The sequence below is a fragment of the Strigops habroptila genome, chromosome 5 (assembly GCF_004027225.2).
Source record: "Strigops habroptila isolate Jane chromosome 5, bStrHab1.2.pri, whole genome shotgun sequence".
Lineage (NCBI taxonomy): Eukaryota > Metazoa > Chordata > Aves > Psittaciformes > Psittacidae > Strigops > Strigops habroptila.
Genome location: NC_044281.2, coordinates 64,325,788 through 64,469,966, shown reverse-complemented (window position 1 = coordinate 64,469,966; position 144,179 = coordinate 64,325,788). Strand labels below are relative to the sequence as shown.

Here is a 144,179-nt window from a genome sequence, read left to right as displayed (position 1 = left end):
GGATGAAATGTCTGAATAATCGTTTAACAACAATAGAAAAGAGGAACTTCCCAAGCAGTGTTGATACCTTGCACAAAATATCATCTCTCTATAAATGGTGAAAAGGGTGGCAAGTCATTGTTTCTATAACCCAAATTTTATTGGTAGAAACAGTATTTATGAAGGAATTGTATGAAATCCCATATCCTTGAAAGTTGTCTTTTCAGAAATAAAGTGCTAATTTAATTATGCTCCAAAACTTATTGGTTTGTCTGAATTTTACCCTGCTATCTTAATGAAGTCTCTTTGTATAAACCATGCACTTGTTCAAATGTAAAGCTAGAAGAACAATTTTGGAATAACAAAAGCTGCCTAACGTTAAAAAGAAGTTTGGAGACCAAGAGAATTTATCAGTGACCATGAGAAGAAATGGTGCTAGTGCTGTCATGCATCACTGAGGCTTTTTACTGCAAATTAAATTAGGATGAGTGGTAATTATTCAGACTTCATAAAACAAAGAAGATGCTTTTAACAGATGATTCAGAGTTTATTCTCACTCAAAGTTGTAGGACTAGCATGGGTTTGACAATAATTCAATAATCCTACATAGACACCTGTTGAATTGGTAGTTTTCTTGCAGTATCTGTATCTTCTGACCCTAAACCCTGGTGGGTTTTGTTGTCACTGGCAAACAGATACAGTAATTAACACCAATAAAGAAAAATTCACCTCTAACTGTTAGTCCAACAGCAACTAAATGCAGTGACTGTATGACAATTTTCAGATAAATAAAAAACAGCCCTTGAAATAGATAAATCAATTCCTCTGTTTCTATTTCTACCTCTTACAGAATACTTGTAATGTAGGGCTGTATTGGGTGGAAGAATGAAAGAGATTTGGCTTTGGGGGAAGAACGGAGGAAATGCTTACAAAGCTCAGATCTAAAAGAAGAGTAACCATTACTGAAGTTTCCTATTTAAATCTTCCCTCTCCTAACGCAGGAGTTCACATCACACATACTTGTGCCCTGTAGCTCTTGTAGTCTCAGCTGGTGCTTAGGAGAGCAAACCTGTTATTTTGAGGTGGCAGCCTTCCTGATTTCTGCTGAAGTTAGCACAGTTTGAATGCATTCTCTTTCTCTCTGCAGCCTTTGGCTTTGGTTTTAGGGGGTGAAGAGGAAGGGGATGTCAGTTGGGCTGAGGTAAATTGATTTAAGATGTTACCTGAAGCATTGCTCTTCCCCTCCCCCTTTCACTTTTTTGCCTCAGGTTTAAATATAGCATAAAAAAAAATAGAAGACACATGACAACACAAGCTATATTTTGTATTGGCTATTACCAACAGATGAACTCCCAGCTGTCACAAACAAGTAATGCTTAGCATCATCTTTCGCAATGAAGCTACTCATGATTACAGTTTTAGTATTTGTTTTCTAACCACATTCCAAAATATTTATTTCAGAGTCGGTTTTGGTGACCATCCCTGGCATTAAGTGGAGATGCAAGAATAGGCACATTAAAACAAGAACAATGTATTGTATTTACATAGTAGTGAGTTTTAGAAATTAAATGACTGGTCACAGAAGCCTGCTTTGCATCTTCCCTCTCGCTTCAGTTTCACAGGGTGTCAACACAAGCCTGCAATGCTGGGATGTACTTTAGAATGAGTTTACAGCCACGTTATTTTTAGGGAATCTCTGTTGGGTATTAAGCGAAGGCCCCCGCTCCAGCCAGTACTGATTGTTTTATGTAAGAGAAGAGGCTGCTGTGAGCTTCAGTTCCAGTTCTGTGCCTGTGCTGTCCCACTTGCACCCAGAATTGCTGTTTTTGTTTTATGGCCTGCAACTTGTTTATAAATTTGAGATCTACCCAATTATTCTGAACTACAATAAGAAATTTGCGTATCTGTCACAATAGGTGCAGGGGAAAGAGGCTTGGAATGAAAATACAGAATGAGACATGGAAATGCCATTGGAGGACACTGAGGTTTTTTGCAAGGACAGCATGGAAAAAGCAGCAACTGTTTTTTTTCCTTTTTGCTAGCATGAGGACTGTCTCCTTCAAATAGCTACAGATGCCACACATGAAGTTTTGTCTTTTATGGGACTGGAAGAGAAACTGCGTCTTTACTGTCAGTATGGGCCATGACCCTGCAAACACGTAAGTACTCATACTCCCAGAGCAGCCAGTGCAGATGAAGCTAGACAAAGCCACAGTCCTTCCATGACAACCTAGCATTCCTATGGCTCCACGTTCCTGCTTTATCATGCCATGATGGAGTGCCTGGCAAAAATCAGCAAGTTTTTTCTGGCAGCCTTTATAATACAATCATCATAAGGCAGAATAAACTCTACCTTCTCAGCAGCCTGCTAACCAGGATTCGGGGGATATAGTGACAACACAAACCTGTTGCTTGCTTGGAGGCCAATGTTGCCTGCGGGTAGCTACGCTATAATTATTTGAGAATGTTGTAACGACTGTCCTTTGTGCAGTGGAAGACAATTACTTCCCTTAATGAAGGGTAAGTCTTTTTTCTCATCCTTTTGCACACTGCCAAACAACTACATAAGAACAGTAAGCAACAGAGATCATCAGCACAAATCCATTGGAACAAGTTTACATCTATGGTTTTATTCTTTACTTCTTGTTGACTTACTGGAAGGGCTGACTGCTGAAACAACACACAGATCAAATGCGTTGATGAAGTGTTGTAATTTATTTGTATGATTTTAGTACCTGAAAGCCTCAGCCAAGAATACCTGTTGCAGTACCCAAGGCCTTATTTGAGACACTTACCCAGCTGTCAGCTAAGTGTTATTCCTTAGCGAAGGCAGGCACGATTATTATGTGCAGCAGGTTCAAGTGAGAGTGAATTCCACAGTTTGGGACTATATGTAGCTATGGATGCATTAATGAATTGGTGCAGCAGAAGATTGTGAGATCACATGGGAAAAAAATGTTTACAGGGAAGCAAAGGGTAGAGTCCAGGGAGTCATCACAGCAGTGAAATGAGATCTAATTACTTTGGCAAAGCGTGCATTTTAGGTTGTTTCTTAGTTTATGCTCCCTCTTCTCCACTAACACACATAATAAGGAATGAGGTAGATGTATGTATGGTGCAGTCATGGCAGGAGAAGGTGTAAAAAAAATATTTTATTTTCAGGACTATGTCAAAGTCTTCATTTTTAGTTGTCTCTTTTCATTTTCTACTGTGATCATTTTCATTCTGGCCTGCTTATCTCTGCAAGTTCATACAGTATCCTAAGTGGAACATCTGCTTATCACTTGTTATCTTACTGCTCATTTATTCAGGGTTCCAATGGAGGAAGGGCTCAAAACAGAAAAAAAACGAACAACAAAAGTTTTTTCAGTTGTAGTTTATGGAAGGAGTATCCCCAGTTGGGAACATCTCACTTTCCTGAGAAAGGTTCACTTTGGAGCGCACCATGTCAGCAGATAGCCAAGCATGCATCAGTGGAATAAACTACCTTCCTCGTAGTTATCTGTACTTGCTGGAATCTTGTATCAGCATTTAAACAAAGATTTAATGCCAAACATCATGTGTAAAGAACACTAAATGCTTTACATTTCTTATCTCTTCACAAGTATTTATAATTGATAGACGTACTCTCAATTGTTCATATTTTTGTATTTTGTTTACTGCAATACTTTTTCTTGGCAGGAAAGCAACTGTTGTTTGCACAGAAAGACAAAGGTAACGGAAGCATTTTATCCACATGATCACTTGTCTAGGTATTTGTATTGCCCCTGGCTATATAAATGTATTCTTATACAATAAGATTTAGTAATCTGCAAACACATTTAACAAGTGCCAACCAAGAGCTCCCTAAGCAAACCTCCATACATGACAATTCAAATACACGATTCAAAAATAGAAACTCAGTACAAGGTTAATAGAGTTTTTTAGGGGGAAAGTAGAGAAGAGTCCTCTGTTTCTCTGTTTTGTAATATAAATCCCTGAAGAATGAAAATACTTGATAAATGGGCATAAAATTTCCATCCTGGAATAATTCAGTGACTCAGGAACTCACCTGCGACACCACATACCCAGGTTCACAATCTTACCATGTCCTATACTAACAAGAGCTTTGAACCTGTTTCTCTTTGGTCAGGGAAAATGTCCTAATCAGTAGCTATTTGCTGCCCTGCTTTTGCATTCTGGTAGTGGCAAGGATTTAAGGAAGAGCAAGTTTCCATGAAGAGATGAAATGAGTCTGTTTTAGTGAATCAATATTTTTGTATGCAAAGCTGATACATAAAAAAACCCCCCACCCTTCCTTACCAGTTCTATCCTGATGACCCTAAGGGGTTTTGGAGCCAGGGTGAGCAGAGGGAGGCTCTGCTTTCCTCGCATCCTGCAGCAGCCTGAGGCCAGCAGTTCAGCCCCCTCCTGCAGGAAGTCTTTGCTTTGCAGAAAGCCCCTGAGGGTGACCGAGTGACTGTGGGGTCCAGCTTAGGGACAGTGTCAGGAGCAAGCCCAAAGAAAACTCCTCAGGAAGATCTGAACAGAAAACCAGCATGAAAACACAATAGGTAATAACAATCCATCCTAGGGGATATTTAAGATCTGAGGGACTGCAGGAGAGGAAAAGTACCTAGTTCTTTATTTGTAGGTAATAGACCCAGGGTACTTGAGATTAGGTTTGAGAGAAACTGGGCTGGAGAGAAGGCGACATTAAGACTCTGAATTTGTCCTGGGTTCAGCTATAGCAGTCATTTTTCTCCTGCTTAGTAGCTGGTGCAGTGCTGTGTTTTTTAACTTTCAGCCTGGGAACAATGCTGATAACACCGATGTTTTTAGTTGTTGCTAAGTAATGTTTATTCCAACCAAGGACTTTCTCAGTCTCATGCTTTGCCAGGGAGGAGGGGAAGCCGGGAGGAAGCAGAGACAGGACACCTGACCCAAACTAGCCAAAGGGGTATTCCATACCACAGCACGTCATGCCCAGTATATAAACCGGGGGGAGTTACCCGGAAGGCCCAGATCACTGCTCGGGTCGGGCTGGGTATCGGTCGGCGGGTGGTGAGCAATTGTATCCTCTCCCCTTGTTATTTCACTAATCGTTATTATCATTGGTGGTAGCAGTAGTGGTTTTGTGTTATACCTAAGTTGCGGGACTGCTCTTATCTCAACCCGTGGGAGTTACATTCTTCCCATTCTCCTCCCCATCCCTCCGGGAGCGGGGGGAGGAAGAAAAGGAGGGGGGGGAGTGAGCGAGCGGCTGTGTGGTTCTGAGTTACCGGCTGGGCTCAAACCACGACAGAATTGTAGCAGAGCAAGGATCAAAAAGGGATGAATAGCTGTGTGGCTGCTATATAAAATTTACTGTGGGCAGAGGGGAAAATGGAAAGCAATCAAAGTGGAATTGCCACACATGCAGCAGCAGAACCTAAAGCATAAGCAATAGAGGCATAAGGAGAAGAATAAGCTTATGTTGGGTGAACTTGGAGTTATTAGAAAGCTAGAGTCTTCAGGGAAGGTTTGTCCTCAAGATTTTAAAATGAGAGCGGACGAAAATAAGAAATTATTTGGAATAGGAGATAAATTGCAGCACCTTCTCACTTAGCCAAGGAGTAACACTTACACATTTACATTAATGATAAAGTTGTCTCTAAAGAAAATAAGATCATCAGGATAAGATCAACAGGATAAGAGCAGCATGCAGATCATTTTCAGTGAAGATCTTAAGACCTGACATGACTTCTCACTCTTTACTTTGGACAAAAGGTGGTTCCCATGCTCCTGCCTGCCTTGAATTGGGCGTTTTGATAGCTCCATGTCATTACCATAAAAATTACTTTTCACTTGACCTGAAAACAAACAAGACTGGCTTTACAGTAACAGGAAGTGCTAGGATGGGTTTTGCCTCAAAGATTGGCTGCAAGAAGTTTTATCCCATCTTATTCAGGGGCCAACAACTTAGGACAAGCATATAAAAGCTTTTATCATCACTCTGATGAGTGTTACAATTTTAATACCACAGCTTATTCACATGATATTAGCAAGGGAGCTTTATTACAAGATCACCAACAATTACTTTTGGAGTTAGAGGGGGACACACAGTAGTACACACTTGAAACCTGTTGCTGGCTGCCATATACGCAGCAATAATTGAACTCCACTGAACTCAGCAATAACTGAAGGAGTCAGGCTGTCACATCAGTACAGCCTGCTGAAAAAGCATAACCTGAAGCTAAAGCAATGAGACTTGTCCAGGTGGATACAGACTATTAAGCTGAGAAAATACAACATGGAATCATGGTGCAAATGTAAATGTAAGCTAACGATTACTGTGTTCTCAGTCAGCCACAGAAAGACTGTAGGCGTCCAGACCAAAGCAATGCCACAAGAAGGACTGCACCATGATGTGAGGTCTCAGAGTAGTAAGTAGCTGTCATCACCCTTGCATTTTTCATAACAACTCTGAACGTCTCTTTCCCTTGTTCATTATATGGCAAGTATAAATGCACAGATTTGGTTCATTATGGGATGTCTCTGATACACGACAAATAATTTCAAAATACCTTCTTCTAGAATAAGTTGCCAGAATGTCTTCCACGTTGCAAATCTTTGTACCCTCTAAGCTCTGAAGTCTGTCTCTTGAAAATGAGAAAAATTCACAGAAAAGTTTGTCCCAGGACAGATACCAGCATATAAAGTTTCAGCCCAAGCAGTTGCTTATAGTTTTCTTAAAATTATTTTTAAGAGGCAGCTGATAAATGCCATCTCCCCACTAATCCTTTGTGAGCCAGTTTGCACAAGCTCCACATTTCCTTATCATATCTCTACCATCCACAGAGAATACCTCCATGCGATTCCTGTTTCTCCTACCTATCACATCTGGTCTATGGCAGGTTATCAAAACCCCTGTAATATCATGAGATTAAAGAATGGAAGGAAAAAGATGAGGTTTTCTGAACTAAAGAAACAGGACGGGCCAAATCTGTGAAGACGACTCTAAGGTAAATATTTTCATAGACAGTTGTTCCCTGTTTCAGATGACTCATCCTTAAAAAGATGAATCACTAGGTCTTACAAACAGGTTGAGGGAACCTAAAAAACAATTTTTGCATCGTGAGTAGCAAGCTGACTTCTCTGATAGCTGCTGTGCCCCCTTCTCTTCTTCCCTCCCTCCCATTTTAGACACCTACTTTACAGGTGAGTTTTCCCCTCTCCGCTTTTTCCTCTTTTGCCACACTCAAACCTCATTTGAAAAATCATGGGTGAATGCTTTCTTTCAGGAAACACCACCACATAGCAATACACATTGCTAATCCTGAGTAATGCTTGGAGGTGTGCTTTGTACAGCTGACTCCCTTGACCCAGATCCTCTCCATGTCCATCCAAGAAGATCAAGATACACCTGAAAAATCTCATTTAACTTCCAAGAACAGTTTCAGAGATGAATCAACTCTTATATTCCTTTTTTTAATTAAATTTCTAAGAGGGCTGAAGCAGACTGCTTAATATCTTAGTAACCAAAGTACATTGATCCATGAAAATCTCCCCAGTGCTGTTCTGTCTAGGTTCCTACATCCAGCTTATCAGCCAAGTGCCTTCCAGCCTGGCATTAGGAGACATGGCTAAGGTCTGTCACATGCTGTTTGTTCCCCCCTGCCAACATGTGCAGTTTAGCATATGCCTTGTTTTGGTAGGTTTTATTCCCTGAGAACATCCATACTGCTGTATGTTTGTGTTTATAGGCTGGAGGCTGCATGCCTTGTTATTGGTATTTGTTTTGCTGAAAGCTGCAGTGATCTTTAGCTTGAAGAAGAACACATTTCACTGTCTTGGAGACTGTCCCAAGGAAGATTCCTCTTCTTTGCAAACTTGCATGTAAAAGCACACTTACTGACCATAGGCGACCTGAAGGCTTGGCGGAAAACTCACCAGGATGCCAGTGCAGAGGAGTGAGCAATAAGTTAATTAAAAGAGTTTAAGACAGAAATCCCCATCCAGTTGCTAAAGGTGCTATGGGCAGAGCTGCTCTGCTGCAAGACACAGGAGCTACCACTATGCCAGCTCTGCTAATGCCTCCAGTGGGACAGTGTAGATGCACAGAGGCAGGTGAGCTTCCCAACAGAAGCAACACCCATGCAAAGCAGTGCCCATACCAGCTGCTTGCAGCCCTCCTAACAGCACCAGTGCATTTGGAGTCCAGAGGAACGGTCATGCTGCACATAGCTGCCCCATATGAAGCCCAGAGCATAGTCAGTGATAGCTGAGCATGGAGATGTGTGTGTTAGCTGTACACTCTGCTGCATGAAGCCGCCATACCCTTTAAGAACAAAACAAGGGAATCCGTTTCTCTTCCCATCATAAAACATGACTCCCATTTAATTTCTGAAACAGAGAGAGGGAATTACTAGGAGTTTTGCATGTTAAAAATGAGGGTCTATGGAAGCTTCATCATGCAACATGTGGGTGCAGCAAGAGGATTGCTCCCACCCTCAGAGAGCTGGTGTTAAGAGGTCTCACTTGCTATGCAGTACATTAAGATATTTTGTTCACAACGAGGGACCCATTTAATAGGGTTGTTGCTGTACCAGATGACAAGGTTAAATAACTTCTCATCCCCGAGGCTGCTAACCAAGCTCTGTTACAGTTTAATGCTGCTCTGGGAAAACCTGAACCATTTTCTCTAGAAAGCTATTAGCAGAAATTCCTCTCATTCTTTCACTGCTGGTTGAGATGCGGGGCCCAAAAAGCTGCCCAAAAAGCTCTGCAGAACCAAGCAGGGGCAGAATTTGAAATTTTCTGCCCTAGGAAGCTAACACCAGCAGACCTCACCCACTTCCCAGCGCTGAGAAACAAGAGCATTTTCAGCACAACAGCCAAAACCTTGTGCTGAAATGTTGAAATAGCTTTCAGCATCTTTTCCTTGCATTGAACTAATAAGAAAGTATTCACTTGCCAAAGAGTTTAAGTTAAACTGAACTGCTTCCCCCTCCCAAAACCATCCATGACATCTTTCTACTTCACACAGCAGCACAACACAGGGCACCAGCTCAACTCTGCTCTTCTAAGATACCCTTTAAGGCATCTCCCTTAGAGAAGATCCTGCAGATGATTGAATCTGAACACCAGATGTCTGCAGGCACAACCTACAGCGGCAGATAATTAAACTACCAAGCAATATTGCATAGGTTTGAGTATGGACCCGCAGGATGTCCTGGCCTAAAGCCAAAGCTGTGTAGACCCTGTCAAAGATGAAAGCAGAGGTTTATGCACTCAATGGTCAAAGCTGAGGGTGGATTCAGAGACTGATTAAAAAGTGAAAATTCAGTTTCTGGTAAAGTAACAAAAAATGAGGAATGCCACCACCATGTTGCCATGAAATGAGTATGCCCAGTAGGGCCATACCCTTCAGCTATCCCTTTCAGAAGCAAGATTACCAATACGCTCTCTACAAGCCTCCAAGATGTACAACCAGTTGTACCAATAGATGCTGCCTTCCTCAGAACCTCTAGGTAAATTTACTGCGTAAGTAAAAGCAGAACAGAGCTCCTTCCCTCTCTTCCTCTTGGCCCAGCTATTACATTTCACATGGAGCCACAAGAGTTTCTCAGACCTCTTTTCACCCCAAATCATGAAAGCAGGCAATGACTTTAATAAGTCCCACCAGCACCCAGAACTACAGCTGAGCTTCCTACCAAGGGAGATGCCAAAGATGCTATACTTGATGTAAGTTTCAGTGTAGGCCAGCGGTTTGCCTTCAAGAAATCAAATCCTAAAGGACCATAGTCAGGCAGAAGGATGCTCATTTCAGAGGGCATCGCTGGTTTGTCAAGCCAGCTTCCTCAGAGCAGAGTACCTCAGCTGGCATGAGCTTCTGCCAGCCTGCAAAAGAAGTGAATCCCTAGAGCAATATTTGTTGTCCATCCCTGCAGAGATTTCTTACCTTTCATTATTCACATCCCTGACCAGTTACATTATTATTTCTGCAGCTTGTCACATTCGTTTCTCCCTTACCATCCCTCCCTTCACACTTTCACCATTATGAAAGCACTGGACTTACTTGCCTATCTCATTGCTTCCAGTTCAATACCCCATCTACTCTGGTGTCTTGTAAGCGGCTTTTTGCCTGCGTGTTTTCAGTAAGCAGATCACCAGATCATTCTCACAGAAGCTCCTACAGATATGCCACATTTGGAGAAGATGGAGAAGCAGCTGAATGAGAATGAGATGGGGGGGGGCTCTATTTCCTCATGTCATTTATGTTAGAGTTCAATAGCCCACTTTGCTACAGAGCTTTCCATGGCAAGACCTCAAAGCAGTGATTTTGACTTAGAAACAACTGTGAGAGGCAAGACTCAGTTAAGGAAACAGAGACCTTCATCTTCCCATTTCTGCCACAGCCTCAGTCTATGGCCTCTAGCAAGACTCTGAACTTTCTCGTTTGCTTGTTCAGCTCAGTTTTACATAAGCCTCACCAGAAAGATGGCAGAGAGGTACTGTTCACAGCAGAAGATGCTTTCTTTTCATGGTGCATGTTTAGCATGAGCCTTAGAGCAGTAAAGGCAGATCCTCCTCCTCACGCTTATTTCAAGAGCCAATACCTCATCGATCCAAGGCTGTATTTAATGCGTGTTTTTCATCTAACAAAAAAATTCTAAAGCCATCTACCATTTGTTACCAGTGCTGCCAAGCTGAGTCATTTTTATTACTATCTTAAAGGGTAGGTGGAAGATCATATGGATCTTTACTGCCTCAGGAAAAGGAATCTTATTACGAGCTGCTATTGCCTTTTTATTCTCTGTTCAGTATATGTGGCAATGCCATCTGAAGTATTCACAATTAATTTATTCATTTCTGGAAAAGAAGTTTTTTATTTTATAGCCTTCGCAGACACATTACTTTCCCATGAGGAAAATGGATGCATGGGATAAAACAAAACAGCTTCCAGAACAGGTCTTCTGAAGTCATTGATGTTAATTGGAACTCACTTCCACAGAGCTGCTTTCAGAGGTACCAGCAAGAGGAGAAGATCTCCATCCTGGAACCACGCATGCTCTTCCTCCACAACGTTTGCTGGGCAGGCACTGAAATGTGGGTCCACAACTTCCATATCCAAGACCTGCCAGGAGAGCTGGCATGTGAGCAGAGCAGATGCAGTGGGTGGGACATCAGAGTAAATAAAGAGAAGTTGCACTTTTTTTGCAGGGAAGGAAGAGTGAGAAGGCACCTTATGCCTTGCTTTACAACCCCCCTGCTCCCAGTGTGAAACTAGTTGCTTACACCAGTCTAGCCCTGGCTGTCATCCCACCCTGGTTCATGCTCTCAATCTCCTACGCTTTGCAACAGATCAGCCTGAAACAAGCAACCCTATGAAAAAGGACACCCTCAGATGGTCATGCTGTGTTAGATATTGCATGTCTCTATATGATCAACTCGTATACAGAAAAGAGAATGGCAGATGACAAAAGGAGGAAAAGATTCCTGGGGAGGGAGATGGCATTGAATGGTTCCTGCCCAGTTCTCTTCAGAGAGAAATGTATCCCTCAGTACCATGCTTACTGCATGCACCAAGTTATTCTAGCTCATCTTTTGCCCTTTTTCAACTCAAGCTAGCAGGTAAATACATGCTTACAGGACAAACAACCTAATCCCAGACTAAGGCAGCCTGTGTTCGGGCTGGATTCAGGCACACCACACTTGCCAAGCTGCCCTCAGAGCCATGCTCCTCACATGCCAGCATCAATGGGGTGAGGATGCCTAGGGCAGACAGGGTAGTCTAGACTTTCATGCCCTAGGGTACGTGCAGCCCTGCCAAGGCCATGCTGAGACTGTTTAATCCTATTAAAGCATAAGCTGGGAGTACACAATACTCATTAAAAGAGAATAGCTTGCTTTGTTTCCAAGATCTAAACCCCACAACAGCAGACGCTGTGGGATAACTCACCATTATTGATCTCCACAGGCAGGTCTTGCCATACCCGATTTTCACTGCTTGAAGAAATCCCACAGCCCTGCTCTTTGCTCCCATAGGAAGACACAGGTCTAGGATCCCTATTCAGCACAAGTGCCAGAGCTGGAGCACATGTATTTCCAGAGGGCTTTTGCAAATGAGGGCACAGCTAGTCCTCCAGCTGCTGCTTTACAGGCAGACCTCTGCACACAGCCAGGTATCACTGACTTTCTTGCTGTTAAAGTACCTAACTGACCAAAATGGGAATGCCACCTTTTCTCCCCCCATTCTGGGTGTTTCCACATCTCTCACTCTCATCTGTGCTGCTACCTTCGCATGCACAGATGAAAGTGACAGGGTACAACCTTCAGGCTGTGGAGGAACAAAAGAATTAGCTGGTTGTGTAAGTCAGCAAATAAATCTGGTCAGGAACAGTAATAGTTTTTCGAAAGGTGGGGAGAAAGGTCTAGGAAGATGGGCTGTGCAAACTCAGATTTCTTTGTGTGTGGAAGGTGCAAGTATTCCATAGCACATGAAGGTCCTTTGCAGCATGCATCTCAAGCACAGGATTCAAGATTTCCAATGGTTTTAGCTATCCCCAACATTAATAAATTTTAAAAGATTAAAACAAATATCTGAAACATGAAGAATTTTTCTCCTTCCAAAACTGCTTATTTTTGAGATACTTGTGCTGCAGTGCAGCACACCAGAGTTGATTAGATAGCACCTTACTAAGGAAGTGATGAAATCAGCATTGTTACTTTTATTCATTCCACCTATAATGAGCCTAAGCAATTCCTCCCACTCTCATGCCATTCAGAAAGACACAGCCGTATGTATCCAGGTAACCACTGCTGGCACCACAGAGCTCACTGCAGATATTTGCCCAGGGACACATCTACCTGGAGCTCATGGAAGGGCCGAGAAGGAAGGGCCAACCCTCCTGAAGTGGTAACACACTTGAACCTACAGAAGGCAACATGCTTATCTGCCCATATTCCCCTGAGAATCCTGGTGAGAGTGTCCAGGTTCTGGACAGCTTTGTGTATACATGGAGCTATGCAACAAAGAAAAATAAAATAAGAGAAGCAGGACAACAGCAGCAAGGGGAATACAAACATATGCATGTAAGCAAGAATTAAGTGGTTTTATTCCTTTATGCATATTTCCTATCTTGTTTCTCTGCACTCCTGAGTACTAAAGCATTGCCTCCCTATCTTCTGATAGCAAAAAGCCTGCCCCCAAGTAATAACCATAAACCCTGTTATTTAGAGACTACCAGGTGATCCTGCTTCCCTCCCCCCTCAATCAACAGAGCAGTCATCCTCCCCTCCCTTTGATGCTTGCCTCAGGTAACTCCCCTTTAGATCTTCACCAAGTATTAATTCACTGTGCTGCTGAAGAATCACCACAGATCTTTCCATGCTGCTTGCATCTACTAACAGTTGGCATAAAGCAGAAGCCCCTGTTCTCTATACCCAAGAATTTGTTTTTTAAAAAGAGGTGGCGTTTAAAACAAAACATGAATATAATTTTTTTTTTGCCACTAAAAATTAACATTACACAACACTTCCTCCACATAGCCAATTGTGAGTGTTTTTTTCAGAGCCTCTGTAGTCAGTTATTTCTTAAGAAGGTGCTTTATATGCTCTCTGAGGCAGTATTCATACTATGCCACATATCCTTGCTGTTGCTATGGAAATCATTCCTCCGTAAGCTGATGTGCAAATGCAGGTCTCATTGCTGAGTACAGAGGCTAAAGGTGTGCATGAGTCAAACTATTTTTCTGTGCATTATCCCTCTGCAGCCTCGCTGCTGCTAGGGGACAGGGGGAACGAGCAATTAGTGTCTTTAACAAAAGCACCTATAACAGGAGCTCTAAAGAGAGTTAGCAGGGTATTAGCAATACTGGAGAGTCACAGGAAGGCTCTGGCTGAGAACTGCAGCCAAGCACGATTTAGTCATCCAGCTCACCTGCTCTGGGTGCCATGAAGTGGCAGGACTCAGGCACAAGAGGTACAAAGCATCATTCACGGCATTTTTAAACAATTGAGCGGGAAGTAAATCATGATGCATCATCATGGGTACAAGGCAGACAATATCCTGCCCTGTCTGCAGGCCTGTAGCCACTCAGAAAGGTCAACAATAAAATTATGCTTTTGACAAGGACCTGCTGTTGGCTACAGAGAACCAGAGACTATAGAGCTTCCTGAGAGTCATCTGACTTGGACAAGACCAAAAGGGAAAGACACCTACAAAAATCAAGCTTCTTCACACCTGCCATGTTTGGCACCTCTTCTAATCATGGTTCTTGTGCTCTTTGAGACCAGCAAGTACTAACGTGGATATTGGAGCACTCCCAGTCAGAACACAGCTTGATGTAAGCAAATTCTTTTTAGTGACAACCCCTGCCCTCTCACAGTCTAACAAGAAAGAGGAATCTGCTGCCTCCAGGGCTTAGCAACCCTTCACCATCAGTGAAAATGAAGCCCTTAGAGCAGAGGCCATATACAGCTAGCTGCAGAACTTCTCCATGCCCTCTCCAGCCAACATGAGCATGTCTCTGTCTGTGGGTGTTTGTGTGAACATTTTTGTTTCCAGAGCAGACAAGAACCACCGCACACATTTCTTTTGCCCTGCACTAGAACACTTGGTAGTAATTTTCGTAGATGTATTGCAGTACTATGTCTCAGAGCAGCTCCTCGGCCTTGGTGGTTTCCTACTTCAGTGTCCTTCATCCCTTCTGCAGCCTGGGGGGAGACTGGGATCAGGGAGGAAACAAGGCGTATAAAGAACTTGGATTTATAGTAGGATTTTCAAGGCAGGGGTGCTTGGCTTTATTTTTAATTTATTTTGACAAATAGTAGAGTGGCCATCTGAGGGTTCAGGATTGTTTGGATCAGGGTTTTTTTTGTTTTTTTGCTTCAAATGAGGAATTAGAAGGCCATAGCAGAGAAAAGCAGATTAATCAAGATAACAAACATGAGATTTTTTTTCCTCCACCCCACTGAAAGAACTGCTCCTGCAGAAGATCAGCAAGTGGTCCATCACACAAACTAAAGGTTTCTATTCACATGTTATCCCCTTTCTCACTGCTCTGCAAGAAACACAGGTATCATATCCATCTTCTCTTCTTAATTATCTTCTGTCCTAGACGTTAGAGAACTCTTAAAAGCACAGCAAATAGCTTGAAATTAGAGAGTCACAGAAGTTCATGAAGTTCTGAGCTGACTTTTTTTTGTTTCATCAGTTACCCTGGGAAAAGGCAGCCTGTTGAAGAACAGATTCCAAATACCCAAACAAGACCTGAACATCTACACAACATCTCAGATTACACAGGCAATAATCTCAAAGCACAACTCCTTTGAGGCACCATTATACATGAAAATTAAACACAAACACAGTAAACAGGCTATAGCATATTACTGTAAACAAAGCAAGCAGACCTTCCTCAATCATAGCCCAAAACAAAGGCAGCACTTACTTCAATTCAGTAAGGACCAGCTAGAAAAGAGACTGCTATCACCCAAAACTGCACCAGTCCACCTCACTTTCCCACATGGAGCTGAGCTGATCTGGTCTTCTCTTATCTCCTCTCTTGTTAACTGCCTTCCAGGAGGCCAGCTGGTCAGTGGTCCTTAGTAGAAACACCTGCTAGTTCTGCACAGCTTGTCAGCAGAGTGCAGGGATGGCTGAGATTTAAAAGAATACAGTTAATGATTCTTTATAGAATTTGTTGTAATTCTAACTATCCATAAGCTCTAATGGGCATTTTTATGTTATCTTTCCAGCTAAAACCAGCTGCATTCAGCCTTGATCAATACCATCCTACTATTCTAATAAGCTGTTACACCATTTTATGAAAATACAATAACGTGCAAATAGCAGTGTTTCCAATTGCTTTAAGAAGATATGGTATGAATGTGAATTACATCATGCTGTCATAGAGAAGTATCTTGTGACTTATAAGTACCTACCTTATGTAAATTTATACCACATAATTCTGCAGCACTGTGGATAGATGTCTTTTGTGTCGTGGTATGAACACATACTATGCCTCAAAAGCTTTCAAACATGTGGGTGGGAGTTGGAGAATACAAATGATATAAGAAACTAAAGGGTTTTATTTCAGGAACAGTTTAGTATGCTAGAATATAGTATCAGAGATTAGAAGTTATGGATTAGAGAGTCACTTTCACTGTCTTATTAGAAAGGGTGTAAAATGGTGAAGGAATAGTGGAGGAAGAGATGTATGTAAATGTATACATTTGCATTTATTAAAATTAATCGCCATTACTTTTATTTTTAGCATAACGGTTTTCGTGATTAATCATATTCTGAGTGTAAATTTAAAAAACATAATTGTAAATGGATTTGGTATGATCTGGTCATGACATTCATAAGGGCAGACACAATGCCGCTGTCAGAGGGATGGGAAGGATTCTTTGCATGTACACAAAAGCCAAACCTCAGCTCCTCTGTAAATTCAAACTCTGAACAAGTTCTTGAATTTGCTAATCCACTAGGGTTATTTCTTCTTTCCCAGATGCATCATTTCAAGCAAACTGTTTGTTTCTTGGCATCCAGTTCAAGAGTCAGTTTGAGCTAAAACATTCCTTAAAAATATTTGATACTCTTCTGTAAAACGTGTAAGTGAATTCAGAAATCCAGATCAATCAAGTGATAGATTGGCTTTAATAGTTTTCTACAATGTTTTCTTCAACAGAAACCCAAACCAAAGCCCAAGTAAAACTCAGATGAGATTTTTGCAAATGTTAAGAAAGCTTACCCTTTGCAGTGATTGCTTCATTATGAAATGAAAGATTAAATTAGCACATGAAAAGAGGATGCACATCAGAGAGAAGAGGTGTTGCTGACTCAGAGTTGTGCTAACCTTTAGTTTTCACTTGGGACAGGCACAATTTTTCTACTTTGCCTTAGAAATTACTCAAAAGGAACTTTTACATCTCATCTCTCAATAACAATTGCACCTTAATTTATGTGTGTGGTGACAAAAGGAGATACAAAATATACATGCCAAATTCTAGAATTAAACTGCAGGCAGGAAAGAGAGGTTGTCAGCATTTGAGAAGCTGGATCCTGTACATCAGCCTCTGTATGAGGTGCACCCTGAGCTATCAAAAGCTCTCAGCTGTGATTAACTCCCACGGGAGTCTAGTGGTTCAGCACCAGGCAAGCGATCTCAATGCATTTCAGGATGAGGCCATTTCCCTACTTGATGACAAACATTGCAGTGCCTCTTTATACTGATTCCTTACATATTAATACACTCTAGTAAATCTCATCAGCAGCACAACACACTAAAATTGGTGCTCTCTTGGCTGAACATTATGCAACTTGGCTTCACTTGACCAGCAACACACCCTGAGATACAGATATAGGAAGGATATTTTCATCTGACTAGACTGCTACTGGGACCAAATGCTATTCATCCTCCCCTGCCACTCCCCTTTGTTGCTGGATTTATTTTGTGAGAACATTTGTCCTGTAAACAAGAAAGAAATCATGTAGTTGTTCCTGTCATTTTAAAAATAATCCCAGAACCTTTTAAAGGTTGATGGCATTTAATGCAACATGTCCTGTCCTTTCACAGGAGCAGAACTGGGCTCTAGTGTTCTTTTCTGTTACAAAGCAGAGAAAGCAAATGATATTTCCTTCTCTAATATGAGCCTTTGGCCCTGAGTTCAAATCTCCATCCATCAACTCTAGATTTAGAACTGGAGGAAGACAGGCAATCATGTATGATTATCAGATGCATCAGTTCTACTGATTTGGGATAGCAATATGCATCTCACCACTTCAAAGAGAAACCTCCCAGTTACTTGGCTTCTGAACATCAGGAAATCCCAGCCAAGTTGTTGCTGTGCACACAATGGAGTCGTTCCAAATACTTTCATTAAGTCCAGCATATGCAGGATGTGTCTGAACACGATACATGATGAGGTCATTTGTGCCACCCACTTGTGTTTGGACTGAAGTGACCTGAAGGTGCTGGGGCCCACATGGCACTGGTGCAGTGTGTGTCCCTAACAGGTCCCATGAGTAGGATACATTGCACTTTCTGGTCACTGGCTTGCACTGGCATCCCTACATAGTGTAGCAGTTTCTCTGTCTGTTTTACAGCTCATGAGGCTGTTTGTGGCATCTCATTGTATCTTAACAAAACTATTCCTTACAAAAAGCAGACTGTTGTAAGATTGCAAAATTCTGGGGATTGGAAAATTGACTAATTTATGGAAATATTCTTTCAGATTAGTTCTATAGTGTAAATCAGTAGAAAGACATTTTCTTCCCAGACATTTTCTTCCCAGAAGACTGATTCAGGATAACTGGAAGAAAGGCATTTCAGAGCAATCCAGCAGAAACTTCACTTCAGCCAGCAGCAGCTCAGCTCCATTCATTCATCAACAAAATAAATCCTCCTCATGTTTTGTCCCAAAACCACCAAACATCAGCATGCTTTCTTAGGAAGAACAGATTTGCAGGGACTCTGGAATGGGATGTGCATGTCCCTTACCTTGCTGCAACCTGGAATCAAACCTGTTTTAAATGCAAGTCATAGGCAAGGCTACTAGAATTGCACTTCCTCTCTTGCAGTGAGACAATGAAAGCTACCCGGTTCTGGTATAGCTATAATGTTAGAAAAGAGTAACTTGGTACAAAGAAGGCATCAGCTACAGTCAGAACTTATGCTCAGTAGCAGCAGTTCCTGGTCTGGGAGTATGGCTCTAGATGATATTAGGATGACAGCTCAGTATCCCAACCGCAGTGGCGAATACACAGTTGTCCCGATGTGACATGCAAGCTGACAGTGTCCACAGCACAGCACTGTTTCAGCCATTAGATATTTGTTATGAATACCTAGCAGCTGAAGCTGGGAATAGTTTCTAGTGTGAAGGTCTTGCATTCCCTGTACAGAGTAGAAGGCAGACCCAGCAGCTGCGAGGTTATTAGTCCTCAGTCAAAACTCTGCAAGCTCTGACCCATGTTTTTGCTGGACTGAGTGGCTCCATGAGCATGCAGCTGCAGAGGCTGCAGAGGTGGTGTTGCGCTTGCTCTGGTAGTGAAGTGTGTTTGCAGCTCCACCATGTTCAGCTCCTCAGTGTAGCTGAGTTTGTCCACTTCTACTGATGCTTCTAACATCCTCTGCTCCTCTTTCCCACTTGGGACTATTATGACTAATAAATACCTCATGTCATTTTTTTAAAGATACTATTAGCAGCTATGCCCTTTCATCCCTCATGCTCAAGCCATCTTAATGAGGTAGGAAGTATGCTAAGCTTGAAGAGTTTGCTACACTAGTTCAGCCTAGCAATAATCTCACAGATGATTGTCCTTGCAAGTTGGGAAGAGATGATTATGGAAACTCATCTATGCTAAGAACAAGCAGCACTTGGTGAATTTTTCAGAGAAGCTGTTTCCATTTCTCTCCAGTGAGCAGAACTGGTATTAATAATTTGTTCCTGTCAGCTGGGAAGTCTTGTGGTTGAGTTTTTGTGTTTAGTTGGCTTTGTACAAGTATTGTCCTGAAAAAGAGGTGAAAAGCCTTGGCACAGAGACATTCTATGCCTTTCAACATGGTGATGTTTGTGGTCATTTTATTGCACCTAGCAATGCCTTCCATATGGATTCTCTGCTTCAGTGACAGTACTTCATGAGCTGTCTCACTGGCTGACAGCACACAGCCAGCAGGATATAAGTGAGGGAAATTTACTGCGTGCTGGTAAAAGAGAGGGTAAAATGGTTGCTTGTCATCGTAAGTGAACTGGGGCAACCAGGGTCAAGTCCAGTGTAACTATGGCACAACCTTCTGTGAAGATGCTGAAGGTACCAGTGGAATAGCTCAGGGGCTTCTGTTAAAGTCATCTCTGTTTTGGACATACTAGCTTTAGCCATCTGTTTTTTAGCCAGCTTAAGGCAACAGCTGGTTATGGGGGAAGCTTCAAACTCATCTATGGCACCTCAGGAGACTACGGATCTTAGGCACTAGTTTAGTTATGAACTGAAAAGCTTACTACCTGGAAAGAGAAATAGAGAATTTCCTCAAATACAGATAATCCAGAAGTAAAACTTACCAGTTCATTCCAAAACCTTTGAACTATTTGCTTGAATGAAATACTGGAAGTATGACAATTTAAAATTAGTTGAAATGTCCAATCAAAGATGTTGTAAATTCTGGGTTTGAAGTAACTTTTAAACAAAATATTTTTGACTACTCTGACAAGCGCAGAATTATAGCTCCTTCTAACAGGTCTAGGGCCATTAGATATACAGTATCTATAGCATAATAATGCAAAATAAAACATAGGTTATGCCTGGGATAACACTTCATAGTGAATAGATCATTAGGTCTTGTTACATTTCAATAACCTATATCCTATTAATTCACTTGCATTTTATAGACTCTATACATAGATTGAATTTATGTAATTTGTGCTTGTGGCTATTTCTGTCAAGATGAAATTGGCAGGTCCTTACACTGTGATTAGTGTTCTGCATTTTGAATGTCTGTGAGCATGTGGTCAAAACTGTCAGCTCATGAAGGAATGGGTCTACTTCTGTTACTGGCTCTTGCACAAGGACATGACTTGTGATTTGCAACACAGAAGTCATGATAACCATACAAGCAAAGCAATTCCTATGTGCAGAGTAGGTTTTCCCCTACCTAACTCTCTCAGCTAGTGGCAAGCATGTATGTCCTATCCTTATGTATTCTCGAGGCCTTTCTGGGTATGGTGACACTGCCCACTTGGTGGAGTAAGCATGGGGAAGCAATGGGGTACAATTTGCTGCAATGCGTTATGGATCTGGGGCTGTATGAGCACATCACATCTTCAACAGCAATAAGGCTTCCTGCCTTGAGCTCACATCATGCACAGCTAGTGCGGTGATTGCTGGAGGACCCTGCATCCACACGGGCAGTGAACCTATTTCCAGGGCACACTGGGGTGTGACTTGACTCTAATGCCACCAAGGAAGGAACTGCAGGACTCCAAGTATAGCTGCAGGGGAAATTTCCCCAAAAGAACCTCTCCATTGCAATAACTAACTCATGTAAAGAAACCCTAACGCGTGACCTGAACAAACCCATGTCATGATCTGTCCGGAAGTATGCTTGTAAAGGAAGACTACAAAAGAACTAGGAACTGGCACTGACAACAAACTTTGAGCAGGAATTGTTAAAAAACCCAAGCATCTCTCAAAATGGATTTTATTCCTTAACAATGCTGAGAGATAATGTGAGTCCAGAGTTGAGCCTGGAAGTAAACATTGATCATTTAATGTGCACAGTGCATGTTTTCAGATGAAAAGTCAACAGAATTTAGCATAAACTTGATTAGTCCCCAGTTTTGTGTTAAGAAATGCTGTGATTACAGAAGTAACTGCTGTAAAGGAAAATTAGAGGAAAAATTTTCACAATGAGAACAATCAGCCATTGGAATAATCTCCCCATGGAAGTGGTGGATTCCGCAATGCTGGACACTTTTAGGATTCAGCTGGACAGGGTGCTGGGACATCTAGTCTAGGTCATGCTTTGCCAAGTAAGGTCAAACCAGATGATCCTTGATGTCCCTTCCAAGCTGGTATAATTAAAGAAAATCCATGCCTAAGAGAAAGTACTCATTAAATCATTCATTGTTTTGTTTTTTTCAATACAAGATTATTTCTGCTGAGGTCAGATCTTCCATCTGCTACCTCACTGTATTTTCTCAAGCTCTATTTTCTTGTCAGCTGTCACCCATATTACCTGCTTTCATATGTATGGAGAAGTCAGCTGGTCATGCTCACTGGTTGGCCTGTTTCTTCCTCAAACAAGTGCTTGTGCTGAAAGAATGGGATGAGGTTGATAATCCAGAATACGTGAAGTAACACTTGGCTTTGAAATCCAAAAAGGCATTCTCTAACACAAATGAAATGGGAGGTGACCTTTCTGCAAGACTTGAAGTACACCTCTTCCTCTGGCTCTTAAATCTATTGTGATCTGAAGCCACAAAGATCACGGTGCCTTCCATGGAGAAGCCACCTGAGGAAAAAGCAGGTAATCCAAGTGAGTCATCTGTTCTCATGGTTCCAGCCTTGACCAAGCCTCCACTCTCTAGCACTGATAAGAAACAGGAACAATCATGTGAGAGGAAAGTGCCAAAGAAAGAAACAGAAGTTCAGATGCTACTTTTATACAATATCTGGACACCACCACCTATTTTTGAAGTTTTTATTGTTTCACCTGCAATGATGTGGTAACAGTTGTAAACAACTTCTTAACTCTTAACTTGCTGGGGTAGCAAGAAGACTTCACTGGATTTCAAAATCAACTCTACATACTTTATCAGTCACCTGTGTGTTGTATCTCTGGAAAAAAATCTATGTTACCCTGGAAAGCGAGAAATAAAAACTCCTGCATGGCAATGCTTCTTTAAGCTAAGTCAACAGGCACATCTTTGTATGCTGATTCACTGTGGGGACCTGAGAAGCAAGGATAGCTCACAGTCCAAAACAACACACCTGACTGCCTAACACTGATGTCCTAGGGTAACTATGCCCATTATGACTAGGTTAACATGGTGCAGTCATTTAGCTTAGTTGTAGAATTGCTTGAGTATTCATCTGATCAGTTATGTATTTGTAGGTGTATACTTAAAAAAAAAATCTATAGACACCACATAAACAGATTCCACCCAACTGTAACTTTGTTACGACCATGGAGGTGCGTTCAGTCCAAGACCCTGCAAGTTACCTGATTCTATTTCCAATTCGGCACCTAGGTCCCTCGTGATTTTTGATGACTAAGCAATTGCTACAATCTACTGTGTTTGGTTTTAATTTCAGTAAGAAATGGGTACATCAGTGTCTGAACGTATTACATTTCAGAAAGATACCGTTTTCAAAAGTGTGCATTTCACTGGAGTACTTTTGTGTCAAGTCAATGCCTTTGGGACAGTCCAACAATGTGAAATGCCTTACATTAACAAATACCAGCATTTCACTGAAAGTATGGAATGACTATGGGATTGCTTCAAAATTGTGCAGGCCACTTATCTTGGTATTTACAGGTGGAAGAGGCTACACCATTTTCAAGCTCTTAGTCTGAGGTTCAAAATTTTCCCATTAAACCTTTATTTTTAAAATATAAAAATGTCATATAGATGTCAATGAAACACTCTGTGAAAGCTGCTACCACGTCCCTGCCGTTATTCTCAGACAGTAACAAGCAAGAAAATCTTTTCTCCACATTCTGGAGGCTCCATTAATGTAGACAACTGAGGTCTTTCTGAGTATCAAATAATCATATTAATTAATGAACATGTGAAACAAAATACAAATAAAACATACAGTTGAAGGTACTACTCATGTGTACATGTGTGCATGTAACTCCAGCAGAGACAAATGGGAGATGCACATACAACCAAAGGAAGAATACATTCACCATGCTGGCCAGGCTGAAAGAGAGTAGAATGCATAAAGGGATTTAAAGTGGGATTATAGATGCCTGTGACAACTGCTCTCAATAAATTATAGATAGATCAAAGAAAAACGGAATGCTTTGATAAGAGATTAACAAATGCTGCTCTCAAATGTACAGTTGTAATTAAAAAAAAAATTACATTTTAACCCCTTCCTCAACGTATCGTGATTTTCTTCTAGTTTTACTTATGAATGACTTCAGGCACCCAGGGGTAAAGACAGCTTTTCAAAGTCTTCATTCTGCTACATTACAACCAGCCACCAAATAAACACACAATCATTACTTTTATGCATGTACCAAGTTCTGATACATGACAATGGCTTGGGGGTGGTGGTGTCAGTTTTAGAAAGACTAGGTGACATGCTGCAGCAAAATGGTAAAGAGATAATAAGACAGCAAGGCTACTGCTTTCCTTGAGTTGCTATCTAAGTATTTACCAACTTGTAATAAAGAATAGAAAAGCAAAATTGGATTTGCCTTCATCTATTTTCTAGAACCATTTCTTGGCCTAGAACATAATGAACACATGCACACTGCTGCTTACACAGGTCAGTAAAAAAAAGTAGTTCATTGCAAGATCAGTAGAAAATTAAGCAGTAAAGTCACAAGTTATTATATTGTGAATAAAAAAAAATCCATCATCTTACATGAAATATGAAAGTTGCTTTTTTATTGATAACTTACAGCTAGCATGGGAAGATGTATTCTGATTGTTCCCTTTCAGCATCAGAAAAGCAGGAAATTCAACATGCATTCTTCAGTGACTGGGACAGCAGAAGTATTTGCAGCTACTTGATGCTAACTTCAGAACAGAAAGGGTAGGACTTCTCCAGCCCTGAGCATATTAATAGTTGTCTAGAAATTCTGTCTTTGGAAAAATCACCTTCACATGACTGTTCCTCATTTTTGCAAAAATTGTTCAGGCAGTAAAAGCCAAATTGGCACTACAGCTTTATGATTTCATATCTGGGAACTGCTTCATCTCCACATTTTTCACCTGAAGACAGACTCTACCATTTTCTCCCAGTAGTTCCTGGTTGTGCAGATCATAAGTAGAAACTCCTCTGCACCAGCAAAGTGCATTTACTAGTTGACTTGACTTTCTCACTCAACTGGCACTGACACATCTATTTTACTTGGAATTAATTCATTTGTTCAACAGACAAGGTCTGCTTCATAGTTATATGTGTTCCCGTGAATGATACTGTAATGCCTTGAGAGCTCATTCTACCAAACATACATTTCTGATGAGAAGATACTTATGTCCTCTCATCAGCAATTTATGGTTGATATAGAATCTGATGCTCTTCCTCCCTTAAAAATCCCTAGTGAAAGCACCATAATTTCCAACTCTTCAATGCTAAGCTATACAATTTCCCACTAAATGTGAGGCATTAAAGTGAGGGGAGCATGGATGCTTGCTCTTCATTTCTTCAAGTTTAACTAGAGGAGGTATCACAAATTCAGTGTTTGAAGTCCCTGTGTTTGTGCTTCTGGGATAGAGGCTGCACATGGCAGTAGCCTCAAAAATTAAATGACCATTGTAGGATGTAAAATACACTAATAGTGTTCTTATTGCTGGGTAGATGTTCAAAGCATGTGGCAGTGTTTTATTCTGTCTCTTTTTGGAATGTATTTTTCTCTTGTTGCAGATTTGTTGACTGACTGACGTTCAATAAACCAACAATTCTTATATCTGGGCAGGTCTCTAGGTCACCTAGCAGGGATTTCTGATAGGAGGTGACGAATATATATATACCTCTTGGGTGATTTTTTTTCCCCTCAAAAGAGAAGGAAAAAAATTCTCCTGTTTTCTACGATCAAACACTTAAAGAGGGAACCCCATAGGAAATTGCAAGGATAACCACAAATTCATCTGTACCTGCCTACAAAATCAGCAGCCCGGCATGCCAAGCTAGCATGTGCAAATGTAAGAGTTTGACTGTTACTGTGAGTTTGACCTTGCACAAATAAAGCTCAGTAACATTGAAAAGAAAAAAAAAAAAATTATTTTCTAGATCTGTTTGGGCTGGAAATTGGAAAAAGTTGTCAGTCAGAGATGTCCTTTACTTCCTTGCTTCAGGAAAGCTGGAAGTCCAGTGGAATTTAGATGTAATGCTTCAATATTTCTCTTCCACATTCTGCCAAAACTAAGAATTGCAGAGACACTTTATGAAGAAAAGAAAATAACTAGCCAAAACTGTACTATGTTTCACAAACTGCAGTTTCTTGGCAAAGACCCTGGCGATTTCTTGCTTCCTCCAGACCAGTTCTCCCACTCGCGCTGCTAAGCAGGAAAACAATGCCCTTTCTCCTCCTCATCATGCAATGTGCTGCTAAAGCTTAAGGTTACTCAACAGAACTGAATGGTCACACACTTGAAATAAAGACAATACCGTGGTTTGAATCACTGTCAGAGAAGGCAGCGGTCTCTGTTCCGTTCAGACAGGAACATCACTGAATGTATTTACTTCTGCAGTCACCTAGTGAGAACTCTTGGCCATCTGAAAAGTTGGGCATAGACAAATGAGAATGCCCTTCAGTACTCTCAGTTTCTTGATTTTTTTCTTGCATCCATCAGAAAAAGAAAAGTATGTGTCTATTTTTACATTTCTGCACCATGAAATGTTTCATTTGGATTAATGTCCTGTATCCTCCCCCTTGATGCCCTGGGGGATGCTAAAAGAAGGCTCTCACTGGTGTTTCTGTCATGTTACAGTGAGAACAGCCTACCCATACACTGGCTTTGCCACATGTCTACAAAGACATGAAGACCAAAGCAAAGCTCATGGAAAATTTCTTACAGGGTATGTGAGTTAGATATGGGCAAGGCATGGGCCTAAGCCTCAGCAAGAACTGGCTAGTCACAGCATAGTCATCTTTCTATCTCCTAACCTTGGATTACAACAGATTTTTTGGGGAAAAGGCCTACCCCATCGTCTCCTTATCCAACTGGCTCTGGTATGAAGATGCCTTTGCTGAGAGAAAATAGTTACGGGGGAATTTTTTGGTATTTTCTCTTGTGAAATAACAACTTACTAAAAATAGCACCTGCAGATTGCAGTTTGCAGGCCCAGAGAAGCCAATTTAGATCATTCACTCCTCTTTCCTCCTTTTTTCATGTATTCCCTACATTTTCTCCTGAAATTAAACAGAATACAGAAATACCATGCCAAAGTGTTGTAACAGACTCTCTGTGTTACAGAAGGGCACAAGGTTTTTTCCAAGTTCATCTTCTGACGTAAATTTGCCTCTGACTATGATACTTTAGAGGAAAAGGTAGGTTTGGTTTTTTTTCTTTGGTTAGTTTTTAATTACTCTCTACTCTAAAATTAAACTCAAATTGCATTTTTAGTATATGCACTGTACCTGCAACAGGTTGATAAAAAAGCGAAAATTGATTTTTCCATCTGTGTTTGCAGTCAGAGAAATACTTACCCTCTAGCCTCGAGAGGATGACCAACATAACATGATGTAATATAAGTTGCATAAATGCTTTCCCACCCTCACTGGTATTATGGCAATCAAAGGAGATATTTGTTAAAAATAGCTTCGATGCAAATCCAATAATATCTCCCTGCCAATGAAACATTAACTCATGCAAGGGGGAGAAAAGCTTTTCAGCAAATTTAATGTGAAGCAACCTAAAAAGGTTGTTTTTTCCATGTACTAGTGATTTTCAAAATCTCCTCAACCTGTTTCTAACATTATAAAGGATACGGTTTCAATAAATGAGAAACAGAGAGGCTGCTATACCTGAGTGCACATATTATACCAGTGCTGTGACATGCTGTTGTTTTGCTAAGAGATTACAAACTCAATGTTCTATGAAAACATTCTCATATTTTTGAAGCAAAATCCATCCTATTCTTTCTCACCTTGATTTCCTGAGCTTCCTCTTATTCACAAGATGCAGGAACTTCCCTGAAGCACAGCATCCACTTGGGTTTCATCCAAAGACCTCACAGGCCAGCCTCAGTGCCAGTAAAGCAGAGAAGCACCTTTCTGTTTTCCCTTAGCTACCAGATGTTTTGGCTAGCTGAAAATGATGAAAGAGAACAACAGGCAGGCTAACTTGACGTGGCTCTGGGAAAACAGGGGAAAGGGTTAACCAAAGCTTTACCAAGAAAGAATCAGATATGTTACATGCAGCAAATGCTAATCCGTGTGGCTGGATGCAAAGCAAATCTCTTAAACCAAGTCTTTTTCCACAGGATGAAAAGTCTGGTTGAGAGTAGCATTCATGTTAATGCAGTTCACTTGGGTCTTGCCAAAGCATTTCATTTCATGGCATCTGTTGGTATGATTAAAAAGCATGCATTATATGGAATTAAAAGGATGCACTTTGGAAGAACTAAAAGCTGGCTCACTGACAGATCACAAAGTGGTGAGAGTAACAAGTGGAACTATTTCCAGCAGATTCCCACAAGGATCAGTTCCTGGAACAACATCGTTTAGTATTTTAATCACGTGTCCAAACAATGATGTAAAATCAGTCCCGAGATGGTTGGGGGCTGGAGCACTTACTGTGTAAGAAACGGCTGGGTGAGGTGGGCTTGTTCAGCCCAGAGAAGACAAGGTATCAGGGAAACTAAGAGCAGCTTATGAGGAGGTTACAAAGAAAGCAGAGCCAGGCTCTTTATGGAGGTTTATGGGGAAAGAATGAGAGACTATGAAGATACATCAAAACAGCGGAAGTTTCAACTTCATATAAGGAAAAAACCCCCCCCACTATGAGGATATTCAGGCATTGTATGAGGATGGCCAGGGAGGTTATGAAATCTCTATCCTTGGAGGTTTTCAAGTTCTGACTGGATGAGGCCCCGAGCAACCTTACCTGAATTCAATTTTGACTTTGTTTTGAGCAGAAACTTGGACTAGACGACCTCCCAAGGTCCCTTCTGTTACCACACTTTATAATTTGGTTAATTCCATCTGGAGAGTGATTTAGGAATTGCATTAGATAACCGTAACATGTGCTGTAATGTATACAGGGAAAAGCAACGGTTGGATGTTACTTGGCCAGTGCTGGTAAGCAGCCCCACACAAAACTTGCCATCTTTGCAGGGTGAAATTCCCCAAACTATGCAGCCTTTCAGAGGGATCTTTGTATCACCCAGAGCTATAGCATCCCCTTACACTTACACAGCAAAAAGGCATTGCACTACTGGGTGAGGGGGAACACTTAGGAGTTGTCAGGCAAAGGTATACAAGATTCAATAACTGCAGTCTTTAAGTTAAGACAATGTGTAATTCAAAATAAAAATTAAGTTAAAAAATGCCACAGCGTCTCTGTAGTGAAGCTGAATTCCCCCTTGCTGCCAGTCAAAAGCATTGGCCATGCTTTACTGCAGAGCAGGTGGTCAGTGTAAGTACCTGTTGGATCATGACTCAAGTGGTCAGGGTTTGCAGGCATGCTCTCACTGCAAGGGTAGTAACTTCTGCAGTTCTCTGCTTCAAGTACTTTTCCTTTCCTGACAGATTCAAAGCTGTTCTGGAGCATTTATGAAGGGCAGAAATCTTTTAGACAACTCCACATTGAGAGAGAAAATACTTTTTGCAGCAGCTGAAGAAATATTGTACTTGACCACACAAAAACGTAGTCAGAGGTTATTTGAACAGAGCATTAGCATGGCTGTGCTGGAGCAGCGAGAACCTTAACCTATGTTGCTGACTATGAAGGCCGAGCAGCCAGTAGATAAACCCATTAGCCACAGATAACAGCCCTTCTGTTGAGTTTTGCTGCACTTGCTTGTTAACTGAGACCCATTAAGGTAAGTTAGCCAGATTCATGTTTTATACAAATGCCAGAAATTTGAATTTATCTGAAGCTGTGATAAAGCTTATGGCTTCAGATAAATTCAAATCCCTTCTTTTAAAATAGAAATTACAGTTGGCATTTGTTTTGTTGTTTATTTTTCTGTTATGTGAAATCCCCAACTCTAATGACATTTGATGAGGGGGTTTTTAAGCGTTACAGTAAGTGATGCAACTATTGACTCATTGCTGGTTTGGGTTTTGACACCAGAGGACTGTGCTAGACAGACCAGCAACCTATCGGACTGTGACTTCTTTGTTTCTTCGATATCAATTTATCTGAAGAAATGGAATTATAGCCTCATCCTTTAATTTGATAATTTCTCATATATTCTAATTTTGTACTTAAAATTAACTTCATTTTCCTAGGTGAAATGTTTTTGGTTTTTTTTTTTCCCTTAAGAAGGTAATGTGTTTCTCTTTAGCAGTTATATACACAAAAATATACATTGAGAAGAAGTCTTCAAGTTGTTTTAAATAGATATTGTATCAATTCCCTCATCATTTTTGAAAACAAAGACAGAAAAAGTTAGGTTTTTTCATATCTTTACTTATTTAGCAGCAGGAAAAGGACAGAGACAGCCAGGCACAGCGGCATTCCAAAGGGCAACATCTTTGGATGCAAGGGCAGGGCCAAGGGCAGAGTGCTGGAAAATGTAAGATAGCCGAGTACAGCAGTGATGGCATTGGGAACATGATGGTTATACACATGACAGGAGGCGGCAATATCATCTGTATCACACATAATGCTTTCACTATACATTAACCTCTTTAAAAATTAATTGCAAAAATTCTTTACACTGTTCAGACAATTTCTCTATGGATAGCAGGGAACAGGGTTTGCCACATAGTTTTCTGTCAGGCTGAGCCTACTGCCCTTTTGTGTTTTTCTCTGTGAAGTTTTTTTGTGACAATATCTGATTGCCTTACACCTTGCAGATCATTGCTATGCCCTTATCCTTCAGTGGAGCGGCAAGAGTTTTTCAGATTCCCGTTACAAATCTCCCACTGACCATCTGCTATTACCACCTTAACGAGAAATCACTTGTTGAAAGGTCATTAAGTGGTTACAGTCCAGGACAAGGTTCCAAGCTCATTATAATACTTCCTCCTCCACTACTAAGCAGTAGTGATAAGCCAAGAGTCTTAGCTGATATGATTCAGTGCATTTCTACTATTTCAGTAAGGTTACCTTGGTTTACATGACATTTAGCTTAAAAGCATTTAGGTTAATTTATATCCCAGCCTTTGGTTAAAGCGAGTTTTTGTGTGCCATCATTTTCACATAGAAACTCAGGATAATCAAGGAAGATTCTTTTCTAGTCTTTATTATTCTTTTAATCACCAGGGATAGGATGTTTTAAAGATAATTATGGAATTATCTCTATATAAGCTAGAGTTTTTTTCTAGCATTCGTGGTGTGAGAAGAGGGTTTGTGTTTCTGCTCAGAGCACAGGTTTCCTGTAAAGCTACTCTGGCTTTGGATTTACGTACCATTTGCAGAGGAAGATCTATCTGCTTAAATCTTCCAGTTCAGGTTTTGCTGAGTCAGTTTTATACATCAGCTTGAAGTAAGCTTCAAGCAGTGGGGCCAGAGGTAGTTCACAGCTTTTGAAATAGTTTTTCTTCTTAAAGCAAACCTCTATATTTCTCTTCCCGCATCAGGTCTTTGCTGTGATCTGTTTCAACTAAACTAGGAGTAGTTTTGCAGCCACCCTGTTAGGGCTCTGGATTTCAAGACAATCTCCAAGATAAGTGTCACAAAACAAAACAGAGCGAGGTAAGCTGTTACAGCACATTTGTAAACAAGAAAAAGCCAAACCAAGCTGTCTCTTATTGTAGAGACATATAGCAGGAGTACAAAACTGCTGTGAAAAAAAGCCTGGCAGTGTGATTCAGAACATATCACTCAGGGAGACTGATGGCCTGGCTGTACTTAGGTTTGGAAAAAAATGTTTTGAGAGGTTCTCCTGCTGCCACATACTCTATTTTAGTTCTGGGGCTCATCCTCTAATGCCGTATATATTCTGAGTAGTAAAGAAACCACCTGATGTCCAGCTTCATTTCAGGGAAAGGGAGGGCATAGGTATGATGGGTGCTAGAAGACAAGTTTGGATGTACTCGGATTACTGGGAGATAGTTCAGGGAGACACCTTGAAAGGTCAATGTCAGGAATGCAGAATGCTAATGATGCTAATGATACAAACAACACCCAAGATAGTTAGATCTTGATCTGGTGAAGCAGTTATGTACATTTTGTACTTGAAGCACCTGAGCAGTTGTATTCATTTCACCCAGGTGACTTGGATGCCTACAGCCAGGCTTATTCCTCACCAGACAGGAGATCCAAGCATTGCAGAATGACGTGGCACAAGAAAAGCTTTTCCAAAGAACTCAATAACTCCTTTTCCCCCAAACACATACATCATCTGTATATGTCTGCATACAGTCTGTACCCCACCTTATCTCCAAAAATGAACAAATTACTTCTGTGCCCCTATTCTCTCATATCCAAAAAGAAAATATTGCCTGAGAAAACAGTATTAATTTTATCTTCTTTTTTGGTATAATAGGGAATAATTTATTATTCTGCTTATGATCACTGACAAAGTCACAGGAAAAAAAAAAGTAAAGCTTGCTGTTTTGAGATCTTACATTGATTGTAACTTATTGTGTCATAGGACCTTTTAGCACCACAGACATCATTCCGGCTTAGTAATCCCTTCAGAGAATTCCTTCCAACAAATATAGGAGACTGCCATCACCATGAGAAAAATCCGTTCCCCTAAAACTGTTTATCATCCAAGAATAAATAGCAATGAAAAGAATGGCTTTCCGAGACTAAAGGGGTCATAATCGGTTTATCAGGAAGATATTATTACAAGTATTGTACATAAGCCACTTACCCTTCCAGTGTCTTACAGTCATTTGAACGTCAGTTCACAAAAAACATTAAAAAAAGAGATGATGAAGTTATAATGCTATATCAACAGGCAGCTGTCCTAGTGGGCACTGGGAACGCAGAATGACTCGCATTGCTGAGCCATGCAGTCATTGCCAAAGGAATGCTGAGCTCACATTTCATTCCGATTCACATATTCGGTGTGGTTAGACTGTGAGGCTCATCCTTCCTCGCCCAACTGACGCCCCCCTCCCTGCCTCGACACCAGATCTGGCTCATTAACATGTCTGGAATGAGCGTGAGCCTACCTCTCAGCTGGCAAGCTCAAGGGGCATACTTGGATTCCCAGGTTGGAAGATTATCTCATTCAAGCACAGTTCTCCCAAAGCTATATAAGCAAAGCTAGCGTGGTGGTCCCTGCAGAGCTGGCCTGAGCCCTTGGGAGTTTCAGCTATACAGGAATACAGCACCAGCAAATATGATGATGATGAAAGTAGAAGAGCTGGTAGGTACAACCTTCTTTCACTTATTCATAATTACTTTTTTTTCTAGACTGTCATTATACCAGGCAGAGAGAGGCTACCTTTGTGGATCATTGACGAGATTTAGGAGGTTACCAGCACTGCTGTACTCCAGGTGCAAACCCTGCATATGCACTGCATGCTATCCTATTATATTCTCTCTTTAACTTTTCCTTGGGAAGGGGGCTCACCACTGATGGAAGTACGCAGCAGTTTGGATTTTGCATCAGTAGTTCACTAGAAAGAAGAGACTAAGCAAAATTTAGCTACGTATTTATTTTCCTTTGACCTTGATTTTCATTTTTATGCTTTTAGAAGCTATTAAGTTTATGATCATACTGAGTAATTCCAGTCTAGTAAGGGATTGGGAGGAGGTATCAATGCAGGGAAACTAAAGTATTTTCTAATACTAAATAAACAGTTTAGTAATAGTATTGTTTTCTAATAATAACCTAAAAGTTCCTACACCCACTGCTGCTCATGGTGTAACAAGTCTTTGAAAAATAATGTCTAAACCAGTCCACAAGTACTGGGACATTCCACTGCAGGGTTCAGACTAAGAATGCCTGATTTAATCAATAAACTGGGAAAACAGGAATGATCCAGTAAAACACTGGAACATCATGCAGAAACTGCCTTTTTTTTTTTTTCCCCCCAGATGGCTATGTTAAGATGCAACTGCCATACAGCCTATTTAATGCTGCCTTAAATTCTTTGGCAAGTTTCTTAGTGTTAAACTCTGTAACAAACACAATTTTACAAGCTGACAGAACAGAAAGGCAGCCTAGGCCACATGAATTTATGGAACCACTCTCAAAATACACAACAGCCTCTACCAAGGTTAATAAGTTATCTCTTTGTACATACTTAATTGAGCATCAGAAATATTTCTGGAAGCTATTGAAAGCTGTGCTGCTGCACAGCATCACATAGCTTTTGCACAGGAACTACCTTCTGCGATTTTGCTATAAATGGGGACTTTGGTACTGACAGCAATGGGTAAAACCAGCCTTGAAATTACTCATCAACTTGATTTAACTGCATTGGATATGTTTCAATAAAACTGTAAGGTCCCAAGGGAGAAAGCCTCTCCTCCTCTACCTGCTCAGTTCCCCTTCTCAACACTCAGAGGGTGCTGATGGCTGGCCGGGGTGGGTCTTTCCACCACAGCCTTTCACAGGCTTCTGATGAGCCTGACCCATGCTGGCGAGGGAACAAACAAGAAAACCCCAAAACAAAAAGGATGCTCTTCCCAACTCCTTGGCTTTTGTCTGCACAGCTGCACCTCAGTCTCAGCCAGGCAAGGGAGTTGGACTCTGAGTTGGCCTCACAGATGTCCAAGCCCTCAAGATGCCAAGGGAGGGGGTTGCTCCATGGGTGTGGAAGATCTGCCTGCAAGTGAGATTGTTCTAGCCATTCACAGCACAGTTAATCCAGGCACAGGCAGAATGAGGTCTGCACTCTGTCTGTCACACTCTCCTAGAGTAGGACAGGAATGACATGCAATTAGCCCCTAGGTAATCCACATTCCTAGGGGGTGGCTACTGCAGTCATGAAACTCCTGCTTATATCATACCACATTTGCTTTTACAGGTGACTGGGAAGAGAGCAGACGATAAAGACACTGGCAGCTTCCTCCCTGAGGACTTCAAAAATGGAGAGTATGAAGCTGCTGTAAGATTAGAGAAGCAGGAGGACCTAAAGACAGTCTCTGAACACTCACTGGCCCGAGGTGATCTGGCTTATGAGAAGGAGAAAAAACTAGAAGCAGAGGTAGGCTCTTGGGTTTTGTGCTTGGCTTTTTATCATCCTGTGTGCACGTTCTGCTGCTGCCCTTGAAGTTTTGCCTCTTTCTAAGTCAGAAATACATGCATGGTAAGCTAGATAAACCTTTGGGAGATCACCACCAAAGTCCATTGAAGGAGATCTGCTGACATCCATAGCTATGGATCCAGGCAGTAATGCTGTGAAGCAGAACCCAAAACTCCCCCCATAACGTCTGAATTAGATCCTGGGGTCTCCCTCCTGCCCAGAGACCCCTCTGCTAGCTGTCAGTAAGTGGGACACCAATCACGGCCAGTAAGACACCTTCAGTTTGTGCACCTAATGACTGCCACCAATAATAACTAACCCAAGAAAGATGCAAGAGTGCATTTCATCATTATCTACCATGAAAATGTTCTTTTTATGAAAACATTGCATTATGCTTACTAGCACATTTAGGAAAAAAAATTATAAGTGAAAGTGATACAGGTCTACAGAAAAGTATCATTTTGTATTCCTGGAGCATTACAATTCTCCCTATATGCCTAAGAACTCATGCTTTTCTCTCCACCTAACCCCTCCAAAAAAACCCACCCATGGTAGCTGGAACATCATAAATTCTTTGGTGAATAAGCAACCAACTGGCCTAAAAATTTAAAGTTATTTGTGAATGAAAAAGTTTAACTAGCATGGGGTATAAGGCTGTTCTGAAAAAAGAAGGGGAGAAAGTGAGCCTGAGAAATATTAAAATAGACACTATTGACCTTCACCTTCAACAGAGAGATCATTACTTACTGCAGAGGTTTTATGAGTTCCTTCAAAACAGGGTCCTAAGAACATTTGGGGTTTCCAATTGGTCCGCTCTGCCAACATGATTATTTTCCATTAAGTCAATGATCTACCCTAAATGCAGAGGTCAAACCCTAAATGCAGAGAAGAATACAAAGAAGAGGTGGAAATAGATTGAATAAGAATTCAGTTGAAAAAAAAAAATACATACCGTATGACAGGGTCTCACCAGTGTATTTACCCTTAATGATTCCATGGCACAGAATCTGTTGTGTATTAGTGAGTTACCCTTGTTTATGGATCCCCCTTCTGAAGCCAAGGACACCTCATGGTACCTGGGATCTCAGATCAGGCAACACACTTGCCCTTGATGTTAGCAGTGCCCCATACTGACATTGTGCAGGGATGCACTTTACAAGCAGGCTTGAAGAAGTCTTAAACTTTTATTGAACTGCCCCTCCAAGGATACTGAGGACATTCTTTGTAGCTTACCAAAATGTAACACTTGCTGACTGAAATGCTAAGATCAGTATAAACCTTGCTCTTCACTTACGGGTGTATTTTTCATCAAAGAGGATTAAGTTACAACAAGTCAGGGGCTGCATCATAAAAGAAGAAAAAACATGTGGTGAGTGTCAGCTAAAGCTGCAGGGACTTCCCAGCTCTTGTAAGCTGCACATGAGATTTCTTAAGTTGTTGGTCCAGAAGGGACTGCAGTGCTGCTCTGACTCCTGGCCTCACACAGACCAAAATTTCATGCTATCTAGCCCACAACATATAGAATCATAGAATAGTTAGGGGTGGAAAGGACCTTAAGATCATCTAGTTCCAACCCCCCTGCCATGCGCAGGGACATATATGGCTGACACACCATTTAGGAAGAGGTCTGGTGGTGTATGAGAAACTACAGATGATGTAGAGTTTCTCACACACTTAGTAAATTATTCTAACATTCAATTAGGCTGTATAAATAAAAGTTGTAACTGAATTTAGCTGAATAGTATCACACACTGTCCTGCCACTCTGAAAGGGAGAGGTGGTCATACTCAGCTCATCTTGCTGATTTTCCTGATTTGTTTCAGCTGAAGAAGAAGAAGTTACAGGAGAGGTCAAAACTTGAAAACTTGGAGGATCTTGAAAAACTTGTTCAGCTGAAGAAGAAGAAAAGATGCAAGAAAGTGAAAGTGCCCATTTTAAAGGAACCTGAACCAGAAGTTATTGTAAGTTATTTCAAAGTACTTTCTTCTGGGAAAGCACTTGATGGGGTTTTGTGCCACACACATTTATGCCCTCTATATTTCTTACCATCAGACAGGACCAGTGGATATCCCCACATTCTTCAGAGCTGCACTGGAGAATAAGTTGCCAGTAATTGAAAAATACCTGTCAGACAAAGGGGATCCCAACGTCTGTGATGAGGTACAATCTTCTTTCTCACTGCAAAGCCTGTTACAGAAGAAATGTTATTACAGAGCAATACTAACTTTACCACTAGGTTTTGTAGCTTCCACATTTAAAGGGAGAAAAAAAGAAAGGGTGTGGGGAGACAGAAGTAAAGTTTTCTAGTGATAAAGGGGCCACTGGGACCCTTCAAAGTAATATCAACTCAAAAGAATCTTTATGTTTAAAAGAAAGCTGTTGGTGCCCAGGAAACCCTGATTTTCTGTAACAAGTGATCTTCCAATGCTACAGATTAGGAGACAAGAAATTTGACAGCTGAACCACAAAAAAAGTGATGCTGCCTGCCGTCATGCTCCATAATGTATAAGCCGCACTTCCAAAATGCAGCATAGCATGCTGGATGGGGGACCACAACAGGCATCATTTTAAATTTGAATGGCATACTGCAAATATTTCTCACACCCTCTAAAACGCTGGGTAGGAGGCTCTCAGCTATCAGGTTGCCATTAAAATTAGCAGATTTCAGGTCTCTAAAGCATTAGCTCTTGAAAATGAATCAGCGTAGAGTATGCATTTGCTATCATCCTAGGGAGGAGGGGAGGAAAGATTTAAAGATATCTTTCTGTGCCATATTTAATGTCTGACTTCGCACTGTTTTAATTGCCAGTACAAGCGCACTGCATTGCACAGGGCATGCTCTGAAGGACATCTAGAGGTGGTGAAAAAACTGGTGGAAGCTGGAGCCCAACTTGAACAGAAAGACGTGGTATGCCCATCACCTCACACTCCTTTCAACAATACACTCATTGTTTCATAAGTGCTAAGAGAACCACTTACAGAAGTGCTTCTTGTAGAAAAGGAGTATTAAAAGCCTTTGCAATGGCTTGTATGTTTATCCTTAAAATAACACTGTAGAGAAGAGGTTGCAGGAGAGGGTGTCTGCCTCCCTCCCTTTGCCAAAATGGTGGCTGGAAAACACAGGAAGCGGAGGAATATCTTGGCCAGTAGACTGCCACAGGCAACAAAGCCAATATAGGGTAGAGCTGAGGTCAGGCTACCACATCAGCCGGCTAGCAGGTGGTGGAGATACCACTGTCCCACGCATGTATCCAGGGCTCAGTGCAACACGTGCATTCTCCACTGGGATTTCAAACTGTGTTTGGGAGAGATGCCTGCTCCTCTGGAATGCCAGCCATGAGGGTAGCTGACTATCAACAGCTTCTGCAGCTGTTTTTTTGCTTCTTTACTCCCAGCTCTTCATCCCTTTGCTAAAGTGTCAGAACCGGTCAGCCTTGCTCCCCCTTGCTTAACCCACCAGTGCTCATGGGGAGAATAAGAAACAGGAGGAAAGACAGGCCAAATGAGACCGTTAAGGGACATTCCACTCCTCCCAGAAGAGCTCTAGGGCAGAGAAACTTCATCTTGTAGAGGAAAAGGGTTCTAATTCACTTTGTGGACCTGCATAAGTTGTTCGCTTGTTTGTTTTAAAGAGAACTAGTCTTTCCCTTGAGCTTCATTTTCTATGCATTTAGAACCCAAAAGGCATTGAATGAAAACTATTAACTAGTACATACCAGTCACATACCTAACTAAAGATAACTTCTAGGTTCACAGAATAGACAAAACACATCCTCTCTCACAGCAGCGTTGCCAAGATCTCTGTCTTTAAGAGCAATACACAGCAAGTGTGAAGAGTGAGAAACTCACAGTTCCAAAGAAATTAGGGCAAAATAAAGAGAAGGTGTTACTAGAAACAACTCAGTTTGATCACTCAGATCACAGTGAAGTACTTTCTTAAAATATAATGATGAGTTAAGTTACTTTCCATTTGTTTTTCCTGCTGCAGCTTGAATCTACAGCTCTGCACTGGGCATGCCGTGGGGGGAACCTGGATGTTCTCAAATTCTTACTGGACAAGGGGATAAACAGAAATGCAAGAGACAAGGTATGTGCTTCTGGGGCTCTGCAGCTTTTTCAATTGGAGATGAAAAGCTGACCCTTACTCCAAGTAGATCATGTTTGGCAGCTGTTCTTGGAGTGGTCTTTACCTGTTTCATGCTACTGACTGCTTCCTCCTCCCACCTCTCAGCTGCTCAGCACCCCTTTGCACGTGGCCGTGCGAACAGGTCAGTACGACTGTGGGGAGCACCTCATTGCCTGTGAAGCGGATCTTAATGCCAGAGACAGAGTAAGTACCAACGACTTCTTACCTGTCAGCATCAAACTGCTGTCTGCTTCGATAGTTCCACTTGCCTTTGTAAAAATCCCTGGCTACACAGCTGGAGCTGGTCCCTGGCGCTGGATGAGCAGGTCTGATGCCGTGGTCCATGTCTTTTGCCTCTAGGAAGGAGACACACCAATGCACGATGCCGTGAGGCTGAACCGCTACAAAATGATCAGGCTTCTGATTCTGTATGGAGCAGATCTAACTATAAAGAACTGCGTAAGTAATACCCAAAAAAACCCAGTGATTCAAACGCTTTAGAATAAATATCCCTTCAGAGCAGTTTCATAGGTTTCAAAGCTGGGAGAGACTATTGTGAACAGAGTTAATTAGATCACTTCAAGCTAATTAAAGCAGAGCTGACACAGGGAAAGTATAACTCGGGGAGATTGGGGAGAAGAAATAAAACCTGTACCTCTTCTAAAACCAGATCCCATCAGCTACAATTGATAAGAATTTTATCACAGATTTCTAGGATTTTTTCTAATTACACACACAACATATTGAAAAGCTTTAACAGACACTTGATCTCTGCACAACTGCTGGGCTTTAACCACCAATGAGACAATGATCTTAGCTTGTCATAGAAACCTGCTGTTTTCCCACAGCTGATGGCAAGCCCAAGCACTACACCTGTATGACTGGCCATTAACCTGACTGTTGGGCAACAAATCCCCATGCCTTAGCAGAGCTTCAATTTAAGAAGGCCCACACCTGACTGCTCACAGCCACCACAGCAGCAGCAGCAGACATGTTGCTGGAGCTCTGAGACCACTTGTTAAAAATAGCACATCACAAATCCTTTCTCCCAAACCAAGCAGCAGTAGGTGGATTGTGCCAGTCAATGTCTGATTGGCAATCAATCAAAATTTAAGGGGGCAAGGAAAAAACCAGTCACTGCAGTACTTTGCAATCCCTACTCTCTGCCCATGCTCTCTGAAGCAGGGCCACTCCCAGCATTATCCCTCATCAAGGTATGAAAACAATGACAGGTACAGCCCTAAAGGCCAAAGACTAGCTCTCTTAGGCTTCATCTGCATACAAAAGTTGCTCCTGTTTAATTTAGATGTGGTCCATAACTTAATTAAACCAGTACAAACTCTTATCTGAATTCTCAATTAAACCTGAGAGTGTCTTATTGAGGTTTCATCTAAATGTATTTCTAATCAGTTTAAATAGATCAAAAGAAACACCTGCATGCTCTGCTAGTCATGCTATTTGCTAATACAGCTTAGACCCTCTGAAACCCAGGGAAATTTTATCATGAGTCTGACACGGACTGGGACTACACCTGTGGAGCAAAAGGACTCTGGTTTCAGGATGATGTCCTGGGTTCAGTAAGTCTGAACCTGTGCATGCAGAAGGGTCCACATCAGGCAGATGCACTGTACAAGTATTTAGGGAAGAAAGGACTCATAAACTGAAATTAAATCTTGCTTCCTCTGCTTTTCTAACCAGCAAGGGAAAACCCCTATGGATCTTGTTCTTCAATGGCAGAACGGTACCAAAGAGATATTCAACAGCCTCAAAGACAAATCCTATAAGAGCGTCCATCCAGGCAAGTTCTGAAGACAGAAACCAGACTACTCTCTTTTTGCTACTTTTACATGCTTCATGTGAACCTGGAGGAAAATAGCCCTGAACATACTATTTTTACTGAAAATATTTATGATACTGGATTATTTGAGGTACCATCACTGAAAACTGCAAAACAAACATGCAAATTCTGCTAAAAGGCAGGCTGAGTGTTAAAATTCCACTGGTTCTAAAAAGGCTTTATTTATTACTATTTATTATTTATTTATTTAAAAGGTCATTTTAAATTATTCTCAATATTGTAGCTTTCTTTTTAATAGAGCTTTACATCATAATGCAATCTTTGCCAGCAACATAAATCCTTTTGTCTTAGATGGGCAGTATTTCCAACTACATTAGCAACTTCCTTCAAACCTTCCAATAGTGCTAAACAGCAAATACTTGCAACTGTTGCCTTGACTGCCAAATTCTCACTATTAAAATAGTATGTTAAATGAGTGTTGATATGTGGAAGAGCAATGGAAGGTGTACTAAGGTGTCATGCGGATTTAAAGAAGCAGTTGAATAATGGAGTTTAGACAGGGTTTGGCAACTGTGGTTGATAAAGGGCTCTAGGACAGAGCTCTAACCATTGGGTAACCATTTGGGCTGTGGGATTCAGATGCAATGTTATGAAGGTGAGAGGAGACAGTATCAGGAATGTGAATATTTTTTAAACTAGACTACTAAGAAGTCTGATGATTTAAGAATGCAAAAGCAGATTATGTATATTTGTAAATTTGCTTTTTCTGTACATTTTGTACTGATCTATTTCAGATTAAATAAACATAGTAGTTCTTTTTATGTGCCGGAGTGGTGAACATGCACAGGGTCATTCTGTCTCTCTGTAAAGAAAGCTCACGTCTTGGCCAGAAAGCTCAGAAAAAGTCTCAGCTGCCTAGAGCAGCCAGCCGTTGAGCTACCTCCCTGCCATTGCGAGATAAATGCCATCTCTTACTTATTTTGTTAAATGGAAACACATACACAAAAGACAGTACTTGAGTAGCTAGTAAAACAAAGCTACAGTTTTATTACTGAGTTTGATTTAAAATCTCAGTTTCTCAGCAAATCGGTACTTACTATGTGGAGCACATGAGACAGCTTCAGTTATCCAAGCCAAGGACGATGCAAGTTCTGCTAGGAAAGGCAAGCACCTCTCCCTTTGCTTCAGCAGAAGCAAAACAATCTTAACGGTGCTGCCAGCAGGGGCATCAACATCCCATTTCACTGGGATGTTACATGCTCCATTCACTTAAAAGCCTGATGCCCCATGGCATGGCCTCCCTGAGAAATTCACTACAGGCTCCTGAACACCTTCACCAAGCTCTGTCACTTGGCTTCCAGACATAAGGCTTTACTGTCTGGCCAAAGCAATGTCCTGGGCAATGAGGTGGGGTCAGGAGCGGGCAGTGATAAATAGTTGTTACAGCAGTGCCAATTTTGGAGACTAAGTGAATTTACAGAAACTCCACACAGGAGCAAGCGGAAGAAATGCCAGTTCTGTCTGCAGCCAGCTATGCTAGACTGAGGCCAACAGTTTTAGACAGATGAGACTTTTCTCACACAAGCACCATAACTCACGAGTGTCACCTTGCCAGCCATAGGCCTTATTTGTGAACACACTCTTCTCCATAAAAATTATTGCACACCTCTGCTCGCTGCCCTTCTCTGCAAGCCACGACTTCACTACTTGTTTCTGCACAATTACCCGGACACTGGGAGCATGCCTTGCAGGAAACAGAAATGACATCAGTGCTGGCTAACTCAGTTTGTTTATCATCCTAACTGAGAAGCAGTTCAATCAGTCAGGCAGCAAAGTGGCCAGAACAAGAAGATTCAGGAAACTGGGGGAGAAGAAACTTTTCCATCAGTTCCTGAAGCACTATATCTACTTAAAGGACAAAGATGCAGACTGCAAATTTTTGAAATCAAGTCAAACTAGTAGCAAGAAGGACCTCTAGCATTCAAAGCCTCTTTCCATATGCTAGTTACCAAACAACTTCTATCATGCTCAGGGTAGGTTATTCACCGGCCAAGGCAAGAGGATGGGTCACTCAGAAAATTGCAGTAGACAAACACATTTTGCTTCTTCTCTCATTAGAGCATCATCATTTTAGAGGTAAGTCCATAAATAGCAAGCTACTGTATATGTGTGTGATACATATATATAACATCCCAATACCTAGACTAAACCAGACTGAAATCATCAAGTCAACAAGTAAAATAGTAATTCAAAATTTGTTGAATGAAGCAAAAGCTGTTGTGACTTACACCAGTGTTATACAGAACTGTTATTGTACTGAGAACTTCACCTATTCTGCTCAGTCCGGTTACTAAGAGCTCCGAGATGATCCACTGTAATATTTGTGCAATATTTTACATGCTGTAACTTCCACTTCTCATCTTGTCAGATGCAAATACAGAACTGGAATATTCACTGTAAAGCTGGCTCAAGAGTATCTTGAGTACAGTAGCTTACATAATTTTTTATATTGGTTTAATCAAAAGAAAAACTTCAGTCAACATTTGGAAGAGCTCTGAAAATGCTCTCTTGATTATAAATCTGCTATGATTGCTTTTTTGGCAGCCAGATTAGGTTTACTGAGGCATTAACAGGAAGGAAAACAGAAAGGCAGGAGGCAGCAAAATGAACACTCTCCCAGACAACACTGCCAGACCAGGACATAAAGAAGGAAATGATGCAGTAAAAATGATGTGACATGGAGACTGCTCAAGCCTAAGTGAGACAGCTGTTATGCTGCAACTGCAACACAGCATGCTGACCACATATTCAGTGTAACCTTGGGCTCTTCCTTCCCATCTATGGTAACCACCTCTTGTGACTGTGGTTTTAAGAGCTGCAGGACAGGGATGGCCCTTGGGATGTGTGTCTGGCAGGTGAGGTTAGTCAGTCCTACTGTAACACAAAGCCAAGCTATCTCCTAGCAAGTGACAGATTCCAGGATCTTCTTTATAGCCACTGATCATGAAACAGAAGGGGAAGCAGTGTTTTGTTTTGTTTTTTCTTTACGGCACAATTGCTCTCCACAGGCCAGTGAAGGTAAACTTCATCTACTGTTTGCAGCTGTAAGGTTTAGTACAGAGGTGCGTTTAAAACTTGAGAAACCACATGAGCTAGACTTTCAAAGCATACATTCTTAGAAACATTTTAATAAAAAAGGAATGCACTTGTACAACTGAAAATTTCTATGTTAGAAACATTGTGTTGAGTTTGCACTAACGCCAGAAGACCTAAGACAGGGTGGAGAGAGTCTCCTGACTTTGGCCAGAAGCCCAGCATGACCTTTTAGGTGTGGTGAACTACTATTCAGCAGTCTCATTCCCATAGCTTTCCTCACTTGAGCACCAGAAGAATTCTTCTCTGGGCTAAATAAAGTAGTAAGGGAGGAATGGGAGTAGCTGGAGGATGGAAGAAGACTCAACACCGGGTAAAGATGGGATGGAGGCTCCTGTTGACAACTGGTTTACTCCTCAAGCTTGAGTCTTAGCTTTTTTGCAGGCTGGCAGTGTTTCCTCCTCCTCAACCTTGCGAGGCTTCTTCACTGTGTACACTATCCCACAGGCACTCTTCCGAGTTTCTGGAATAATATAAGCAGAAGCTGCAGTACCTCAAATAAAATGACACATGCATTTAATGCAGTTACTTCAAGTGCCCATGCCCCAAAGCACAGTTCAACATGTTTAACAGCCAGCCAGTCAGTGCACACAGCAGGTGAGCAACCTGCATGGGCAGGAGCTGGGGATACACTGCATTATGGCATGGGGAAACCCAACAGTGGGTGTAGAATTACAGCAAACATAAGGGAAAACTGAGGTCTGCAGGCGCTGCGGGGCTGCAGATACACAAAAATATAGGAAACCATGCTTAATCAGTTCAATAGTTTCAGAACGACACATTCTTCAAGCACTGTGAAAAGCATTTCTGCATTTCTGAGCAAAACATACTGTTCTTAAAAAAAAAAAACCAACCAACCATTCACATACCCCAGGATTCTTAAACAGACTCTGCTGGCACAGCTCTATTGGCAGAGGCTCCCCTATACATAGCAAGTAAGTAGCTTTATGGTATTCAAGATTATTTTATTTACAGAACCCTCAGCATTACCATAGAATACTACTGTGTGATGTTATCAAACTCCTCACATGTTTGCCAAACAACTTAGTGAGCCCAATCCAATTTCATAACTACTGGTGGGAGGCTTCTCCACAAAATTTGAAGTAGAAAAGATTCCCTACAAATACTCTGTTAGCAAAGAGGCTCTGCAAGAACCTTGCCAAAATGTATTGACTTATTCTGGGCCAGTATTCTCTGGGTGACAGCGAATCAACATCTACTATTTAATTTCACAGATAAGATAGATAATGGTCTTAAGAAATTCCACATAAACTTGACAAAAATTCTTCCAACACACTGTCTCTACATAGAGGAGTAGCAGGCTGGAGAAGGACCCTGTTCTCAGAAACACCCTCTCCAAGAGATCAAAGCTACCTGCTGTGAGTTACAGCAGGTTCAAGCCCCACCTCTACTGAAACAAGTGACACAAACCAAATTCTATTGTGTGTTTGAAACTTAGAGCAACTCAAGTTGTTAGGAAGGTGACTAGAAATCATACATACCCAGCAAACCTTGACAGAGGCAGAAACAGAGCTAGATGTAACTACTCAGTCACAAAGTTGAACTGCCATCAGAATAAACAACAGAAATCAAGAAAGACTGAGAACCACTAAATAAGCATGTGAAAGGGAGGGTGGAGACGGAGAAATTGGTGGAAAGCAAAGGTCTAAATTGATTGCTGGAACACAAACTGTCGCATCTCTGCGGCACTGACAGTAGGACACAAAATACAACTGGAAACCTTTTGATTTCCAGTGAAGGGGGCCACAAGCTAAATTTCCACTTTCTTAATATTAACAATAGGCAAACAGAAGAGAGCTACTGTGACCTGCCTCTGCTGAAAGCATAAAGAAGCAAGGTTTGTTTCACCAAAACACTTCAGGCCATTGTATATTATATGAAACTTTTCTTACTAAGCAGCAAGCACTCCGGGTATTCAATTTTGCATCAAGTTTGAAATGCTTCACACTGAAAAGCGAGTCAGAAATAGACCACATAATGAAGCATCAGAAAGAGACATAGCAAAGGTTGCTTCCACACTCATGCTGCAAGAGGGTAAACACAAAACACATGCATCCCAATTTTCTCTTAAGTCCATGATGCATTTTCTGCTGGTGTTACCAAGATCAGCATTCAACTCTATCTGAAACAAGGGACAGTTTCACTAGGAAGCACAACAGGCAGATCTGTGTTTTGGCTAAACAGTTTATGACTCGTTAATGTGGTTAAGCAAGTACTCCAGTACAGACAGCACCATCAGTTCAGTCACTGGTTTGCTAACACAGCAACTAGGGAAAATAAAACACCTTTGCCACACAAGCTCCTCTTCACACATTGGAAAAGGAGCTAAAACCCCAAGCTGACTTGCTCTAGGTGGTCTTGGACCTTTTGGAAAATATGCATTAACATGAACTTAGTTTAACTAATGCACATGTTACTCAGACAAGCTTGCATGTGCTTTTCCACTTACCTCCATGAAGCATGGTGGCTCTGCAGTTGGTAGACACGGCTGCCTTGGCTTCGCCTTCCGATAGGCCAAACAGCAAACCTCTGTCACCTTTGTTCAGGATCCAAATGCACAGAAAGAAACAAACAAAACAGGGAAGCCTGTCTGCATGGTAGGTTTGCTTACTTCACAAATAACTGGGAATTAGCAAAGCTGTAACTCAAAGTGACATTTTGCATAAGGTTACCCAGAGGCAGGGAACCGAGGCACCCAATTCTCCTGGCTGCAGTTCCCCAGCAGCCCTCCTGGAATGCTCCTGGCAACGTTGCTTTTTTCCAGACAAGCAGCCATACTTTTGAAAATAAAAGTCTGTCAACATGGGAACATTTTTATATTAATAATAAGCAAAAAAGTTACCCCATTAAGAAGTTCAGGTTTGGGGGAAGGGCACAGTTTGATACAAAAGCATTATGCTGAAAAGTTCCCAGCCACCTTCAGCAGCGATGACACCAGATTAGGTATGTTAATTTGGGTTGAGCCTGACTGCTCTTTTTAAGAGGGAAGGAAATGTTATGCATAAAATCTTTCCAGGCCACACACCCTCCCACACGGTTCTCATGACTCAGAGCACGCTCCTTCCCTTTGAGGGATAGTCCAGATATGTGCTTGTTGGGCAGGGAGGGGGGAATAGTAAAAATGCATCTGAATTCCTGAAAGAGGGGAGAACAGACACTCTCCTTGGTTTCTGGAACATAACCTCTTAGTTACTTAGAACATAACCTCTTAGTAACCTTCTGGAACATAACCTCTTAGTAACTAACTTACTTAGTTACCATACGTGCTGGTAAACAAGGACTGGAAAATTCAGAAGTAACCAGCATTCTGATAGGAACTTTTTCTTTCTTAATATAAATTCAATTTTATAGCTTCTTCTACTAAAGACATAGCATCTTGGAGATCACAGTAATAATTTCTGGTTTGGTTCACAGTGTCCATAGATTTTGACGGTTTTTATTCATTTCCCCACTTAAACCCACACAATATCAATACCAAACACACCTGTAGGTGAAGAGAGATGTTACTATTTACAGTGACTGCTCATGCCACCTCAAGACCAAGGTCTGGTTGTTCTTACCACACTCACTCAGAGTCTCAATTCATTGAGCTGACCCCCAGCAAGCATCACTGCGTGAAGTTCAAGGAGTGTAAACGATGGAAGTATTTCAAAACTGCTTTGAACTTTCAACATTTTACTTGAAAAAAGGATACAGATTAGCCACGTCGTAAGGACCTCGTAGTTCTAGAGGCTAAAACAAAACAAAGAAGGTTGGATATGGCAGGGGGGTTGGAACTAGATGATCTTAAGGTCCTTTCCAACCCTAACTATACGATTCTAGATGTGCAGCCACTCTCTCTCAGGCTGACAGAGTGTGAGCAGCAGGACATGGCTATAAAGAAGGCAAGCTCAAATGCTACATAATAGCAAGCTGCTGAAGATGCACTAGGAAATCAAGCAAATACTACTATTTTAGAAAACACAGTCCTCATCTGGGAGAAAACTGTCACGGAAGATACCACAGCAGGAAAAAATCCCCCACCCATCCAAGAAAAAAAATCCCCAACCCACAAGACAATTCTTTGCCAAAAAAGATTGATTAAAAAAAACCCCACAAGATGAAAATAGTATTTAAAATTACGTATTTTTTTAGATGTTTAATATGTAATCAGACTTCTATTTTCAGCCACAGATAAATCCTCAACTTGTTCTGACTTGCAAAAAAATAATCTGGGACTTACCCTTTCAGCTGCACTAGATATGACAATATTCTAGAAAACAAAAGAGAACAAACATTCATCTGTCAGCATCAAGAAATGAAGAAAATAAAAATCAGCAAGCAGCAAAGACTTCATGAGCATTACCTAAGTTCAGGCTCAGAGCCCAATTAAACATCAGAGTATCTGATGCCCTCAGAGGAGGTGAACTCTAGCAAGGAGTGAATCTTAATTCGGGGACATGAATAAACCCCGGTCATCCCCTTGCCCCCTACAGAGAGTGGGGCACAGGGACAAGCCCTCCCTCGCAGTTACAAACTCTCACAGAGATGTGAGATGAACAAGTACCACACCTTTTAGACGGATAGACTAAGCAATATAAATGTCAGAGTAATGGCATTAAGCAAGCACCTATCAGCTTGTATCTCTCATAGTAGACTTTAAAGGTTAAAGAAGAAATGCAGAGCCATACAGACTGTGTTAAGTGCCCCCTTTACCTACACTAACTGAAAAAGGCCTCACACAAATGACAGCTCAGCCTGAGCTGTAACAGAAATGGACTTAGAGGAGTTCAGGATCCCCAGAACCAGCTTACAGATAGTGCCTTTTGACAGTTTGGTGCTCCCAAATTTTCAGCCTACTCTGTGTTGCAGTACAACTCAATCGTAACCTCAGCATTCACACTGGCTTTAACTGAACTCACACTGATGTCTGCAGCTAGTGGCTGCCAATTCATGCCATACACTTGCTTCTGCCAACACTGGCACCCCCATGAAAATCACCAGGTAGAGACACATCCTTCTCCCCCAAAGGGTTTCTGCAGAAACTGAGTCCTTGGGGGCTGGCAGATACCATAGCTTAGCTGCCAGTGCTCTTCTGCTATTAAACCTCCAAGGATGCTCACCCAGGGGGAGGCTGTTTTGCGCAGGTGGAAACCTTGAAGCAGCAAAAAAAAATCCTTGCACCTTTTATTACACTGAATAAAAGGCTTTGGGAATTCCTGCTTGAGTGGGTGGGAATGAGCAATTGTACTGAGGCAGCAAAAGACTTTCCCTCTCTGACATCAGTACCACCAACACATCACACCACCCCCGGTTACAAGGTGGGGATTTTGATCTCTTCCTTGGACTGCTTTGCTTGTCCTGCCACCTCCCCAGCACAGAGAGCAGGGCAGACAGTGGAAGAAAACACTCCGTATGCAGCTGGAACTCCACATGTAAAAGAGCTATTTGCATGGAAATGACTGCATGTTCACATTGTGCCCAAGGTTTCGTGTACTGAGGAGGAAAGGATGGGACAGACTACTCTGCCTTAGCATAACGAAAGCCAGAAGCAGAAGCAATACCTACATCAAAGTGACTTAACAGCACACATCCTGATGGAGCCCAAGACATTTTTTTCTGCACAGTTCACCTTTAAAGTGACTGCACTATGGATCCCAAGAGTGCTTTTGTGCTTCAGGGGTGCTGACTGCTAGATTTTACTGGGAAAATTCAAGTCTCCTGCTCTGAGCTGTAGCAACCAATGCCTGCCTCCCAGGATCCGAGAAGCTCCCAGAACAGCTGTGCAAGCCATCTTCAACCAACACAGGATTGTAGTTCACTGCTGCACATTGGAGATACGCTCCGCTTGGTTCAAAGGCCTCCATTAGGGGATGGGTAAGATGGGAGAAGGAGGCAAGAGCTGACAAGAAAAGCACTGCTAGCAAGTGAAGGAGAGGCAGGCAAAGGCAAATCCAAGGGAAGGGCTGAAGGGAAGAACTCAAAGGCAAAAACATCTCCCCAGGTAAAGGAGACAACAGCTGTTCAGTACACTGCTTCAGGCATAGTACCTACATTCAGTTACCAAAACATGCGAGGTGATAGACCGTGGCTATGCACAGCTTCTATCTGGCAATGCAGGCGACTTCTTCCCTCATTGCCTGCACATTTTAACATATTTTAAGGATTCTGCTCAATGCCAGCTTCAAGGACACCAGTAAACTTCTGGAAATTTCTCTGCCCTGCTGCAACAGAGGAGGAACAAAAGAATCCAAAAGCTGCTACAAGTTCTGCAACTACAGGTTACAGAAGGCGAGAGCTGCATGCCAGATGCCAGTGCAAGCCGACTATGGGCCAGCCATCTCATGTCCCGTTAAAAAAAGGCCTTCCCATTACTGAAGGAGACAAGTTGCCAGTGAGAGCTAATAACCATCTCTGCAGGCCCACCAGGCACTGAGCCTGGAGGCAAGAGTACTAGTGAAAAATAAAGACAAGCTAGCAGTCCCCTCCCAGCATTTCCAGTGCCTAGCAGCAACTTGTCACATCCAGCTAATTTACCTTCCAGGCACAGATGATGCACTAGATTGTCAGATGCAGAAAGAAAGGGCACTGTGCACAGACTGAGTGCCCAAATGTCTCACTTGCTGTGTTCATGATGGCAACTCAACTGGTGCTCTCCAACAATAACAAGCAGCATGTTTTTCACTGCACACAGGAAAAAGGAAACTGGCAAAAAGGAACCCCAAAGAAAAGGGGGCTTGTGTGTATGTATCTCATCTCCAAGTCAGTATTTGTGCAATTAGATCCCAGAGGAAAGGCCATGAAAATACTCACCTTCTGTAGCACCAAGGGAATTCATCTGACCCACTCTGCTGTCCTATAAAAGAGGCTGCTATACCTGAAGGGAACTAAGGTAACAATAGATCTGCTTTTCATTTGCCTCCCTAGCTGTATATCCCACTTCACACTAGATTTGCACATTAATGCCAATTTTGGCTTTTGTGGACTACCTAACTGCAGCAAAGGCCATTTCCAATAAAGGTGGTGGGAACTATAATCTCTTTTAACTTGGATATGTATTATGACACGCTTTCCTGTTAAAAAAAAAAAAACCAAAACATGGCCTGAGAGGACGCAGCATGACAAGCAGCTCAGGCTGGTAGCCTGGGAGGAGGTAAGGTATGAAAGCAATTCATTACAGGCATCTCAGCTGCAAGCATTACTTCTTCCTTGGGTTTCAGTAGCAGGGAAGAATGCAGTTATTTTTACTATTAAAAATTACTATTTAATAGTAAAATGTTTTTACTATTAAAATTACTAACTGTTTAACAAAACAAGATTTCCACTTTTTTTTTTGTTTATTATTTTCTACTCCCCCATATTCAAGGAATACTATCAAATAAGAGCTTTTGGTCAATTAAAAATAGGAAATGGATTTTAAAGAGATGCATGGATTTCAGTTCCAGTGAAAACCTTAGGTCTCTTGACAATTTTTTCCCCTTTTGTTTTGAGTAATGCATATATTGTACAAGAACAGATAGCTTGTTTTGAAAAAAGAATCTAACAGTTTGACAACTTAAGAAGAAATCATGCAGTGGTGCATGGCTGGAAGTATCTGGAGCTAAAATAATTGTGTCCTTGTATTAGTAGACAAAGATTCAGCCACAGCTTCAGAAACCTCAGCATCAAACTTAATTTAAAATGGCTCAGTCTGTACAACTCCAGAAGAATTTGAAGTGAATTAATTAGCTTGCTTTTACATTGAGAGCTTACCTTTCCTTTGCAGATCTGCATCAGGCTGATCGCATTTGAAATTGTGTATCTTCTCATTGTGGAGTCTTTGATGGCAGGCGTATAGAGAAGTTCAAAGTAAATGCCTCGATCTATTGCCTTCACATGAAAGAGAGTGATCAAAAATCAAAAGGAGAGAAGCATAACAATCTAACAACTGCTGTCTATTACTGATGTAGTTTATTCTCAGTTTAACTGTGCTACATATGAAAAAAATAAGATGGACTTGTTCCAGCAAGAGCACAGCATAGCATGCAAGGGGCAGGCAGCAAGGCTTCACTCTACACCAGATATGTGTACTTGAATCGTGGGATGACAGACAAATGAGGTTTAACAAAAAAAGAAATACCAGCCACTTATCAGTTGTAATTGGCTTTCTCATAGAGTTGAGGAGAAAGTTAACTACTTCTGGTCAGAAACAAGTCTTGAAATTTTGAGGACTCCGCCTCTAGCCCCACAGCCTGCTGTAAGGAAAACCACTGGTTCCCACAGTACCCACGACTTGCAGGTCAGGAACTTGTGCTTGCACAAAAGCAGCAGTGAGTATCCTTCTTTCCTGCCTCACAACATACTCTGGTATTTGTGACAATGTTAAGTAACAGTGAGTCACAGGAGAAGTTCCAAACAGTAATACTGATTATATTTTCAGCTGCTTTAAAATCCTTTGCTATCTGTCAAAGTACCTCACCAAAAAACTAGTATTCTTGTTTTTTGCAAACACACAGAGAAAAGCTTATCAACTTGTTATAGGACATAGTGAGTTAAAGACACAATTTAAAGCTAGTTCTTTGTTCCATGCCTAAACTACATTTGCCTGAAATGTTACTCTATGTTTTATACTCGTATTATTAAGAAATGCTGCAATGCTAGTACTATAAGAGAGTCCAGTAACTGAACACATGGAATTAATCCAGCTCCCATGCATGCATGACCTCTGCATGCAAGCACAACAGACGCTATGTACACATGAAATGTTTTACACAGAACTGGTCCAACATCTGCAAACAAGAAGAGAAGCCTGAATTTATCAAAACCAAAACAGGGGATGGCAATACACCAATTTCCAGTCAAGCAGATTTTTAACCTCATCCCCACCACTTCAGCTGTCTGCCAATCTGTCTGTCTGGCATTACAACAACCAAAACTGACTGCCTCAGGATGCACAAAACCAGTCTGACTGACAGACTGTCTTGAAGCTGGGAATGTGGAAGATGGGAAGTAGCTTGTAGGGAAAATGTCTCCAAACACAGGCCTCCAAGACCTGCCCTTGGTCTTGCTGGAACTAGGTCTGCTGCTGGAGTTTTAGGCTGCTAGGGTACTTTTAAACATTTCATACAAAATTGTTAATTCAAGTGGACTGTTCAAATTCCCAGTCTATAGTAAATTCCGAAGTATTACTTTTGTTCTGTTTCAGAATTATTTCTAGTTAATTTTTGATTTTAATTCTTGGACAAACTTTCTGTAGAAGAGGAAGTGGGGTTTCTAGCCAATTCCAATTTCATATTTTTTAGCACTAAGGACTACATCAGCCAAGAATGCCCACATGGAATGGACCCTGACATATACTCAGAGGAAAAAACTAGTTCACTGAAGAGCATGTTTGGATTAAGCTTTCTGGCAAATCACCAACAGTAGGCAAAATTATATTAACAAAGTATTTGATCCATGCTGATAGTCGTCTAGCGTCCCACAGCAGATATTTAGCAATTCCACATTTGGTTCATCTGCCAAGACATTTTTTTGTCTAAGTATGGATGCAATACAGTTTTCTTCCAAACAACTGGCACAAGATCCCTGTCCCAAATTAATACTGTCACTCACATTCTCCTGTTTTTTAAATCACAGGGCTGTTTATCTATTCTGACACAACTGTACCACTCCTGGTATGGGAAGCAGCTTAGTCAGCAATCATACCACATCTCACTGCTTAGCATAGTAGTGGCCTCAAGGCTCTCTTTCCACTCCTTGGGAACACCACTTCTGCCTTCTTAAGTGAGGGACAGGAAGGAGAAAAAGAAATAACATACATCACTGTGTATTAAATGCTATAGTGGAGGCCTTGAAGCGAAGGACATCTGAAACAACACTATGCATTATGGAAGAAAATAAAAGAACCACTTGGATGGGAATGGTGGGAGGAAAATGGTAGGGAATTCAACTCAGACTGACATTAAATACAGAATTTAACAGCAAGAAAACAATTTAGATGTAAATTTACCATATTCACAGGGGGCCTTCGGAAGTAGAATGGCAGTTTTTCTGTTACATTTATGCATACCAGATCCACATCTAGAGTTGTGCAAGCGATCTACAGCAAAGAAATAGGAACACACTTTTAGATATGCCAAAAAAACACATAACCAACTTCAGATGCACTAGTATTCTCCTTCATCTCTCAATGCAAGAAATGTCTCTCCAGGGTGAGTTCAGTTCTAAAGTGAAGAGGTACTCTGCCTTGCATGTATGCCAATAAAACAGCAGGGCTACAGGTGCAAAGCTTGAGCATTTCAGGCTTAAAAGCCAAGCCTTCTCTCACAGAACTACTTTTCCAGTAAAATAATGACCAACCCAAAGGCAAGACTTACTGCTTTTTCTCCGACTAGGACTTGCAACATCGGTTTTTGGCAAAAAAACTCACAACTAATGAAGGTAAACCCCTATTTACAAAGGGAACAGCCCAGGCACTTCCCCTTACCCCATCACTCTCTAAATCCAGTGTAGCAACTGTTTGGTTTTGGGATTAATTGTTTTTATCACAAGCAACCAAGAAAAGACTGAAAGAAAAGGAGAATGTTAGACAGTGACTGATGTGCTGCATGTCCAGTACTGGGCCCCACTTTCCTGGCTAGGTGGGAAAGTGCAGCTCTTCCTGACTCTGGGGGTGTCTGAAGATGGCACCAAGTGTTACAGTTCAAAAGCTTAGCTTTGAACTCACACCACAATTTACAGCCTGTATTAAAAGACAGAAGGAACAAAGGGTGGAGAATCTCCACACTGACATATAGAGAAAATTAAATACACATAAAAGCGAGCACTTGATTTACATACAACCTCATGCACACAAGAATTACATGTGCCTACCCCATCAAGACGATTACACAAGGCCAGATTAATGTCTGCAAGGAGCATTGTAATGAAGATAAAAAAGGCTGAAGAAGTTGAAAACGAATTTTCTATGCGTAGGGGAGTTGTGCATTCAGAAACCTGCCAGCAACTGCTCCAAATACACCTGGGCCAGGTGCCAGCCATTCATCCCTCCTCGCACCAGCACTAAAGCAATGGGGCTTGTGGGGAGTCCCAGGGTTGGGCTGCTCTAATGCAGGGCAAGCTGTTGCTTTGCAGACTAGCCTGCCACCAGTTCGTTCGCATGAACTTTGGATGGAGATGAGAGCAAATGCCCAGCTTTAGGAATGTTTCTTAGCTGATAGCACTCCTTCTAGACAGAAGGGCCACAGCACATGTGCAGGCAATTCAAAGATCCAGAAAACCACAGGATTTTTATGTTAAAATCTCTCTACCATTCAGACTGAAATGTATCTTCATGCCCTACCTTCACCAACTCTGTTACGCAGGACACAGTTGGAATCTATTTTATTGAATTAGACTTGCATATGTAACTTTAGCCCTACTACAGCCAGTTTTGCTCTTTTTCTGATGTGGAACACAAAACTACAACCTGACAGAGATGATTTATGGGAAAATGCATAGAGTAAATAGCTCTGAATCATGTCCTAGAAAAGATATCAGTAAGGCCATAGGATATTTATGAAAACAGAAAGCTGAAAATGAAGGAAAGCAAGAATACAGACCAAAACATACAAGTTGCCCTATGTGATGAGAAAACAAGTGCTGCTAATCAGCTCCAGAAACACTGGAAAACTCACTTCCACTTTGCAAATTAAGCACAGTGAGAAACAGAATGACCCAAATGCCAGGATATCTACAGGACTCCAGTGACAAGAACATTTCAGAAACCACCACCAAGGAAAAACAAAATTAAGAGTCATATTTCCCATTAGGAGGAATTCCTTCACTGCATGGAAAGTTGGAGAGGAGATTTCTCCAAACGCTCCAATGTTCAGCCTAGCTTTGGATCCTGGACAAGTCACACACACGCAAGCACGTTAAGGTTACCCTGGCTGCTGAACTGATCTGAAGTGCAAAACTTCATACAGAAAATGATCTGCAGCAGTCGCACAGCCCAGCGCCTGCCCGGCCACACCACAGGCAAGAGCCCCATCTGCTGGGAGACTCCAGACAGCCAGGAATACACAAATTCGCCACTGCCTGGATGGCCTGAAAAAAGCTTGGGCAAACATTTTAGGAATGAACACTGAAATTTGGCTTTGCACTACATCCTCAAACTTGTATGCACAGGCTTTTTAGACACTGGTGACTTGCTAAGTGCTTACAAACAGAAGGCAGAACTAATATCATTAAAACAGTCAGAAATCTTAAAAAGCAGAATTTTTGAAAAGCAACGGGCACAGACCTTATTAATGGCAAAGAGCGGGCATTCCTGTTGCAGCCCAAAACAATCCTCTTGGGAGACTTAAAGGAACATGTTCTACAATTATCTTGGTAAACACAGCTTACTCATACCCCTGAGGATATAAATTATTTGGAGAACTTGAGCACGTCTTTCAGTACATATCACATTGTTGCCAGAGATGAAAAGAAAGGTGAAAAGTGGCCTTCAAAAGTATTTTACAACTATTTGCCCCTCTCACATCCCCAAGAGTCCTAAAATCTTGCAAGGGAAATAAAAGCAGTCAGAAATTAGTTTCATTAAGCTGTTAACTGTTATAATTAATGCTCAAATTCTTCTACTGAAAGATGGTATAAAGTCCACTTTATTCTACAGCCTCTTGCTTTGAATTTACTTTTTCAAAAAGTAGGGGAAACAGAAGAGTATAATTTTAATGTGTCAAAGCAGGTACTCAGCAGTACTGGAAAGTAGCTTTCACTTATTTTAAAAACACTAACAGACTCAGTTTTATACTGACAAGCTCTCTTTGGAAGTAAGTTTTGCAGAGAGATTCAAGTTTCTTTTGGTGTTCCTGTGCCGCCTTCATGCTGCTTTAAACTGCATGCCTGCTTGCTGCCTGCCAAGGCTAACAGACAGGACGTTTCCATTTACTCTTCCAGTTCAGAGTTAATGTTATTATTTCTGAACTTGCAACAGGTCAGATGTCACAGTTTGGGGTTTTGTAAGAAAAGCATTCTGACAAAAAGATAACTTGCTTCCAGATGCTTGACTTGATCAGACCACCCACATCAGCTGTTAGCAAGTACCTGAGAAAAATTTAATTACAAATATAAGAGACATGGAGATAATGAACACCTATCACCCTACAAGCCAATTTTGGCTTGGATAGTGGAATTTTATATTGGAATTTATATACTGGAATTTTATATGCTGCTGATAAAGCAACACCTTCAACGGCTCAGAAATTTTGTGGAGGCAGTTTTCAGTTGCAACTTTGTTCTGAACAGCCAGGATAAAATCTGAGTGAGAAAATGACCGTCTGCCCTTCAAGCATTTGCCCTGAGGCCGCTCGACTTCCATACCACCTCAACGGTTTTCTCAGTAGGCAAAGTAACAAACACATCATGAAGTCACAGTGGTGAAGCTTCTCTCGCTCAACTTGATAATCCAAAACACTCAAAACCAGAAATCTCCGTCTGGCAATGGAGTAAGGGCCGTTATGTTCAATCAGGTGTGTTTAAATTTGGAAATTTTATCTGTTCATAAGATGCTGTGACAGCTGGAACTAGCTCTGCCTCATAAGCTCTTGCTCCACTTTTCATTTAAAATAACAAAATAAAAACAAAATTTAAAGAAGAAAAGATCAGCTATTCATTTGGACAAACTTCCAAGACAAGTCCTAAGACTAAAAGGAAGAAGGTAATTCTCAGAACCACATTAATTCCATTTTAAAATGGAATTTCCCTGGCATTCCAGAGACCATGAACAATTGGTGCCAACAGAAGACAGCAAATGTTTTGGAAATGCTGTTGGAGTTTGAGAAGTTAAAGTTCAAGACAGAAGTTTTCTATATGCTGATAGTGTTTGTGTGTGTATATATATCAAAGAAAAAAAAGGATGTTTTCCGTCCTCACTAGAGAGAAATGCTCAGTAGAGTACAAGACACACAAAGGAAACCACAATGCAGGGGCATACAAGTCTATTCATCAGGTAGATATTTCAGACTTTAACCAGTCACCTCAAGGCCTTGCAGCTTCCTGCAATCCCTCCCAACCTTCTCAGCTTATCAACTGACCAGGCAGTGTTGCTTAATTAGTCCCATCACATGCAGGCCTGTATAAAATGGGAAATAAAATCAAAACAAAACATGTACTCAAACTAGCCCAAGGCACTAAAAGTTACCCAATGAGCATTACCAATCAGATGACTTTACTTACGTGGAACAGTTTCTCAGTCTTCGGAAATACTGCTATGATGTCATATAACCTTATATTTGCAGATGTCGATCTCTACAAAAGGTCAAAACAATTACTACCTTGAATTCTGGCAGATGCCAAAGCTATGCACAATGATTATGACCAAAATAATGACAAGAAAACCCCTTTTTCACTTTCGCTACTAAAACAAAGCAAATAATCACCTCGTTACATTGTAAGTCTCTGCTGTGAGCCAAACTGTGTGTGAAGTCATTCATTCTCATTTTGAGGCTTGTCCCACCCACCTAGTAAGGCACTTACCCTTTTGCTTTGGTCATGTAGCACTAAAACATAAAGGGACACAGGGCTTGCTCACAGTCTTCTAGTTTACGTGCAGAAGGCCAGAAATTAAAGAAAAAAAAATAAGGAACAGAACTGCTGTCCCACATTGACAAATGATCAACAGAAGCCATATGCAGTCTTGTAAGTCTGCATCTCTTCATGATCACATTATTTGCTAAAGGTGCCATGTAAGAAACTACTGCTGAGTGTCCCACAAAATCCCCAAAATTCTCCCCATACAATTTCCAAAGTTTCATTCATTCATTGAGAAAAGGAAATAAAAATTGGAAAATTGATATACTAAACATACTTACTAAGAGATTACAGTGGGAAGGATCAGAAACAACAAGTGTTAGCCGGGTTAAGACTTTAATTCTTTTGGATGTCCCCTATAGAAAAGAAATAATACAAATGACTTAAGAAGTTCCAAAGCAAAAATCTGTGGCGACTTTGACCCTGACCACTATAAAAAGAAAATGGTGCCTTGCTCTTATTCTTTCCTATACTAATTTTCTGGAGTCCGAAGTGACATTTTCCTATTTTAAATTGATCTGTTCGATATTATACATGTCCTTTACAAAGAATGACTTACTCTTTTTCTGAAGAAGGGTGGAAGGACAGAAGGAAGGAGGACGGAAGGCATAAAATCATGCAGAAAACCTGAGTATGTTTTAATACTGTTATGGTTCCCCAGGCAGGCCACAACTGCATGCAAAAGCAGTTGCTGAATTAACATACATGTATTTCAGTGATCTGAAATACAGACTTGGTTCATTATATCCAAATCTTGCTCAATCAAAACCAGGAAGTGATTGTCAGAACTCGATTTTGAAGAATTACAGTGCAATTATTCAACTACAAGGTTCAAAATTCACACAAAACGATTTTAAAAATAATGTTAAATATAACGAATAGAGCCTACTCTAATACTAGTGTATCATTCTTCCAATGCTGGGAGTTTTAACAGTCAACCAACAGACAAATTTCTCTTTTTTGCTTAACATGCAATACACAAAATCACATATACAAACACACCGAAGTAAAAAACATAACTCAGAATGACAATACATAGATAGAATGTAACTAGACATACTTGTACAATAGGCAAAGATGGAAACAACTCTGAAGGAGATACTGGCTTGACGATTTCCTTAAAAGAGAACAAAAAGTTATTCAAAATGTCAGGGGTTAAGTTTATAATATAAACTAAAGCTGTGTTCCAATCCTAAAAGGAAATTCGCAATGCTAACAAAACTGTATTTCAGGAACAATACATGGACCATATTGAAAGTTAACTCCAGGGCAATTATACTGAATTATAAAATGGGAGTTCTGTCACAAATGCAGACATTTGCACCTGCATCTAGATGTGCATTCTGCAGATAAAGCTACCTGGGAACATGTAATGAGGCATGTAGGTTTACAAGAGAAAACACACAAAGAACAAATAACTCCAAAAGAAATTACCTGTTTCTTTTCTTTAAAATCAATGACATGATTGAGAGCAACCACAGAATAGCCCACTGAAAAAGTAAACACAGTAAATTAATGGAAACAAACCAAAATGTGTTAAACACTCATTACTTAAAAGTCTCAAAATTAATAATCACATGCGTATTTGCCTTTCACATTATTTTTCTGTGAAGATTAATTCACCCCAAAAGTGCCTTACAATAAAAAAACCCACAACTATTTGTCTTTTAATACAACCCAGTCCCGACAACACTTACTCAGTGGCAGAGCTTTATGAACATGAATATTTGGGGATAAGATCCCAAAGGCTCTGCCCTAGTTTAGTCCTGTTGATGTCTTTCTTTAGGGAAAATGGTCAAGGACATTCAAGATAGTTGTTAAAACTGCAGACAATGCAGAGCTGGGAGAGAGACAGCTATTGCAGAAGGCAAGGTGAGCATTCAAAGTGATGCTGAACAAAACCGACTGAATAGATCTCGTTCGCCAGGGATCAGAGGAAGAAGTCAAATCGCCCCCTAAACACTTGGTAGGCGGAATGTGGCTGTACAGCAGTTCTGCAGAAAAAAAAGATTTAGGCCATAACAAACCGCAGGTGGAAAGATGCGTCCACGTTGGTAAAGAAAACAACTGCTACACTGGGATAAAGGCAAAGACAGAGCCTGCAAGACTCTCCTCGCTACGCGGAAGCTACACGGCTTTCCTCGCTATTCGGCACTGGGAAGACCTCAGTCCTGGTCACCTCACTTGCAGAAAACCACAAGTTAAAGCGGAGAGGAGCGAGGGGAAACGCGACCCGCCAGGGAAGCAGGCGGCGAGGTTTAACCTGCGGGGAGGGGAAACTCTGCCTGGAGCCTCACGCCGTGCTCACACCAGCCTGCCGGAGCTGCCGCTCGCGTCCCGCCGCCCTTCTGGCCGGGCCCAGCTCAGGCCCACCCGGCTCTGAACCGCAGCCCGAGCCCGCCGCCGCCCTCCCCGCTCCCGCCGTGCCCGGGCAGGGACTCACAGTGCGCTGCTGTCTCCAGCAGACCCTGCAGGGACTTCTTGTCCGGCCCCTGCGGGAGGTTCAAGTCGGCGAAGCCGGCCATGCTGGGCGCTGTGGTGGGGCGGGCCGCGGCACCCGGCACCGCCCCCTGCGGCCCGTGGCAGCCTGGGGCTTGTAGTCCCCCGTCAGCGGGACGGGAGTCTGCCCCGCGGTGTGCGCTGGATGCGCTCACGAAACCGCAGCAGCAAAAGCAGAGGATGTTTCACGTCCTCGCGGTACTCTTCAGTAGGAGGTGCTCTACCGATGAGCCGCCATGAGCCAGGGGAAAGCCCGTGTGGGGAATGTCTCAGATCTCAGGCGGGGCGCTGAGAAAGATCAAACCTGGTTCTGATAGAAGACCACGCTTGGTACGGAAGGAGATGGGACCTGGCTCTTTGCCCCTCTACACAGCCGAAGCAGGGCAGGCCGAGGCACACCGTTCTCCTTGTCCCCGCCAGATGGAGCAGTTACCTCGCTCGACTAAAGCGTTCCTAGTTAGACTCGTTGAGCTCCGTCTCAACACTGCCAGTAATAAAACCCGAATCATTTCTAGTTATTGAAAGGCCTTCTCTTTCCTATGTTAGCTAAAAAAAAGTGAATTAAAGCCCCAAGCTGCCATGTCAAGAGATACCCCTTAAAACGCAGAAGGACTGAGGAATTGTAATAGACCAGTAACCAAATACATATTCACTGTGTAGCAGCCTTACAAAAAGCACAAATACCTTTCTACCATTGATAAATAGCACAGAATAAGTAAAATACAGGTGGTAATAACCACTAAGAGTTTTTTGTCTGAGTGTGATTTTTTTGGTGTGGGGACTTACAGCAGCAGCTGAAGACAGCAGGTCTGCAATTCCCACCCAACTGAAGGCATGACTCCAGGGCCTCAGCTGGGCTGGAGGTCCTCAGATTTCTCTTTCTTAAAAATGGGCTAAATGTTCACAAAGGGAAATCTGTGCGTTCTGGAGCTCCAAACTCTTACTGAGGCAAAACCGCTTCTAACCAAAGCCAAGGCATCAGTGCTGCTGACTCCCGGTACATCCCTGCTTACAGGGTCTGTCCTTTGTGCAGCTTCTGCCAGCTGGCCTGGGGATTTGTGGTGCATTTCTATGAAAGAGATCCCATGGTTTACAATGGATGACCAAGGAACAACAGTGCCTTCTTGGCACATATCTGGCCTTGCTGTCTGATGAGTTACGAAGACATGGGATGGTGGTAGCAGAGAAGCTACTTGTAGGCTGCAGAGACTGGACTAGGAGCTGAGAGCTGCCTTGTTCTTGCCACATCTATGGCAGCATTTTGTTCTTGACAATACTGGGTCAAGATATTTCAGTAAAGGAGCTCTCTTTTGGCCTATCTGCATCTGTACAGAGCTTGCCTATTATATTAGATCAGCCAGCACTTCTTCTCTGCTTCCAACAAGCAGCATAGCCTGAATGGTATTGTCAAAGCTTTCCTTTGATGTGTGTGAAAAGGAAAAGCTTGAGATATCATTCCAGGTTTTCTTTGGCTGAACATGTGGTGGAACGTAATTTGTCTTAATGAATGTAAGAATCAGTCCGTAAACATGCATCAGTTATTTTTGAATGGCCATACTATAGCAGTGTTCAGAAACGTCAAACAGGATTAAGCAGCTTTTGTTTCTGGCAATATACAAACAACACAAACCTTTCCTCAAGGCACTTAAAATGGAGAACATTTAAACAGATCTTTGTGCAGAACATCTGTACCACCCTATTTGCTGTAATGGTGTAAGAATCTGAGTATGAAGCACTTTTGGCATCAGGTATCATGAATCATGTGCTCAGACCAGTGTACAACCTTATATCCTGCATGAATAATTCAAATCTTACTACTTTTGTTTAGGCCAGCCCCACTGACCTACTTAAAATATCTTGTGGTCCTCACTGTTAAGCCACAAGCTTCTAATGTGATTTGTTTCATCAGTGTCCTGAAGTTCTCCTGTGGAGCCAGATCTCCTCCCTCCAGGTGTTTTCTTTCTCAGTAAACCTAGATCTCAAGGCAATTCTTTCAGTAATTTGTATGCAGAAACCCTACCAATGGGGCTGCCCATGGTAGCAACTCTTAGATTTTTTCTTTTTTTTTTTTTTTTTTTTTTTTTTGCTTTAGTTTTGCATTTAGCACTTTTAGGAAGCTAACATCTTATTTGGTACTGTCTGTCTCAGTAACGTAAATGTCACAGTCACTTTTATCATAACCTCAATAAACTCCTTTGTAAAGGTGCAGGCTGAATTTTCAGGCATGGGAGCTCTGTTTTTCTGAGCAATACAGATTTTTTAGCATAAATTTCACTTTTATTGTTTGTTTTCTTTTCATATGACAGCTTGCTGTTGTTAGTATTTGCTGGTTCCAAAAAGAGAAGACATGATTTCACATTTAAGTTGCACAGATGCAAGTATTTATTTTGACAATGATAAGAAATGCCAAAGATGAGAACGGTTACCTCTCAGCTTTACTGCTACAGAGTGGTGATGATTTATTTTCACAAAGACAAGAAAAGGCAGAAAAGAAAACTGCAGCTGCAACATCTTTGCTAGAAGTTGGACAAGAGGGTTATTTGCTAAACAGTACATGCTGGGAATAAAAATTGAGGTTTCAGTAATATTTGTCCATGGAATTCTAACCAGTCTCTGATAAAATATTCCAAACATTGTGACAACATATTTCCTCAAGGCAGAAGAAACATATACCTATACTTTATGTATTGTTCCCAGCAGCAGATCCTCACCAGTCTTATATTTGTTTACAAGAAAAGAAGATGAAAATGAAGGAATTACATCAGACAAATGAAAACAACAGTTTATGAAGACAGACTGGCGCAGGCAAGAAAGGACGAAAATGGGTATGATAAAAAAGGAAAAAGAGCAAGAAGAAATTATCTATTTATTTATTACCTTGTATACTCCTGTTGTGTTACTTTCCTGCCATGCATCCAAAATCGAATTGTTTAAGAAGTGGAGTGTAGCAGCTCCTTTAAGCTTTTATGCTAAGATGTTTTCTAGAGATGGCTGTGTGGGGGAAAGAGTTACCATGCCGGGCTGTCAATGCTTTCTCCTCCACTGGTGCAGTTCTTGTGCTGCACTCCTTGGCCTGTTTCAGCCAGAGTGTTGCGAGTTAGTGAAGACCTGCTGTGTCAACAGAATCTGCAAGCATTAAGTCCTCTGGAGACGGAGGAAGGATCCAGGGTTTAGTGCAAGTTCATTCAACATAGACAACTTTGATAGATACAGTCTGGCCTCACTAAGTCAACCTGTGCTGAAGACATATTTCCTTAGGTAGCTCTGATGATGTCTATCTTACCCTACCTCACTAACAAGGAACAAAGAATTGAAACTAATACCCTCTGTTATAAAATACTCAAAGTATGAATCATGAATGCATAAGATATTATGTGACTAACACTATTTCTGGAGGAGGGAAAAGAATTTTTAAAAGTTAATTAGTTTTTGAGAGGAAAAAAAAAAAGCCAAAGAAAAAGTTTCCCTTTTTCTTTTTTTTTTTTTTTTTTTTTTTTTAATTTATCTGGAATATTTCTGTATAACAAAAATGCAAAAATGAAATATCAAAGAAGAGATTTTCAAATAAAGTACATTAACAGGTGTGGACAAAATACCTTAACTTCAATAAGTGCATGAGGAAGGAGGGATAAGGGCGTTAGTGCAGCGTCAGAGGTATACAGAAATATGAAGAAAGCCTAAATTACTCAAAGCACAGGATGTTACTAAGCTCGACAGAAAACTGATTTGATGATATTTATTGAAGCCTAATGGAAGGTGAAAAAGTAATATCTTGGGGGAACAAGGGGAGAACAAATGTCCACTTGTTATTCTTGACACCCAGTCATTTTGCATGTTTCATTTTTGTATGCTGTCTGGAACAGGATATTAGAATTTGTAAATAGGGTCACTGAAGACAAAAGCAGGATCTAAACTTGGAAGGATTAACTCCTACCTTCACGTAGCATTATTTTAAATACATAGAATAGATGTAGTATCATGGAGTGATGGATGCTCTCTGCTTTCCCAGATACTGGGGATGCGAAAGCCTCTAAAACCCTCAAGGAAAGCACCTCACCAGACTGAGCCCAGCCCTGGAAACTGGAATGTTATTCTAGGTGTGTCCTATTGAAAAGCTTTCAAGGAAAAACATTTAAAGAGGTATCAGCTGCTTCATCTTGCCAAGGTTTCATGTTTTCTCTGCAATAGTACACAACCCCCTTCCTATAATAGTAAATAAATTGACTTAAATTGGTTTGTCTCTTCAAAGATAAGATTATGAGAGTAAATACAAGGAATTGCAACGTATGACCTTTGAGAAGGAAAGAAATCAGCTAAGTTCCAATGAACTGCATGGGAATTTAAGGTACAGAACAAAAGATGAGGCTAAAATCCTCCTTTCAGGTTGGAACGGGTAAGAGTAAATGCAGATGATCCTGTATGCCATCCACTGAGTACACTTAGAGAGTCACGTTCCAGGAATGTATTGAAAAGCTGTCAAGAAGAATGACTGATTTAATGAACTGTGTCAACACATTTGCAGGAAGTACCGGCTTATAATTTGCTCTGCCTTAGTGACATTTTAAGTAACTGAAAAATTGCTTTTACAGTGAGTATTAAACTGTACAATGTTATCAGCTTTTATGATACAAATCTATTTTGAACAAAATTTACCCACTCCCTATCTCCTTAGCTGTAGTTCAAACACTATTTTTAAAAAACGTATTCAAACGAGGAAATATTCTCCTTTCTCCACATTTTGCCTGAATGCTTTAACTTGTTTTGATGTACCCTTGCCATTTCTAAAGATCCTTTTCTTCCTAATATTTGCTTGGCTGGGGAGAAGGGACAAAGGACTTGCGTTATCAGCTTGGAGGGGTAAGTCACTTGAAGCTCAAGGCTAACGAACACATTCTGGGTGGTTAAATAGAATCATAGAGTCATATAATAGTTCCAAACCCTGTGCCATGGGCAGGGACACCTCGCACTAAACCATGACGCCTAAGGCTCTGTCCAATCTGGCCTTGAACACTACCAAGGGATGGAGCATTTACCACTTCTTTGGGCAACCTGTTCCAGTGCCTCACCACCCTCACAGTAAAGAAATTCTTATATCTAACCTGAACTTCCTCTGTCGAAGTTTAAACCCATTCCCCCTTGTTCTATTGCTACAGGGAGTAGACATAGTGAGGCAGCTAACAATGTGTAGGAAAATATGTGACTGAATAGGGAGACACTTTCAGCTTGATAATGGTCAAAGAGCTGCCCAACTAGATCTCATCCTTACCATGTGACACTTGCCTATTTTATTATCTTCGTCAAATCCAAAATGGGAAAAGGGAAAGCAAGCAACTGAACTCCCAAATTCTGCTCACTGCCTGCTGCATTTCTGACCACTGGAGACTCTGCCTGTGCTCAGATTGTATGGCACATCTGGCCCCAACCCCTCAAGTCCTGTGTGTGCTGATGGGTGAGCTGGGCCAATGTGAAGTCACATACGATGGAAAGCCTGCTTTCAAGAACAGGTGATGCTAACAGAATGGAATATTTCATTAAAACCAAGAAATTCCATGTGCCAAGGTATGGATTTTTTTCCTGGTAGCTGGGTGCTTGCTAGGTCTTTCTTCAAAGCAGATTTTTAAGCCTGTGTGATGTGAGCTCATACTGCAGACTCTCTTACTGCTGGGCCAAAAACACAGTGCTTCCCTTGGTCTGGCACACCCTTAAACAAAACTTGCCATCGTGTTGCTGCCTGCAAGACCTCCTCTCATTCAGACATCACTGACATTGGTCAATGGCTACTGATCTATCTGGGCTCATCTGTCCTTTCATTTCCTCTCTTTCTTTAGCTCATCTGGCTTCTGGCTCTTTGTGGAAATATAAGGGCACTCTCAGAGGCAGGTGTTTCCTGTTTTAAATCCTTACTGTCTAGCATGTTACTACACCAAGAGGTGTGATCTGCTGGCACCCCGTGGGTAACTGCCAATTTAAACAGTTTTCACCCCGCTTGGAGGCAAAACTATGACTGAAAGAACAGAGAAAGTCAGTGAGTTCCAGAAAAGGGTTAGTATCCAAAAGTTCTAAGAACCTGCAGGAAAAGCAGGTAATTCAAAGCAATGGGATTTTGTTGTTGTTTTTAACTTTACTGAACGGATTAGACATGCAACAGTGAATAAATTTAAAATAATGCTATAAAAATATTAAAAAAAGAGAAAATATAGGTAATGGCATTCACATTAATTTAGTAGGAAGGAGAATCTGAGAGGTTGAAGATACAAAGAAGTACTTCAGAGAGGACCATGTTGTTGGATGTAGATTTTACAAGAGCAGCCACTGTTAACTCTCCAGGCAGCAGCCAGGCTCCTGCCGGACCCGACTGTCTTCCAGCGCAAGCATTCCGGTAGCGGGGAGAGAGGCGCTGCTGAAGCGGCCGCTCCATCCGCAGGGCTGCCCCGGGGCAAGCACGGCGCGGGGCTCCCACCCAGCTCCACCGGAGCCGCTCAGCCTGCGGTCGCTTCTGCCCTCCCGCAGCTTCTCGGGTGCCACCTATGTATATATATATATACACACACACATATATATACATATAGAAGGGTTCTCGAAGCGACCCCCGCTTGCGGCGGCTGCGGAGGAGAAGACGGAGTAGAAACCGCCACCCGCGGCCGCAGCGCGGAGGGGCCGTGGTGAAATAGGCGCACCCCCTTTCCCCCCGCTCGGAGCGGGAGGAGGGAGTGGGGGGCGGAGCGGCTCCCACCCCGGTCCCCGCAGCCGTCGGAGGGAAGCAGCCGCGGGTGGGAGCGGGCGGTGGGCGCGGGTGGGCGGGGAGCGGCCGCAACCTCCCCCTCACCGCCCGCCCCTGCCCCCGCGGGCTGGAGGCGATGGCTTCGTGCCCACCCCCCGGCCGCCCGGGGAGCGCCGCGGGCGAGCGCGGCTCCTGCGGGAGAAGTTGAAGGCTGCCCCCCCCGCGGGCCGGGCGGCCGGCTGCGAGGGGGCGGGCGGCGCCCGGTGCCCGAGGAGGAGCCCGAGCATACCGGGCGGCGAGGAGAGCTGGCGAGCGGGCGGCGGGGCTTCATGGGCAGCTCACGCCAGCATGGTCCTCTCCCTCAACGGCAGCCACCTCTACGGTAACCTCCGGCCCTTGGTCCTGGGGGACCCGCGGGTGCTGGGCGGCGGCAGGATGATCGCCGCCGGCTCCTGGCCTCCACGCAGCCTGGCGAAGCTCGGCCCGTCGGCCCCCCCGTCGGCGCTGCCCACGGCGAGCCCCCTCCCCGCCAATGACTCCCAGTGCGGGGAGCAGATTCTCAGCTACGGCAACGTGGAGAAAGTTGTCATCGGGGCCGTCCTCTCTCTCATCACCTTGCTGACCATCGCCGGCAACTGCCTGGTGGTCATCTCCGTCTGCTTCGTGAAGAAGCTGCGGCAGCCCTCCAACTATCTCATCGTGTCGCTGGCCCTAGCCGACCTCTCGGTGGCCCTGGCTGTCATGCCCTTCGTCAGCGTGACTGACCTAATCGGCGGCGAGTGGATCTTCGGCCGCCTCTTCTGCAACGTCTTCATCGCCATGGATGTCATGTGCTGCACGGCCTCTATCATGACTCTCTGCGTGATAAGTATCGACAGGTGAGACACCCGGCGGACCGCAGTCCGCTCTGCCCTCCCGCCGCCCCCCGCACCCGGGGGCCGTCCCCTGGGCACCGAGGACGGGACCTGCCGGGAGCGGTTCCGACAGGGCTCTCATTTGCCTCCCCCGGGTCCCTTGGAAATGAGTTGGAGACACGCTAAAAGCACGGAGGGAGGCGAGAGCAAGCCTTGCGGGCGCTCCGTTTCGAAGGAGCCCGCCTGAGCAATGCGTGCTCCCGCCAGCCCGGGTTAACTGGTTATCCCGCTGGGTAACTTCCCTGCTAGCATTAGCGTCAAAGCATCAGAACAAACCTGTAGCTGACCTTTATACGTTTTCTGTGGCTCTGTACAAATAATGGGGCATTTGCAGCTTTAAAATTTGCAACGTGTCTTTAAGCTGCTTTATATCTCAGCTAGATTTGAGCTGGTTCTTCCGAAGCCGGTGACAGTGTAACCTCACTGAGCTCAGTAGAGTTTTATCAGATCCGAGAAGACGCAGGAATTATACCTTTTAGGATTATATCATTATTCTAGGACAATCCCAGAATAGCTCCATTTCAACTAAGAAAACCGTTTTTGACAAATAACGTTTTGTTTGAAGGAAAAATTGCTTTCAAATGTTTGCTTTTAAAAAAATTTCCTCTGCCCTCTTAAAAACCAAACTATGCTCATTGACATTTAGCTTCTTCTGAGAGATAAAAGCAGAGAAGCAATACGGAGGTATGTACAGACTGCAGAAGAGTATCTTAGACATTTACTTCTGATGTTAAGTCCATACTTAAGATCTCACATTTGTCCATGTCTAAGTTCTCCTCTGCAAAGGAAGGCTAACAGATTGCTTTATTCCTGCAGGTCCCATTCTAAAGTAAGTTGCAGCCTGTAACCTCCCTCTTCCACAGCCTAAATCCCATGCCAAGAATTTTAGTGGCTAGAGAGAGACTGTTAACTTTACAACTCAACACAGTTAGCAGAATCGAAGAACTTCCTAGTTCTTCTTAGACTGTAGTAGTTGTTCAAGTCTGATATCCAACACCATCCTTGGCTGTCTACTTCAGAAAGTTTTCTGAAAGAACTCTGCATTAGATTTCTGCAAAGAAAGTCTTTCAAAAGAACTTCCCACAATAACTGTAGATTGTTTCATGCCAAGGAGCATCATGGTTTATATTAAATCCCAAACTTTAACTTTTTCATAAGCATCTCCTGCTGCAATGCCATTTCGTCACTTGTTTAATGGCTAGCAGTCACCTGAATGCTGCAAAGCATCTTGTAGCAGTGAAATCCACATGCAGACTTTGAGTATCAAAGGGTGGTGGGTTTTAATCGTTGTTGTTGCCTTGAAATTTACTGTCTTTTAACTTGCCTAGCTTATCTGCCTTCCCATTGTTATTCTCTCATTTTCTATCCTACCTATTTTTAAGATAGGTGATTTCATTTTTCCACTCTCTCAACATAAAGTATTTCCCTTCTTTGATCTTGATGTCCATCTCTGAGCTCTCCACCTCCATTTCTAAGAGCCTTTTGAAGTCAGGTTAACATAGTTAAGATTCCTTACCCAAGAAAGAACGTGTGACTGATTCACACTGTAGCACTGAGGTAGTTTAGTTTTACTCTTTTTTCACTTCTTAGCTTAACATTTGAGGTCACTGCTGTGTGTTGAACAGGGGCTTTGACTGAACTGGTCACAATGATGATTGCATTTCTTGCTGTAATCTTTCCATTCTCCCTCCTTTTTCTTTTCCCCCCAAAATACCAACAAGAGATATGGTTATGTATTTAGATCAAAATAGAACCTATTTTGAAAGACTGATCTTTGTCTACAAGTGCTGGTTTAAAACTGAATTATTCTCCTCTTGTCTTTACATTCCTACTTCTATCACTGAATGTTTGTTGAACATGATCTCTTCATAATTCGTTATACTACTGTCTATTCCCTACTTGAAATCAAAATTCTATGAATCACGATGCTTTAACCTCAGTTACCCAAATCCATTATATAGTTAAGATAGGTGATGTCATAAATAAAGGAGACGAGCCAGCAATTCATTAGCAAAATGTCTCTACCACATGGCAATAAAAAAATTGAAAAATCTCCATGATTTGTAATCCCATTTAAAAATAAATAATCTTACACTGTTGTAACACTGCTCAGTAAGGCCAAAGATTAGCTTGGAATGTAATTAATCTTTGAATAGTGAATAAGTACAAAATATGCAAACCAGAGAGAAATGAAAATTAAATGTGGATGATGAAATGTTGCCAGTGTAGCATTGATTTTAATGGTGCTAACTTACTGGCAGTGGTTCTTGCACTTATGTAGTAGGAAAGCCTTGAATGATCGGTGGGAAAGATTCATCTCTGGGTGAGGTGTGTGCAAATCACAATGCATGTAGTGCTTTAGAGGGTCATTTTTCCATGGGTTTTATGGTAACACTTGCATGTTTTATATTATCTAGGAGGACGAGATCTCTGATGATACAGCCCTTATTATCTCAGTCCAAGGAATACAAAACCAAGATGAACCAGGAACCAGGAAAGCAGAGAAGGAGTGAATGAAATTCACCATCCTTCAACCTGGCCACTATTCTTGGTGCCTTTTGAATAAAGTGAAATCTTGTAGCACAAGACATTTGTTTGGGGAGAAGGGTTAATATAGGGCAGAAAGGAACTTTTTTGAAGAAGAATTACAAATTGCGCTGCCACCTGGCTCTTTAGGACAGTTTAGGAAGCCTTTGTTATGATCTAGTAAAGTGTCTCCTGGAGAGAAAGATGATGAGGCTGTTGCAGGCAGTGCAGAGACAGCAAATAAGTTGGATATTTAAAAATTCTCATTGTTAACCTCTAGGTTCTTCCTAAAACAGATATGAGAATCAGTTGAAGGTAAACAGCGGAAAGAATATTACTATTGAATTAATATATTTTTCTTTTTAACAAGTTTGTTACAAACTCTTAGGCAAAGTTTTTATGGAGAGTTAATATATTTTATGAATGTACAATATAATATTAATATTTTTATTAATAATAAGACTGCTATTTTTTTATTAAACAAACGAATATAGTTGGTAAAAAAAGAGGCTTTGAGGCCTTTCCAAACAGGGTAAAATGGGTAAATTGAGGAGGCTTTTTGATTTGTTTCTCTTGCACAAATATGTGCTACTCAGCTCATGCCACTGAGAGCCCTGAAATGCCAGCAGCTGGCAGGCCTATTGCATGCAGAGATATTTTGCTGCCCAGCCCTTAGCGGCGAATGTGTTTTTCAGCTGAATTTATTAGTTAGAAAGCTCTGAAAGATGCAGATTAGCATGGAGTCTACAAATGGGCTGGTTCCATCCTGTTGGGGGAAAAAAAAAAAAAAAAAAAGGGTCTTTTTTTGCTAGTCAGACTCATCAAGCACTTCTCATACTTTTAAAGTTGTTTCTGCTCTTAGGCTGTATAAAAGTTAAGGCTGCAAAGTAGATGTTAGTATGCTATTTTGGGGATCTCTAACTTTGTACAGGGTCCAGAAGAAAGAAGCTAGTTTGAAAAGATCTTTTTGTTACCTACAAAGAACCAAATTCATGAAGATCATGAGATAATGTCCATAGCAATACCAGGATTTGGACTATTATGCTTTTCTTCAGATCATATCTTTCATTTCACAACATGAAAACCCCCACAAATCTTTATCAGGGTGACCTGAGATGAGCATGTTATTTCTGAGGTGTCTTTATCTTATTTAAGCCTCCACTTTGGAAGAAGGCTATCTGCTTACAAGCAGGTCTTTTAGAGCTAAAACAGATGTGATGGAGAAACAGAGTATTTCATCCTTTTTAAATTTTGTAAGAATGTAATAGGCAAGACAGCTTGATACCCGGACAATCAATATTACCTTCACTATACTCACCACCCATGATATGAGGCATAGCTCTGGAGAAAGGTAGGAGTTAACAGAGAACTTGGCAGGATAATTGTGCACCAGTGAATAGTAGCCTTCTTTAAGCATTTCTTATTAGTGTGTTTGGGTTTTTTCTCTCAAGGCTCCACTTTTCTGGTTCTAAATTAAATAAATTATACCACATTTAGACTCCTTTACATTTAAGAGTGAACGAATAATTGGGAATTAAGTATGAGGGATGAATGCAAACCACATCTTAGTGGGTGAGTGAACATATAAAGGGAATTAATTGAATTTAAACTGGTGGTGTTTGCATGCTGATTCATCATGTTCTTCTGACCCAAGATAGCTACAGAAGTCCTGTTTTGGAGAGTATCCATTGGATAACTGCATAAGTAGCAATTTTTAATTCAATTTAAAAATAGCTCTTTGGCTTAGAAAGTGATAAAGTAACAGAACTACTCAGATACAGTTGACGAATTATAACACTTTCTCCACACCCACACAAGTAATGAAACACTTTTTGGGGAACCTTTCCAGTCTGTATCTTAGCCAACTATTCACGGGTATTCCAGACTTCCATTAAATTGATGAGGGTTTAGAATTTGTATGCAAATGATACCAAAGTATCCTTGTTGATCCCAAGATTTTTATACATGAGGATCAGTCCTCTCTTCCCCGTTTGGTATCTTTTGCCATACTCTAAGTAAGTATGAGTACTTAAGCTTCACCTTAGAATATGTCAGTCCCTAAAAGCTCACCCATTTCCAGTGTCCTTGGTGCATGCCTGGAAACTGAGGAGGCCTCAAAGTGCCTAACAGGAAGAACTTGGGGCTAAATTTAAATAAAAACTTAAGCACTTTCAGTAGATCCCAGATGTCTAAATTCTGCCTACATCTAAAACTGATAATGTGACCTGAAAACCCTGCGAATGATTTCCTAAGCCTAATGACACCTAAGAGCCCTGCGTGGCTTCCCACTAGCTATGAAACTCTTCTTCTGCCTTCAGGCCATGGATGGAAAAGCCTGCAGTCTGTTCTTCCAGCCCTGCTCAGTTCCCTCAGGAGATACAGATAGAATATATATATGTAGAGATAGATAGGAAAAAATCCTGTATTTTGGATCTATAAATAATATGGGCACCCACCAGCAATGCCTCCCATGAGATTTTATTCAGTATATATATTTACACAGAAATAACTGAGGAATCGGGAAAAATCTAAAACACGCCATAGGGAAAGTGTGTGGTGGAGTTACTGCAATTTAGGTTTATATTGCAGAAGAAAGTTTTGGGGTCAATGTGGCAGATAATTCCTAATCACCACCAACATCACAAGAGCCATTCTTTCCATTGTTCATCCTGATAAACAACTGTACTCTTTCTGAGTCTGTAAATAACTTGTGTAACTATGAAAGATACAGACAGCATCAATACACTCAAGTGGAAAAAAAGATTTGTTTTTATTCCTTTCCATGTAGTTTTTCAAATTTAGTCCATTTAAAGAATATTCCTCAAGTTGTTGTAGATTCTTTTTGCAGAAAATTTCTTGACAAACAGTTCTGCAATCTCCGTTTTATTATTTACGTTTAAAAGAGATACTACGTAAATTTTTGCTCCCAGATCCTGAGAGGAAGAAGTTGAATTGGAAGTTGAATTCATTAAATATTATAAGGCAGTATAATGTATATTTCACTGAGAGCCAGCTCCAAAAGAATAAATAAAACTGGGGTGTTTTGCTGTACTAACACGATCACACTTCTTTAGGAACCCTTCTGTGGCATCTTCGGGTATCTTCTCCATGTCACATAGGCAGCCAGCAAGATGTGCAGTTACTTGCACTGTAACCTGGTACAGACATAGCAAAACAATGCTTCATGACTAGACCACCAGGTGCGCAGTAACTAAGGTGGGAGGTAGCAAATAAAAGATTTTTTATCAGACAGATGGACTGTTCTGTGAAGACTTCACAACTTGTGAGTAAAGGGGGTTCCTTTACCATCAAAACAAGTGGAAGTTTTGTCCTTCTGGAGTGGGAACAGGCATAAGATCTGAAGTTTAGTGTGTCTTGTGGCTGCTGTAGTGGAGACTAACAAAATTTGGGAAGCTAGAAGACGTTCTAGAAAAAATCTGTAGATTGATTATTCTATTGCTGTTATATACTGGATGCTTTTAAGTTGTGTTGCTGGAAGGGAGTCACAGGAGACGCAAGATAATCTACAGGTGGCAGTGAAAAGGTGATTGTAGTTGGTAATGTTCCAAGATATGCATGAATGGGGAATTACAGTTCAGTCAGTACCAGGAGACTTGCAGTTACACCACATTTATGAGAATGCCTTTTCTTGAAATTGTATGTTGCACTTTCCCCCCATATTTGAAACTATCTTCTATTTGCTCCTACCAGGGTTTAACACTGGATGAGTTTTCAGAAGTGATTTTGGGGTCTCTAATTCTTGGGGGTTCATCCAGACATTTCAAAGGAGCCTGATAAGTCAGAGGTAAGGGAACATTAATTCACATTTTTGCCAAGCAGGGCATTCTGGAGACATTTTAAAAGTGATTTTTTCCTGTCAAGGTCACAAAAATAGTTTCCATAAGTGAGGTGGGATCTGTTTCAAGATTCATGGGAAAAATGCAATTCTAGAAACACTCCTCTTAGTTTTTGAAGGGAGCTTTCAGACATATATCCTGATATAAATCACAAACATGCAAATACATATCGTAGTGGCATGATGGTGTAGTGTAACCTGTGTACACTAGCATCAAACTATATTTTCCTAGAATGTTCTTCTTGAACTGAAAGAGTATCATAGAACAAAACATCAAAGCATTTGTAGTCATATCATGTTTGAAGCAACATTACTATATCACAGGTAGCACATTCTCACAACCTTCTAGAGGAACAGAAATTAAACAAGGAACGCTCTTTGACTTTTCTGGGACAATTTTGTCTGAAACTGATTTATAAAAATCCTTGTTAATTGTATAAGGAGAATATCTTATTTCTTTGAAATAAACCCAGTATTATTTTTAACATTGTGGTAGAGTTTGAAACATTTTATCAGAAACATTTGTGTCAATTTTTGAAACAGAACATCCTATTTCATGTGCAGTTGATATTGTACATATAGAACTGCCTTTCAGCTACAAACACCTCTCTTTTTTCCTCTCTCAGTATATCACACAAAGATCTGGTCCTTCCTCTGTGGGCTAGGAAATCTAAAGAAAGAGCTGGCCACTGTAGGTCTTGGATGAACATGAGAAATAGTTGAGTCTGCCAAGGTGCAGACTCAGACAAGAAAGACTGGGGAGCAAAATCACAAGTTCTGATATCTGGCTGTACTAAGCATGAGCATCATAAAACAATGCTCACTGTGGTTTTGTCCTAATAGTCATTGCTATTTGTAAGGTAAGGATAGTTTCTTTCAGCTGGAAAGCTAACAAGTTTTAGTTTTTCATGTTGGACTAAATACCCAACTATTTCTAAAGGACTGATTCATAGTATATCTATTCCTATATATACTGAAGATAGAAAAAAGAGATGAAAGTTTTTGAGTGAAATCTTACTACAAAGGTTAAGTTTTCCTTTCCAAAAGACTCCAGTAATTAAATATGTCATAGGGAAAATTTGTTTCTATTCTGTTTGAACTAACATAACAAAATTGAAGTGTGGCAGCTTTGCATTTCTCCTTGCACCTTGCTGTTTACTTAGAAGGCTTTATACAGAACATCCAGATTATCTGATACATATAGGTGGTTCTGTACATACCAGCATGTACGCAGATCAGGTAGTGATTCACCTCTAACAGTAAACAAGTTTTCTGAGTAATGCATAGACAAGAATGAAACTTCTAATAGTGCCAGTTTTTCTAATAACACGCAGAACTGAGATGTGCAGGGAAATCGAGTCAGACTATATTCTTTCTGTCTTTATCCTGGTCTTTGCTATCAAATTGTGAGCTAGCACAAGAGCCCTCTGAAGGGGTTAACATCATTGTGGACAGCTATTTCACTGCAAAAGAGTCATGATTGTTTTTAAAAAAACAACCCAAACCACAAAAACAAGGAGGAAAATTACAAAAATAACTTTTTTAAAGTAAGGAGAAACCAGGGTGAAGTCTATTCTTAGAGGTACATTGTGTCTTGATGAAAAAGCTGGCGGCAGAGTTTTTTCCTGAGACATATTAAGGAAATGGGTGTTTTTTTTGGTACTGTCAAAAACTTGAAATCAAGTTTTTTAGCTTGTAGAAGTTTAAGTTATATAACCACAAGGAAATTTAGTTATCAATTTTTTTTTTACAGTTTTTTATGTTCCTTTAAAGAGATTGTGGGAAATGGAGCTAGAGCCATATGAAAGATAGTGCTTTTTTTCACATTGGGAACTATTTGTCCGGCAGGGTGCAACATAAATGTCATCATGAATAAAACCCATAAAAACATGTTGTGATTGTCATGAATAATTTCAGATACACAGTACCATTTGCCAGAATAACTTTTTGTAGCAGTTTTCCATGTGGGTTGTTAAATTTTGTTTATTTGCTGTAAGTTGTCATTTAACAAATAGTCAAAATACTAAATCGATGAACAAAGAGTGTTTTCTTGCCACGAATTACTTGGAAATATTTATATCCATGACCCAAAACAGCTGCTGACAAAATGCAAAGCTTTTCTTTAATAGTCTAGTAAGATGTTTTGATGCTAAAAATAGTACAGCTTTGGCTTTAAAGACTTAATTTTTGCATTGTTATGTACTGCAGTTTTCCTTTTACCTTAAGAGTCTGCATTTGGAGACCCACTTCTTAGCAAAGCAGTTTTAGCAACAATACCAATTGTAATCTCTAAAGAGTGTATTGTGTCATATTAAAAAGCTATTTTTGCTACATAAGTTTGGCAGAACGTGATCTTAATTTTTTCAAAAATAACTGGAATTAAAATAGCATAGTGGATTTTTGCTTGTGAATTGGAGTTTAACATTTCCAAAGACTGTTACTTAACACAAAGATTCTGCACTTCTGCCTTGGTGTTGAAATGAAGGGAGCATCTTATCAAATATCTGAAACACCTGCAGTTTGCAGTAAGCTCCTTGAGATGTCCATAAGCTAGCTCTGGTGATTCATCCCACACTGATGCCAAAGTTCTGCTCCTAAATTCAAATGCACGTTTGAAGTTGTCAGCCTGGCAATATGAACTGATATTATTGGAAGCTGTAGGCACAGCAATAAACCTTAAATACTTTAGTCTTTTTCTACACAAAGTTGATGCCACCACATCTTAGAACATCCTTAGAGTTGCTAATTTGCTGAGGAGAAAAGCAAAGGAAAGACATACTCACTGAGAGATGAGAAGAGCTTCCTTCCACGCCACTTATTTCACTGCTTTCATTTGTGGTGTAGCACTGTAAAATGAACAGAGAGGAGAGGTTTAGGATCCTTGATAAGCTCCATATCCTGCTATCTTTAAAGACTTTGAAGGAGGAGACAGTCTATCATCAGCTGTATCTATTTCTGTTTTAGCACAAAGGTGTAACTCTAAATTCTGGGGAACATGAAAAGGCATGGTAAAAGAATCCACACACACACACTGAGCTGGACAAATGATCATTTCTGGATAACTAGTAGTTAAATCTGGCCTCAAATTTTGTCATTCTGTGCAGAAAGCCCAGTGAAAGAGGGCCAGAGACTCCTTTCCTGACAGGAGAAAAGGAAAAGGTTTATTCTGCAGACTGGATGTACTATGTTTTCATGTCTGTGAAGTTGGAGATAGCAGTTTCTGTTGAAATTTGTTCTGTATTTAAAAAATATTTATTGTTACAGATTTTGCATGATTTTATAAAGGAGGAAAATTATGAAAGATGTTGCTGAAGGAAAAGAATATACTGTTGTGGAACTTATTGCGGGCAGGCCCTTATTCTACAAGACACATTGTCCTGGCTAATTTCCTTTTTCCAGGTTTCCTGTCTAGTGATCTCTAAACTTACTTGGAGCTGGCTTTGCAAGAGTAGACCCAATAATATCTGAAATGGGGAGTATGGATTTCTGGATGTGGATTAAATCTTACTGAAGCAGCCAGTGGAAAAAGCCAGCTACATGGAACTGCAGCGTGGCAAGTCTGAGGAAGACCCAGGAGGTTCAAAGTTCATTAGACTGGAGGACCAGTTAGCTAGAAAGAAGTAGTGACCATGTGCCCATTACTTCTTCATTCCCAAACCTGCTGGTGAAAATCAATAAATATTATGACAAACGACCTATTAAATACTGTCGCTGCGAATGGCTGAACATACAGGTTTTACCCACTGCAATTTGGGATTTGCTGCAGTTATTTTTCATCATGAAGGGGACATTTCTCCCCTTCAACCTTCTTCTTCAGTTAAGGGGCACCTTGAGCTGTGTATTTAAATGTTCTAAGGGATTGCAAGGGGAAGAAATATTTGTAAAGTAATATTAAATTGCTACCAATTTTCTATTTCCAGCTTATAGAGGAAAGCTTGATCTGACCAATTTATTTATTGAAATTAAGTTCCAAAATATCACCGAATAAGACATTTTCCTTAGAAAATGACAGCAGGCAGGAGGATTACATGGGAAAGGAGAACTTGGAATCTGGAGTATAAGTATGCTCTAAATAAGTTAGTTAAAATGAGTGCTAAGGAAATATATGACATATAGCTGAGAGATGTGGTGGCTACAGTAGGCCTGACAGTCATTGACATGAAAGACGATGAGACACAATAACCTCATTCTATACCAAATAACAAGTAAACAATACACTGCTAAAATATCAAGAGAAGGCAAACAAATAGCTGTTTTTATAAGTTACAGGGAAGGAATCACCTTATTATCTTTTGATACACACCTGTTGTAGAAGTCTTTGTTGGAAAGGGCTGTGGAGAGCATTTTTCTAAAAGGTTCATGAATTGCAGATACATGGTTCGATCTAACCTCCCGGCTTCCTTCTGTGATCACTTCCCCTCATGCTGTGCTCTCTCCAATCCACTGCCTCTCCTTCCAAAACAGGTTGTGAATTCTTCCTATGATAGGACCTATTCACATTAGGAAGTGAGATAAGCTTTTAGTTCCATAGACAACAAGCCACTCCACAGTCTGCATCTTTAAAAAAATACTGGTATTTCAGGGGATCAGAATGGGATGTTCTGTTATTAAAATATTTTATGAAATTGAGATGATTTTGCTAGATTTTTTTTTTTTAAGTAACACAAAGTTATTTTCTAGTGATGTCTTTCAATACTTCAGAACAAGCTGGTTCAGTTCATTTGCTTGTATGTGAAAAGCAGGGTTCAGTGTGCCATTGTGTTTCTAACCAGCCAGTTCAGGATAAAAAACAACCTTCAGATTTTTCCTTCATAAGTTTCAGAATGAAGACCAATTTGAAAACTTTCCTGAAACACAGAATGGCTCTTCTCATTCTTCACACAGCACTGCTGCATACCTGTCAGTATGTGACTCTGAGCAGAGGTAGCTTATTCTTCTAGTGCTTTGACTAGGGTTGTACTTAGTTACTCGTACTTTGGAAATTTATCACAAACTCCGTACGTCATGTTTTGGGTAGTTTGGTTGGTTGTTGTTTGTTTGGTTTTTTTTTCAATTGACTCGGCCTTACAAAAATTCTTTTCTTTGTTTGCTGCTATTCTCAAGTAAAACATCACTGATCTAAGTTAGTCAGACAGAATATACTGGTGTTTGAGAAGACACAGGGTCCTTTTTCATCTCAGACTTCTTTATGAAACAGAATTATTTGCACGCTTTCACTGCTTTAGTACCTCAGTTACAACCTAAAGTTGCCATTTCTCACTTTTATTCTGTTTGTGGGTTTTCTTCTTGCTTTCATATCTATTTGCATTAGAGTTCCTTTGTGAAAGGATCATGTTAGTGAAAAGGGTATTTTATGCTGAACTACAATGACAATGTTTTAAAAATATTTTTCAGGAAAGAGGTCAAAGTAAACCCCACAGTGCCCATTTTCTAGGAACAGTAGGTACCTCTGGCTGACATTTCGACAGGTAATATAGAGAAAACCCAGACTCTACACCGACTCTACACAAGATGCTTTGTACATCCCAATGTTTAAAAGTAAGATTTCTAATAAACCTGCTTTAGACTTTGATTTTCCTGTGTATCTAACACAGTTTATTGATATACTCTAGTGGTTTGGGGTTTTTTTCTGCTAAGCTTGTGCAAAAAAATTTTAACTTGAGGCCAACATTTACAATTTTTACATACCCAATACACAGAACACAGCAAAATGTTTGTGTGATTTTTGACAAATTCAGGTCTGCCTTCAGGCCTGTACAGCTATGGACAAAGCCAAAAATGTCCAGGTAGATTAGTTCTGTATTGAGATTCATCCATAATGACGATATAGGTGTTCCTTGGGGTTCTTGCAAAATTGCTGTCAGGAAGAAGCAGAGGAGAGTTTGGACCAGGTCCTTCCAGTATTTTTCCTGTCTCTTCAGAGAAAGGGAGTGAAAGAAGGGGGAGGAGGGAAGAAGTATGCTAGAGGGGATTGTTCCTTAGGTGTTTTTTCTGGAGATATTATGTTTAAATTGCTTGCATTCAAGGAAGGGAGGGAACATAAATATCAGCACATTTACATAGCTACTCCCTGAAGATACTTTGTTTTAATATAGTGGTATTATCAGTTCAATGAGCTGTGATTTTTCATTTCATTCATCACTTATACTGTGGAAGTTTCTGAAATGCTTCATTTAATTGTACTAAAGACATCAGTCATAATTTTCTAGTTACAGTTGTAGGAGGCTTTCATTTTGAAACACCATTATAACTTTCAAAATAATTCCTTTTAGGCTGATGTTTAGTGTCAATCCAAGTGTGACTCATGTAGTACAGTTGGAGAAAATCACCTTAGCCATTTCTACGTTACAAGAGCCTGAAGAGAGTTTTCATTTTAAAAAAGGCAGTTTTTCATAGCTCTGAAATAAAGCCCCCACACATTTTAGCTGAAGGTATCTGTTAGCATACCTGAAGAAACACAAAAAAAAAGCCTGGTTATGCAACTAAAGCACCAACCTTGGCTTGTGACCCAGTGGTCAGGGTCTATAGGCTTCTTTTGTGCTTCTGGGCAGACCACTTAAGCTGTATCTAAAGTGACAGCCTGGTATGCTCAGGGCAAACACCGATACTCAGGTTCCCTGATCACTCTGCAGAGCTGCAGAGCTCTGCAGCTCTCTATGTGTTTAGGCTTTCTTCCGCAGAAAGCAGGGGTCACAGGAGTCCCAGGGTCTTATGCCAGGATGGTGCAAGGGAACAGAGTGCTCAACTGGGTGCAGGGACTTGGGAGTTCTGCGTTTTTGTGTTGTTGAACTGGACATCCCTGAACTGCTTCGGCAACCTCCTCCTCCTGAGAACCATCGAAAGGCCTGGTGTCCCATCCCCAATATGAATCTCCACCAGTCATCCTGCGAAACTCTCCATGCTGCCTCAGCTGCATCCACAAAGGCATCCTCCCATGGGTGTCTGCCGGCATTTCAGTGCGCTGTCTGAAGATCCTCCTAGAGTTTGCTCACGCTTCAGTTTCTTTGTAGCATATACATCCTGGGATCCACCTTGCTGCCAGTTACAAAGAGTCATCTTGTGTGTGTGTGTATGTGTATGTGCCTCCACGCACCTGCGAGAAGGCTGTAGGCTGATACATTGACCAAAATACAGGCACAGATCCTGTGGGTTATCAGCCTGCCTCATTGCTTACCTAAGGGATGTTCGTGCTGGTGTCTGGCAGAGTACAGAACTGAGAGAAAACACACTGCAATTTTTATTATAGCCCATTTGAATGCTTGCACAGCACAGGATGATCCCAAGAGTGAGATATGTCTGGTGGTTGTCTCCTGGCATGTCTGCTTTGGCCTGGCTGAAGCCAGCAGGCTGGCCTGGAATTACAAACGCTTGTCTTTGCCGCAGGAGAACACCAGTCAGGACATGGGAGGGCAAGAGATCTGAGCTCTGCAAATGAGTTGTGAGTTTGAGAACTAAACCCCCTTCTGAGGGCAGTAAAGGACTGGGGTAGGGGATATGGTAGAAGTACTGCAGACTCTGACAAAACCCTGAAATCTTCATTGGCCTTGACAATACCTCTGGAGTGAGGGACAAGAGGGGTAAGATGGGAGAAACCAAAAGAGGAAAACATGAATTTTCCAGTTCTTAACCTGCAAAACGTATTCTTTTCCATTCCTCTATTTTCTTTTGCTCAGGAACTGCCTAACAGAGTAGGAATTTCATCTCAGCTGGTGCTTCAAGGAACCATATCTTTTCTTTAAGTTACTCTCCCCCACGGGAAAGGCAAAGCTATTCCTATCAGAAAATATCAACTCTATGGAGTGCTTCTGCCTATCAGCTGGGCAATTTGGGTTATCCTTATGACATCCAACTCTCATTTTTCTGTACTGGTTAGCCCATAGGATCAAATTAAGTTCAGGGACTTATCTTCAGTTGTATAGGTGGCTCAGGCCAGTGAGCAAATGAATCATCTAAGGCTTTATATCCTTTAAAAATGTAAGCATTCAGCAAAAGACCATAGTTAATACCTGTCTTCTGACAGACTGTAATTGCCAGAAGGACTGTGAGGTTTATTGTGCAGGAGGTAGAAATGCTTGTGAGTAAGGATCAGAACATGAGATTAACGCCTCAGAAACTAAGGTCATCATAAAAATTACTTCCAGCGCTAAAGCATCCCTCCCCAATTTTGTTATTAAAAAAGAAGAAAGGATAGAGCTGTGGAATTTTCCACCAGTGCCTTTCCAAAGCTAAAATAAAGCTTTTCCTATCTTAGTCTTCTCAAATAGTATCAGAAGGTTAAACTATCTTCTTTGCCCCCTCAAAAAGGGGCCAGGCATATTGTAATAACTTAATAAAATGAGATACTGCATCATACACATAAAGATGAAAAAATAGTCACATAAGACAGACATCTGAATATCTAATTGCACGTGACATGTAACTAGATATTCAGATGGGTACAACAGCTGACATGATGCAAATTCGTTTTTATGAGTCTAAAGTATTTTGGAATAATAAAAACATGCTCTATATGGAATAAACTGAAATGTGAATTTTAAACAAAATAGTGTTTTCTGATATAAATCACAATATTGAATATAGCAATGAACAGCCATTTTTGAAGATGTTTTACTTCTCCTTTTTCTCCTTGATTGATGAAATGACTAGACAGCTATATGGTAGAACAGTGGAAGTTATACCATGATATGAAGCAGTAACAATTTACAAGGGTCTGGGTCTGGCCTGCACTCATGAAGAAGTTTGTGTGTATACTATAATGAATTCCATGAAGAATTTTTCAATGAAAATTTGACATCTTGCTTAAAAAAACCCGAGAAGCCCTTCTCTAGGGAATATTCCTGAAATGGTAGCAAGATGTATTATGAATTATACTTTGTTTTATATTTTGATTAATACAGTTTTTGCTTTTGAAAAGAAAGAAGAATTCAGGAAAAGTTTTTTGGCTCTCTTCTCACTCCTCCCTCCCTCCTCCTCCCCCCCTTCCCATTATATCAATGTTAAATAAAGGGAACTTGCGAGTAATCTAGGGAGAGGGGTGTGAAAGGTCAGAAGTGGGTAGGGTGTCCCCTGACACAGTAATCGATTTTATTTTAGAAAGCATGAAATTGTTTTTTATTTTCTCTTGACCTTGCACATTGTTGAACCATGTAAAGAAAATGGATTCTTCCTATGTGTGACTTGCTGAGATTTAGAGTGCTTTTAAAGTGATACAGATTATCTATCAAGAAGTGGGGTGAGAAACACTTTTGAGCTCTGTATATAATTAATCCTATTGCACTCAGTAAACAAACCACACTTATATACAGGAAACCAGAGATTAAGAAATCCAAAGATAGAGTTCAGACATTTTGAAAAATTTTAAAAATAGGAAGTTTTCCATTACAGTGTGCAATTTAATTCTAAGTATTTCACTGCCAAATCTTTTCAATTTTCAAATGCATCTAGACTGTAGGAAGCTGGCGAAGGATGCAATGGGCTGAAATCCTTTTCCCTTCTAATGTCTCCTACCTTTACATCATTGGTGAAGGTAGAAGAAGGGAAATATACAGGCACTGTTTTCTCCAAAGACAATTAATCAGACCTTTTAGTTTATAATACAAAGTATTTATTTGGGTAATTGCAAAATATTGGCTAACATTCAGGCAGTGTTGCAAGATACATGTCAGCAATTACATGTTGGGACCATTTCTTCCAAACAGCATATTATTGTAGTGGAAAATCAAAGGCTACTGAACAGTTTTGTCAGAAAGCTAAGAACGAGGTGGTGACTGGTGACAAATACTTCAGCAGTCATGCAAGGGAAAAATAAAAGGCAAAACATGAGGACAGTTAAAATAAATTTGCTAAGGTCTGAAAGGAAAGAGGAATATGGTTTCAGAAATTACAACTAAGATAATGGCAGTCGAGCGGAAAGACATTGCACGTCTCTTTCTGGTAATACAGTTGTTATGCATTTCTTAGAATGAAACCAGAAAGCATCCCCCCATCTATAGGATGGATGTCTTAGATCAGTAGGCAAAAATGAAGAGGGAAAATACAGAGCTAAGAGAGAAATAGAAATAAGGCAGGACAAGAAAGTGAAATAAAAATAGAATGAGTGAAATAAAAGGATGAAAAGTGAGCTAAAATAAAAATACAAAGTTGCGAAGTTATGCAATATGAGAGGAAAAAGTACAGAGAAACCAAAAGAAACGTAAGAGAGGAGACCATAATATTCTTCTATGCAAATTACATTCTTTTAGAATGAACAGATATTTAATTTTGATTGACTTCATCCTCCCCCACTGCCAGGAAAGCCTACACTTCTTGAGTTCTATCAAAAATAAACCCCTACAATGATTTTTGAGAAAAAGAAAAATCAAGTAAAACTTTTACTATGCCCAATAAAAGTATAGCACTGTATTCAATATGTACCCACTAGAACAGCAGGAACAAATGTCCTCCTCTTGTAAAGAGAATTCAAGGAAATACATGTGATTGAGAGTAAGAAGGGGGATAATGGAAAGTGTTAACCTTACTGACAGCAAAACAAATATTTCATTCCAATTCTTCCAAGTATTAAAATTAAAGTATGACTGTTTCAATAATAATGTTGAAATTGAATGAAATGTGAAGCATAAGCACGTAAAAAAATAGATACCAAACCACACATTTAAGATCTTTCACAATACTGCATTCATCATCAACTGAGAAGGATGAACTAGAGCTTTAACCATTTCTAGCAAATGCAATTAACATGTGGAAGCCGGACACTGTGCTAAGACATTTTATAAACTGTGTACTGATACATCACACAGAAAAGATTCAACACTTAACTACATGAAGCACAAACCTAGTTGAACAAAGTACTTTTTTCTCCACTGAATAATGATTTGATTTTGTCAGTTCTGCTTTCCCATTCAAACATTGTACAATATTTAATGGTTAGGTTTTAAAGTGACCTAATTCATATTCTGAAAGATGTCATATATGCAATGAAATCAGTAACTTTGTTCACTTCTGGGAAGGAGAAAAAGCATTTTACTGCCTCTGAAACATCCTCCTCTTCCCAGACAATAAACGGGCAGTTATCACAACGTAATTATGAGGCTAGTCTGTACTGCAGAAAGGCAAGTGTCAGTACTGTCACGCAATGATTAACAAGATTACTTTTCACATTACAACACCACAGTCAAACACTGTAATGCTCATGTCTCAGCACTTAGGTCTTTTTTTTTTTTTTTTTATGTTTCTATCCCTTCACTTCTGTGTCAATTACTTATATATGTGATGGGAATAGCATTTCTCTGATCGGCTTGTATACCTTATTGTATTTAAAAGAAGGTCCATGGGACAGAGCGTCTCTTGCTTAGTATAAACACATTATTTTTGTAAATATTTCTGAATGCTGGGTAGATTTTAGCAATGGCGCAGTGCTCCTATTCTTGTGGAGTGTCTCTTAATGTTCCACTGAGTTAAACAGAGAAATTCTGAAAGATCATGAGGCAATCAGCCACTGAAGGGAGATCTTACTAGTTCTTCAGAGTAAGTTATTATTGCAGGTGAATCGTTAGACAGGATTCTATAGAAGTGGGTTGGCAAAGAAACTAATACAAGGATATATGTATTGAATCCAGAAAGCTGTTGTATTAGAATAAAGAGCACAAAAGTAAAGAAGTAAACATTTTTGTGTCTTTGAAATAAAACAGCTTTATTACTATTTTAAAATACAAAAATAGGAAGAGTTGAAAGAACCTGAGGTTAAGCACAACTTCTAGACAGATGGTAAGCGGTAACAACAATATGTCAAGATTCCTGGTAGAATTAGCTATAATACATATCCGTATAATTTCCAGTACAATGTTTCTATTTCTATTCCATAATCTGTTTCATAAAAGCAGACAGTGAAAGATGCTGATCTGATTCTGAAATAATTGTTAAATCAGGTCAGTGAACACTGAGAAACTAATATGGACTGATTAGAACAGAATTCTATCTGCCTACTAAGTACATGGAGACCAGAGACAAAGGAATTACATGTGTGTGCTTCAAAAGTGGCACGAGAGATGCAGATGTCATGGTGCATTCAATTTGTTATTGGGTGGGGCAGGAGGCTTCAAAACAGTTTTAATGCTTTTAGCTGTTAGGTTTTCTATTACTTTGTGACTTTGATCACAGTGAGCAGCAAGTCCTTTCACTTCTTTATCTTTCAGCCATATAACAGAGATTATAAAGAAAGATTTTGGACACAGGATCCCAAATTGGACCATCCTATTACTATTTTCTTTCTATTGTTGAAGTTGATGCTGCTGTTAAGTCTCAGTTAAATTTCTGGATATTTCAAAAGGTGCAAGGACTAGACCTATCTCATAGTTTCCAGTGTAGCTATGAACAATTCACCACTTTTACAGTTTAAATATTGCAACTATGTTTAGCTTCTTCAGAGAAAAAAAAAAAAAAAAAGAAAAAACCCACAAAGAAAAGGAAATGAACTATTCTACTGCTGAAAAAAAAACAGGTTCACAGCACACACACAGAGAAAAGTCGTGCCTGGCTAACCTGAAATGCAAACATGCCTGGCCCTGCTGACATCTTTTTCTTTCTTTTTTTTTTTTTTTTTGAGGGAAAATTGGTATCTTCTTCTACATCTATAGAATCACTAATCAACTCAGCAACATGGAAGATCTTCCTGAAAAGTTCTTCTAGTAGATGATAAGTAAATGGCAGTATGAACACATTCCACTATAGTGCAGATAAAGCAAACTACGTATCACAATTTCCTAGCTTAGAGAATCAAGTGAATATATTTACAAGAAAAGAAACAGTATTGAACCTTTCATATTCTTTAAATATAGTAACATCTAGTGGGACACAGAGATGATCCAGTTTCTACCTTGATAATCACTGTGCAAGCAGTAACATTTATCACAACAAGCAGATAGCTAAGACGAACATAATGGGAAGAGGGAATACAAAGAGTCACAGAGAGACAAAATGATGTGCCAGAAACAGACACCAGGGTCGGTGGACGCTGGTTCATTTTGCCATATACCATTCTGCTTTCCATATATATTACATCTTAACACTTGCTGTAACATTTAATGTATTGAGCACACTGTATTAAGAAATGCTGCTGTGATCTACAGTCCAAGTAGATGGCAATGGAGACTTTTTTTAGCCCGTTTGGTTAAAAACTATTCTGTGTGGTCACTATAAAGCATCAGTATAAAAAAAGCCAGAATGAAAAAACCTGCAAACTGAATGATCTCAGGAGCAGTCCTATACAGTTATAATGGTTTTATATTAAATTGCCTATACAATTGCCTGTCATTAAATGGTGACAATTTAGAGGTAGTGGGAATGAATACTGGATCACGGGGGAGCCAGATTTTTATCAAGCAAAAGGAAAGAAAGGACTCGTTATTTTATCTTTTCCATTGTTGGTGTTCACTGGGTGAATGGGGCAAATGACAATTGTGTATGATAGCCGATGAAAGCACCCTACCAAGGAGGGAGCTCTTTACCCACCACCTGCGTTTGAACAGAGCTCCAGAAAGAGGATGGCAAGGGATCATTTTTCCTTCCTAGAGCTGAACATCCTGTGTGCACCTCACACCTGAATGGCACTGGGGCAAAGGGGCAGTTTCTGATCCTCCAGTGGAGAAGAGGAGACACTGAAGAAATCATAAGAAACCAATCCAGAATGGGGGTGTGCTTGTGTGTTTAAACACGTGCTTAAAAAGAAATTTACTCTGTCCCTTGCCATTTGCCGTCTATTTGGTTTGTGTTGTCTGTTCTTATTTTGAGCTCTTCGAGCAAGAGGCTGTTTTCCAGATTTCAGTGATGTAGTACAAAAAAATTCCCATCATCTTTTTGTTGTTGTTGTACCACTAGATACTAGTGCCAGGTTCTCCCTTCTCATTTTTCTCCAGTCACCCTGCAGCCTTTCATCTTGGAATGGCAGCAGGACCATGACTGGAGTATGTGTTGTGCTTCCCATAGTGTTGCCTGACATGCTGTAGGATCCTGCACTTTGGTGTTTGGCCTACATCATCAGGCAACACTGAATGAGAAATGCCATGACCAGTTTATAAGAAATTAGGGCTGTGCATCTGCAATACTGTGCTTTTGGGGAGTAACCTACATGTGGTCCTCACTGTGGTGGGTGTAATATGGATAGATGCCTTGTCTGGCAGAACCATATACTCAAGAAACTCAGAGGAGGAGGAATAGGAAATAGCATTGCCCTTCTTTCGCAAGTGAGAACTGAGGCACAGTTTCTTCCTCACCAAGATCAAAATGAACATCTGTGGCATATAAAAGAAACAAATCTCGGAGTAACAAGTCTGAGACACTTCTTTCTTGCGGGGGATAGCTGAGATACATCAAAAAGTCTTTTTAGGGAATTTGACCTCATTTGATCCCAGCAGTAAGGTCTCAAGGTGTTACATATTTTTGAATGGTACCTTAAGCTCAGCTGATTTACCTTTAGTAATTTTTTTTTTTTTTTTTTTTTGGACAGCAGTAATTAAAGATTAAGCATTACAAAGCGTATTTTTGCAATGAATTTGACACAATACTTTTGAAGTTCATGAATCTATTAAGCCTTGGACGCTCCAGTGTATTAGACAACAGTAGTGATTTACATTATTTTGAAGTAGCAAAAAAGTTTTCAAGGGTAATGGAGTAATGGATTTCGCATGTAGAGATAAAAAGATAACGCTCCTTCATTTATGCCTGCTGACTTCTTTATCATACTACATTTAGCAAAATGGATAAGGCAGAAAGGATGCTGGTATATTTTTATGTTAATTAATGTATTTTAATTTCAAATAGCATTTTTGAAGCTCAGATAGCTTCCAAAAAAGTGGTGCCAGGGCAAAACTAATGAATTTTAATTCTTTTCAGTATACTTCTGCTTTCATGAATTTTTTTGTTATGTTCTGATGCATGAGAATACATCAGCAGATATTCAGAGCATGCATAGATCTGATTTTTACAGAAATCCAGTTTAACTTTTTTAGCTACGTAATAAAGCTTACCTTGTGTGTTATTTTTAATGACTAATTGGGTAATTGCTAGAAAAATACATACTTCAGGAAGACAGGCGACTTTCTAAAGATTTTTTTGAGAATAACACATTGTAAGTGACAAGTAATCTTTCTGCACAAAAGATGTTCAATTGTTTTATAGCTAAATTGTGATGTTCTCAGACAAATGCGTGCAACTCTTGTCCCAGAAGGGCTGCAGCTAATAATTTACCCTTGCTATAGTTAGATTACTTGAAGCAGTACAATGTAGCCCTTAGGTAGTTAAATTCTGAAACTGCTCTTCTACATATTGGAGTGCCTCGGAAAACTCGCAGCTCCTTGAGAGCACAAGCAGTTTCAGCTGTGATGGTGTAGAACAGAAATTTCCATGGACCCTACAGTGTGCTCACAGCCTCTGGAGATGTTCCGGTGACTATATTCTAATGCTGATGGTGAGGGGAACAAGAAGCAGTCTTTTACAATAGAGTGGTCCATGTATTGCACTGCTCTAAAGTGAGATGGCTTTAATACTTGTTCTTAGCTTATGGCCCCACCAGGCACAGCTTCACTGGCAGAATTCTGGCCTGCTGTAATGTACTTGTGCATGCTGTTGAGAATAAGGCATAATAAACCATTTCTGTCCTTTGTGCAACACTTGACATAGCACTAATATAAAATCAATGATGTTTTTGAGAGCGATTGTTGTTACTCATCAGAACAGATCATGAAATCATGCTTCTTTCTACTTCTAGAACTGTAGCATACCTGGGGGCTTGTATAAAGCAGCAGCACTGGCCATAATTTACTGCATTGCAGTAAAATCAACAATGCAGCATTCTGCAGAACCAGGCAAATACTCAGATTTGATTTGCTTGGTGAATAGGGAAAAAATGCTCAAAAAAAAAATTTTTAATCACATTACTATATTTCTTTTTTGTAACCCTTCTAAACCTTCACTGTGCAACTGAACACTGGTAGGTCTTGAAATCAAAATTTTGTTCTAAAACATAATTTGAAACCATTTCTTTTAAAAGTAACAGAGGGAATTGCACTGATTTTTCTCAAAATTCTTTCTTTTGGGAGAGGTAAAAAAGAACAATTTGAGAAGTTAACAGTAACTCATACCTAAGTTCCAGTTGAGCAGAAACCAGAATTCAAAGTAAAAATGTTAGGTGTAAAGAAAACTCCAAAACATCTCTAATTCCATCTAAGAGAAACCTCCCATAGTTAGAGAAGCATTAAAGACATTTTCTGTAGTTGAGAGTAAGCGCAAACTTCAGATGTTGCTGTCCAGCTGTATAGGGCCACAGCACTTTTTTTTTTTTTTTTTATTAGAAAACCCACATAGTTTAAGCTATGACAGCTTGCAAAATGTAGAAGTTGGGAACTGATTTGTTTGGATTGTTTTTCTATGAAAACTTGACACCTTCTAAACATATTTCTTACCTTTTTATTAGTTACCACCCAAAACTTACCTCCTGGGAAAACTATGTATTTTCCCCAGGTCTTTTGAACTGACAGTGTGGTAGATTGTGTTTTTTTTCAGTAAAAGTTTGAACATTGAATAAATATAATAATAATAAAAAAATTCCTTTCTAATAATATGATGATAAAAAGATTACTGTAGTATTGAAATAATCTACTCTTTTCACAAATTTGCAGTTTGATGTTCCCATCTGAAACATGAAAGTGAGAAAGACAACTCATCATCACAATTTAGGGATCTTCATAACTGTAGAATATGTAAGAAGAAAGAAGATCAATGCTTGCTTGTTTTAACTTAACCATGTATTCAACACAAAAAGTGGTAGGCTTTGTGGGGGGAGCATTCATCTATACTCCCAAGATTTCATATGTTAGCCAAATAAAATTTAGGTTTCAGAATTTATTTAAAAGCCAAAAAAATGAGTTATCTGCATGAAGATTGTACAAATTCATTAAAATCACAGTTTGTTGTGGCCAATGGGAGATTTCCTCCTAGAATAAAAGACCTTTTATGCAGAATATCACTATACAGAATAGCATTATAAATCTTAATATGAAAACCGCATGATTTTACAAGTTTGAAATACATGCAAATAGAGTACTGAAAAATGTAAAATAAAAAACATCTTAGCCAAAGATGTTTTATTTTAGGGCAACCTATGTGAAATAACTTTTATCAGTTAACCACTGCTCTATATAGTAACTCCAAATTATCGTTCTAGGTACCTGGGAATAACGAGACCTCTTACGTACCCCGTAAGGCAGAATGGGAAGTGTATGGCCAAAATGATCCTGTGTGTATGGCTCTTATCAGCCTCTATCACTATACCGCCACTCTTCGGCTGGGCCCAAAATGTAAATGATGAGAAGGTTTGTTTGATCAGTCAAGACTTCGGCTACACCATTTACTCCACAGCAGTTGCATTTTACATTCCAATGTCAGTGATGCTTTTCATGTACTATCAGATTTACAAAGCTGCCAAGAGGAGTGCTGCTAAACACAAGTTTGCTGGTTTTCCCCGTCCAGAAAAAATAGAAGGGATTTCTATGAATGGAGTTGTAAAACTGCATAAGGAATCTGAAGAATGTACTAATTTTTCACGGCTCCTAAAGCATGACAAGAAAAACATTTCCATCTTTAAAAGAGAACAGAAAGCTGCCACTACACTTGGAATTATTGTTGGGGCTTTCACCGTCTGCTGGCTGCCCTTCTTCCTCCTCTCAACCGCCAGGCCCTTCATCTGTGGTACAGCATGCAGCTGTATCCCACTGTGGGTTGAGAGAACTTTTCTATGGTTGGGTTATGCAAACTCTCTCATTAACCCTTTTATATATGCCTTCTTCAATCGGGACCTGCGGACAACTTATCGCAACCTCCTGCAATGCAGATACAGGAATATCAACCGGAAGCTATCAGCTGCAGGAATGCATGAGGCTCTGAAGCTTGCAGAGAAGCCAGAATTTGTTCTGTAAGGTCATTCGTCCTTTACTATGATAGTTATTGTTTTACCACTTGGCTTTTCCCCCACAGATTTGAAAGAAAAGTTGTGGGAAGAACCAGGCTTATTGAGCACTTTTAAGGCAGTCATCAAGAAACCGGAAGGTAGCAAGGTTAATTCTTGTACAGCCCACCAGTGCTAGTGAGCCTGGAGAAACAAGAATTTGGGTGTAAGAGGAATACCAGAAAGCGGAAGGGTGCAGGATGTTTGAGTTGCCAGTGAGGAAAGACCAAAGTTGGTCTAACCCATTTGTTTGGCCCTTAGCCCCAGATAACTTTTAAGACGTCTGAATGTTGGATGCATTTTGTATCCTAGAGATTTTTTGCTGTAATAAAGACCTGAGAATGATAAAAAGTTCAGTATAATTCCTTGCTTTCCACTTTGTTATTATAAAAATAAACTATTTCATAAGAAAATGGATCAAAGAACTTCTATTGCTTAGAAATACTCCTTATTATAAAAGAACATATGTCCATTAAATGTTAATTTACTGCATTGTCTGAAAATAAAGTACTGTGTGAAATTCACTGTTGCCTTTGCACAGCAACTATGGCACTGAAAGAATGTTACACTTCCAATGTGAATATAAGGGTGTACGTAAAGTCACATGAACCGACATCTACTGCTGCATACAGTCATGTAGCACAATTAGGTTCAGTGCTGCTATGCCAATTAAACCACGTAAAGATCTGTCCTATATTTCTAACATAACAGAACAAATATGTCTGATTACAGTTTATTTCAGGAACTGACTGGTCTTTGCTCATCTTTTCTTTCTTTAATTCTCTTGGCTTTATCAGTTGAGGTCTTCTTTAATCTAGATGGAGACTCTATCTGTGCTCAGGTCATTTCTGTTGATATATGGCTAGTCCTTGTTCCACTTCAGTAGTTAATTTATTGTCTATTTGAAAGCTCTTATAGCTTCTTGGGATTTCTTTCCTTTCTGAAATCAGTAAGAAAAAAATAAACCTAAGACTTTATGACAGTCGGAGAAATCTGGATTTATAAACTGATTTTGGTCATCACTTTGGTTTAAGATTATTTAGAGCCTTGCCTTGTCTAAGAATCAAAATAATTTACTGTTTCTAATTCAAGTTGTTTCCCCCACCACTGCAGCTCACTGAAGTATTTGATTCTACTTCTCCTGACTTTGGTAACAAAGCTCTTCCCTCAGTGGAGCAGGGTCAAATATTATAATAATATGTATATTTTAAATTTAATAATAATAAATACATTAATTATATTAACATATTAGTAGTAATGTATTAATATAAAATTAACTTATTATGTAATAGATTACTGTAGCAACCTAAAATAGTAATAAACTTAACTCCTAAGAACAAAAGAAAAAGTCCAACAAAAAGAAAACAAAAGAAAGTCCAGCTTTTCCTGGACTGAGTTTGCACTGCACACCATGTTCCAGATGAAGCACAGGTGAATGAAGTGAACGAAGTGTGTTTCAGAACTCAACCTACTTTTTCAGATATAAGGACATTGATGAAGAGACAACATGTTCATTATCAAATTGCCTCAGCAGCACATCACACTTCACGATAAATTCTGCCCCTGCTTTCCCAAGTATAAAGCCAAAATTGTTTAAATGAATTTAGTAATGTTACTTTCAACTAAGGAGTGAGAAGTTTGGCCAGACTCCATGTTCAAATCATACAGACATCATTCCAAATGCTTGAGCTTCTAAGTGCAGATACACAAGACCTGGATTGATGAGCTGAGCTATGCGTAGTGAAAAAGGCTTAAGCCATTTTAAATGGATTTATACACTAGGATACATACAGTAGGAAGTACATTTGGCCTCATTTTTGGAGAACTATCATAGTTTTGTAATAGTAAGAGATAGGCCATATCCCAGCTTCCAAAAAGTTATCTGGAGAAGTTTCACATTGATTTGGAACTGTCCAATTTCTTTTAAATATTCCAAAAGTACTATGCACAGTAGGATGAGAAGAGGTTGTGGTCCAGAATACCCACAAGCTCTGCAGTATGGCGCAGAACTCATGTTAACTCAAGCGTACTTTCGTTATTTGACATGTTTCTAACTTTGTCAGCTATCAGAGCAGTATTTTTTGAGTTCCTAGCATAAAAGGAATTTTCACAGGCCTTCTGTAATTTTATTTTTTTTTCCCTATGTGAGGATATATAGGAGAAAATACAAATAAATGTATCTGTGAAGATTCTAAGTGGACTTGTGAAACTCTGAAGCTGATTTTAGAATTCTGGCCAGAAGTTTCAGCCTTTTTTATTCTGCAGGAAAGTGTGAGAAGTTGTGTTTCCTCCAAATATTACTTTTTTTTCTTTTAGATGAAATATATGTCTTATGAGTCAGAAATTAACATTTACCCAGCTGTCACTAAAGGCAATTGCTTTCCTCAGGGAAAGCATCCTCCAGGACTCCAGCTCTCCTCCACCATCTGTTTCAGGTAATGAGAACCCAGGAAAGAGCAAGAGTTGTTACGGGCTGTGTGTCAATCCTTGAAGTATCTGGAGATAAAGAGTCACCTTTCATCTCTGGATATGTTTGGAAAGAAAAGAAAAACTAAAGAAAGAACCCAGTTTCTTCATGCAGCCAAAACAAAACCAGAGCTATGTGGCAAATGGAAGCTGTTGTTGGATGGAACTATATTTGAGGGAAAAAGTAAAGAAGTTGAGATTAGAAGAATACCCCATTATCCAAGCACAGGTGTAACACAGTTTTGAAAAGGGGAGAAAGCTTTCAGACAGAATTCTAGCTGAAAGAGGCTGAGATATGAAGCACAAGGAAATAACTGATTAGGTTCAAGAACATGATTTTTTTTTTTTTTAAAGATAAATAAAACTGCATAAAAATATCTAACTGCAGCAGTAAGGTTTGCGTTTTTGTTGGTTGTTATTTTTTTTTTGTTTTAATTAGATAATTCACTAATCTGCCAAAAGCTAACATGTGAATGGGTGAATGAGAAGTCTACATCATCATGTGTGCAGCCTGGTACATGCTAATACCAAACCCTAGAAGAGATTGCTCTCTTGGTCTGTGTGTCCTTTCACAGGTTTCTAGGAGAAAGGAAAAGGGGTGAATCAGATAGATGGGCTTGTGAAAAAAAAGTTAATAAAAAACTCCGAGAATAAGCCAGATCATAGGGAGGCCAGCATAGCACTAACTGAACAAAGACAGAGAAAGAGAAATGTGATATTGGAAGCAAAATGCAAAAGCAGTTCTAAATTTCAGACTTGTGATTGGATTGCTACTTTTGGGAAAACATGCAAAAATGTAGAGGCAACAAGGATACATATCCAAGATTTTGAAGCTAAAGGTGGAAGCCTTTCTAAAATATGCTTGTATGATCCCACTGGAAGACTGTCACTTCCTTATTGCTTAGAGGGAAGCTGGGCTCTGCAGGCCAGCACTGCTCTGGATTTAATAAAAGTCTGTTTTAAAAAAAAAATAATAATAGCAGCATGAAGTGAATCTTGACTTTAGGTAAGATTTGTTGAGCTGTAAAAGCAATGAAGTATAAACCAATCTTTTTTTTTTTTTAAGAAACAGTTGTCTAAATCCACAAACTGTAATCACAGAATGATGTGGAGATGGCGACAGGTAACTCTATACCCCACCTCTGAGAGGTTTGGAAGTTTTCAGTTTGGAAGTCAGTCTGAGATGTGAGAAGTCCCATGTTAACTACAGAGTGTGAAAGGCTTGAAATATTGGATGATCTCAGGCTTTCTATGAAGGTAGCTGTCATTTTGTGTAATGTTCAAGTGTTTGACAAGAAAGGTTGAAATAGGTCCCTAGGTGCACAGCGCAGCCCAGTCTAGCTAACAAATAAATGTGGAAAAAGCTATCCTAGAGAATAGGATTAACTATAACTATAGTGCAGAAGTGGCCTTGCCCCAGCTGGATTTTTTGTCTGAGGAAACTCAATGCAGCATTTGTTATTAGCTACAGTACCCATATGCAGTACTTCCAATTAGAAAGCTCAGTCATATTACTGTGTGACTATCATTTTACCAGCAGTAGTTCTGAAATTGGGACCAATTGGGACCAATTTCTGTTATTCGACTGACAAGTTTTTGAAACAGCTGTGCTTAGCTCATGCACACATTGGACTTGTGTTTGCTTTCCAGGATCTCATGAGGCTGTTTAGCCTTTTTGCTTCTTCTATAGCTCTTGAGTGGGAATTTACTTCTCCTTATTCAGGGAGGGAAGGAGATACCACAATGCATTTTTAGATTAAGGCTTTTTTTTACTTTCTCATTGGTGTTTCTGGGGAAGTGTAGCTGGCCATACTGGCTCAGGGGATGATCACTCAGTTATCCCTTGCCTAAGCACTGGGAAAAACAAGGTGATACTGTGAAATGCTCAGGCAGTAATTTCAGAGTGATTACCACAGTCTGTGCTAGGAGCTGAGGAAATCAGGAAGCAGCTGTGCAACTGCTGACAGCATCTAGACCACCTTTTCAGACAGCACAAGCAGCTACTCAGTCACAATCTTCACCTGCAGCCTGAGATCTTCAATTGCTGCCAGAATTATCTAGATATCTATACAGGGATATACTGGTCAGACCTTCTTTACTTTACACAATTCTTTTTTCGCCTCTAAAGTCTACGTAAAGATCCTCAAGAGCAGCCACTGAGTGAGGCAGTTCCCTAAACGGAGTTTTAGTCCCAGTTATGCCAGAGATCCTTTCCTGAGCCCACCTTTTCAGTATCACAAACACATTTTACCCAAGATAAACATCAGCTGTGGCCAAAATAAAAGCCAAAGAGCAAAGCTCTGAAAGCTGCTGTCCCTCACCTTACACAGCTCATTACATGGTATTAGCAATACCCTATCTACAATTTATCCATTAAGTTAACACTAGCTGTACATGGATCCCAGGTGAGGGGATCCTGGATGGGCCTCCTTTACTTGAAATGGTCTTTCCATAGCATACCTCATGCCAGTAATAGCAGCCAATGTACGGGTTGTACTTTACCAGGAAGCTCCTTGCATCCTTCTAGTCTCATCCTGCTCAGATGCACCACTTATGTAATTTTTCTGCAATAAAGAGGACACAAAGCAGCTTACAGTAAGGGCTCTAGATGAATAGACATAGGCTGAACAATTTTCCTCAGTGTAAGCAATACCCTTGGGGCAGAATTTGAGATAATGGTTTTGTGAAGAGTTTATTTTGGCTGGTTTTGCAGCCTTCCCTACCCACTGTGCACCCTCCCATCTCAGTTTCTATAGAGTTAATTAACCGGAGTCTAATCAGTAAGTGTTGCTCAGAGGTTCTCAAGTGTCGCATACAACCATATTTCTTCATTACCATTCCTGCTGACCGCTGCCTTTGTAAACGTACTTCTCGCCTATTTCCACTCTCCCATTTCGCAGCAGCAGTTATTCTGCAGTAGAATCAGGCAATAACAACATAGAACAATCCCCATTGTATTTTTCCTACTTGTTCAAATAAAACTAAAGGTTTTGTTGCCGTCTTATTACACTGTAAAAACTGTACTCCCTTTGCTCACTTAGTACCGCTTTTTGCAGGAGACTGTCTGTGGTAGAAGCCTCATTCCTAATATTTTATCCCAGCTCCGCCATCTACCAGCCTGTAGGTTTAATACTGTAACACAGTATTGGCACCTACCAAACTCCTCTGTTCAGCAAGAGTCTTACTGGGTAATAATAGAAATAGCAGAGTAGTAAAATGTGAATTTATGATAACATCTCATTATTATATGTCTATTGCTTCACACTTCAATTTTATGAAAAGAAAACCAATGTTTTTCATGCTCTGTTCAGATGATTTACTGGCTAACACCACCTGCAGAAAGATATGTCAAACAGTGGGAAATAAATCTACTACAATGAGACACAGAGAAGGGAATTATTTATCAAATTAATACTATAAATAATGCAGACAGGATCCATTCACACCCCTCTTCCCTGCTGCTTTGTGGCAGGAAAATGGATTTCCAGGAAGCCCCTGCTCCAGACACTGAGGTCAGTGCAGCAACATTAGAAGAACATTACTGAAATACGTTTAGGGATCACTGACTAAGATGCTGTAGGTACAAAACTGGAAGGTGTTTAGAAGCAATGTCATTTTTTCTGTTGCTTTCCCTTATCTATCAACTTAGCTTTCCATAGTACTTTTCTTATATTTCAGAAAAAAATATGCAAAGCACAATATCCTCAGACAATGTGCAAGATCGATGTATCACTAAATCCTGTTCTCTGATTGCTTAAAAATCAGTTCTTGTCTTTTAAAACAATGTTTCTCAGGGAGACGCAGGGAGACAAAAAGGAGAAAATTCAGAGGCATGGAAGAGTCTTAAGATGCAGAATCATTAATATCCTGGAATAGAGGATGCTCACCCCTTACTTCAAAAGATGATGAGATAGGAATGGTGAGGAATGGATTTTTTTATTTTTTTTTAGTGAGGGCTCAAGTAAATAAATAAAAAGATAGCATTAGTGGAACAATCTTTGTGACATATAAGAAATGCAAACTTCTATCCCTACTTACGGATTTTAATCTCTTAAGTAGTTACTGCCACTAAAGAGTGGGTTCAGCATGAGTTTGAAGTGAATTAATACTGCTTTCTATACCACTTTCTAAACATTTTGCCAAATAGGCCTGTCATTCCCCATACTCCCTATTCTGGCAGCCCTTTCAGCTGCCCTACTGCATTGTCAGACCCCTTTTTATGCAGCGATATTTCCAATAGGGCTTTTACTTACTGAAAACTGAAAGGTGTTTATGATTCACAGATTCATTTTTCTCTGCTGCAAGCAAAAAAATTCCCTAAGATATTGTGTTTTCTTAAAGATACAAATATGCAGTTACTGTAAGGGATAATATTTTGATTATTTATAACTTTGTGACTTTACTGATTGAAATTATTATTTCTGTCATTTGTGATCTTTCACATAAAAACAGTCAAGTTACTTCAGAAAAAAAATGCGTACAGATGTATCAAAATTTGCAGAAGAGACCAATGGACTTTTATAAACCAACATACCAGACTGAATAAATATTTTGCTTTTAGTTTTCTATCTACTCAGTCAAAACCAACAATATTTCATTAATTCAGTAGTTGTGTGGTCTTGCTAGTTCCAGAAAATTGTGTTTACAGTATACTTATTTTTACTTGCTGTGAGAGAAGTGAAAGAAAGCCACAGTAGTACACTTCTTTCAGCAGAGGTTCTTCAGTCAAATCTACCATCCTGAAGATGGTTGCAAGGCAAAGATAAAATTAGGCAAAGGAAATGAACATTTACTTCCCAACTCTAGTTCCAAAAGCAAAACAACCCCACCCAATAAGTAAAAACAATGACGATACTTTCATAATCTCAACATCTAAACAGCACAATGACAAATTATTACAGTTGCTTCACAGAAATATAGAAATTAATGGCCTAATGTTATGTGTTTCCAAACTGAGTAAGAGCTACTTACCAACAATTTTAGAGACTATTTTCCTTGCCTGTTTAATTAATGGAGACTTTTCACTGAGGAATGCTGGAGCATGTTGCTGTGGTTTTGTGGTCTAGTAAAATAATTTTACCTTAGCATGTACTTGCAATAAAGAGGATGTACACCTTCTGTATACTGATACACTATTGAGGACCTATTCAACGCACCTATTGCCTTTCCAAGCTAAGGGCATTAAAGAAGCCCAAATATTTATCCTATTAAAGAAGAAATAACAAAAATGAAAAAATAACATGGGAACCAAACAAGAACAAAGAACTTGAAACTAGTTGGATATTTCATTTTGAACATGCAGAGAGCCTATCTTTTCTTTACAGAATACTTACAGTGTTTCTTTGTTTGTATACAGTAAGTATTTTTGACAATTCCATAAATTATATTACTCTTCAAGCAAACAATAAATACAGCAAGTGAAAATCATACCAAAGACCTTTAACTTGCAAATACAAAATTGTTCAATTAGAGAGATAAAATTAATGCTGTAAAATAACCTTTTTTAAAAAAAGATTAGTCTTCTCTTTCCAAAATAATCCTCTGTCAGGCAGAAAACAACCAAGATCCTCAGCACCAAAATGGTTTGGAATTACAAACTTTTAGCTACAATAATGAAATAATTCATCATCTTTTGTCCATATATTTTCTTTAAAGTTTTTCCTCCAATGAATGCTATATATGAACAGAAAGTAACACTTCCTGAGGCAAATTTTGCTTTAATTTCTATGTAGTATTGAACATGAATAAAATTACCTGGTCAGTTCTCAGAAGTTCCTACCTACCTGTCTGCCTTGAATTTTAATCCATTTTTGCCAAATGTTGCTTCACATAATAAAATATTTGAAATAAATGAGAATGCAAGTTTGCCTATAAAAATGCCTACTCCTGATACATTTTTTGGTGTGAATAATTCAATGATTTCATCAGGGAGGCTGTAATGAGACAAAGTAGTACCTTGCTCCATGGTATACATAGGCAGAACTGGAGTTGGGATGGCCTGAAACCCCATCTTGTAACTTCACAGATGTTTCTGTTACAACATTTTAGCATGGTTACTGTAAAGGATTGGTTCTTCTGTTCATCAAACTTGAGAAGAGAGGGAGAAATTTGCCCTAATAATTAGAGTGATGGCATTATAGATAGGATAAAATACAGTATCATTGCAGCTAAGATGTATATTCAGTGCAAAGCTTTTGCAGTAATTATTTGTTATAGAGGATTTTATGAAACTGAGGGAGTTGTCATTATTGTTCTGGCTCCTTTCTCCTGCTCTTGAACGTGGGAGATCTCCATGAGCAGTAAGACGTGTAGGCTTGTGCTGTCACCAGAAGCTGGAAGCTGGACCAGATGTGGGACTCTCAGTAAAACCAGCTACATTATCTGAAATCATTTTAAGCTTCTGCCACTGAATTGCGTAGAACGGACTGGGAACTTCCTCAGTTCTCACAGCAATGCAAAATGTGATGAGTACAAAGGACTTGAAAACCACCAGAATGCTCTGCTTTCCCCTGGCTTCCTCCTTCGTACAGGACCTCTGAGAATTATCTCATTAGCCGTGATCTAGTTGCCTTTTAAGAAATGTTTCCATTTATTCCAGTGGTATCTGGATCAGAACTTTTAGTTGCCCCAGGATATTTCTCATCTAATTCATCCACTTCATTAAAAACAGGAGAAGTTCTGATTTCTCCAGGGAAAAAGAGTCATGACCAAATGTGCATCACAGCAGCCTGAAAAAGCCAAGCCAGAACTGGGAGAACAAAAATGAAGAGTTGGCTTCTAAAGAACTGGGTAGATTTATGAAATGTACACTTCATCTTCCTTTGATGGGAGTGTGCTAAAAATACTCAATGAGCTCAATACATTACACTTAATACATTTCTATTGGAAGTAGTCACATCTTGTTTGTTATGGAGAAAAGTGCTGCTATATACAAATGAAAATAGTTTTCTGCTTGAGAAAGCCAAATCATTTCAGCAATAAGAGTTTGGCACACAGGGTGAGAAAAAAAATGCAACTAAAGCTCAACGATAAAGCACTGTACAGATTTTCACCACATTAAACAATTCAGAAGAGCATTCATTACCATGCTTGTGGATTGTAGCACTGGTATTAATATTCAGGGATCATCGGTGATACTGAATGTATTTTCCTCTCCTACAAAAAGAGGTTTTCAAGCAAATGGTGGATTTGTGGATGTTTTCAGGGCTCGTGTTTAAGAGATGCTATGCACCTGGAATAGGATTGAGAAAAGGAACAATAAAAGACTGATTTTTGTAAACACATTCTAGCGTACTAAGTAAATGTCTGTTTACTTGTTAACATACGCATGGTTTGCTTCTCCTAACCTTTTAAAAAGCTGTCTTCAGTTACGCTCTGACAAAAGTTAAGGGACAGACTTAGAATACCCAGGTATTACACCACAGTTAATTTACAAATATGATTGCTTTGCTTTAATGTAATTTTTGTGATCTGCCAATTTATAAAAAAACTCAATAACTATAAAAGGCTGGAGAATTTCTGTAGCATTTTGCTTTTTGTCTTATTGGCTAGCCAGACTGGACTGAGAACTACGTTTGTCACTTTTTTAGATGTGTTTCTGCCAATGTTTGGTTATAATTAAAATAAACCACTTTGAGTTGACAAAAATTAAATAGGTATGTGTTAATGACCATTTGTTCCGGGAAAACTAATTCAAGGGATTGTTCCTTAAATATGCCTTTGAACTTTGTTTTTTTGAGCTTGTTATATTAATTTCCCCTCAGAGTTTCTAAACTATGTGTGGTTAGACTATCCAAAATGCAGCTGCATATACCATTCGTAAAGGCTATCTACCTGATCTAGTTGAAGATGTCCCTGCTCATTTGCAGGGGGGTTGGACTAGATGGCCTTTGAAGGTCCCTTCCAACCCAAACTATTCTATGGTTCTATGACTGCATGGTCTTTTTTAAAGATATATCTTGACGAGCACTTGTCTTATTTCTGATTTGTGATAACTTAGTCTCCTACTTACAGTTTAACCAAAATGCTGCTAGTAAATCCACTGTGTACACATGTTATTACAGCTTTGATTTCGTTTGCTTAAATTAATAAACAAGTTCACAATAGTTATCTAAAATAGGAGCCAGGCATACCAACACAGGCCAATTCATTACTTATCAGCAAGAGATAAATATGGAATGCAAATCAATCCATGTTAAGCCTATGTAAACCTAGGATAGAGAGCCTGACCCATCTTCTGCTCCTTATCTTGACACCCACAGCTAACTCCTCTAGTTACACATATTTTCACTTTTCTAGGCCAAGAGCAAGACTTTTTCAGTAGATTGCTTTTAAAACTAATTGCTGTGAACTCCGCATTTGAAATAAAATGAGTCTTCTAATTTGCTTTATTCCCAAATGGAATCACACTAGCAATGCTTTTTAGTTGGTTAGCTGTAAGTATTTAACGGGAAATGGGACAGTTATTGTCAATGTCAAATGAACCAGTTCTGGTTGAATTACTTGAGAATACATTCAGAGGAACTCAGCTGAAGTCAAAATTATGCTGGCAAATAATATTATAACTGGACCTGATGAGAAAGGGAGATGATAGATCCATAAATATAACAGTAAAATTTTTAAAAATGCCTGTTTCTTCTCCTAATAAAACAAACCTTAAAATTACAGGCAGTAGTCATACTCTGAAGTTGATTTTTAAGCTTTACGATCTCACCTGAATGTCCATTTCACAAAAGCAATGAAACAATTTTACTCAGGTGAATTAGACTGTCTCTTTCCTTTTTCATGATGTTGTGCCAAAACCTTAACTTCAAGTGAAATGAAAAAATTATACATCATATGAATAATTTAAATGGTTAAAAAAACCCCAACAAATAAACAAACACTATCAGTGACAACTTTCTGTGAATATTTATGGGTTTTTTGATGCTGTTATTTTAAGCTTCAGTAAAAAAAAAAAAAGTATGTTTTAGGAGAAATGTAATGGATGGTAGAAGAATCAGAAAGCTTTTAGTTGTTGGGGATTTACAATTCTAGATAGATATATGTATGTATACATATAAATAATACACACATCCATCCCTCATAGTTTAGAATGGTAATGCCTCATGGAAAGAAGGCAACAAATATATTACTACCTAAGAAACATTTGTTTCTTTTAACATCCATTAAATTCCTAGAATCTTGCAGAAATTATGAGTATGTTTTAAAGTTGTGGCAGCATGGATCTGTAAAGTTGCAGTTTTGCCTGATTTTTTCATAAAGAGTTTTTCATCCAGGAGTTTTTAGACACAAACAACACAAAGAACATTGGGAACTACAGAATAATGATATTTGTCATACAAGATTAAGCTCATTTTTTAACTCCTGTAACTGTCAGGTCTGTCACCTCTCTCAAACCAATGCACAAACCCACGCAGTAACTAGAAGAGTCACTAAAGGCTAAGTACATATTCAAGACTAGCAAATAACACATACCATATTTCAGAAGATTAGAGAAAAAGTAGTGTGATGAAAAGAAGTCAAGAGATTAGATGGTCTACTGGGATAATGAGTTGAGGTTTCAGCAGTGTCTGTAGCCAGTACTACAAAAGCAGCACACAGACCTGCCTTACACTGAGATAATTAGAGCTCCCAGGCTGTAGCTGTGAGGCTAGCAGAGTGAATAATACCAGAAACAAGACTCAGACTCACAGTTCTAGATCTATAGAAGATGTCTTTCTAGCTCTGTCACCAGACCTGTTCTAGGATGCAACAGTGAGGATTTTGTGTTTTCACAGGCCTGGCTTATGGTAGTTACAACAGCATTTGTCAATTTTAATGAATAAAATTAATTTCCCAAAAGTTTTGCAAAACCCTTTATCTTTTACTATGCACCCCAGCCTCTCTTGTTCTCCATATGTATTCTTGGGGTCAACAGACAGCCGAGACATTTGGAGGACAAGCCTACTACATCTGTATTATGTCTTTCCTGTCCTTCCCTCATTATCTGTTTTTTGTCCAGCTTGATCTGTTCTTTACAAACTTAAAGCTTTTTCCTAGCCACCCTCCTGATTTTAGTATAAAGTTCTTGATAAATGAGCTAGTTTTATTCATGTGATAAAGGGATTAATTTGCTTCAGACATGAGCAAAAAATAAGTACAATGATTAAAAAAAGAAAATTTTTCAAGATGTGTTGTTGAAGAAGTTACATGAAAGCATGAAACATACCTATGTACAATCTGAAAACAGCCAAATGCTCTTCATGATTTTAATAGAGAAAAGTGAATTTTCTATATTATTTCAGTCAGCTGGGACTTTTAATATGCAAAAGTCACCAGAGAGTTGGAACTCTATATATTTTAAATCATACATATTTTCCTTGATGAAATGTAGCAAAACATGAAAATGGTTAACTGAAGAGACTGTTTCCTACAAATAGCTTACCAAGAAATAGAAATACAAGGAAATTAAGCTCTTCAAATTGTAAGTGGCTTGTGCTGAAAATGTTGAGTGTCTTTGGTTGTAATACGAGTCTTATCTGCTAAAAAATCCCAATTGCTGCCACTTGCATTACAGATTATTAAGATTCATACAGCAGACTAATTTAGTAGAAAAGGAAATAGGGTTCTTCTGTATTAGGTACTGACTTACATTATGCTTTTAAAATGTATAAACCCAGAGGGATATTAAAATGTTAATTTGGATAGTATTTAAGAGGTAATTAATTTTATACAATAAAATAAGAAGTCTAGTGAATACTAATCCCTGTGTCATGTGCTTTCTCTGAACTAATGTTACAGAAAATAAAGAACCTATTTTTTTAAATGATTTTAATTTAGATTCATGGAAGACATTCTCAGTGGCAAGAAAGTCTGCTTGTTTTCAGCTTGACTCATTTAAAATCCTTACTGTATGAAAATTAATGTTAGAGAAAGGTACCTACACTTGTTGGATAGCACTGAACTGAAAGAATGAGAGATGAGAAATTTCAATGACTCTCCTCATGAAAGGGTGGTTTGGCTTGTTCAGCACAAGCACTGCTACAAAAACCACAAAAATTCCATTAAAATACCCTTCGAGTTGGGTATTTACTCAAATAAGCAGTGATGATTTCCAGTTGAATTAAAATGAACCAATCAATGAAACTGCCACATTAGATCATTTGATGATTTTTTTCAGCATATCATAAAAGAGATTTTTAGCAGACATAGTATTTTAAAACTACTCTCAAAAATAAGTTTTATGTGTAACCAGTTGAGTAGTTCTGAGCAAACCACATCCCTTAGCAGTTTCGATTACCCCAAACTCAGAAAAGATGAAAGACGGAAACAGTAGCAATAACCACGATGGGAAATCACATCAGAGAAAAGCTGCTGAAAGATATATTTGAGACAGTAAGCATATAGACGCAGTTGTCCAGAAAAAATGGAAACCAAACAAGCAGGTTATATGCTTGAGTTCTCAGTCTAGGGTTACTTCCCAGTGCCTGAATTCAGATGAACATTTAGGGTGTGTACCACAAGAATTGAGTGCATTTTTCCTCCCCAACACTGTTCCCCTGCTGTGTCCATGAGGAGGGGAACAGGGTGCATGGGCACTGAGCAAGATGAGGCATATGTCAACATGCCTTCTGCTCAGGTCATCTCTGGAGCATACCACAGAACATGTCTGCACCCCAAATCAGAACCTGGAACAAGAGCTCAGTGACACCTACAGACCCACACCCAAAGTCAGGTCACCAAACTTTTTCCCAGGGCACACCTGGTCACAATTAGCCCTCTCTTCTTCAAGAGGTGTCCCCTGCGAAAGGTCTCATCCAGATCCCTCTGAGAGGTAGTTGGTGGGAATGGGGCAGAGCCAAAAAGCCTCAACTTTCCAGTTTCCATCCTTCTGACTGTCATTTCACTGAATGGAATCTTTGTGCTATCCCAGTTCTTAATTCATCCTTGCCATGCTAGACAGCTATTAATCATTAATGAAACCCTTCTTAAATCATTTCTGATGAAGGTACAGCCAGGGCAGATGAACTGTGTAAGCTTCTTTCACATCGTGAAACTTAGGTTGATCTATGTTTAAAAGGAGAAATGCCAAGAAACAATTTGCTCTCCTAGGCCATTTACATATGCCCACTCTATATTCATTAGTTTGACATTTACTGCTCTTATTCTGTCAGCAGAATGTTGATTTGATTTTCAGTCTTGCTATTACAATGTCACAGGTATAATAGCACTATGAATGGTACAGTAAATTTACAGATTGATTAAATTATGATTTCTGAGGAGTAACTACTGGTAGGAAACTAGATTTTAAGAACAACTTACAACTGGATAACAATTAGCTAAATAAAATTATTTTATTTATTATCATGATTTATAGATGAATCATTGGAGAAAAATGCCCAACCACAAGCTTCTCATCTGAAACATTATGAAGAATAAGATATGGAGCATGATCAGTTTCTTGAAAAGGGCATCAAGTGCAAGAAGAAAGCGAAGAACTGTAGAAATGCTGCTGCCTGTTTCAAATCACTAAGAGCTCCCACACTGGAAAAGCTTGCTTTCAAATTTGAGTGTGATAACAAAGTGAAATCAAGCTCTAGTTTTGCCATGCATATGACCTACAAATATTAATTTTTGAACTGCAGTATGGTATATCTAATAAAAACTTACCCTAAAGGAAAGGCTTTGTGGGACTGAATGAAATACTTCTAGAACTATAATCCAATAAACCCCCACCTGGCTGCCACCGCATCATGGACATCTCTAAACAGCTACTCCTCTGTTTGACTGCAAGCTGCTGCAAGGACAGAGGTTTGCTCCTGAGCCACAGGGCTGCAGAGCCAGCCCATATGGGCAGGAAATCCTCTGCTCAAGTTGCCAATCTAATGAGCACAGACTGAGAACATGGACTGTGCACCAACCAGAAGCACAGTTCTACACGTCACAGATCCAGTCACCTCCTTTTAGAGATGGTTGTGACAGTGGTAGTATCAATGTTTCTGACAAAATGGTCAGAGCACTTACTCAGCACACGGAAAATCTTGCATCAAGGCTCCCATCAAATCCACAAACTCCCTACCCCATGAGTGATCCAGCCAGGAAGCTATTCAGAGTGACAGAAGCATTGTTGTCCCTTCTGGTGAAGATCCTTTGCAGAAAGCAATTCAATGTTAATTGGACCAAAACGGAACTGACTCCATAGCATATTACTGAAGATGTTAATTTACATTCAAGGATATTTTTATCCAGTGGATATATTGTAAAAGTACAGTGAAAGTTGTGGAAAAAATTCTGGGAGCAGAAAACAGGACGCAAAGTTTACTGTTTCCCAGATGAATTTCATCACTCCATCCCACAGAATCAAGACTCTAGAGATCCTGTTTAGCCCAGAGATAAATGTTTTTCCCCATGAAAGAGCATTTCTTCAATAGCAGAAAGGGAAACCATTCCACCACCAAGTCAGAAGACCTTGGTAATTTGATGCTTTATCGAGAGACAGCTGAAGATCAGCTCTCTTAGGGTCAGAATCACAGTCCATAGCATGTGTTTCTATAAAATGCCAACAGTATAACTGCACTTTCAACAAAGAGAGAGAGCTTCACTGAGATATTTGAAAGAAAAGAACATAGATGTCCTTCTCTGGGAATGAACCCCCTAAATAGTAGGTATATGCCAGTTCCATAAATTAGTTTCAAGTATAACACAGTAGTTTAAGGAAGCTGTAATGCTCTCAGGTCTCACCTTGAGGCACCCAGCCCCTCCTCAAACACTGCAGAAGTAGCCTATATACCTAACATAGTCACTGGTATTTCATTTTTGGCATCAGGGGCCTAAGAAGTTAAGTCCTACAATGGATTTGATACAATTATTTTCACAGTTTGCTGGCACAAACATGAGGATGAAGTCATGGATATTTTATTATCAGCTTTAATTAGCTAAAAGAAAACATAAACTGTTTTCTCTGAGGATCAACTAAGATATAATGAAAATCATTAAGTCTGTAGAGGCACTCTGCAGCTAGCACAGGGATAAAAACATGAATGATTATATTTGTTAATATAATTACCAGAGAGCAACTTAAACCTTCATTTGCACCTTTTCATTGTGTGTATTTGAAGATATGTTTCTATTAGCAACAGTAGTAATTCCCTTGTTATGATGCATTTTGGAGTTATGGTAAATAAGAATAATTACCAGTGCTACTGGTAATTTGTATATAAATAGTGAACTTCTGTAAGACAAAAACCAAAATCAACCAATATGTATATTTAAGTAATTTCTCTAAAACCTTTAATTCTATGTTCATCTTGATGCTTGAATTACTGATTCATATTTGCTTTTCAGAGTCTTTATTGCTACACATCACTATAAAGTACTTCATATAAAGTATATATATATATATAAAGTACTCATATAAAGTACTCACTGGATAAAAAAAAATTCATTATGGATATTTTGATCCATTATTGAATATTCACTTAAACCCTGAGAAAACTAATTTATTCAAAATCATTATGAGATCACCGTCAGCTCTTTGTTGCTACACACGTCACTTTGCTTCTCAGAGAATGCAAACAGGTGATAATAAATGCCTTCCCTCATACAATTTCATCCTACGTGGATGCATATACTCCACTCAAAAAATTGACTGTCTTAACAGGTCATTTCCTCACAGTATTTCTCAATGCAAGGTTATTTTCAATCCCTGTAAAATACTGATGTTTCTTATCAAAGTCTCCTATCACTTCGGACTCTCCTGGAAATCCTTTGTATAAATTTATGGTTACACTTTACTTCCAAGGTCTCCTTGCACCCTCAAGGTCCTCTTTGCCAGACCAACTCACATACCCAGTCCGACCTTGCCACTATAATGCCAGAACCCATAAGCTGGGACATCTTCCCTTACACCACAGTTCAACAACTGTGTCTTTGGCCTTGATCAGCAGTTGATATTGGCCATGCAAAAGTAACCACACATTTATTTCAAAGGTGATCTTGTCTAAGATTATTTATTAATTCAATTTTACCTCAACAATAGTAGGATCTCTTCATTATATGCTTTATGAAAACGCAGGACAGCTAATTTTACAAAAAAAATCCCCCTAAACCCAAAAAAATCTCAACAAAAAAAAACCCAAGAAGAAAGCAGAGTGGGAAGTGAATTTGCTGTAGCAAGGTCTGCAAGGAGGAAGGAAGGCAGAGGGAGTCCAGAGAGGAGGCCCAGTTTAGAGAGGACTGAGACATTATTATTGTCCTCTAATTGTTTAGTACAGAATAAGTCTGTGATATGATTTAAAAATATACTCTCAAAACGCAAAAGTGAAGTTTCCTCACATCTAAGTGATGGATGAAATTTTGCAAGACTTTAATAAGAAAGCACTGATATTTTCCCCAATAATGAAAAACTGAGCAGGTGCTATTAATATGCATTAAGCACAACCTGAAAAATATAACTTACAAGGAGGGCTTCAGAGCAGAGGCACTTATTCAACCATTACATTAATACTGATGTGATATTACTTGCTTCAGTGAGACCTTATGAAGAATGTTCTGAATCCTAACACTCAGCATTTGGAACTCATGACAGAAATTGGGCAAACTCTATTGTTTGGATTTGGCCTAGTGAATTTATCCCGGATTCCTAGCTATCCACAAAAGTTTAGGTGGCAGAAATGCTTTTGCAGAGCATAAATGAAGCTAACAAAGTATCTGCTGCGTATCATATATTAATATTTTATATAGTATAAGCTTGGATTTGCAGGGTAAGCCTAGGCAACAGCTCCAGAAATATCAAAATACAATATTGAAAACTTCAAAATTGACAGCAACTTTTACAGTGTGCGGCCTTATTATTTTTCTGCTTCAATATAACTTTTCTGGGTGAAAGATCTTCAAACTGTTGAGCATAAAAGCTTTTATATCAAAGCAAGTTTTAAAATGTTATTAAAAAATATTCTGTTGCCACAAAGGAACACTATAGCCTTTAAAATTGCTCCCTTTAGAACTGTCCCAGATAATTGACAGGGTGAAAAAACATTGTTTAGTTTAATTATCACATAGAAGAGGCTGTAAATAGATCAAATCTTCTCCATTTCCATGAATTGGCCTACCTAATTAGCTGGTTAAATAGTGCAGCAGGTTGTAAAATGCATACCTAGAAGAAAAATAGGCTGAATGAGCTCCAAAAACATACTTCTCTTTATCTGCCATAGTTCGATAAACTGCAGCTCACTTAGATATAACTTTTTCCATTTAGACTTCAAACTCATATTTGCAAGATACAGCCTATAGGGTCTAAGCTGTAGTTTTGTGAACAAAGCAGTAGAAAAGACTGACTAGTTCTGGTAAAACACAGAGAAGGTTTAAGCTTTTATGTAAGAAAATGGTCCTGATTTTACTTGGGATATGAACTCATGTGGGTATTTTGCCCTCTGACTAATATTTGATAAATATTTCTATCTTTTTAATTTGAAGTACAGAATTTTACTTCCTGGCTAGCAAAGGCTTTGAAAGAAACTGGAGCACATCAACCCTTTTGTGGATTATAGTGGAAGCAAACAGCTTTGCGCTTTGCTGGGGCCATACAAATACGCCTGCCAGCTGGATAATTTGCACCCATAAGGACCCATGGAACAAACTTGTTCCAGTGTTTTACTAGAAGACATAGGATCCATTTCCTCCCTCTTATAGGAAGAGACAACCAGAGCACACTATTTTTTTATTATGTTTTCTTTTTTCAGCACATAAGTAGCTCAGAATGATGGGTCTCTGACTGATAAAATATGCTATGGGTTACATAGGCGTGTCTGGGTGCATTTCTCTGCATCCCTGTATCCTGTTCACCATATTAACAGCCATTACTAATTTCTAGTTTATGCTGGCTATGAAAGGTCACAAAGGACCAGACTATATTTCTTTCGATCTGCCATGATGATGATTCCGCACAAAAAAATTACACTTTCAGAAGTTCACTTTCTCCTTAAAATTATTCCAAAAATTGAAAGTTAAACCAATTTTTTGTGGTTGTGCAATACTGTTAAACTGAAATTCTTAAATTGCCTTTTTACTTAAGATTTAAACCAGCAAGCAAAAAAAATCTTGGATTAAAGGATGAGTTTTAGTCTTTGTATTTGTACTTTCTGCTGTCTTTCAAAAGGAGTAATTAAGTCTCATAAATTAGAAATTATTGACATGCACAGATTCACAGATAAATATATCCTTTACTTTAAACCTGAAACTTGCCGTTGCTGACCAAAAGGATATGGTGTAGATGTTCAAGGAGTTATACAGTTTAACATACGTGTATTCAGAATCTTAAATTTTAAGTTTTGTAACAGGTGAATAACATTTCTAATTAAAGATTAACAGATCTGAGCTACAGATTAGAGCTGTTTTAACTGATGTTGTATGACAAACTGTTTTAGAATGGAAACTGAAATTTAATGAATTTGAAGGAAAACACCATTTTATAATCGACTCAAAGGAGAAAGGATTACAAGTGTTTTGCGCTTCAAAAACTGACTCATTTATCAACTTATGGTAATAGAATCTGTACTTAATGAGCTGACTTAATGGTTTCCTGGTCCCTCTGTCCTTCAGTGTTTCAGAACTCACTGGCAACAGTTAATTGCACATTTTATCCATGGATTCAAAGAGGAAAAGAAGCTTTCCTGATTTTACAGTGAATTAAACTGAGAACACTCAAAATAGGGCATCTTGTCGGAGATCATATTTAACAAAATCTGGCCTGGCAGTTAAAAACACTGTGGTGTTAGATTTGTAGTTTAAGACTTCAACTAAGTCAATAATATGACCACCTGTAATGCAACGTGGCAGCAAACTTACACCACAGGCTGTCACTGATAAAATTGTAATTTCATTAACTTTAAATGAATGTTCTTACCTAATACATGTTCCTATCTAACACTGTAGGTTTCAGACACAGGATTCACTCCATCAACATTCTTCTGTTTCAGGAATTGTTTTGGGTGTAACAGATCTGATCCTGCACTGATATCAGTATCAGTATCAGAAGATCTTCCTAGCTTGTCGAGGCTGACAGGCTGACACAACTACAATAAATGAATCGCCTTATTTAACAGAGTCACGTTATATACTGCAAAGAAAGTAGCAGTTTGAGAATGAGAGCTATGTTAAATCTAAACTCACTTGTCTGCATGAAACATCCCCTGGCTGGACAAAACCCTCCACATTTATCATACCAGGAAAATAGGGAATTTGTGCATAAATCAGTAGAGCCGAGAAAATTCAGAGATAAATATAAACCTGCCTCAGTACTCTCCAATGTTACTGAAAGTAAAATACCGAGCCATATAGACTGATAAGACTATATTGCAGAGGCTTCTGCACTACTGGAACAAAAGAGGGATCCTGTGGCCTTACGCTTAAGCTTTCTAACTTGCGTCAGCAACAAAGCAGGATCTTCAATGCAGGTATGCAATAATAGCATAAGTTACTTTGAAGGATGACACTGAATTGAATTTTCTACAACCTACTTAATTATTCCGTTAGGGAATGAATGGCATTCTGGAAAAAAACGACTTTTGAAATGGTTAGTTTGTTAACATATTCATTTGTTGTTTTCCTAACTCCACAGTGGTTTATATCACATTAGGAAACTATTTTTCAATAAAGGGTAATTATTTGTTATTTTTTACTGAAGGTTCAGGATGTAATATTATTAACTGGTACTTCAATTTCCAGCCAGCACAGACAATTTAACATCTACAGGTTAATTATCAACCCACTTGCGTCTACAAGCATAATTATTAAGTCTTTTTTCTTACAGTCATAAAGAGTTCTCACATCAAAATTGTGATTACATCAAGTGCTTTTCTAGTACAGTATCATAAAACAAAATCCTTTTTCACTCTCTTGTATTGAGTTTGTCATGGTCTTGGCTGTTGGTACTTCAGTTTAGCACATTCTTGGGCTTTCTGTGCTGGCATCCCAGATTCAAACTTCGCCATCAGCCCAAGTGTAATGACTGCCCAACTCTTTAGAGGTGCAGGAGTCAGACCAGGAAAAACAGGTAAAGATAGAGATTGCAAACAGTAAATATACCAACTATCTTGTAGAAGAACTTTTCTGTAAGAGGGCCTGGGTGAAATCAAATGAGTTCATTGTGAAGATGCTCACAACACACATCACTGAGCAATTAAAATTCAAACATGACATTCCTGTACAGCAAGGCATATACTAGTAGCATGATAAAGCTGTGCCAGCATGCTCACCCACCATGGTAGCACCAGCCAGCGCTCCTCCCAGACAGTCCCAGACAGCTTCAGCCTCCGTCTCAGCTAGGCTGAACAGCACTTTTTTCTTTCCACTGAGTTGCTGCATGTAGCTACTGTGTCCACACAGACATAATCTGAGCAAAACAGATCTGTCAGGTTCCTTAACTTTGAAGGACTGGTGAAAATTAAGCAACACCTGAAGTGAAATGGAACAAGAGAATGTGGCATAAGGTGAATATCCCATTCACTTCATTCAGTTAATACCATAGACTACAAGGTGTAATAAATCCTTGAATATGAATGTTATAGGGCCCTACAGATGGCTATATGTATGAGACAACTTGCACTTTAAGTACCATGTGTGATTGATCAATAGGATAAAGTAAACGAGGCCTAAAATTAAAGAATGTGCACAGAAGAGTAGAACTCATGATGGAAGCAAGGAAGCAAATGCAGGTTGAACTAAAAAGAGACACTGAACATGGCTGAAAAATAAGAGCGTACAGTAAAACAAAAATGGCAAAATTAATGATGTAAAGGGTATGAAGATTGATGCAAAGTACCAGGAACGTGGAAATTCAGAGGTGAAAGAACATCTAAAATAAAATTACAGCCCTTCCCAAAACAGATACAGCAAGCTTGCCAGGGAACTCTCCTACACTTTCTCAGGACTGTTGACTACCTCTAGGTATTGGGCATCAAATAAACCTACCTGAAGAAGAGATGAGACTTGATTACCACATCAAGCATGTTTGACACCATTATTATAGTCCCTTCCAGCTCCCACAAAATCTTGGCAACAACAGAACCTACTGTATATTGCTGTCAGGTTTGACTGAAGTCTTACGAAACTGTCCTCTCTAGAGGGTCTGGCATGCAGCACTTCTGCATAGTGCAAAGGTCTGTGCTGCAAAGGTCTGGTGAGTATAACTCCAGTCATGAGACAACTTGGCTCTGGGAAACTTCGGAATGCGTTTATTGTTCTGCTAGCTAGGCACCTGGACGGTATTGTGCATGTGTGCGTTTCATAGAATCATAGAATAGTTAGGGTTGGAAACGACCTTTAAGATCATCTAGTTCAGATATTTGTGGATATGAATATACAGACACACTCCCACAATTAAAAGGCAAGCAAAGAACATTGTTCTGCTTCAGTAAACTGTTTAAGCATACATTTAGTTCCCTCATTAGTAAGCAAAGCATATAAACATGCATTTAATCATGTGTCAGTCTCATTGAAATCAAATAAGACTAAGTGGAGCTCAAGTGGTCTGATGAAACAGAGCCCCATTAGGCAAAAATGAGGAGAGAGGGGAATTAACATGGTTGTATCTAAGACAACTGCTGTTTGTCTGATATTTTCTTTGAGGATTTTATTTCCAAGGCATAATTAAATATAAACATATTTGTGTGAGACCATAACTGTCGTGTTCTCTCTGCATTAACACAGCAAAAACCAACTCAGCAGCTATTTCTGATCCATGAAGCACTTCCGGTATCTAGTGTCGGTAATGCAGGTATTGATGGGACATGGGGAAAGAGGGTGAACTCCAATTTAGTGATACACTTTGAGCTTTTACCCTAGACCAATGGATTTTTAGGAAGCAACTTTGGAAAAAAAAAAAATTTAAAAAAAAATTATATAATTATTTTTTTCCCTTTCTCTGTTATATTTTTTCATTTATCAGTTCACTCTATGTAGTTTAAACTGTTCAATTATTCACACTGAGGTGTAACATTCCTGTACATAGTTTAAACACAGGTTAAATTATTTTAAAAATGTATTTAAATAAAATACAGTGTTAAAAAAAAGTGGAATTAATCTAATACATGGAAATTAATCTAATACATGAATCCTAAAAATATAATTATAACCAAAGTGATAGTCTTAAATGTTTTGTGGATATTTGAGAATAATGGATATACAAACAGGAAGATGTAAAGAAAATCATAAAAGCAAAGAAGCCCACATGTCATTTAGTCATTTAGGCAGGAGTGACCATCAGGTGACATAACTTACTTTGCACTGATAGCGCTTGCTGTCAGGAAGAGATAACCATGACCGGGAAACTGATTTTTGCATTTCTTCTAGATAAGCTTTTCTGCAGAGAAATAATTTCTAGCAAGGTGACAAGGTGATGCATTGCAACCATCGCATTGCCGAAAACGTTTCACTATTAGATATGTTTGAAGTCAGCTTGCATGCACTGAAATTAAATAGCCTGAGAATAGTATTTCAGATAAAAAGGGTTTTTGTTTGATTTTGTAAACTACAGCTACAGCCTGCTCTTCTCACAGCAGTCTTAATGATATTACACTGATAAGTGACTGGTTAAATAGCCTCTATGACTATTTTGTCATCTATATTTTATAACAGTCCTGGAATTTTAAAGTTACTCTCCATTTAATTCATAACTTCTACAATCCCTCTGGATCTGCACTTTTAGTTTTTCTTCAGGTTTTGCTAGTTTTCTTTACCTAGGCATCTTGAAAGACTGCATCATCCTTTCTGTCATTCCACGCACACCTCCAAATCCTCAACATATTATGCTTAAATTTACCTTTTTAAAACCTTGACTCTAGCAACTTTTTCCTCTCTATTCAATACAATGTCACTGAAAAAATTTTGTAGATCCTCTACGCTCCTTCATTGTGCTGGTTGCCCTTTTGTCCCTGCAAGTCTTCTCATTGCCCATTAAGTCCTTTTATGATTTAGCCCGTCCAAGTTGTAATTGATTATCCCCTTGTGATGGTTATCTCTAACATCACCATGCCATCATTATTTGTCTTTATTAACTGCCCATCAGCTTCACCCCTCAGCTTCTCATAGGAGAGGCTCTGTGGCTTCTCTGCTGACATTTTTTCTGGTTAAGAGCTTCCTCAAAAACATCCTTAGCAGTCTCTTATACTTGGTTCATCTGCACACCGTAGAGATGAAACCCTGTCATTTACTACTTAACAACAAGATGGGGTTGTTATATTGATCTCCTGTGGGAATCCAAGGAGCAGCTTAGAGCACAACCATGAAAAATGCTAGGTGAAAACTGTATTTCATTTTCTTCCCTCAGGGACTCTGTGTCCACTTTTGAAGAAATAGCTCTGATGGTCCTTTAAAGGTCAAAAAAGTCTACGGCTAAAACACTCATCGTGCTGCTCCAATGCAGAGGGTGATCTGGTGGCCTTTAAACTGGAGCAGCAATATTACTGAATCACAGAACAGCCTAGGTTGCATTCTAGGGAGGAGAGCAAAGAGCCGGGAAAATAATTTTAGTGTGACAGGAGAAAATAACTGGAGAAAGAACAAAGCTGTTAATCTTCATTAGCTCACTTTTCATCAATGTGTATTTCTGATTTTCTACCTGAATTAGTCTAATTATCTAAGACAGCAATTTCTATTTTCCCTAAGTCAGAGTCTTTTGCATACTAAGTAGACAGCTAAGGGCATGCTCTCCTACATAATCAACATTCTTTCTCAAACTGTACTTCTGGGCATTAATGTTATATCCACTCTAAATTAATCCTATTGATAAAATCTGACATAACCAGGAAACTCTGGGTGCTTCCCAACATACACTAATATTCCTTACATGAGCAATTGGTATTCAGCACTTGTAGGGAAATAAGCTATGATATATGGGATTCTTGTTATGGAAAACACAACCTATAAAATTACAGCATTTGCAATGTCATATAGCAAGTATATTCAGTATTATACTATAAACTTACATTTAATCTTGCAAACATGAACTATGAGGATTTCGAGCCAAACTTTTAGCTACTACCAATTATTTTTAGGGTCCACATTGTTCATACATTAAATACATTTTTCATACATCATTCATCTCATCCTGCATAAGCCAAAATCTGTGGGGTCTAAACTTGCAACAACCTTACACAAATAGCCCTTTTGCTTAACAAAATGGCCAGAGAGCACAAGAGGAAAAGCTGCATTCTATGTTCTACACAAGCAGTAGTGGAGGATTCATTATGAGGACACAAGCTTTACTTTACAATTTGCATAAAATAAAACTGAATTTTCTTTCACGAAATTGCAGATATAGCAAATGATAACTATATATTACTATTCCACCTGCCATTTGACATATAACTATCACTTTGATGTGTACTTTGCCCCAAAAAGGCATATAAATGCAACTGCAGATGCTACAGTGTCTGAAAAGATACATTAGCATTCATTAATAGGAAACACTAAAGAACGACTACTTTAATGTTTATCTCCTCTCATTGTTATTCAGCTCAGTGCACAGCTACCTTGCAAAGCAGGCTTTAAGCTCTTTTTTACAAAGTTTAATTAGAATTTAGATTTGAAATAAGAAATCTAGATACAAAGTTGCACAGAATAAAAATTTTATCAGGTGTACTAAAACTTAACTCCTACTTGTGACTCTTCCATGCTGTACCAAAGATTTATGCTGAAATGCTGGTATTAATAGACAGCACCAGAATACTGACAAGCATAAGTAGAAAATAAAGCGTGCCTGCAATGGATGTGATGTTGAATGGACACAAAGGTCTGGAAGAGGAACCAAAGATATCTGTCTATCTATCTATCATCTATTTCAAAGGGTGAGGAATAAGAAGGATCTGTAGTCAGAGGCTGTCAATTAAGGAAAAGATGTATACATTATTTTACAAGCCTTTGTGGGCTTTTTTCCCTTGGTTCAGAAACTTGTATGAACAAGATTCCCTTATTAGGGAAATTTGCATTGCTCATTAGAAGAATTAAGCCCTCTTCATTTGGTCCTTCTATATGTGGATAGCAGCAGTATCCAGTGAATCAACCACCCCTTAAAATCTACCCAGGAATTACTCGTCTAAAAACAATGCTATCATTTCTCTATTTTAAGAGGCTCAGTGGAGCTTATAACGAAGTTATAAGAGAAGTTTTAAAGAGTTATAAGAGCTAATCCAAGAGCTCCTTACAGCACAAGTGGGAGGTTTCTCTCCTGCCTCTCCTGGCCAGAGTCCATCCTGTGCCATGGCCACCATCCAGCACGTGCTGAAGCTTGCTGGAAGTGACAGCAGCAGCTAACCAAGAGGGGTCTGGCCCGAAGGAAAAGCCTGCCTCCATGTGTGGCTGTCTGAGGGAAGGCGATGGCTCAGCACTGGGCCAGCCATTGAGCTGTTTCAGTGCAGGATCCAGCATGGTCTAAAGCCTCCCTTCTACCAAGAGACTGAGTGGTTAGATCAACTCACGCTGATCAGATGTTAGATCAGGTCTAACAGTGTTAGATGAGATCACACTCAACTTTGGAGCAAACATTTCTATGTGGCATTCATTCTCATGTTTTTTACTCTGAGTTGCTCTCTATCTTAACTTTACAAAGTGTTAACTATTGTTGATGAAATGCCTCAAACACCCTCCTCCCAAAGTGCTGTAGGTGCCCACCTCCATTGCAGATAGCCTGTACCTGCAATGGCAGTGAAACGCTATGTCCCTCTTCCACCATGAGAAGTCAGTGACAACCTCATTCGTGGGTCTGCTCTCCATTCCAGTTGTTTTGCTGCAGTTTTGCTGTGGCATACACAGAAAACATTGTCTAATCTTTTAAAAAGTAGTACTGGAATAAGCCATCACTTTTTCCATTTTGGAGGAGAGAACCTCGACCCTAAATCTATTGTCTTTGAGTTCCATCGGTTGGAGCAAAGGACACTGTAATTTTTCAAGTAAAAACTCCATTCTGTGTACTCTATATCTATTTTTGTGTTTCAGAAACATAGTAATAGTACAAAACCCATACTGGTGCCTAAGAGAAGGACACAGCACACTGTCAGCATTGAAAGAATCACATCCAGCAACTGCAGCTGGGTGCAGCTGCAACTCAAAGAGATTTTTAACACTAATATTAGTCCACTGATCAAACAACCTCTTTAAATTGTTCATTCTTGTTATATTCAGTAAAAGATTATTTGAAAAATAAAAAGCGCCATGTATAAAAAATTTAAGTAAGTGCCTTAGAAGTATCAATAGTATTTATTCTTCATGGGTATGTATTTTACAAGAAGGGTGCAGTGCTAGAAAAGGTTCCAAGTTTAAAAAGCTACATTGCTTCCTATGGCTTCATTTATACAACTTTCTGCGAATGCTATCGCCAAAGGGTGCTCATCTTTCTAAAGTAAGATTTTGACTTTAAAAGAAAACAGAAGTCCTATTAACCTGTGTTAGCTGTATTTTAAGTGATATAGGAATTATTGACTAATGTAAATGGCAATAAACACAGCATTACTATTTAAACAACCAGCAGCTGTAAAATAGAGGCAATCTACGTAGAAAATCTAGGCCATAGTTACCAGAGGGATATATTTTTGTCATGTAACCATCAGTTTCTGTTTCTATTATCATTGAAAAAGTTACTAGAAAATATTGGAGAGGGAAACTATAGCAAATTAAACTAGATTTGCTATTTGCCTCTTAATTAAATTGAGTTCCAGAGAGTGATCATTTAATGAACTCCCCAGTTGAAGTAAGGGATGCCCAGCACATCACTAAGCACCCAGCTCTGGACAAAGCACAGCAGCTAACTTGGTCATGGCTGATGGAATCTGGTGGCTGCCCTTCTGTTCCCAGGAGAGGTATCTTTAGTCCACAGGTATCTTTAGGACCACAAATGTCGATTTTCAATGCATGCATAGTTACTTTTTAGGTTTCAATACATGTCTTCCTTTCCTGCTCCCAGGGCTAACAGGCCTGCATTCTGGACCATGAAATTCCCTGAAGAGTTACTTACTGTGGAGCTAATTGCAGCAGCAACAAAAACAGGAAAACAACATTTTATGCATAATCCATATGCAGTACATCTAAAATTAATCCAGCAACAGAAAGTACAGATGGAAAGAGTCCAACTTTTGCTATTCTGATGCTGACACAGCTTTCAGAAGAATAGAAGGTTTTATTTAAAATCATCCTGGCTCTTTTGACTGGAAAGCACTTTCAGGCATAATCTGACTCTGGTGCAATGTGATTAAAGCGGGTAAACCATGGTATTTCAGTGCAGAACACGCTGCTGGCTTCCATCTGAGGAAGGTATGCTATTAAGACTGCAAGTCTGTAACATGCTACAAGTCTGATTTTGAAAGTAGAGGAGCACATCTGTTTCCAATTCATCAATTTTTCCAGTATAGGTAAAACAGTTGGTAAATTTGAGACATACCAAATGCTAGTTCTGTCCTGCTCTGTTCAGCCAACCATAATAACTCCTGCTTTGGGCGGTAAAAATTAGCTGGGAAAGCCAGTGCCAGAGAATTACGTGGCTGTCCCTCCATCTTAGATCCACGTAAGATGTAACGAATGTTGATTGTCTGTCAGGTACTCACACCAAGCTTTGACACAATGTTTAGAGCATTCTTTTGTTTAATATATTAGAGCTACGCTGCGAAGCTATGATATAACATACAATGAAATACAACTGGAAAAAAAAATCCAGTTGCAGAATAATTATACTTCTGGAAAAGAAAGGCAAAAATAGAGAGAATGACTCATGGGAGAAAGTTACAAAGGCAGGAGTAATTAACTTTGCAATTACTGCTTATTCCATCTGAGGAGAAAAGTAGAGAATGTACATAAAATGAAATAATTTTAAAAAAACACCACACACATTACAACAGTCCATACATTACAACAGTGGAGATTTCCCCTTTACACCTTTTTCCCAGCAGCTCATTGTGAAACCAGGGTCAAGTATTCCAATGCCCCAAGCTCCTGTCAGCACAGCAGAGGACAGATAGCAAACACATCTTTCTGTGTAATGCAGTCCCAGATTAGGTTAGTGCAAAACAACAGCCTCTCCATCACCTATCAACCACAGGAGCACAAACAAGCTCTGCTCCATGTATCCACCCAGATCCTTTCCATAATCAAAGTGCAAGGAGAACACACAATATATGCCAAGACTGACAGGAAGGAATAAGAGCTGTCTTCCGCTTCTTCATACATTTTAATTCAGAAATGTTGCTGTGGTACCTCATCAGTAACACAGCTGTATGCCTTCTGCTCTTATCTTGGAGATATGAAGTATTTATGCAGGTTATGTTTCCATGCACATGGTGAGGGAATCATGACACATCTGGGAATGCCCATCAAAGCATTTGTCAGCTACATGTGCCATAAAAAGCCTTAGACACGAGTAAAACAAAATAGAACTCCTACAAGGTGTTACCTCAGCACACTTCAGAATCAGAAAAGCCTTTCACAAATACAATATGAAGAACTTGTGAGAGAAAAATAGCCATAAAAACACAGTTAGAGATATGTTTGACCAGTGCTACACAGAATTAACTCTCCACTTAGTAGAAGTCCCCTTTGTGCTATGTAGGAATCCACAGCAAGGGAGCTGCAACTGGTTTCTTTTTTGCTTCACAGCACAGAGAAGTATGAAAATGGGCCATTCAAGGAAGACTACCATCGGATCTTGTATTGCTCTATATTTAACCATGAAATGCTCAACCCATGAGGAGCCAAGTCATTTAGACTTTACTTCATCTCCTTCGTACTTGGGAAATTTAGATGAAGTCTGATAACTTAAGCAAGCATATTCCTTCTAAGTACTTGCAATTCTAAAGCCCACCTCTATTTACATATACATCACTAGACTGAATGAATAATTTGTTAACAATAACAATCAGAATATGAAAAGGCTGCAACTGAATAATTTGTTTTCCTTTTGTGCTTTTCTGTTATGATTAGTACTTATGTATAAAATGTGAACTACTATAAAGCCTGTATCATACACACCTACAGTAAGCTGTAGAGCTCTGGTCTTTGCAGAAAGGCTGACTTCAAATGTTGCCTGTAAATCACTGAACTGTCAAAACAAAGCTTATTTACAGGATTCACAGTGACTTACACTATTATGTTAGAGATACTCCAGCAGTAAACAGCTATGTTCAGTTTTTATGCTCAGCAAAATAAAATTATTCCAGTAAAATGAGCCATTTTATTAAATTTTATTATCTGGGAATTATTCCAAGTGAACAAATGATGAGGATCTTCATCAATTTATCATTCTGCAATAAACCACTCTAGGGGCAAACCACCCCTAGAGTGGTTTGCCCAGGTGACATTACTTCAACTTTAGCCTCAGGACAAACCAAAATAACACACGTTATCAAGATAAAACATTAATGGAACAAAATCAGAGTTAGAAGCTTCAGGAATGTCTGTGCAAAATGTAAAAGCCTATATAAGAAACTGTCATCCTATTTCTACAGATGTGCTCATCATCTTTTTGCCTCCATAACACAGACTATGGAATACGTTATACCAAATTATCCTATTTTTAAATGGTTGCAAAAAAGTTTATCAAGCAACCTTCTTTGGATGGAAATTTTTTAATTTAAGCAAATAATAAAAAAAAAACCCAAACCCCCAGATAATCTATTCAAAATGTGTGACCACTTCTTAGATCAGTATTAAAAAGCTATGCTGCTTTAGTAGAGAAGGTCTAGCAATTCTACATCTCTAACCTAAAATTTCAGCATCTCAAAATATGCTTAAAGGTATCTTGCTTGTAGAGCCAAACAGAAGCAGTGTTTATGAATGAGTATCACCCCCCAAAACATACAAATTCCTATGCAAGAAAAGATTTTTATATAAATCCTGATCTGTGGAACCTAAGAAGCTAGCATTGAAAACAATTTACTTTCAAAATAACTGCTTTCAGAAATAATCAACAAGCCATCTGCAATAAAATAACTTGTCTGTAAAACTGCAAAATGAAGTCATAAGTAGGGAAAAAAAAAAGGTGTTTAGATATCAGAAGCACCATTCTTTACTGTTATTATCATTTATCACAATGGTATTTCCAGCTTAATCCTGTCTCCATAGAAGACATACATAATAACTATGCCTGAGAAGAACTTAAATTGCCTTAATACAAAGCCACATGCAGCACATAAACAGAGTTTTAACCTGTTCATCTTACTCTGTTTTCTAGTTATGGAAACCTTGATATGCTTTGTTGCCTGTCTTTGTGGAATCAGAAAATGATGGTCAGCATGAACATGGCTCTGAAGCTAGCTTATGGTTTCTGTTCAAGAAACATTTCATTTAATTTCTTAAAAAGTACTCAGGGAAGGAACTGGAACCATGGACTTTTTTCTCCAGGGTTTATGATATTCTGATCTGACTTGACTGCACTTTCAGTCCATTGAATCATTTTCTACACAAGAGAACAGATGAAAGTGGAGAAGGGAGGTGCTCCCACTCTTACTACAGTATGTGACCTGCACAATCTTCTCATAGGCTGGAATAAGGGAGTTTAATTCTCTTGGATTTAAGAACTGAAGTTCTCTTTCCTACATCTAAGTTCTCTAAAAGCCACATTAATGGATTTTGAGATAAACCACAACAGGAGTTAAGAAGGGAGAAGCTATTGCAGTATTATTTTGAGAGAAGCCCAGTTCTGTCAGTGAACATTAAGGCATTTTTTGAGAATGGTGCATAGAGAGATTTACAGCAGCTGAAAACCACACTGTCCACTGAAAACATTTCAAAAATTAAGCAAAAATTGCAAGGCAGTTTGATTTCGGAAGAGAAGGAGAGTTAGATGGGATGTTAGCTGGAATTGCTATTGATGAATCGAAACTCTGTGCTAGAAAAGTTTCACTTACAGAGAAGCTCAGAAGCATTATATTGGCACTCAGAAGGACTCATTGATGTCCCCAGCTCAGCTTTCCATGAAATGCAATGTCATTTGCAATATACTAAACTGTCAAATAAAAACCAACATATCAGTTTTCCCTAATGCTAGAAACTTCTCTTTCTAAAATATTAAGTAAATACATGTGATTAAGCTGCATTTGAGAGACAGCACAGAAACAGAGGATGGTTTAACAAGCAATCCTTCTAAATGTGAGCTCTGCTAAGTGGAAAGGCTTACAGCTCAGAGCTCAAAGACGAGGTATTATTTTTCTCATTTCATCAGCTGTACTGAGTATTTCTGTCAATCCTGCAGTCCTCAGGAGGGTCTGGTGGATCTGGCCCTGACATTTTTCTCGTTTCTTTTGTATGGCTTTATTGTTACAAGCTCATTTGCAATCAGGAGTCAAAGTCAGTAATCAGGCGAATGAGCTCAGACAGAGCACAATGCTAGTTGCGATTTTATTCCCACAGAGATTGCTGCGAACACCGATAATCAGATGTGCTTGTGGGCAGGAGCAAAAGAGGAAACTATAAATTTATGTAAGAAATGACAAAAATGTTATTTTAAGCTGAGCTTAAAGAACTATTTACAGGAACATGCTCAAGCAATCATTCCATGTGGAGAAAACTGCAGAAATGCTAGTCTGTAACAATATTACACATCATCAACATTCAGGTCTTTCAAAACAATCCTAAATCATATAACTGCCTCTTTTTTCCACATTTTTTTGTCTAATTTGCAAATTCACCTGAACTCTTCGAAGATCTATCAGTTTCCCCTGATAGAATTTTCCCTTTGGCTGCCAGAGAGCCTCCGGCTAATGGAGGTTAATAGGTGATCTTCCTATTGCGACTTGATTTGGCAGCCTACACAGTTTAGCATCCATAAGATCAGAAAATAGGAATACCATTGTACTAAAGCAAGTCAAGAAAATGAACAGAGCTATTCCAGAAGCAGACAGCTTAGCCTGTTCTGAATTCCGGGTTTGCTGTTTTATAATAGTAACTCATGAGACCATGTCAACTCAGAAAATAATTTGGAGTTTGTTTGCATCTCTTGACTGCCTATGCTTTTGGAGGCATGGGGCAAGATTAGTAGCATTCTGTGTCACAAATTGCAGACTATTTTACTGTCTTTAGTTATTCTGTGGCTGAGGAGTGTAGTAAGTTACAAACCCAAGATCTGCATCCTGCAATCTATGGAAATGTTGCACTGAAAGTACTTATAATGCTTCCAAAACCACAAGTTTTGTCAATCAGATGTCCCAAGGGAGGCTCGTGTAGACAACCTGAAGGAAAGGAGAAAAAAGAAAAGAGAGATTTCTCTTTCAGGCTGGTAACAGACTAGGCATTGAGACTCCCTGACTCATGGCTGAAATCATGGTGAATTACCAGGCTGAAATCTTGTTCTTGGGTGAAAGACTGGGCCAGAGAAAACTCCTTTAGCCTAATGCAAAGATTGGTATGGAGCAACTTCAGATGAATGAGCAGAAGAAAGTCTTGCTATGGCCTTGAGACATGCCACACAGCTGAGTTGGAGATTATATCCACTTGTTAGGAAGGAGTGGGCACACATTCATAGGCACAGAAAACCCACCAAATAAATCCAAACCCCCTAAACGCAAAGAGCAACTCTGTTTTTTTCCAAGATGCAAACCATTCAAAGGCCTGTGAATCAGCAGAGCCTTAACACAGCTCTTGAGAATCAGCCAGAACACGTTGATCTGAACATCTGCCTGGTTGACAGCCCTACAAGCTGTCCAGAGAGCCCAGCTCTTGCTAAAAAGATTACAAAAAGAAGGCATAAACAAGGGGTTACTGAGTGTTACCTTCAGTATATAATTCTCAGGTCTTTTAATCTTACATATAAATAAGTGTCTAAATAAAACCCACAGTGAGGAAGCAGATACGAGAGAACGTTTAAAAATTATCACGAGAGAATTTTTAAAAATAGGGAAGTGCTGAAAAAATCTTATCCTGGTTTAGATTTATGAAAGAGTATATTAGTTGCATCACTCTCTTTAAGAACTTGAAGTTCTCAGCTGAACAAACATATAGTGACTATTTTCCCTTCCTGTTCTCTTACAGAGTATACTATACCTATACCCTAAAATTGTTATAAATAAGTGGTGGCTTTTCAGCTCCTATTTGCAAGACCTCTTTTATTCCCACGTTAAGTTACTACTGTTCTTTGGCATTCTTCCTTCCTGTTCTTGTCAGTTTAAGATAATAGCGTTGTTACAACTTTAAAAAACATGTTTATGTTTCATTTCTCCTAAATGGTTCAACTGATAATTGGCTTTTTTTCTTTCAGTGTTATGGAGTAAGTTGTATTCTTAATTTTACTGTTTAGCTATGTGGTGAAATAGTCAAGGCTGATAACCAGAGCTTTGCGTTCTTCAGTAATGGCACACAGTAGCAGCAGCAAGCTTCTGCTTATTCACAAACTGCTAACTATGTGAAACCTCGGAGGGAGTTGAGAAGACAGCTCTGGTTTCACAGGCAAGTCAACTTGGGCTTTTTAAGGGTAAAAGTAACATTATAAACCCAGAAAAGTAGGATTCTTCTGGCTCCTGGATTAAGATGAACACCTGTTGTACATGATTATTTTAATGTAGGATGTGATGTAAAGATCCACAACTTGAATTTAGTTCTCTGAATTAAAAATTGAACTACTTCGAGTCCTAGTGTGCATGCTACCTGATGACTCAGAAAGTCAGGTTCTTTCCCATGTTTCCAAATATTCTGCATTTTCTCATCAATGATCACCTGCATATTTAACCCTGCTTTTGGCTTTGGGATTTCCTTCACAACAATTTTGTGGTTTATTTTAAAAACCCAACAAACACAAAACCAACACATCATTTTGGAAAAGAAACTCAAAACTCAAAGCACTGCAAGCAATATCCAGTCCTCTAATGCTTGTATTCAACAATGGCAAATTAGATGGGTGTGGTATGATTTGTGCTAGTGATACTTTAAATGTATACAATAAAGTGTTATTTAGCAAGCCAGATATATTCACATGCGGAAAATATGACTATAGGGTCTAGATGGAGCCTTTCTTTCCAGAGCCATGATATTAAATATTTAGTGTTTGAAACTGCACATGTATTTATGTGCTTCTGTATTTATACTAGTGCAAAAGCCATTTTTGCACTTCCCATGCACTGCGTCAAATACCTTCCATTTTCAGTCCTGTATGCTTTGGAGATGAGGATCAAGCTCCACTCTTTACTAATCAGCTATACATCTGCATTCTTTAAACCTCCCATACTATTAAGGACAGCTGTTGCTCATTTAGGTTAATGATAAAAGAGAAGACACTTCTAAAATAACAGTTAATGTGACAACATATGACCCATGTATCTTACAAAGCAAGCAAGTAGGATGGGATCAAAACAAGACATAGGAAATTTAGACTAAGTGTTCTTACAGGATATTTAAACACCTTCCTCAGATATTCCTGAAATAGAAAATCCCTCTGCTCTGTACAAAGCTAATGAAGTCACTTGGCATAATGTGTCTTTACTGCCCTCCTCATTGACCAAGAAGTACTTCTCCACTGATAAAGAGACATGTATAATGTAATGTTGACTTCCATTCTTAATAAATTATCTTAATGGGTAAATGCTTTTAATTTAAGATCTTAAATGTTCTATAAATTTTATTCTTTTAAAGATTAACAAAGAAGGGAAGTTAAAATTGATTTATTATGGGATTCAGGTCATTTTAAAATCAGATACATTAACAAGAATAATAGTTTCTTTTTTAGTCTAAATGAAGGAAATTTATGAGCACTAGGAAATTTTGCAGATTGCCTGTGGGTAGAGCTTGGCATCTGTGTAATTATGTGGGATCTCTGAAGGCATTTAAAGGCCAATTGACTGCTTTTAAATCATCTCTTTAAACCGGTGACAACTAGGATATAAAGATTTTTGTGGCCAAATGAAAGAACTGTACTTCAGTGTTGCCAATTCTGGCCCAGCAATTCATGAGCCTTGAAAGTTCATCTCTGGATATATTTTAAAGGATATATATTAAAAATTAATCACAAAATTGATATTGGAAAAGACTAAGTAATTAATTTTTAAAAGCAATGAAACCAGTCTAGAACCATTGGAGAAAAAAAATGAATCAGTGAATGCTTTAATTATAGGAAACAACTCACAAATCTTGCTTGGTTACAGGGATCAAATCCAGGAAAAGCAGGTTTCCTTGGCCTATTCTTCATATATTTCTTCATGTATGCTTGCCAGTATTAGCACTTTGGCTATCTATCAGAAAGGAATTACTGTGCATACAACTGTCAATCTGCTCATAATTACAGACTTCCCCCCCACATACTCTTACACATGCACTGAATCATTCCCAGCATCCAGTTTTACTGCCTATTGTATTTTAAATGGCAGAAGCCGCCATTTCCTTTCTTCCTCCATGGCTTTCATGTTAGGCATAATGGAGAGATATATATCTCCCTGTCACCTCTTTGGATTATACAATAAAACCCTGTACACAGATTCGGTTCTTCTCAATTTCTCCATTGCAACTGAGCTGTATATTTTCTTATGGTTGCTAACAATGATGTTGTTACACACATTAATTAAAAGATATTAGGGTATGACTCAAATAGATTTTCAGTAAAAGCTATTTTGAATGAGTGGTTCAGTGTACTAATAAGTGGAGTTGATAAGTTTCTCATATAAGATATACACTGAAGGAGATAATTTCTGACTGCTTCTAGTTCACCTTCTAGGTTTTGTGTACCAGGAATCATATCATTTGGCATTGCATAGCACAAAGGCATCGAAGGGCAGAGTTTAACCACTAACAAGCATGTTACACTTCGACCTTCTGCATCCACACAGGAAATTCCATTGCTGTTGACCACTAGCTCTAAGCAGCTGGATGCAGTGGAGCAGCTGCTAACAGATCCTCCTGAGTGAGCCAGCCTCTCTAAAGTACAAAACCAACACAAAAGCACAGCTATGCATGTACCATGATGCTGAAAGAAAGGGGAAAAAGTCCTAAAAATTGAGGGAACACTCCCATAAAGGCTGTCATTAAGTGTATTGTATGTTGAACTTTCCTACAATTTTCTGTGTTGCCTATTATGAGCTCTATCAATTCATGTCTTTCATGCATTATAAATCTGATGAATTCAGAACAATTTCTACTAATATTTTACCAGAAAAGAAAAAACTATTAGATAAGAAACTTTTATTTACAGAAAATTGAAAATGCCTGTATTCCGATTACACCATAAACTTTTGGGCTCAGTGTTTGAAGAAATAAGGAAGCACAGTACTTTGCTGTAAGAAAACAAAATAACCATAAAACAAAACAAAAAAAACCCATCAAAACCCAAACCAAACTAGTTACTGATACTGCTAAGAAACTATAAGTCGTTTCATTGCAATTTATTGAACAAATGTACATATGCTTGTCTATGCAAAGCAAAAACTGGTTTACTTTTATTGAACAGCTAGGTTTTTGGCTACTTCTAATGGTCTATTAGTCATTGCATCACAGAATTACAGAATTGCAGGCAGCACTAGGAAACCATTGCGTGAATTCTACTTGTCTTTTTCCTCAAAAGATTTTTGCGTATCTTGTTCTTAAAAACCTCCAAAGATGAGGATTCTCTCTTTCTTAGGCAAACTACCCTGTGCTTAGTTGACCCCGGAGCCATAGAAACATCAGATTACATTTAGATTGTCAATTTTGACTAGTTCTTTTGATCAGTTGTATGATAGAGTGAAGATCACTACAAAGAATCCGATCTCAGAAATTCAGTAAATCAGTTCTCTTCTAAGAAACCAAATTCCTATCTCCAAACTGATAAGTTTTACTATTACAAATTTTAATTTGGAAAAACAAACAAACTGTGAACAAGCTGCAAACATGTACAAGTTTCTAAATAGCAGTTATCTGACAGGTATTTATGGAACTCAAGATCATAAATCAAGGGAATGTATAATTAAATGAACTCAAAAGTATAAGTATTTGCTCAAGCTCAGAAGAACACATTGATCTAAAAAATCTCAACAGCTCACTCAAATTCTTCCTTCAGCAATGATATTAAAACTGCAAATCTTTTCAAGATTTGGAGATTATATTTGCACACTGTTGTAGACAGAAATGTATCTGCCATTTCACCATACTCTTTTGATCAGCCTCTCTGTACCATATTCTCAATTTCTACTAGAAATATGCCAGAATCAGAAAGTGGCCAAAATACTGGTCAGTTGAAAAACTAAATTCAAGCCTTGATGGAAAAATCTTAAGAAAAGTTGTCTAGATTCCAAGGAAGTTAAGATTTCTCTTCCTATCAATTAGAAAGCTTTAATGACATGTTGCCTGAGATGAAAAACATATTGAACAGTTTCAGTATTCATTCACTTGGAAAATTATGCAAGTTTTCAAATAAGGAAGTATTTCCCCTGCTCCATTTCAGTTCCAGTAGCTGTGATATGCTCTTCAACAGTACTGCTTTTAAAGGTGAGATCAAATTCCTGAACTCGTCATACTGTCTATAGAAGCAAGCACAGGTGGGCACTGAAATCGGGAGAAAGAAGGAAGAGAAAAAATGAGGATAGGAAAATATTTTGGTCAGAAAAATTGTTACTATTTAGGTTTGCTTGCAGTAGAAGCAGAATATTTCTTGGGTTTTTTGTTTGGTTGGTTGGGGTTTTGTTTGTTTGGTTTTTTTGTAACTCCCCCAAAACACTGTGTCTTGAATGATTGGAAAAAAGAGATAAGTTAATCAGCATCTTATTAGCACAGCATTTGATGGCAGTTGCAGTTTGGGACCTTATTCTTTTTGAGGGGTTCAGGTTCTAGGGCTTTATCATCTCATACTGCAGTGCAGATTCCTCTCTAAGTGAACTGCAAGGTGCTTTGTACAGGCCAGAGGATAACATAGGTACATAGCAGGACCCGCATTTCTCAATTAAAAATAGAAAAAAAATTAAAATGTGAGCATTTTAATATTTTGGAATTTAAAGTGCAATGGGAAACCTACGTTCTACTTTGCTTTATCATCTTGTTCTTAATAGTGCCTATTTTACCAGCACAGAAACCTCAGTTCAGACAAAAATTTTATGAGAATTCTGATGAATTCTGGTTTCTGTGGTTATTCAAAAAATATCATAAGATTCTTAGCTCTGTCAGCAACTATGATGGTTTATGAATACAAAGTTGATAATAACATTAATTTATGATAATTAAGTACAACTGCAGCACAATATTTCTTTTTGGAGATTCTGTGTTTCTTTACAGAGTATGCGGCATAAAATAAGGGTAATTATATCTACTTCCTTTGTAAAGTGATTTGTGATCTACTGATGAAGCTAAGAAAGAGGTAAGTATATTATTACTAAATCATTCTGCTCAGTATATTAGTAATGCAATATTCTCTTCATAAGCAAGAAAAGAGTAAGTGGCTTCTTTGCTCATGAACTGAATTCACAACATGATTTCAACGGCTGCATCTCACCATTTAACTGTCCAAGTTTCTCATCTGTGGTGTATTTAAGAATTCAGGTATTTTTAGTATTATGGTGCCTTAAAGATACTATAAGACCAATAAAACAAAAAATTAAATTCCATCTATATTGTCACTCTAAATATATAAGAAAATTTCAGCAGTACTTGTGTGAACTAGAAGCTTATTTTCAAAATGCGTTTGCAGAAAAATCTTGTTCCAGGTAAGTTGAAGACAATGCAAAAGAGGTTTACCTAACTTTTAGACTTCCAATTCCTAGATTGGAAGAAGGAGCCTCCAGTAAGGCTGCTTGATGATCCCCTGGCACCACTGCTTTGTGCCAAATATTTAAGTACAGACCAATTGTCTCTAGTGGCCATCTGGGTCTGACGGGTAGGAGCTCTTTAGCCACCATAGCCCCATCATCAGGGTTAGAAAAAGGTTCCAATGTTTTCCTTGTTTGTGTCATGGTAGGAGTGAATTCAGCTTGGACAGTCTGTTCGCATTACCTATTACCTTAAAAACTAGCAAGAGCAACAACTCTTTCGTTCTGCATGGCCTGAGTTTTGCACTGCCAGTGACAAACCCTGGTGAGGACCAACAATCTGAACCGCACAGCAGCCTTCCCACAGTCACCTCCACTCAAACGTGAGCTGGTCTAGGACTGCCCAGCACTGCTAGAAGTGATGTTAGTGTTTCAGTCATAGTCCATGTTGTTTTTAGGCCAACTTGCCTGCACATACTGTGCACCAAAGGACAACAGTGCCTGCATTGGGAAATTCACTCTCTAATGATTTTGTTTACTGCAGCAGTGGACACAACTAGCAGTATCCACTGATGTTTCAGCATAAGGTCAACTTCAGCATTAACAGCACAAGACTTTAAAAGAACAATTTAGTTTGGATTATGGTTTCAAATGATTTATTTAAAGTTCTGATGTCTTTCAAAGTGGTGTTAGTTGTTAAAACATGATTTACATTCTGTCCCATAACAGCCAAAAAGGATTCCAATAATAGACCAGATTTAATATTATATCTATCGTTTTTCTCCAGCAGAGTAAAACAGAAAAGAAAGATGGCTAACCATGACTTACATTCAGTTCTTAGTGTTCAGGCATAAGATTTAAAAATGTACTAGGGATTAACGGTCTCTTCGTATACTTCATGACAATTTCCTGACATGAGTTGACCACAAATCATTTTGAGGCACAGACATTTCTGTAATGGAAAACTGACAAGGGCAAGTTAAATCTCTAAAGGAGCAGAGAGTTTGAAAATTGAATTTTAACTGCACTGTAAGCAATAAAATAACCTTCAGATTACAGGTGTTGAACTCAACAAGCCATGGGATAAATTAAATGAGTGCTTCTTTGATTCTGCATTAGTCAAAATTAGTTTCCTTAAAAAAAGAAAGAGGAATGTAAAATTTAGGGGTTTTTCCCCCTCTATAGTTAGAAATTACACCTGAGCTTTTTTATTCTTTTGCAGGTGAAGGATGAATAGAATTATTCAGCGGCATTTCCTGGTTTTGATGAATACCTTCTAAGAAGTGTTTAATACTAATAGCATATCACTAACATACTTCCTTTACAAAAGCTTTCGGAATTTTGTCAGCTATTCTTAAGAGAATAACCAAGTCTCACAAATCCCCTTAAAACACCAGCAAGTAATCCACTGTCCCTAGAAAATCTTGCATTTGTTTATCTTGCAAGGCATTGTTCACTATGAAGAATGTGTTCTTCTAAATCACCCATGTACTTTGTGGATACTGAGCCAAAAGATTTCTTTTTCATTACACGAACAGATAAAAGCAGTGCATCAGCTGCAAGGAAAAACACATCCTCAGGAAGAAAGGGGATGTGTGTGGTTGCTCTGGGGTAATTTCTGCCCAGAGTAAATCTGAAGACTATGCCTTGGTGAAGTTTTCCTTCTTCACCTTCTGCATCTAAGAAATGTTCTTGAGATACATAAGGGCAAGAAGAAAGTACCAGCAGGTTTGCTAGATCTCCCTTACACGTCAATAACAGATAGTCATAAATTCATTTCTATCTGTAGCCAATGGTGTCTCCACACCAGAAGCTCAAATAGCTGTTTAGGGAGAGCTGTGAAGCGAGAACAAGCTGGATGTTTGGGCTTGAAGAGTCACCGCATCTCAGCCTTAAACCCACAAAGGCTTTGTACTTCTCCTTGACCCTGACCTTATTCACAGCTGCCCTTGGCTACATCCAAAGCTCACTGAAGGGTCAGAACCTCAAAGACCATCTGGAAGACTGAATGTATTTTAGCTGTTATTATTCACTGTATGTTATCAACAATTCAACGGAATAAGTATGTTCAAAACTCATTCTACATATGTATTTTAAAAAGAGCTCTGTAGAATATTTATCAATATCTTTCTATAAAAAGACCACCAAGATTATATTTTCTAGCTTTTCCTAGAGAAACCATCTGCAGATCTGACAAATGCAATGTAATAAAATGTAATAAAAAAGATGAGCAGTGCTTATAAGGACAAATTTCAGACCTTTAGATGCCTTTTATCATCATGAAGTTTTACCCTTGTTTTCTTCCAGATTTACATGTCTGATATTAAATAAGCAAAGTTTAAAAACTTGTCTTTGAGTAGTATATTGATAAACATCAATATTTAGCTCGGTAAGGTTTTCTGCACATAAATATTTGAGGCATGCTAAAATCAGGGAGTTTCGACAAATGTAACAGAAGAGTACTCTAAAATTTCTATTTTTCATGAATTATGACCTCTGTATAAGATTTCACAGCTGATTTTAGGGGGTTTTTTTAATTACTCAGTCACATTAGAAAACTAACTGTTCTAACTCTTGTGGTTCCTTCATTGATACAAGGTACTCAGCAGGCTGAAATTCAAACAGCGTTTGCATTGCATATATATCTAAGTCACTAAGTGGGGTTAAATCCCCACTGCCAAATGAATAGACATGCTACGTTTCTTTGCAGTAGTTCTATCAAGCCTGAGACATACCAATAAGGAGATTAATTTCTACACATTCACAGTTCTCAGATACCCAATTCCTCTGCATCTTCAGAGTACTCTGCATGGTGAGGAGGAACACCCAAAATTCCTTCTCCTGTGCTTGCTGGGCAGAAACAGCTACAGGTTTAACAAACTGGGTGCGTCAAATTCTGAGACTGGATTCGCTGTACCAAAGCAAACATTTCTGCTCCCAGGGACTATAGTGTCTTCTAAAGGAAAGCTGTTGCTACAGGGCCAGGCTCAGATGGGACTATAGCTATTACTCAGGTACTAGACCTCCACAGGCTAAAATCCTGTAAGTCTGAAAGAGAACAGCCCAGTTCACCTAAGTTAAGTGCCAATAAATATTAAACATCAACTGGTATTTTTTTTCCTCTCAAGTCTTACATGTATGCACTTTTAACTACACAGGGTTACCACTTACATGACCAAAAATATACATCACAGTAGATGACTCACAGCATAAACCAAACATGTTGCATGGGATACATACAATTTCATTTCATTGCTTTCATGTACGAGGAGTTTACAAACCACCATGCTAATTGGAAGCAGTAAACATTGTAGTTAGTAGACGGAAACCTCTCTTGTCCCAATCTGCATTCAGTTCCTAATTAAATACTAATTACAAATCAGTATTCCACTTAACTGAATTGTCATACTCTTTTAATCAGAGGCTTTTACTGTATTTTAAAATATTCACAATTGGAGCAGAATTCCCAGAAAACCCAGCAGTAATATGAGCATATTTTTGTCTTAATGATGTCTTATGAACTAGCTAAAAGTATTTTAGAATTCATGGTTCCCAAGTCACCTCAGGACAGCATCCGATATTGAAAATATCAAGAATGTACTAGCTACATGTTCTATGACTGCTCATTCTTCACCTGAAGAACGAGTATTTCTGGGTGCAGAAAACATAATTCTGATTTTTTTTTTGCTATGCTGGTTAGGAAGTACACGAATATCTTAACCAAAGCTGGGAGAAAACAAAAGAGGGACTTAACTACTTGGTCACATGCCTGAAACTCGACAATCAGAAACTGATTCTCTCACCAATATAAGATCTTTCTAAAATACTTATAATTTCTATCTTAACAACACTGAGCCTGCTCATATTCATATCTAGTACTTTTGCTGAGTTTTCTCTGTGGCTTTCATACTACTTCACCCCTTAATTACCTGCCTAAATCAAACACTACATGGATTTAGATCCGTGTGACTGTCATTGGCCCTAAGACGCTTGAAAATTTATTGTAGTAATTATTTCTCGTATTTTATCACTGCAAAGTGTCTCAGTGAAATACAGATGTAGATAAAATGCTACATTGTCCTTAAATACTGTTTAAACATGACAGAGAGGTGTATTTTTCTCTGGTTTTACCTGGCAGAGAATGGCTCCTTTTTGCTGTGCATCAGTACAACAAAACATTCACATTGACAGGCCTGAAGGGCATGAACCATGCCAATGAACAAATCATTGTTATGCTCACTGTTATTATATACTGCAACAGTAGTAAATAAGCTCACATTAATAAATAAGCTCATATGATGATTTTCTGCATGGCATCTATAGCAGATAAAATTGTATTGCATTAAGTTGTAAAAAGCATTTAAATACATTCTACAGGTCTAAAGACTTCAAAGCTAGAAGAATGATCATACAGAGCTTGTTCAATCTCCCATATAACTTAGGTTACAGTTTTCCCTGTTTAAAATCCACTGATGAATTGATTCCTTTCTCTAAAGAGCTTGGATTGAAGTGCAATAAAACAATGATATGCCTGAAGTGAAACCTCGCTGTTTCTGAAGGAAGCATTCTTGAAAAATATAATGGTTTCACAGTGACCAGCACAGCCCTCTTGGAAGGTCAGAATTCATCTAAGAACTAAAGAACACCCTAAGAAAACTTTCATTGTTGTTAGTACATTATTTTTGAGGATAGCTGGGAAACAATTGTTACCCTTAACTTTAATAGGATTGTTTCCATCAAGGTCAGCATGGAACAGTATAGCCATATATCTTCTGGAGACTCTTATTCCCACAAGAGAAGAGTAGGATAAGAGTTAGGAAAACCTTTACTAAACCAGAAAAGACAACATTGACCATCACAGCAAGAAACTTCCTTTCAGTGTAACAGTTTGACATATGTGCTGTGTAATATAATAGTGGTATTTCTAGACATTAAACAGACCAGTTGTTCTCCTGCTATTATCATATATAATAATGATGTCAGAGATGTCATCAGCAATCACACTAAGAAAAAATGCAGGGGGTGGCTTTTTGTTTTCTTTTCAGTTTTACTAGGTGGTCTTCTATCGGTGAACTGAAAAGGAAGAAGAGATGATGAACACAACTAGATTTCCAATATGAAAACAATGCTTTTCATCACTCTAATGTGCATCACTACTGAAAAAATTCTAGAGATTAAGACTATATTTATTGATGCAGATATAGTTATATGAAGTATATAGTATTAGTTAGGGATGAGTCAAAAATACCTGAAACATCACTCAGGTGAGAATTAAATTTGCATCAGGGAAGTTTTAATTGAATATCAGCAAGAAAATATATTACGCAGTGGAATAGGCCTAGTATCAGTGAGATGCATAAAACTTCAGGAAACAATCCAGTACTTGCAGACATCTGATCTAAATGACCAAGTTCACTTGGCTAAAATCTTTATTCAACAACTCCTATCATGCCAATCCTAATAGAGCATCCTTGGGAACCAAGCTTTTAGTCACCCAACTAAGATAACTACTGGAAATGATATACATGAACTTTATTTTTAACATTCCAGAAAAAAATATTATTTGCTTGCCTATCTATGAGAAAGTAAAAATCTGAAGTCACAAATCAACCAGAACTCACAGTTACAAAGCAGATGACAGCAAGAAATATTTCCACAATGTAAAGATGCCAATTGCCAAAGATGCTAACACCAAGCACACAGTTTGACCCCTGGAGGCTACAGGCTAAAAGTCAGTCTATTGTGCCCTTAAATTAAAAGAGAAGTAACTGTTGCAGTTTCCAAAAGCAGTTGTCTCCCAGCTCCCCAAGAAAAACCTTGAAATCCCTCAACACCACTTGTGTTTAAGTGAATAAATGAATCAAGGAAGCAACTAGTTCAATTGGAGATTACAAAGCCAGCCTAGGAGTAGGCAAATTGCAGTCAAAGAATTAACATCCTGTTGTATGTAGAAAGGAAATAGCCATAGCTTTGAAAAATGAAGAGGAATTATGCAAATAAGATCAGGAATATCAGATATATTGCACATTGGAAGTCACCTAAAATGAGAAAAAGACCAAAGAATGTGTATGCTGTTTAAATGCTTATCTTTCATCTCTTCAAGTAAAAGCTAAGATATAGAGCTGTGAAAAGTTTTACTCTCCAGAAGATGGCTTTAAGTCACACCACTTCAACACTGCAAACCTGAAAATGCCTATTTTATTTCCATCAAAATCAGGAGAGATTTAAATTTTCATTATTCTCATTTTCATTTAACTAAAGACTTATTCCTAGGCACATCTAGAAATATTTCAGCCTTTACAGGGCTGGGCAGCTAGACTCCATCAAAACTAACTCGTATTCATTGGTTTTAAGAATAAAGTTTCATTTTGTACAAAGCAATGAGCGCAAAGCAGTTTATGTGTTAGAATATAAAAAAAAATTTTGATTTTATGAAAAAGAATTAAACAAAGAGGGGGTTTTGGTTGTGGTTTGGTTTTTTGCTGGTTTTATTTATTTTTTTCTTTAACAAGAATGTATAGTGTATTAAATTTGGTGGGGATAAGGGTGGTGTGAGGAGGAATTCTTCTAGAGGACGTAGCACTAAAATCATAGCATTTAAGAAGTTCAAAATGATACCCAAAAAAGAAAGGGGAAAACAGATGGGGAAAGCGTGTCTCATGATAAAGAACATGATAATGAACATGTTAACATTACCAGATTATTAAAACTTTTGGTATAATATTTTATAAATATCATAAACAGTGAAGACAGGAAAAACATTAATAATAATAAAATCAAGAGGATGCTAAATGTCAATTTATGCAAGCAGTCAAGAATAGAAAAGTAATTTTGCATATCGAAGAGAATTATGTACAAGACTAATGTTAACAAAATTATTTTTTTAAATCAGGGAAAACCAGAAAAATATCAGGTGTTTGAAGGCAAAAATATTAATAAAATACCAGTAAAATACAAAATGAAATACTAAGAGAAGCTGAAATATTTTCAGAGAAGCTAAGATATTTTAAAGATGATGAAACCATCAACTCAATTTTTTGAAAAGCACATATTTTTAACAATTTAATTTCTTATTTCTTAGAGACACAGAGAAGGCAGGTGGAAGGGGAGATGAATAAGATAAATCTAAATTCCAGTCAAGCACCTGATATAGCAGGAAAAATTCCCTATGGGTCCCATCTCTTTGATACTACTCTGGTGATTTGAAAAGCTGTAAAAGAGGCAGAAATGGCAATAAAATGTTGTTTGCTGTTCTGGCTCAAAGAATCAGAATGTTATGATTATTTTTTCCCCAAGTTAGAGACAGGGCAGTTCACCAGTATTGTTGAGTATGGGCTGCACAAGTGCCATGTGACACGCTGAGTTACATCCTTTTCTAACGTTACCAATAATTTCCAGCTGCTATACGTATTTCTCCGAACGTATAATGAAATCTTCTACTTAAAATGAACTTTATTTGCTTTAGAAATGCATACTACTAGGTCAAATGTAAACATTAGCTGGCAACCAATGTTTAAAAATATGAGCTAGATACCTTAATGCTCATAATATCCAGGGAAGCGTTCTCATGAGGTTTTACTGTAACAGGTGGGAAAATTTTAGGTAAGTATGAAGAAAACCCAAGAAGTTAATGAAATCTAGTGGTAAGGTTATCACCAAAGAAAGTGATTTGACCTAGAAAGACTGGAAATAAAAACAGAAAATAAACAGAGCTGGAAAATGGCATGTAGAGAGCGTTATCTGGACAGCAGCCACAACAAAGTAGGAAGGAAATGGCAAAATGTACTTTTAAACCCACAGTTAAAAATGTAACATGGAACCAAAATCAGACTAGTGTTCATAAAAGTGTCAGGAAGACATGAATGCAGTGTAATCTTCTGTAAACAGCTCTAACAGTGACATATTTGAAATACTTCCATTTATTTATGATTTCTTAGTCATTCCCCCCCCCCAAAAAAAAACAATTAAAAAAAAAAAAAAAGGAATGAACTATTCTGAAAATTCCATTTACTTTAAGTCTTCACCTGTGTTTTGATAGTTAAACAACAAACACAGGTGGGGGAACAAAGTAGCCATGCACATAGGAGAGAGGAGAATTGTAAGCCAAGAGGAAAAAACAAAGAGAAATAATATTACAAGAAAAAGGTGAAATAAGACAAAAAGTAAAACTTAAGTTGAATGACACAAGAATACTCCCGCTGGAAGATGTATTGTGTTTCTTTTGTCAACTGAATAAATTAAAGCCTGTATCAGCACAAATGAAAATTTATTTCAGCTCAATTTTAACTTCATTTTGCAACTTAAAATTGGGGCAGAGGTAGTTTCAGCAGATTTTAGAACTCTGGTAAACACATATCGTAAAGGTTGTTCCATTGGCTGAGCGTCTTGTCCAACAACCCTTAACAATTGTTTCTTTGGCTCATTTCAGACATTTCTGCCTGCCCCTTTCCAAGAATTTAGAGTATTGCCTGGCATAAAGCTTAGTGCCAAAGCTAAGGTGAATGGCTGTAGAAACACTGTATCAAACTATGGTTATGCATGAAAGATGTATTGAAGTCTCCATCATTAAATCAAGGCTTAATGGTTCAATCATTTGGACCTCTTGGCTGCTCTGCTATGGAGATGAGTATCACAGCAGCAGAAAAGTAGCTTCACTGAATGAGAACACTCAGAGTCTACATTTTAGGAGAAGATATTTTGCTAAATGTCAAGTGCCATGCCTGGTATTTGCTGAGCTGAGGATTGGACCTGAGCTGTGATTTTGGAATAAACACCAAATAGAAAATGGAAGAGAAAACAGTTTCAAAATTAATGCAGTGAAAAAAAAAAAAAAAGGGCAATGAAAAATCTCTCTGGACAGTTCTGATTTCTTCTTAAATCTTTGAATGAGAATTCAAGGAGCTTTGGTGTGTCAGGATCTTATGAACCTTACTGAATGAGCAATGCAGACATCAATCATTTGCCAACCGCTCTGGAAAAGACCTAGCATAAAACCCTAAGTAAATAAAAGACAGTAACATTTGCCAGATTTGCTCTGGGTGTTTAGAGTTGTTGATCAGCAACACAAACCCTATATAGTAACCTGGGCTTATGGCTGCATTTCTGATTTCAATATTTCTCCTCCCAATTGCACTGTAGCAGCACATTCAGTTCAGTAATATTTTGTATCTGCTGAAATGATGTAGCAAAATATATTTCTTGTGCCAGAATACTCCACATTTTTGCTGTTCCCTAACTGGCTGGAAGCCAGAAAAGTAGAAGTTGGGAGTAATAATACCTATAACTAGCATAGCTTATTTTCTTTCTGGAGATGGTCACAGCATATTTGTAGATGAATATTCCTGGTTTATGTTGTAATAGAAGTTCTTCTGTGGGTATTTTAATGGGGGATTTTTGTTCTATTGGACGAGACAAGTTTTGCTGTTTAGGCAGTATTCAAGGCCTCTGTAGGTTTTAAAAATATTAATTATACTACTGAAAATGTCAGAGGCATGAGTTTAAAGCACATAATTCTGTCAAATACTTAGATATAAAGCATGCTGAAAGTATCTGCTAATCTTAAAGCAGAATGCAAATTCAGTTGGGAAAAATTACTTTATTAGGAATAAATTTGAGCATTAGGGATGCTGAAGTACAAGACAGAATACTACAAAGCAGCTACCATAAAGTTGTCATGACAGCAAGAATTTAAGTGCAGCAAGTAGTAGTCTGTTTTCTCACCACTTCTCGAAAAAGCTTACATAAGAGCCAAACCTTATTTAACTGTTTACTAAGCATGATTTTAGCAAGCATTTACTTCTGAAGTTATGCACAATACAATAAATTTATGCTCTTCATCATCCATACTAAAATAAATCTCTATCACTAACACATTGGACAAATACAATTTAAAACATCCCCCATCATATTTTCCATATGCACTCCATGTGTACTGACTGTTACGGTGTTTCTCTTAGAAGGATGCACGGGAAAAGCATTGCCTTTGCAGGGCTCATTAGCTAACTAAAGATGCAGACAAGAAACCAGGGGGATTTTCAGAGTGTTCAAGTATCTTTAGGCAAGTAATGAGCTCTGAAAAGCTTGCCTAAGCATTTACTTACTGCTTACTTATTTTATTCCACTGGGTCAACCAGCTTCATCTACATCTCAAATTAATTTCTATCCTCCTTTTCCTCCCTATGATTTTTTCCCTCTAGTTTTGTACATGGATTTCTCCAGGAAAGGCCAAAACAAATGCCACATAGGTAGGATAATTCATTTCAGCATACCTCATTCATGTCCCAAACAATATTTTCCAAAACAGCAGTATTTATAACCAGTGAAACTGCCAGGAACATACAGACTGTCATCTTTAAATGGTTTGGATTTTTTTATTACTTTCTGTATAGAAATTCAACTCATGCAGGAAATGTAGCACCTTATCAATCTGAAAAATACCCAGCTATTAGCACCCTTATTCTCATGGGGTAGTGCCTTAGAGAACCTTCCCTCTTGTTTAAGCATTCAATAGCAGAGTGCTCTAAGAAGCCTGGGCATGTGATTCACACACACTGTAACACAGAAGAATCAGTCTCATTTTTAGAGCTATCCTTGATTATTTCAGCTGAGAAAACTCTGGTATTAGGGCCAAAACATATACAAAGCTTCCCTTTTCAAGTGGGTCCTGACGAAATTTGATTCTTCGCATTATTTAAGCTGGCAATCTAGACATTTATGCCATGCTTTACTTCATAGAGTTTAATTATGCTACTCCTTCCTCCACTCTCCTAAACCTGGATTTTCTTACATAAACTGTAATTCCTCTGCTGCAACTTCAGCAGCTTCTTTTTCCAACCTTATAGCCAAAAGAGCTATAATAACCTGCAATAAAATCTGTCTCAAGTTGCCTTTGAAAACCTATTGAATGAGTTTAACAGCAGTAATATAGAAAACCACACCACACATACATGATTGATAGCTCTCCTTTGTTGCTCTTACACATGAAAATTGGCTTAAAACTTACCGGCCAACTGAGCAAGTCACACCAAATAAAGGCAATTGAGCTTTTCAGTGACCTGGTAAATCATTAACAAAATTGTATGTCCTGGGGAGGAAATAGGACTGTTCAGAAAATTCCTCCATCTTTTCAGCTTTACAGGCACCTAACAATGCAAAGTCTTCTAATTTCTAGAGTAAAAATAGAACATTTCCACTACTTTCTGAGCTTTGTGGCTAAAATCTGATCTACTCCACAGGCAATTCTCATGGCTCACAGGTTGAATTCATGTTGAAATAAGAAATCCTTTGGTGTAGAAGCAGCCCATGCTGAATTGCTACACTGCCACAATTAGACTATTTCTGGAAATTAAGCCTATTTTAGGTATTTTTATATTACTTTACAGCCTGTAACACAGAAATCAAGTGTCAAAGCATGTCATTGCAGCCCAAGCAGATTTGGAAGACTAAATGTTTCAATCAGAATTAGTGGTTTCTAATAGTTTT

At 39.2% G+C, this 144,179-nt stretch overlaps 3 protein-coding genes and 1 long non-coding RNA gene across 4 annotated transcripts; 3 read left to right on the top strand and 1 right to left on the bottom strand.

The window, feature by feature from the left end:
• The first annotated feature begins 6,301 nt into the window (after positions 1-6,301).
• Positions 6,302-7,454, top strand: LOC115608881. The gene is made up of 3 exons (XR_003991678.1): positions 6,302-6,383; positions 6,799-6,962; positions 7,242-7,454. It is a non-coding gene; the product is annotated as an uncharacterized LOC115608881 (long non-coding RNA).
• Positions 7,455-32,505: 25,051 nt separating this feature from the next.
• On the top strand, positions 32,506-42,001 carry ANKRD1 (ankyrin repeat domain 1). Its single transcript, XM_030487653.1, has 9 exons — positions 32,506-32,617; positions 34,227-34,406; positions 36,269-36,406; positions 36,498-36,605; positions 37,255-37,353; positions 38,434-38,532; positions 38,677-38,775; positions 38,932-39,030; positions 40,270-42,001. The coding sequence occupies exons 1-9, from the start codon at positions 32,591-32,593 to the stop codon at positions 40,378-40,380; spliced, it is 960 nt and encodes a 319-aa protein (XP_030343513.1). The 5' UTR covers positions 32,506-32,590; the 3' UTR covers positions 40,381-42,001.
• A 1,536-nt stretch (positions 42,002-43,537) lies between these two features.
• Positions 43,538-60,645, bottom strand: RPP30 (ribonuclease P/MRP subunit p30). Its single transcript, XM_030487652.2, has 11 exons — positions 60,516-60,645; positions 59,507-59,562; positions 59,133-59,189; positions 58,354-58,428; positions 57,719-57,790; positions 53,511-53,600; positions 51,275-51,391; positions 47,766-47,795; positions 47,238-47,275; positions 45,993-46,072; positions 43,538-43,985 (listed from the first exon to the last, which is right to left on the bottom strand). The coding sequence occupies exons 1-11, from the start codon at positions 60,595-60,597 to the stop codon at positions 43,879-43,881; spliced, it is 804 nt and encodes a 267-aa protein (XP_030343512.1). The 5' UTR covers positions 60,598-60,645; the 3' UTR covers positions 43,538-43,878.
• A 6,937-nt stretch (positions 60,646-67,582) lies between these two features.
• HTR7 (5-hydroxytryptamine receptor 7) lies at positions 67,583-92,996 on the top strand. Its single transcript, XM_030487651.1, has 2 exons — positions 67,583-68,170; positions 91,804-92,996. Exons 1-2 carry the CDS (start codon positions 67,641-67,643, stop codon positions 92,552-92,554), a joined length of 1,281 nt encoding a protein of 426 aa, XP_030343511.1. The 5' UTR covers positions 67,583-67,640; the 3' UTR covers positions 92,555-92,996.
• Positions 92,997-144,179: the final 51,183 nt, after the last annotated feature.

Bases quoted from the DNA above. Each gene is read 5' to 3' on its own strand.
- HTR7 (XM_030487651.1), top strand. From the start codon at position 67,641: ATGGTCCTCTCCCTCAACGGCAGCCACCTCTACGGTAACCTCCGGCCC. The intron at 68,171-91,803 runs GTGAGACACCCG...TTATCGTTCTAG, and splicing joins TGCGTGATAAGTATCGACAG to GTACCTGGGAATAACGAGAC.
- ANKRD1 (XM_030487653.1), top strand. From the start codon at position 32,591: ATGATGATGATGAAAGTAGAAGAGCTG. The intron at 32,618-34,226 runs GTAGGTACAACC...TTGCTTTTACAG, and splicing joins TGATGAAAGTAGAAGAGCTG to GTGACTGGGAAGAGAGCAGA. The intron at 38,533-38,676 runs GTATGTGCTTCT...CCCACCTCTCAG, and splicing joins ACAGAAATGCAAGAGACAAG to CTGCTCAGCACCCCTTTGCA.
- RPP30 (XM_030487652.2), bottom strand. From the start codon at position 60,597: ATGGCCGGCTTCGCCGACTTGAACCTCCCGCAGGGGCCGGACAAGAAG. The intron at 57,791-58,353 runs GTAAGTATGTTT...GACCTTTTGTAG, and splicing joins CTTCCCACTGTAATCTCTTA to AGATCGACATCTGCAAATAT. The intron at 51,392-53,510 runs GTAAATTTACAT...TTTCATGTGAAG, and splicing joins GAAGGCCCCCTGTGAATATG to GCAATAGATCGAGGCATTTA.